A 144,179-nucleotide genomic window follows, 5' to 3' on the forward strand; every position below is an offset into this window, starting at 1 on the left:
AAATCTAAGTTGTTTTGAATCCAAACCCTGTGTTCTTTATTATTATATTTGATTTGGCATTAGACTTTTCTCCAACTATAGTCTTTAAATAGTCTTCCTGTGCATCTGCCAGTTTATTAACAACCAGTGGAGATGAGAGAAACTGTGGAATGCAGTGGTTTTAAATATTTTCTCCCTAATTAAATGATTGTGTGTGTGTGTGTGTGTAGCTTGTGAAGAAGGAAAATAGTTAATAAAGACTATGTAAAGAGATAAATAAGAAATTCCCTAACATATACAGTCATTAGCTTTAGAATTTTAAATACTTTCTCACTGAACAGTGGCAGATATTTTCAATAAAAAAATGGTAATTGTTTATTTCGTCGTCTCTGGAGTAACAATTTCTTGGCAAGATGGATCATTTAGGTAGCTCACAGCTGTTCACATCTTGAAACTCTGGAAATTTCCCTAGAGTGATGTACAAATTTTGTGGAACATTCTGTTGAGAGTGGGGAATATGTTTTAAAAAAAAGACTGTTGGCAAGTCAAAGTTCTTGCTTTCTGATTCCAAAAACTGACTAACAAGAAGGAAGTAGCAGTTTCCTCTGGCTTCTAATTTCAGAGCACCTGCAGCTTAGAAAAAGAGTTCAATAAATTAGAATTATGCCCCTTGTGCAAATACAGATTAAATATGGATTAAGTCCCTAAAGACATTCAAGTTCATAATTGAGTTGGCTGATTTTATCTTATAATGAAAAAGAATAGCAAATCATCAGCAACGTTGACAGGAATGAGTTGATTTTGGCTACAATTAGGATTTGTCTAAAACTTATTAGAATAAATTGTTGATTGACATAAAACATTTTGGTACTAGAAAAATCTAATTCTAGTTAATTATTCTTAATTAAATTTGGCTTACTTTTTTAGATTAATTAAGAGACTAAATGGTCTAAAAATTATGTCAAAACTTCTCATGAGCTTGAAATGCCTTGATGAGTTAGTATAAATCAGATCCACATATATTATTTTCCCTACAATATATATAATAGTGAGAAAGAAAAAGTTAATGGATTCAGAAAATGTTTTTTGATTATAAAACCCATTATTAAGGCATTCGGGAAATCCCGCAGTATGTGGGACCTCCTGTAAAGTAATTACTTGGAAGCTTCTCATAAAATCTTTTGATGTTTGGGAATTAATCAGGCACTGAAAAAGGAAATTGTAGGTATAGTCAGTTTGAAGATGTCAAGCTCCATCAGCATAGGCTATTTTTGAAGAATATAGAAGACTACTGTATATAACAACCTTATTCTAGGGGGGTTATGGATATTGCTAACTGTAGAATTTGGCCAATGTTGATTTTTGTTTTTCAATCACAGAACATTGCTCCATTCTTTTTGGCTTAACATATGTCGGTATCAGATACTTTTAAATAGAGGGTATTGCCATAAAAATCTTAAAATTACCCAAACCAAAAAACTTGTTTTTACAGCCAGTCTAGTCCAAAACATTCATTCTAAATATAAGTAAATATGGGGCCAGAGAAATTAGATGGTCAAAAAAATTCATCCACTAGGTTAGTATTGGTACTAGAAACAGTATCTCTTAGTTTATATTCTAAAACTTTTTCCCAAAGCCTCTTTCCCATCTTTCAGCAAAGCACTACACACACACAATTGAAAGATCAGTTAGTACAGACAGACTTCAAGCAAGTAAATAGCCATTTGTCATCCCTCAGACTTCTACATCCAACTGTCTTGTGGCTTCCTTCCATTACTGTCATTGAAATGTACAATTCCTTTTTATTTCTATTTCTTTGTATGTGACTTATCCCTCCACAGTCTCCTGTCCCTAGGACTTTTCTCTTCATTGCTAGTATCTGAAATTTCATGTGTGTGCAGAGGGGGTATGTTAGGTGGTTACCCTTTGTTGGGTACAACACACAATTTCAGTGAAGGGAATCTCCGTTATTCTTTTTCTGTAAGATGTCTTTCCCCTCTGTTTATCTCTGCTATTTTCCAGATCCTTTTGACACTTCAAGGTAGGGCACCTGAACTAATTGTGAAATTTTACCTTTTCTATCTTCTTTTTCATTCCTATGACTTCTTCTTTCCATAGCTTAGAGATTTTTTTAACTTTATCTTCCATTTTTTTGATTTTAAAAAACGTTTATTTCATTTTAATTACGAAGAGTTTCTTATAATCTAGTGTTATCATTGGCTTATTTCTTTGTGAATACTAATTATAGAAGTTACAATAAATAGGAAAAAAATTAGCTCCATTTATGTACTTCAATAACATATTTGAATTTTCAATATAGGATTTTTTTTATCTAAAAGTCTTAAAAATCATCTTTTGTGGGATTTACTGTTGGGCACATTAGGGTTCCTGTTCTATTGTGGCTAGTACATTTTCCCTAGTGTACAGAAATGCTATTGATTTTGATACAGGAGTGCTGGGAAGGGAAGAGCATGGTCCCTTTAAATGATACCGAACGGGAGACAGTGCTGGGTTGAGCAAGGCCGGTCCCTGGCTAGGGCTTCACCCTTTTACTTGTGCCCATGAACCTAGGTGAGGACAGGCACTCCTGCCTTTGCTCCCAAATGTTGCATTTTCCAAAACCACTCTGGCCCACCACGCCCCCATCCTAGGCCTATAAAAACTGAGACCCTAGCAGGCAGATACACAAGCTTCGGGACGTTCAGAGGAGGGGATCAGCGGAAGAAGACACAAGCAGCTGGACATCGGCAGGACCTCAGGCGAGCATGCCGGTGGAAGAGCACATGACAGACACTGGCAGGACAGCAGGCCATTGACTGGAGGAATGATGTGGAGTTTGGCAGTTTGGCGAGAACAGGAGGAGAAGAGCACGGGCCGCTAAGCAGCCAGACCCCTGGTCCCTCTCCCGTCTGGCTCCCACATCTGCTGAGAACTACTTCTACTCAATAAAACCTTGGACTCATTCTCCAAGCCCGCGCGTGATCTGATTCTTCCGGTATACCAAGGCAAGAAACCCTGGAATACAGAAATCCTTCCGTCCTTGTGATAAGTAAGGAGGGCTATGAGCTGGTTAACACAAGCCTACAGACGGCAAAACTAAAAGAGCAGAACTAAAAGAGCATCCTGTAACACACGCCCACTGGGGCTTCAGGAGCTCTGAACATCCACCCCTAGTCACTGCCGTGGGGTTGGAGCCCCATGGCCTGCTTGTCTGTATGCTCTCATAGAGGTTTGCGCAGCCGGGCACTGAAGAAGCAAGCCCCTCACCCGTCACATGCCCCTATCCGGACAAGGGTACTTTTCCGGTTTCAATTTCGTATGTTGAACTTTCATATAGCAATCTTGCTAAACTCCAGTATTATTTATTTCTAATTGTTATGCTTCAGATTATCTTGAATTTTCAATTATGATAAGCATATTATATAACTAAAATATAATGTAATATTTATATCTAATTTCTGTTCCTTGCGTTTTTGCGTTAGTTACAAATTAAGATTGCTTGAATATGTTGTATAGCACAGATAGTGGACTTTAGTGGAAATGTTCTTAAAATTTTAACACTTAGCATCATGTTATTGCATGTTTTTAGTTGCTATCCATCCTCATATTATCATGTTTCTTTTTTAGTTTGCTAAAAGTTTTAATCATGAAACAAGCATTAACTTTCATTAAATGATTTGTCTTTCTCTATTGATAATAATAATTTAGCTTATACATGTTAGTATTTTTATTATATTAAACAATAATTAAATTTGAAATATTTTACATTTACTAAAAATTATTAGTATTACTAGTTTTTCCTTTTGTCTTAGATTCCAATATGACTTGGTTATTAATCCTGTCTTTTTAAAAATTCTGATATTTTATTTATCATGGATGTTTGCTGTAATTTTAATTTTTTAAACATGTTGCATTACCATATTATTTATCTTGGTTACTGAGATTTTTTAATGTTCCCTTAAATGTTGTGCCTGAAGAGATTACCTCATTTGCCTTACTCTAGTCCCAGCCCTGCTAGTCAGATTACAAGTTTCAGATAGTGTTTACACCAGAAAGATATTTAGGAGTGGACTTGTGAATCAACGTTGTTCAATCAGACAGTCATATTTCTCTACACATGATGTTAGCTTCAAGGGTGACCTAAGACATTTGGGTCAATGAGCGTGAAGCCAGGACTTTAACTCAATTATTTGAGGTAGGATAATCCACAGTTTTTTAGAAGACTTTACCCTGAAAAGATGTGCACCCTAAATTCTGAAAGTCATATTGAAACCTTGTGCAACTAGAAAACAAAAGCAAAATATACTGGGCAGCAGAATCATGAGCCAAAGATAGCCTGAGTTTAATTGACCTAATATGCTACCCTGAATCTATCTATACTCAAGTCAAATTCCTCTGGTCTTTTCAGTTTTGTGATTCAAATATATCTGTTGTATTTCAAACTGACTGGGCTAGAAATTTTATAATCTGTGGCTAAATTGATGAGGAAATTATATTCATTGTCCTAATGCTCCATTTTATTATAAGATTAAAGTCTCTCTCTCTCTCTCTCTCTCTCTCTCTCTCTCTCTCTCTTCCTGGTACAATAAATTACCATGCACCGACTATCTAAATCTTTCTTATATTTATAAGTACTCTGAGTAATTCTAACCAAGAAACTAGCTATGTAGTTGAAAGTAGTTCAGAAACTGGACCTGCAGGACCAACAAAAGCAAGGTTTTCTGTTCTACCTAGCAAAATGTGGGGAAAGTGATTAAAGTACATCCCAGCCAAAGTCCCTGAGAAAACACTTAAAGTCAGAAGTTGGAAACACTAAATAAAAATGCTAATTTGCTAAAAAACAGATAAGAGGAGGAGCAGCTGATGGAAGAATCAACAAAAGACCTAAATAGTTAGCTAGTTTAGTGTCATTGTCTTTTTTCTTCCGGTATAGAGATGGGCTAGGCCAAACACAATAGTCAGGATAAGAAGTTATGTAATGTATAGTTATATAACATATATTTAAATATACATGTCTATATTTGTACAATTATATATGAAATGAGTGATGAAAATACATATGTAGCAGAGTAAATTTAAAATGTATAGATTGTTAGGACATAGTGTACTAATTTGTTTGACAAATAAATTATAATATATGGATGAGTACTTGTAATTAAAAGGCAACTATTAACAATTCCAATTAAAGGAAATAAAAGCAGAGTGTGGAAACAATTTTTTTTTGATCTTAAGATTCTGTACCTTTATGATAAGTAATGAGCATTGAATTCTTTTTTATGTACTAAAATCGTTGCGAGTCCAACAGCCAAGTTTCATTATTCAGAATAATATATTTTACTTCTTATAATGTAAAAAATATAATCATTTGAGTGGTTTTCAGCATGATCTGTTAATTTTGAATACACAGAATGAACAAAGCAGGTAAATATATGTATATGCTGAATAATATAATTCCATATACAATTCACAGTTAGATGCATTTGATTGTGGAAAACAAAGGAAGACAATACCATAAAGGTCTTATTTCAAAACATGGTAAAAATAACGTTCACATGCATTAAACATTTCAAGCCATCTCAGTACATGTCTTTCTTGAGTAAGTAGTGAACCAATGGACCAGTGGTTATTGTCGGAGAAAACAATTACGCAACTCACAAATGCGCTATTTATACAATCTTAGTGACTATCTACCACTTCACCCAAGCAGACTTTCCCACTTATTTGAAGCTACTGCTATCTATAAATAAACGGCAACAGGAAATGTTTCACAAGGGCCTTTGATTTCCAAAACTCTCAAATTCCACAACAAAGACTCACTTTAAGGCAATTATTTATGTACTGAACATTTGAATCAAGATGTAATATTTTCCTTAAGTGAAAAAAGCTGATACTATTTTGTAATGATAAAATTTGTATACCACAGTAGAAAAGGATTTGTAATTATATGTTAGTACTTTTGATATTCCATATTGAAACACAGTAAGTCTGTAGCTGGCATCAGCTGTACCCTGACTTCACATGAATGGCCTGGAGGGGATCATATTTTTAAACAGGAAATCAGTGTGAATTAGCTGAGTAATTAACATTCAGTGTACAGTGAGCATTCTTAACTAAATCAAAGTAGTCATGAAAGAAAGTACTGTAGGTAAACCCAAAAATATACATCAAAATTAAATGGTGAGGTTGAAGGTTGTAGTTAAGTACCAACTAGTGTGAGTTCTGGGAGCATTTTGAAAGGGTGGAGGAATGTACTAAATTTCTGAGGAATTAATACTGATGGGAAGGATTCAGTAAAGAGTAAAAATGGGGGCATTGTGGTTTATATCTGTAATCCAGCACTTTGGGAGGCTGGGGCTGGAAGATTGCTTGAGCCCAGGTGTTCAAGACAAGCCTGGGTAACATAGGGAAGCTCATCTCTACAAAAATTACATAAATTAGCTGGTGTGGTGGCCTGAACCTGTAGTCCCAGCTAGGTGGGAGGTTTCAGTGACCCGTGATTGCACCACTGCACTCCAGCCTGGGTGACAGAGTGGGACCCTGTCTAAGAAAACATAACAAAACAAAAGGAAAAAGAAAAAAAAAGTAAAGAAAAAAGCCTAGGGATTGGGTGAATTTTTTTGAAAAAAAAAGCATAAGGATTTGGAGACTGTTTAGATGTGGTATATGAGGGAAAACAAGAAATCTAAACTGAGTTCAAAATTTCAATCCTGAAGAACAGGCAGAATTATACTATCATTGTTAGTGAGAAGTCATGAATCTATACTAGATGAATGAAGTGGTTGTTTCTAAATCAGTTCCGATTCAAATGTCAAATTTGAGGTGAACACTACAGAAACTGACATGTCTTGGAGGTTGTTGAGGTTGTTGAGATACCAGACTGCACATGGCTCAGCAATAAATGAAAGATATAGGTCTGGATATAGTGAATTAACTCCAGTGAAATATTAAATCCCCAAGAGTGATTAGCACATGAATTTTCTAGTAGACTCTTCCTTGCTGATAATTTTCTCTTCAACAGAAATAAACTACTTTTTTAAAGCATGAATTGTTAGTTGCATTGTGTGCAAATCCTAATGATAACGGAATAGATTTCAGAAGGTTTCAATATTTTTGTTATTTTTAGTAAGAGAAAATATTGGGAAGCATAGTATTAGGAAGTACATATAAATAATTCCCTTTCGATTGCCATAAAACTTATTGTTTCCATAAAGTTTCTCCTTATCATGAGTTGTATTTGATACACAATTATTCAATCATCTTGACTGATAGAATGGGCTACGGTCAAACAAAAAGAAAGTGAAACCAATCCAAATCAGGCAGGCACATGATGCAGAGTTGACTGTTCAAAGACAATTTAGCTCAATATTGATGGAAGTACTGGTTAGTACAAAAGGAGAAAAGCTATGTCTAAGGAGGGAAGCACATAATAGAATTTTGTTATTACCAGTCTTTTTTTTTTTTTTTTTTTTGAGACGGAGTCTCACGCTGTTGCCCAGGCTGGAGTGCAGTGGCGCGATCTCCGCTCACTGCAAGCTCCGCCTCCCGGGTTCCCGCCATTCTCCTGCCTCAGCCTCCTGAGTAGCTGGGACTACAGGCGCCCGCCACCGCGCCCGGCTAATTTTTTGTATTTTTAGTAGAGACGGGGTTTCACTGTGGTCTCGATCTCCTGACCTTGTGATCCGCCCGCCTCGGCCTCCCAAAGTGCTGGGATTACAGGCTTGAGCCACCGCGCCCGGCCTACCAGTCTTTTCAAATACACAATTGAATAATCTTTATCAGAAGCAGGTGTTTGTCACCATTTTATATGTGAAACTCAAGAAGTTCTTGATTTTTTGAGAGCTATATTCCTTAATCTGCTTACAGACTATAAAGGAGATAATCATTTACATGATCGTATCCTCAAACAAATGGTCACCAAATGGAAACAAAGGACTGATTTGATGTAGCCAGTAGTATGATAATCTGTAGTAAAATGCAAATACAGAAGGATCCAGAGAATATGTAATTTCGCAGTAGCCAGTTGATAAATTACAGACATAGAATAAGCAATTTAACAAGATTAGAAAAGCAGCTCTGATACAAATGTGTTGATAACAAGTACAATAAGCATAGAAAATTTAATGAACATATTAATTAAAAGCATTTTAGTAGAAGAAAAAATAGAAAATCATAGCAAAACATTTCGTATAAAATATTTAGTAGAATTAATGTTATATTGCTATAACGAATTCACATATTTTTAACAAAAACTTCTTCATATGCTATTTTCACTCTCTGCTTCTTTCTTTTTCTTTTGGTTTTAATTAGGCCTCCTTTTGATATTCTTTGGATGAAACCTATAAGAGAAAGAGGAATAAGTTAATGTGTGATAAAATAACACAATGAAACATTTTATCTAAAATCCTCTCAAAGTATCTTTCAATATTTAAATCCAAAAGATGTTATTGATTTAAAAGCCTTTAATTTGTCCATGTATTCGTGTAGAACAATCTATTTTTAAGGAAGTTACTTTGCATATATGAGTTAATAAAAATGGATAAGCATGCCGTTCATTTTTATTATTCATTCATCTTCTGTTACAAATGCATGCTTGCTTTATTTTTAAAAAGTAGATATGTGGCTGTATCTGGTTGATTAAATTACAGGTAGTTTGTATTTGCATTTTTATACTCTTCTTAGTATTTTATAAACATGCATTACTTTTATATTCAGAAGACATTAATAAATATGTTAAAATTTTGTGTCTTACAAGAAAACTTAAAGCCATTTTGGTATAGTCTTTGAAAGTGAATGCTTAGTATTTGAACATTAAAAGAATAAAATGTTTAATTTGTTTTAAATTGATTCTTTTTCTATGAAGACATTAAAGGAAATTACAGTTATATATCTAGCAATATTATCTAAATGTAATTGAAGAGGACATTTGTTAGCTAGATCATACTTTCTTATAATAAAGATAATTAATTTCATATTTAATAGGTTATCATTTAAATTCAATTGCTATCTTAAACACTAGTTAATTAATGGGAGGAGTATCTTCTATACCTTTTTTACATGCCCTCAGACATTCTCTTTTAGAAGTAAAATTGTTTTCATTTCCCCCACATCCACTGTACTTAAATGGGCGGCATTTCCCAATGACTGAATTGTAGTAGAATCTGTTCTCATTGGCACGACACAATCCTCTGTCTGCTGGAGCGAGACACCATGAGGGACCGTGAAATTCTGAAAACATCAGGAAAACATGGTAAGCCATATGTGATAGTGAATTTCAGGCTTTCATATTGTATGTTGTTTATAGATTAATGTTGTTGCATGTGTATGTAAAACAGTAATCTGAATGAATGAATAAAGGAATAGTTAATAAAATTGGTGCATATCAATTCTAGAAAAAGGCTTAACAAGGCCCTGTGTCCACTATATTGAGATCTTTCTCCAATGAATAAAAAAAAATCTCATTTGCTAAAGAGAAGTGTTATGATTACTCTTTATATGTACAATTTGTACATAATAAAAACCACTCTTCAACAATGTAACTGCTGAAAATTTCTTACAGACACACACACACATATTCATTTACATATCATTTGTTCACAAATATTTAGCTTTAAAAAAATTCTAAAGAGCAAAGTTTTTATTTGTGATGTAACAAAAACACTGAAGCTGAGGAAGTTACCTCTCTTGACTAAACACATGCTGAATGATGTAATACAATCACAGTTTAAAGTGGAGGAATTCAGGAATAGCAAGCTTTAAGTTTCAAGGAATGAGTCCAGATGAGATGTTTGTCTCGGTAGCATTTTTTTTATCATAAATTGAAGCTTAGTTCTAGATGAGTTAAATGTTTTTTGCAAAGGAAGCAATATTGCTAAAGCCAGTGAAATGAAACATTGATTTTGGATCAGACAGATAAGCTGGTTTGTCAATGGGATCAATCAATGGTTTTCAAAAACACAAGAGTAAAATACAATTAGGGTAATAAAAGCAGCACTCATTTGCTAAATCAGAGGAGAAAATTAGTTTCAGCTCAACGTTAGTTTTTAGCTCTTTTGGAATTACTGTCAGTGAGGGGCACCTGGTGCTCTTCGGTAGCACAGCTAAGCTGCTTGATGTTAATAAACCAGTACTACAGGTAAGTTGTTGTATGGCAAGGAATCAATACAAGAAAACTTTAATGGCTTTGCCAAATGGTGAGATGTGATACAAGCAAATACAGATGAGGAAGATTTGCTAAATGTCCAATACTAGCAGAAAATAGAACTTCGAGGAATCCAGTAGTTAATGAAGGTGAATAGATTGTGCCTTAAACAAGAAGCAGTCTTTTGGCAAATAATCCCCCGAGATGAACAGACTGTAAAAGCAAAGAAAAGAAATAAAACAAAGTGAGAAAAAATGAGAAAAAATCTCAAATTGATATGAACATTTTTTACCACCTCCTGCCTTCTAGATATTTAAATAAGGACTAGAGTGTCTTCATATAGTAACTCAGGTAACAAAAAATATTCTAGGAAATATGAGAGGGAATGAATACTGTGAGAATCATTTATAAGAAGAAATTTGAAACAGGTGATATTCTTGTGCCAAACTATATATATACACATATATATATATACAGTGTATATATATATTTATATAGTTTATATAACATTTATATATATATAAACACACATACTTAAGTCTTTGACTAGGTATATATGCAGTGATTTTAAGAAGACCTTCTAGGATTTGTAAAATGAAAATATCGTTTTAAATCATACGTAGCCCTTTATGTTTTACCTTATCCTATGTGGGGATTATAGTGCATGATTTTTAAAATAATTTTTATTGTGTATGTGTGAGGTTTACAAAATGATGTTATGGGATATATAGAGATACTAAAATAGTTGCTATAGCGAAGCAGATTAACATATCCATCTTCTCACAGCTACATTTTTGTGTGTGTGACAAGAGTAGCTAAAGTCTACTTACATAACAAAAATCCCTAACACAATACTTTTTCACTAACTGTCGTCTTCATGTTGTACATTAGATCTCTAGGCTTATTTATCCTACATGCCTGTATTTTGTATCCTTTGACATGATGATATGCCATCATAAATCAAAGTTGAATGGTTAGAATGTGTGCTAGACATTCTAGAAAATGTTGACATTTCCTGTCACTAAGAATCATTTATATTAGAGGAATTTTCTAGCAGTCTAGGAGAGTTATATTGTAATTGAGTTGTACTATTGTACAAACTTTTCCAATGTGTCTGATGTGTATTGTCATTCTTGCACAGTGTAGAATATAAAATGATTAATTGCCACCACTTTGAACTCATGAGCTTCCAGTTATCACCTATGTTCAGAAACAAAAGAGATGCACTAGATGCAATTAGCCTAATTTGAGAAACAGAGAAAACAGAGGAAATTGCTATCCCTTTTTTTTTCCTGTTTAAACACCCACAGTAACTTCGAAATAGATGTGTATGATAAAATGATATGCAACTTATACATCAATTTCACTTTAGCATTTTGTGTGTAAGATATATCTGCCCATAGTAAGTTGCAGATAATGTGTTGAATGTGGTTGTAAATTGTATCCTTCTTTGCAAATGTTAGTTGTTACATCTTAATAGCAATGCCAGACATCAAGCCCCCTTATTCCAGAATGGAGAAAATTTTTTGTTGACAAGGAGCAAACTTCTTCTCTTTTCCCACATAGAACCTACAGTAAACATGGCCCAATCATAAAATCAAGGTTATTTCAAAATGAGAAAAAGCTAGCCTAGTACATATGGGGCTACAGTCCCTAGATTGGAGGTATGAGAAGAGGAGCCTCTGTTGTCATAGACCAAGAACAGCAGGTAAACCCTAGAACCATTCGGGCCTTTCCATCGAAGCTGAAACCGTGGAAGATATACCACAGATGTGGTGGAGATACATACGCTAGCTTCTGTCTTCCTTTGACCATCCAGTCATCCAACAACGGCTGCCATTTACCAAATCTTTTCAGAAGCCAGAGGAGAAAGTTCCCCATAAAAACCACACAAGGCAGGTTGAAAGCAGGGGGTTGGTTTGAGAGCAAACAGCCAGTTGACCAGCATAGATGCCAGCAGAGAAAATTTCACTAAATTATCCAAGGCATCAGATTGCCTCTACTAACACTCTTTATGACTTCTGAATCAGAGAGTGTCTGGCATGCTGCTTCTGACAGCCTGGGATTTGGTATGTAGATGCCCCTATTATCAGATACTTGCTCCTATTTGTCCATGATTGATGCAATGTCAGTTGTTTATCTATCTTACATCGCCCTGATTTCAACCACTGCTTACATAGATCATTCAACACAACAGAATTTTGACCCAGATCAACAGTGAGGTTCCCAACACTAGAAATGACAATATTTCGATAGTGCATTAAAATGTGAAGTTAATCACTAAGGATATTGCATTATATGTAATTAACTTTTAGAAGTTTTTAAAGATGTAATAAATTATTGTCAGTTAAGGAATAATTGTAAGGCGAGTATTCTTCAGAACATAAATTTTACCTGAAATGTAAACTAATTCATTTCTCTTAAGATCATTTTAACTCTGAGCAGTAAGACTATAATTGGGTTACTGTAGCATAAATCACAGTAAAATTAAAGTAATGAAGCAAATGGTTTCTTAAAATCATTTTAGCTCCATTTGAATTTTTTTCACTTCTTGAAGAGAAAAACTTGTTTCCAAATAGCAAATTTATTCTACATATAGACCAGCACTCACCTATTCAAAATCAAGAGTTTGCTATCTACAATGAAAGAAAATACAAAGGTTTGGGAAAATGTGATTTTTTAGTTGAGATTATAATTATTCACAGAAATTTAAGATAGAATAAAAAAGACACTAACCTGACTTTTGTTCTTTTTTCCAAAGGGAATTTATTAATCAAATGCATTCTGTCTTGATTCTACCATTAATAACAAGTTGGGTACCTTCTGTCTACAGGGTTTTGATAGGTTTCAGAATTCAGGATCCACTTTTTTTTTTTTTTTTAAGTCAGTAACTATCATGATGTAGTGTGACTGCTAAACTGTAAGACGGTGCTCTAAACTCAGTTTTACAGGTAAAGTTGTTAATGTAAATTTGCTTTGAGATTTATACAGTAAATTTTGAATCATATATTCACTTGGAATCTTTACTGTGGTATCTTTTTTATGACTCTCATTTGGCTTGCCTACTTAGGCTTTTGTTTTACTAAACAAACTAGGTTTTATGAAATATCTTACAACTTGTTAAGTACATTTATTTTTGTCTTCTGAGACTTTTTAGGGAATCAAATAAGAAATCTTTTTAAAAGATTTTTTGTTTATAATTTTGTAGTAAAGAGAAATATAAATTATTTACTTCAAATTATCTTTGTAAAATTTGAAATAATATAAAAGTATAACAAATGTAAAACAAAATTTATCCATAATTTGATTCTTACCCTTTAACCACTACCGATGGTTTACATATCTTCAAATTGTTTGCATATGCAAATGTATTAGTATAATATTCTATATTTACTACTATACTTGATAATATTTTGTGGCTGTGTCTCTGTATTTTTATATAGACCTCATTCTTTGTAATGTAGGTACAGTATTTCATTTTATGAGTTAACTACAGTATATTTAGTCAAATGAACATATAGATTATTATAATTTATTTTTTTTCAGTTCCAGACAATAGCTCATGAATACCCATGTACATTGTTTCAGGTACTTCCAGAGGACAAGCTTCTAAAATTAGAATTATGCAAAATCTATATTCAATGTATAACTTGGTAGATGTTGCTGAATTTTCCACTGAAACTTTTCACAAATTTATGTACCTACGATGACATTTAAAGTGCCTAAACCATTTAGCAAAACATGGACCTTACAGATATGAATTTATCTACTATTCAACACTTTTTCTTCCCCATGCCAACAAAAGTAGAAAGGTACTATGTGGGACGAGAAACTGCTTATAGCTTGCCAAATGTTATATGAAATATCATTTACATAAAATCTAAATGTCATTAATTTGAAGATGCACTATTATTTTATGTACTACTCATGAAGAAAGAAAAACACGGCCGGGTGCGGTGGCTCACACCTGTAATTCCAGCACTTTGGGAGGCCGAGGTGGGTGGATCACCTGAGGTCCAGAGTTTGAGACCAGCCTGGACGACTAGGTGAAACCCTGTCTCTACTAAGAATACACAAATTAGCTGGGCGTGGTGGCACACAGCTGTGGTCCCAGCTACTAGGGAGGCTGAGGCAGGAGAGTCACTTGAACTCCAGAGGCGAATGTTGCAAGTGAGTCAAGATTGCGCCACTGCACTTCAGCCTGGGTGACAGAACAAGACTCCATCTCAAAAAAAAACAGAAAGAAAAAAATATATATATATAATTACACTATTATACACTATCAGTTATAAGTTTCATCATGATTAGAATTGTTAGAATGTACAAAAGCCTGCATGTTAGAATCAAGAAAATGTAATAATTTATATTTTGTGCCAACACACAAATACATACACATACATATACAAACACATATAAATGAGAATAGAATTTATATACGTATGCATTGGGCAAATATTTAAAAGGACTTGCAATCAGTTGGGAGGATGACTACTATAGAGATAGCTTTATTAGGTAGGGAGCTTAGACATTTGCTAGGTTAAATTTTACAAAAAGATACTTTTATGCTGAGCTTATTCTATATTGTTACATCTCCTCCAGCAGCTACTTCCAGTCTTGAACTTTATTTACTTTGTGATAAGTTGAAATACACAAGGAAATAGTAAAATGAAATATGCTATAATGCCAACAATGATTGTTTCTGCATAATGTGGATATGGCCAGTGTGTCTTCTTTTATTTTCTTTTTTATTCAAATTATCTGCAATTATAATGCTCAAGATATATGACAGAAAAAATACGTTAGAGTGAGTCCAGTGTCCTGAGGTAATAGATAAAAGGCTAGAGATTAGAGATTGGAATCTGTTTCTGAGTAGGAATGTGTGGTAAACCTGTCCCTCTCTCTGTAAAAAAGAAAGAGTATGTATCTCTACTCATTAATCAGGAGAAGTGGTATTAAATTGGTGGAAACCAATAATCTATAAAGAAACAAAAAAAAAAAAAAACGGGGCAGGGAATGGAAAAACGAGCACTGTGGACCTTTTTTTTCTCCCCTATGTGTATACTGGGCCACTTACCTGAGGATAATAGAAGGAGGGTTGCCAGTGAACTTGAAATTGAAAGGTGATGAAGAATAGACGGAGTGAAACCTTGCCCAGACAGAAACTCCCTCCGCATATTAAAAGGGAAGGAAATAAATTGGGTAGATGTTCTCTGGGTTGGATTTCTTTGCCTAGATACTGCCTAATCCATGGACAGAGTTCATAAAGTCAGGTTCCTTCAGGGATTTGTCTAAGCAAAGCCACAAAGAAAGAAAGCCATAGTATAATTCTAGATTATACAGCTATTGAGTATACTTTCTTCTAAGATAATTATGTCTAATAATGCATGAGAAAAACTTTCTTCATGACATATACGTAAAATTTTAAACCCTACAAAATTTTAGTAAAAGTAAAAATTAGCATTTAGTCTGTTGATCAGTTTTTTAGGAAGAATGGGATTTTAGTAAGCAGAGGATACAGAGAAGCATATGGGTGAAGGAAAGTAAAAACACAAAGGTCAGAAGGTTTCTAGTTTGCTTGGCGGTACTTTGCAAACTCCAGGCTGTCTGGAGAACACAACACAAAAAAGACTATAGTGGGATACAGGGCTGGAAAAATACATTTAGGTCAAATTAAGAAGGTTCTTGAATACTACTATATTTGGATTTTACAATGCAGACAATAATGAGCCACTGAAATTATTGAAGAAGGAAAAGACAAGTTCTGATCTCGTTGAATACATGAAGGAAACTCAACCAGGCATATTTAGCTTGAATCCAGTAACTTTCAATAGAGAATAATATAAAATTACCATAACCGAAGCAGTTACCATGGGAGTAGCTAAAATTAAGCACCAGATTGAATTTGGGCAGGTAGAGAGTTAGAGATGAAATAATTCTAGTGTTTCTGCATTCAGAAGATGTAATATTTTTCCAATATGTTATGAAACATTATAGAATAAATTCTACTTAGAATGTTGTATTTTTTGTAACTTTTGGTGGCTTTTTTTCGTTGTGGCTTTACCTAGAAAAATATATGAATATAAAGATGAAATTGTAGACTATGTCCATGGATTAGCCAGCATCCAGGCAAATGAATTTGAAGTGGAAGATGAAGATAGAGCTCAAGTTTTGAAAACATAGAATATTTTAATGTTGACATTGTTTAATGAATGTAAAATGTTATTGTGACTCTGTTCTCCTGTAACCCTTGTGCAGGTCTCTGTCTTAGCATGTAACACAGGCATTGAAGTCATCTATTTATTTATCTTTTTCCCTATTTGACAAACACACCTATAAAGGACAAAATTACACTCTTCTTATTCTCATATTCCTAGTACCTATGGTAGTTATTGCCATGTAGGAGATACTCAATGTTTGCTGAAATGAACTGAAATTAGGAAGTACACAGATCTGTACCTTAGGTCATAAGATAAAGTTGAAAATATAGGTCTATATGTCTTTCAATTACTTATAAGATCCAAAGACAAAAAAAATTTGTATTTATAACTATATTTGAATTTTCAAGTGCTATATATATTATTTCAAATAATCTTAGCATAAAATATGTTAAATAAAGATACATCAGATCAAGTTTACAGACTTTAGCTGCATTAAAAATGATCAATAATAAAATGCATACAAATAGCACTCATTTTTTGGGCTATAAACCTCAGATGAAAATAGGTCATCATCATCATCATTGAAAACAACCTCAAAAATTAATACTTCGTACTCTAATTGTGTGCTCAACACTGGGTTAAGAATTTTATGTCTCATTACAGTTTTACAAAAGTTTTGAGATATTTCTTGCCACATAAAATAAATGAGGAACCTGAAGCTGAGAGAAGTTTTGTAATCTTTTTTCAAGGCCACAGACTGAGTCAGAAAATAGCAGAACTGGAATTAAAAACCACATCTTTCTTTCTACAATGTCAATGCTCCAAACCACTAACATATGTCATTCTGAAAACTAATTAGAAAATTAAGAAAATAGTAGTACCTGAGCAAAAATATTTTAATAATTTTATCAGATAAAAAGAAAATTGTCACAACTTCTCATTTAGAACTGATGTCCAAATTCCCTCTTTTCTGAAGCTCAGGTTCAGAACATGTTAAGTATACTATAGTCCACAGTTATAAGCATGAAGTTGAAGTTTTCTAAGTTTGAAAGAGTTCTAATCAAAATAGGTCACCACACAAGTCTTGGGGCAACAATGCTGATTCAAACAGTATTTAGAGAGCTTGAACATTTGAAGGCAACAAGTATTGAGTTGAGATGGTCAACACGGACTGATTCTAGAAACAACCACACCAAAGTTACAGTCTTGCATCCATGTGATCATATCTGCACTGGTCACTCAGATCCATGTAATGGTATTACATACAATTAAAAGCTGGAAACCCCTCTCCACTACATCCTTAGAAGAGGCAGAGTTGGAATTTTCCTGATCAACAAATTTTATTTATTTATTTTGAGAGAGTCTTGCTGTCATCCAGGCTGGAGTGCAGTGGCACAATTACAGCTCACTGCAGGCTCAACCTCCCCAGCTCAAGCAATCCTCCCACCTCAGCCTCCAGAGTAGGTGGGTTTACAATCACAGGCCACCACACTGGGCTAATTATTTTATTTTTTTGGAGAGACAGGATCTCTGCATGTCGCTCAGGCTGGTCTTGAACTCCTGGGCTCAAGCTATCTTCCCACCCCAGCCTCCCAAAGTGCTGGTATTACAGGAGTGAGCCACTGCACCCAGCCACCATTTTGTATTAATACTTCTTAACTTCATTTCTGCAAAGATTTTCTATTACTCAAATAGAAAAAAGGAAGAGAATTACACACGACATAGAGTAGCTCAAGTTTGTCTGAGCTATTCTTACCACATTACTAACCTGCCCTATACCAGTTACTATTAAATTCATATTACAATAAGGCTTTTTCTTTTTTAAGCAAAATAAGTCTTATCAAATTAGTATTATTAATTTATTAGTTTGTAGTTTGCATGGTATTAATTTGTACACAATTTTTGGTTTATAGTTGTATAATAATCATAATGAATTTATTCCTACTATGTTACTGGTTCATACAAAATGAATGTTATTTTAAGCAATTTGGCTTACAAATTGGAAGTCTGTGATTTTTTCCTTTTAAAGACATCTATAGATTATTCAAGCTTGAGAAACACTTCTCTGGAGGACTCTTATGACTGGGGCAACAAATTATCTGTGTTAAGACTAAAGATGGTCCAGGAAGAAAGGGATTAGAAAAGTAGACAGTGGTCATCTAGGGTGACTGCATTTTGATGGCAGTGATTTTGGCAGAGATGAAGTGCCACATTTTTGTTTCTCATCAGCATTCCTGTCAGGAAGTAGAAAACTTACTGGGTGCTGTCCAAAACTTGTTATCTATTTTTGGAAAGCCAGCTTGTCAGAAAATCAGAATATGAGGCTCCAGATTTACTATGCAGGCGTCTTTAGATTATGAGGGATGTTCCTGTGCTTCTTGGTCTTAGAACACATAATGAAAGGCAAGATACTTCTTTAGAACTATGAAAGTGGACTGTGGATGAAGTGGTTTTTTGTTTGTTTGTTCGTTTTTTAAGAACTGTAAACAGTGCTTGTGGTGACCTGTGGTATGCAGCTGGATGTGGAGCTCTTTAGCTGGTGAGGGATAGTTTCTCTCCAGAAAGTTCTCATGCTTGCAGTATTCCTCTACATGCAATCACACCTTCAACAAGAGGCCAAGGAGATAATAACAATCCCATGCAGATTTATAAGTTGACTATATCAGTGATTGTGTTTGACTGTCCATTAGGCCCTTTGTGAACATAACACCTGTTTCAGAAGGCTAGTGATAACAAAAATATTTTTAAAAATGTATTTATATATGCATAGATTTTATTTTCTATTTTTTCCACATAAATGGAAAGTATGTCTGGAGGTCATACATTGAATACATTTAGGAGAGGGATAGAGTTTCAAGTAGCAAAAGGATCTTCAGGATGTCATCCAATTACTTTCCCTGGACCTGGAGGCTGGCAGGAAGCAATGTAGAACTGGGTCAGGTATATAGGTGTTCCCTTTCCCAGTTAGTGGCCAACTAGAATTGGGTTGGCATTAGCTTTTTAAGTCTACCTGAATTTTTTTCCCCCCAGAATATCATAAAGCTGATGTTGTTCCCAGTTAGCTCTCAAGAGTTGATGTATGGGGCCAGGCACAGTAGCTCACGCCTGTAATCCCAGCACTTTGGGAGGCCAAGGCAATCACCTGAGGTCAGGAGTTCAAGACCAGCCTGACTAAAATGGTGAAACCTTGTCTCTACTAAAAATACAAAAAATTAGCCCAGTGTGGTGGCGAGCGCCTGTAATCTGAGCTACTTGGGAGGCAGAGGCAGGAGAATCCCTTGAACCTGGGAGGCGGAGGTTGCAGTGAGCCGAGATCACGCCATTGCACTCCAGCCTGGGCAATAAGAGTGAAACTCCCTCTCAAAAACAACAACAAAAAACAAAACAAAAAACCAAAGAGTTGATGTATGGAAGCAAAGGGATATATAAAAATCAGAAAAAAAAAAATGACTTTTTTTTTTTTTCATGAATAGTTAGGTCCAGTCAAAAGGCTCACAACTAGCATGAACTCCTGAGAACATTCATATTTCTTTGCTAGTTAGACATTTACCAGCGAGGTGCTGTGAGAACACTATGTTTACTATGCATGTAAATATTAAAACTTTATTAGCAGTAGGCTACCGAAGGCATCATTTATACATATAAATATTAAGGAAATGCCAAAAGCACAAATATTAACATAGGCATAAAATACTATCCAATCCTAGAAAGAACATGGATGCATGAATGCAGAAGGCGTTCAGAAAGACTTGGTAAATATGAGCCGCATTCTTCCAACCATCATTTGTTCCTTCTTTTGTAACTGTGGATCACAAAATTAATAAATAAAAAATGTGAGTCATCTTTACATGTTTAACACTGTGATCAATGCTGAGGGTGGGAGAAGTCTATAAACTGTATAGCACATTAACTTTTTCTTCAAAAAATCTTGTAATCTAGACAGTGAGGTAGAGCAAACACAATATCTAATAATACAGATATTAAAGGAATCATAGTAAGAAGCCAGGGGAGAGAGACAGAAAGAAGGCCTCCTTATGGTAGTGAAAAGGCAGATTGGTTAAGAAGATGAGGAGGGTCAGTCAATTTTAGATGGGGAAAATCACATAAAACATCCTTTAGAATGAAAGTGAATAATTTGTGTTTAATGGTAATGAAGAGGCCAATTTGAATGGATGGAAAAAAGTTGTACTTAAGGGACAGAAAATATCTGCAATAGATAGAAGACTAATGGACAATGCAGACAGATTTTAGGCAAGTGGACAAAGCTAAATTACTCACATGATCAATGAATAGAAATAGGACAGTGATGTCAAAAAGGTCATGTATAATTTGTTACATCTGACTGCTCCTTTTTGTCTCTCTCTCTCTCTCTTGCTCTCTCTCTCTCTAATATGCTTTAGTTTACTTATGTTAGATATATAATTATACTATGTGTAATGTATATATACAATATCTGAGTTATATCTGAGCTTTCTGATATCTGTTTATCTATTTGTCTTATGTCTATACAGCCTGGTTTGCCTAAGCCCCTATTAGTTTATGCTTATTTTGGGAGGATATCACGTTCATATATATATATATAAATATATATATAAATATATAAAAATATATATGTTAATATATATAAATATATATAATATATATAAATTTATATAATATATATAAATAATATATAAAAATATATATTAATATATATAAATATACATGTAAATTATATATATAATTTAAAAATACTAAAATACTTTTAAATATAAAACTATTTTTTGTAGAGTCACCAAAATGACAATTCCAATTTTATGTCAATGCATACATATATTTAAAATAGACATATACCTTAATTTTTTAACACCCTCTTTAACTATCATTAGTGTTCCAAATTGGATGACATGATTGTTTAGGTAATCTAACCATGAAGGATTGATGATATGAACAAAATAAATATGAGTGAAAATGGAAGAGACAGAAATAAACATTTCATAAAAAGCAATGAAATTTAATGAATGACTGGAAGAATTGAAGTGATACAAAGAAAATTACTAATCATTCAAATTGGAATAATCAGAAAAACAGTGGAAAAACTCAAAAACTTTGGAAACTTGGGAATGTCGAAAAGATAAAGAACAATTATACAAATCAACATCTTTTGACCTTGAAGCCCCATGATACTTCTCTGTGACAATAATCTCATCTTGTTTCTAATAAACACATTCAAACTCTTCGAGTTTCCATATATGCATTAATTTAGTTCTAGTATTAATTCTTCTTAAAATATTAGTCATGATTTTGAGACTGTATATTTACTGATGCATTTATCTGAATAACTAGAGACTTTTTGAGTGTCTGAAATAAAAATTTGTTCGGCAAATAGGAACTTACAAAGGAGTTGTTTTACAAATGAGAATCTAAAGCCTGGTGAGTTAAGCGTACTACTCTGAATCACATGGATAATAATAATGAGGAACCCTACACCAACTGACTAGATATCAGGCACTGTCCTAAGAAAGTTATATATTTTGACTGATTTAACCTCATAACACAACCTATCAAGTTAGTACTATAGTATTACCATCCTCATTTTACACTGGAAAGACGAAACTCAGTTTAAGAAGTATCTGAGGGTCACACAGCTATTAGTTGAAGAGTTGGGAATTTAACTCATGTCTTCAGGCTGAAAGGTTTTTTATTTGCTATATCATTTCAATCATATGGGAAATCAAGAAGAACCAATTTTGATGGTTTTCAATTCTAGAGTTTATGCACAAAATGGCACACATTTAGGGAAATTGCTTTAGAAATATTTCTTTTATACATGTGGAGAGAACACATTTATTTGAACTACATGGATATACTCAACACAGCCTATCAAACTGAAATAATGCACTCACACTCAGGGATATGCTTACAAATCATTATTTAAAATCTCTTAAGGAAGCATAAGACTGTCTTTGAGATTACCTAAATAACTTGTTAATATTGAAATGTGGAAATAAAAAGAAAAATTACACCTGAATTGTGCTTAGTAAGTATTCAAGTATCTTGAATCAAGAAAGCTTACTGGAAAACATATCTTGAAAGTTGTTTACAACATTCTAGTAATTAAAAATAAATAGCAATTTTTAAAAAGTCGCATTCTAATAATGTTTAAACTTCTAAAATGTTTCCATAATATCATGAAGAAAAACATTAAAATTATACTTATAAATATTTCACTTAATAATAATTGCATTTTAGAATATTCAAATACTCTACTTAAAAATTGTTATTTAGTGGAAAGAATTTTAAAAGAATGGTGTTCCATTTATGGTGTTTCATTTATGTTGTGGGGCAGATTATTATTCCTGTACATTGAATTGAAACTTTAAAGGATTTACAGCTTTTCAAAATAATCTGATACCACAGAGAACCTTACACATTTGATAAAACCCTTGAAAAACAAAGTTTTATGTATACAAAGAATTGCATTTTCTTAAGCGACAATAGAATGTATCAATATAATTGTAAGCAGTGACAGATGTAATTATATTTGATTGGGGAAATTAAGAGGTGTCTATAGATCTCAGCAAATCCCTCAGACAGAAGTGACAAGGGGTCCTCTAGGTTTTAGACAGAGTACAGGGACATCTGCCTTCCCACTTCTGCATCTTGGCTGGGGCAGATTAGAAATCATGTAGGTTTTAAGAAGAATGGCAACATAGTTTCATCGACAATCCATGTTATGCCATCCTTAATATCAAATGTCTCCTAGTTATTGCAACATTGTTTCACGTTTTAAGTTAGGAAAGAAGGAAGGAAGGAAAGGAAAGGGAAGGGAAGGGAAGGGAGGAGGGAGGGAGGGAGGGAGGGAGGGAGGGAGGGAGGGAAGGAAGGAAGGAAGGAAGGAAGGAAGGAAGGAAGGAAGGAAGGAAGGAGGGAGGGAGGGAGGGAGGGAGGGAGGGAAGGAAGGAAGGAAAGAAGGAAAGAAAGGGAAGGAAGGAAGGAAAGAAGGAAAGAAAGGGAAGGAAAGAAGGAAAGAAAAAGAAGGAAGGAAAGAAAGAAAGGGAAGGAAGGAAGGAAGGAAAGAAAGAAGGAAAGAGGAAAGGAAGGAAGGAAGGAAGAAGGAAGGAAGGAAGGAAGGAAGGAGAAAGAAATATATTATGCTCCTAGAAAAAGAGGAAAATTGATCAAATTGGCTGGAGGAATGTTGATTTTGAGGCCAATATACACAATAAAAAAATAAAAGTTTTCTAGACAAATAAAGGAGACATTTGCCCTAATTTTAAGTGCAGTTATGATAATATTATTCCTTAAATGTCTATTATTCTGAATAAATTATTGTTAATATTGTTTTCTTTTAAATTCATGTTGTCAATTCTTACTGCTTGCTTAGTTAGTAATTTGCTTTTACAAGCATTTATTTATTTGTTACAATTTTCAATGTGGAGCTACATAATAAACTAAAGAAGACACATATCAGAGGGCATTTAAAACTCATTAATATTACTTTCTCACACTTATTTTCATTTTGCCCTTTCTAATTTGGTAGTACGCTTACCAAAATTTTAAATTTTATGCTTCAAAAAATTTAAGTTGAAACTATTCCGTAGCCTACTCTACTCACTTTAAAGATAAATGACTGCAGATCTCCACTTGAATTGGTAAAATAATTCAAACAAAAATATTCAAATATGTTGCAAACTGATTTCATACATTTCTTGTACTTGTTGATATACTGTGTCACATGTATATTTAAACCTGTTAATAATTTTGTCATTCTAAATTTTCTTTTACAGCAGTAAGATTTAGTGTGCTTTTGAAAATATAATACTTAACTGAATAAAACAAAATATGAGTGAAAAATATAAAGCTGGAAAGACATGAAGAAACAATGAAATGATAGTACTTAATTTTTCAGATAAATCAGAATCACAAAGGTATTAATTTTTACAAATGAAGTAGTATTTAAAAATTAGACTCAAGTTCATCTGGCATTCAATTCACTGCTCTACCTATTGAATGTAAAGGGCCTGAAGTCATTTTGAATATATCGTACTTTCCTACTCCCACTGAAAGCTTGCATTCCCTTAATGACCTCTTAAGTACTAATTGAACACTTACCGAATGCCTGCAATTTAGGGAATTTATTAATCCCTGAGACAGTCATCAATTTTTTTAAGATCTCACATAAGAAAGAAGCATATTATAGAAAGGTATTTATACTTCAGCTCTCACACACTAATCCTCATGCTTAGGCTGGGTTGAGGGGGATAAGGGAGAATGGGGATGGGGGTCTGGGGAGGGTCTGAAACAGGCAGGACTAAAGGGTAAGGCATGCAGAGAACTTCTCCTTTCACATAATAGTGTTTCAATTATTAAAAGCACATATTATGCTCCCTCGTAGATCTCACGTCTCTTTACACTTTCCATTTCCTCTTTAATCATGTTTCAAATCCTCCTTGTGATTTCCAAGGTGTGACATTCAGTGCTGAAGCAAGATCCACAAATGATTAGATCACTGTGGGACTCAGCTGAACATTCACACACTCTTTCTAGATAAGTCGGAGTCAACATTTTAATGCTTCAAATCCACCTGGGCAAGAGTTTTGTTTGCATTCTGTTGGCTTGCTTGCTTAGTTGCTTGTTTGTTTGTCTGCTATAAAGAGGAGTAGCTCAAAGCCAATCTGATTCTGATAAATGGTCAAGGTAGATAATTCCTGGGCCAAACACTATGTTTCTTTCTTTTTTTTTTTTTTTAATTATTTTAGTCCTAAGATTGCAATTTTAATAGTTACAGAATTCCTTACACTCAGGCTAAGTTTATATATAAACATGCCAAGTTTACATTTGACATGTTCACATGGACTACTTCTAAGCAAAATCTTAAACATCTGAATAAGAACATGTGATTTTTATAATTTAGCTAAGATCTAATATTTTTACACTGGTAATTTTTAGCTTTTTAAGTTATTTCTAACTGCCCAGATATTTGTGGTTCCTGATTATATTTTCCAGTATTTTCACTATTTTCTCAGCTCTGCATTTTGTGGAAATATTTTCTGTATATTCATTTAAATCTGATAAATAAGTTAACAGACAAGAACATAAAAAAGAGTCCTGAAGAATTCAAAAGGAAATTCCCTCCAGAGTGACATAAACATTTAGGCATGGTTATTCAGTCCATTTCTAATCTGTCCTCTGAGTAACACCAGAGACCTTGCCTAGCGCTACACTGACTTTAAAAGCACTTTAAACTGCCTTTGATGCACTGCTGTGCCAGTAAAATGATTTACCATCTTACACCGAGGCTGATAATTCCTAGTGTTGTTTTACAAAATAAATTTGGCATAGAGCTAAATATCATGTGAAAGTTTTTCATGTGATACATAATCAAAAGCCTACTTCAAAGCATATTTTAAAATAGATAGGAAAATTGTTGCTTTTATGAGATTAAATCTCTTGAACAATTTGAATCTCAGTATTTCAACAAACACATTATTAAGCAACAACACAGGTATACGTATATTTAAAGACATACTTCTAATACACAATCCACTTCATTGTTACCGGGATAATAGTTTCCTGGAAGCTATAAAATCCACAAGATTCTTACCAAAAAAGCTGGGAACCTTGGTTGATTGTGGAGTCTGGGAGTTATTCACAGCATTGAGCTGGGTTCCATAATTATCCACCTGGAAACCATTCACTGGAAAAAAAGACAGCCAATTAAAATAGATAAACATTGTCACAATCTCATATTTGGACTCATGAAGCATACAACAGTTAATAAAGAAGACTTCTGGCAATTTAATTCACATTGCTATGTTAAATTAGCAAACAGTGAATCTTTAAATATATTGTAAGGTAATATTTCCATGAGTAACTGTAGTTCTTGGTCAAAAAAGCATGACAGTTAATGTTTAAGTCATCCCTTTAATCAATGTTACAGGCAGATAAAACTAATTGATTTTAGGTGGTAGTTTTCATTAACGGTTTGCTCTTATATTTGTATAAATGTGAAAGATTTCAACAACTCTATTGCGCCAAAATTGTACTGCAGTATTCTCAGGAAGAAAAATTAAATAATGCAACATAAAAAGAAATAGATCTATGAAAATAATTTCTTAATTTTCTATGCTTTTTAAAAAACTATAGTCACAAATGTCACATTTAATGAATACATATCTTCATTTGCATGGCTAAAACAAAATCTGAGTAGGCTTGAATATCATCTGAGATGCCTTAGTTTTAAAAGAATGCCTATAAATGTACTAAAATGAAATGAGAAATAAACTTACAACCATCTTCACAGGTGTTCTTGCATTCTTCCAGTGTCTCAAAATTGTTCATATTGCCCAGGCATCCACCATACTTGAAACGTTCACACTGTTTTGACTGATTGTTATAAAAATACCTGGTAATATAACCTCGACATATTCCAGGATCTTCTTCCAAAAAGCAGAAATCTGGCTTTTCTAGAAATTATAAAAATGTCAGAAGGCAATATTCTTTTGTGTAAATAAATTACTGATTTTAATAAAATTTATAAATAACTGGCTAAGTTATTTAAGGAGTAAGCATAAAAATTAAAAAGTAAAAAATCCAACTTTATCCACAGCTATACACTATTAAAATTGTCTATCGTTATTTTGGGATTGGCATTTCAAATTCTAAATTTCTCATTGTAAATTAATAGGGAGTTAACTATCATTTTATTAACAAATTTAAGGAATAAAATATTATTTTACCATTTACCACTCTTGCTTTGAAATTACAAAACTTTATGGCAAAAATGTGGTTTAATTATTTTTAATATGTTTATGTGTATTAACATTTAGGAAAGGTCTATGAACATTTCAAGGTATTGAGGGTGGCTGCTCAGGAAAAGCAGTTTAGTGCATTGCTTAACAAACCTACACGTTGTGCACATGTACCCTAGAACATAAAGGACAATTAAAAAAAAAAAAAGAATGGTTTAAATTTTTAAAAGTTGAAAAAGAAGATTTGAGGGGACGGAAGTTTTCATGGCTAGCCTTAGAAGTTCCTGAATTCTTATGCGGGAATTAATATCCGTACTAGGTAGCACATCCTCTACTGCTGTGTCATTTTTATTTTTTCCTTCTTCTTGTCATTGGAATGACTTCAATAATGCAGAGGCAGAAAGGAAATACATGTTCAAGGATTGGAGAGGCTTTTGCAAAAGACTAATACTTCTTCTTTGATAGTGCTCCAAAGCAGGCTAAACACAGCTGTCATAGAAGTTGTGCCACTGTGATCTACATCACCAGCTCTGTCTACATGCATGCACTGTGAAAAGAAGTGAGCTAATTTTCAAAATTATTATGTGCACCGGCATATTTGGCTTGAATTTTTAGAACAAAATTCCAATTTCTCAATTTTTTTCCTGCAAGTATATTACCATATTGGCAAAATTGAACTGTGGTAACCTTTTTCATCTTAAAGCAACTTGTTCTTCCATGTCAGGGAAGCAATACCCACAAGTATTTTACTATAAAAAAGAACATGTATTAATGATGTTAATGATTTCTGCAACCGTTGCAGATCTATAAAAGAACCAACACCTTATTAAAAAGTTATTTTATTAAGTAAAACTTCCTACTATAATATAGTTTTAAAAGTCTATTTTCTATAACATTTCAATATATTAATTTGAAAGTTAACATTGTTTCTTCTGTTTTGCCTCTTGTTTTTTCAAATGAATGTTTTTATGATATTTAGTTAAGTGTAATAATATGTGGGGGAAATGAATAAAACAATTCTTTAAAATTTTATAACATTTTATAAGGTAAAAAATACATTGAATTACTATCATATGATTTGTTTTAGTTTTAATGTGTACTTTTAATGAAATTTTAAATAATCTGAACAGAGGATGCAAAAACTTTGTTTGCCAAAAGTGGATTGGGGAAAAATATTACATATAAAAACATAAAAGTACAACAAATTATGCTGATAAGTATAATTAAGACACTGTACATGTACATAAATATATACACCTGATATGTACCCACAAAAATTAAAAATAAACAAACAAAATAACAACAAACAATAAACTGTACAACTGAAAGTTGCTATTTTTTATATGAAACCACATTGGGAAACATGAACTTATTTGAAGACAAAGTTGAAAATAGACACATGTAAAATAATTCTTTTTTGACCTGCAGTTTAAACTACAGTTGTAAATCAAGAAATTAATTTCCCATTTTCTTCAGGTAAATAAATTAACCTTCTTATTGAATTTGCGTACATAACCCTTGCTCTAAGTTGGTGCTCAGTTGAAATTGAGTAACACAGAATGCAGACTGGATAAGCTACAGCATTATTACTGTCAACTTTTGTTTGAGTTTCAACACTTGGGAATTGTCTTGGACCAAACTTTATTTCTAAGGGATTGTATTAAATCTCAAATCTATAATGGTCCAATGTTAGGAAGCATAATATAAAGCTAACTCAAAATTGATCAAGTCTTTGTTATGAATAGGTGTTAGCATGTAAGCATTTTTAACATTCATGTGAACACAGCTTTATTCTCTAACTTTCATATAAAATATGAGTTAAGAATGATTGAATTCTGAGTTATAAATATACGCTTTATAGCATAATTTTACATTAAAATATTACCTTTATTTAATTTTTTTCTAATTTTATGTTTTTGGGAAAAGGTCCTAATATTTAAAGCTTGGTATCTTCTTTCACAAAAATATTTATTTCCCTTTGTAGACAAAAACTTCTTTATTATAAATATGCTATTTTATTTGATATTACAGATAAAGCCTTCATTTAATTAAAGTTCTAAACATTTTTGTCAAGATTATTTTAATATTTATAGGAACCTATTTTTTAAAATTGTAAGTACATACATTTACTTATGTTTCTTGTACAAACTTTGCTATTATCTTTATTTTATACATTCTGATTCCAATTCTGGTCAGTGATTTGGGCCTAAAGATTATCGATGTGTCACAGACATTTTCAAATCTTTCCCACATAAATAAATCAAAACAAATAAAATTTAAATGCACTTTGAATTCTGTGGTCTTTCATGTCCTGAGTTAAACTATTTTATCTCTTTGTTCAATATTTTCTCATTGAAGTGCAAATGCCATAACTGACAATTGAACCAAATCAGTTTCTAGACCTTTATTAAAAGGAGGTTTGGTTTCCCTGATCCATTGATACCATTCTTTCTTGTGCTGATTTGCTTGTGAAAAGTAATTATTTTTCGCTAAAAACAATAAATAATATGATTTAAATTACACAATTAAACATACACATACATGCTAGATATTTATTTTTAAATATCTCCACTTACTTTTGCATGTATAACTGTTGGCAACTCAAGAGACATACATCCATTCCAGGGAATATTTGGTGAAACTTGCTAAAGCCACACAATGCTGAGATTAACAAGTGATTAGAGATCAGAGAAATAAAGTAAGACTCAAAACATCTAAATCTCTATCTGGAAGATATTAAAATAGCATGTGTGGCTCTGGACTATGATTGAACTAAAACTAAATATCATACTACATTAGAATTAGAGTAAATATAGTGTTTGGAGCCTCCTCTGACAAATATAATGCATATATTTTCCTAATTTTTGATTATGTCCTTGAAACACGTAATAAATCATTTCAAAAATGACATGATCAATTTCTCATATGTGTTTATGATCAATCTCTTTTATGGGTTTTTTAAATCAATCTCACAGAAACTTAAGAATTGAATATCTATACTGAATCAAGAACCAGAAAAAACAAACAAGGAAACAAACAAAAAAAATGTTGAATATCCAAATGCCTTACATAAATGTTCCAAATTTACAGACAAATAAATATTCACCTTGTTGCAATGCCGTCTGTATAATCCTGTGTACATTATCTGTAATCAAAAGAATATATGAATATCAATTGCCACAATTTATGATGTCATACTATGAATTTGAATTTAACAAACAAGAATGATGTATTTATTACGATTAAAATTATTCCTATATAGCATGTCTTAATAAAAATTGAATTTCTTTTTCTTTTCTCTAAAAATTAATCTTTTCTATTTATTGTAACCATGAAGCCACTTCATTTCAATAGAGTAATGTTTTAGAAACTGTGATAAAACTTTCTAACATTTACAAAGCTGAGAATTCATAGTGACTATGTTTACCATTCAGGAGATCTGTACTAAAAGCAATTATTTAAAAAATGTGAAATATGAAAGTAATTCAAGCAACCTACATTACATATAAAATAATTTGTTAGATACCTGGGAATAAAAGTGAAATTAACCAGAATTATTTCCTTTCCTTATTCTTTCCCTTGCTTCATTGTCTCAACCCAATCGCACGTTTCATTATTATTACCAATGTAGAGAAGAAATGAAACAAAAGGCATCTGGGACACGTTGTTTGGCTTAACATTTGAATTAACGAAATCATTTCCCTCTAAAACTAGAATGTTAGTTGTCTTTGTCCTACCATATTCCAAATATGAATTCTAAGTTCTAATTTAAATGATAGGTAATGAAATTTAAATTGACAAAAATAAGTCTATGAAGTTTTAATTTGCTCGCATAGATATTAGGAAAGTTGGGCGATATTTATTTTGTTGTGGAATCATTTGTTTTGCAGAGAGAATCTTTGGTCAAAGCAGGTTACCATTAGTTATATGACCAGAGAGATAGAAAGGGAGCGAGAGAGAGGAGGGAAGAAAGAATGAGAGAAATGATATGAATTGGGTTATAAGCCTCTTTTAGCAACAGGATCATCCTTTTATTCTTGAAATAGTTAATTCTTCTATGGAGAGTAAAATGTCTGTGAAAGGGAAACTAATGGACCCAAACTTCTTTTAGAATTGTACTATGTTTTATTCAATAGCTTTTTAAGAAAAACAGGTGTGTGTGTGTGTGTATATGTATAGCCGTATCTGTTGAAGTAAGTTGTTTCCTTTACTTTGCTTTCACTGCAACTAACCAACTTTCTATTAATGTTTTCAACTAGATTGTAGACTGTCATATAATCTGACATTAAAATATTTAGATATAAAACTAATATGTTATGATTTAATTGATAAAGAGAAGAAAGAAATGCATACATATAATGAGTACACAAGACTAGAACACTAAACAATTTTCGTTCCTGATTTACCTATTGACAATAGTCATAGGGTGGGAATATATAAATGCTTGATTAATACAATTTTTGAAAGAACGTCTATTTTGTTTGCTGTTACATTCTAAATAGGATTAATTCAGGTAATATACATGCCAACTAACTCAATGTGGTTTAGCACACTAGAATTTTAAGTGTATTTATATTACCGATAATTATCTTTGAGGAATCTAATAATAATAACCTTGGACACGATAATTTGTATGGCAATAACAGTATGAAAGCAATTAATAGTTAGAAAAGATTTATAGCAAATTATCAAGTTTTCTTAGATTTAGGCAGGACAAACCATTTAACAATGCTTTTTAAGGAGCAATGAGAGAATGTTAAACTAATTTCCATTCTAGTACTCTTTTGAATTTCAACTTATATGAATTTGTTTTAATATTTCATTATGAATATTAAGACGTAAGATTGACAACAAAAACATCCCAAAATTTGCATTTGGTTGACACACATTGGCATATGATATTTATACCTCAAACTGACTTACTGATTTTTGCTTCTAAATCCATTCAAAAGTGTGCCAGATGTAAATAATGATATGTTCATCTGGATGTGCAAGGAGAGTGTTAGACAAATACCACTTATGTGAAGTTGGTAGAGAGTGTTGTTCAAATCTTGTATATCCTTAGTGATTGTTGTTTACTTTTTGCGTCAATTACTGAAAAAAAGGTGTCTTGGAGTATGTAAACTGAACTGAGGAATTGTACACTCTCACTTCTGTCAATTTTTTCTTTAAAAATTTTGAAGTTTTATACTTAGGACCATGTGCATAGACATTAAGGATTGTTGTGTCTTTTTTATTAATGGACCCTATTATAAATACCTTTCTTTCTACCTGGTAGTATATCTTATTCTGTAGTCTATTTTTACTAATCATTCTTATGATTAGGGCTTACATATTATATCTTTTTCCATCCTTTCACTTTTAATCACTCTGTCCTTATTTTTAAAGGGCCTTTCCTATAGACAACATGCAGTTAGTTAGTTCTTGATGTATTTTTGCATACAGTGTGATAATATCTACCTTTTAGCTGGAGTGATTGGACCATTAAATTTTAATTTAATCTAATTATCATTAGAGTTGAATACAAATATCACTATTTGATTTCTGTTTCTCATTTCTTCTTTGTTTCTGTTTCCCTCTGTTCATGTCTTCTTTAGAATTCCTGTAATTGGGTATTTTAATAATAATTTCATCTTCATTATGGACCTATTTGTTATTTCTGCTTGTTTCATGTTTTTAATGGTTGTCTTAAAGATTAGAATGTACTAATCCATTATAGTCTAGTGTCAAGTAATATATGCCATTGTCACCTGTAGAAACCGCAGAGCTTTACAACAATAATCTCATATTTTTCTCCTTCCTTCCTGTGTGCTTTAATTCTAAATCCTTTAATACTAATTGTACTGCCACTCTACCAGGAATAAATTTCCCCAGATCATGTTGATTTGAAAAGCACTTATTTTAAGAAGTAGATTACTGATTGGCACTTTTTTTTTCTCTTTCGGTTCTTTATTTTTTCTTTTTAAAAATTTATTTCTTTTTTATTTTCATAGATTTAGGGGATAGAAGTACAATTTTGTTACGTGGTTATATTGCATAGTGGTGACGTGGATTTTAGTGTAACCGTAACCCAAATAGTATCCATTGTACCCATTAGATAGTTTCTCATTCCCTAGTCCACTTTCTTCCTCCTGTTTTTCTGAGTGTCCATTGTCTATTTGCCTATTATTCTACTATGCCCACATGTACACACTATTTACTCCCCACTTATAAATTAGAACACGTGGTATTTGAATTTCTGTTTCTAGTTATTTCACTTAAGGTAATAGCCTCCAATTCCATCCATGCTGCTATAAAAGACGTGATTTTATTTTTAAGGGCTGAGTAGTATTCCATGGGGTATATGTATATATATAAATATCACATTTTCTATACCCAATCATCTGCTAATAGACACTTATGTTGATTTTATATCTTTGCTATTGTAAATAGTGCTGTGCTAAACATACAAGTACAGTTATCTTTTTGATATAATGATTTATTTGTTTTGGGGTAGATATCCAGTAGTGGGATTGCTGGAACAAATGGTAGTTCTATTTTTTGGGTCTTTAGGAAATCTCTATACTGTTTTCCATAGAGGTTATACTAATTTACATTTCCAGCAACAATGTATAAGCATTCCCTTTTCTCCTAATCTTCAACATCTGTTATTTTTTGCCTTTTACTAATAGCCATTTTGACTGGTGTAATATGGTATCTCATTGTGGTTTTAATTTGCATTTGTCTGATGATTAGTGATTTTCAGCCTTTATTCGTATGTTTGTTGGCTGTGTATATGCTTCTGTTGAAAAATATCTTTTTGTGTTCTTTGTCTATTTTTTAAATGGTTTGTTATTTTCTTGTTGAATTGTTTGAGTTACTTGTAGATTTCAGATATTAGTCTTTTGTTCAATACACAGTTTGCAAATATTTTTCTCATTCCTTAGGCTATCTGTTCACTCTGATATTTCTTTGTCTGTGCAGAATATTTTTAATTTAAGTTACCTGTGGTCAAGTTTAACTCTCATTTGTCAATTTTGGTTTCTCTTGCATTTGCTTATGAGGATTCAGTCATAAATTCTTTGCCTAGGTCAATACGTAGGAGAGTTTTTCCCATATTTTCCTCTAGAATTATTACAGTTTCAGGTCTTTCATTTAAGTCATCAATCCATTTTGAGTTAATTTTTGCATAAGGCAAGAGACATTGTTCCAGTTTTATTCTTCTGCATACGGCCATCCAATTTCCCAACACCATTTATTGAATAGAGTGCCCATTCATCACTGTGTGTTTTTGTTGACTTTGTCAAAGAACAGTTGGCTGTAAATAAATGTTACAGCCAGGAGGGAGGCTGTACCCTGCAAAGCCACAGAGGCAGAGCTGCCCAAGACCATGGAAGCCCACCTCTTGCATCAGCGTGACCCTGATGGGAGACTTGGAGTCAAAGGAGGTCATTTTGGAGCTTTAAGATTGGACTGCCCGCTGGATTTTGGACTTGCATGGGGCCTGTAGACTCTTTGTTTTGGCCAGTTTGTCCCATTTGGAACAGCTGTGTTTACCCAATGCCTGTGCCCCCATTGTATCTAGGAAATAACTAACTTGCTTTTGATTTTACAAGCTCATAGGCAGAAGGCACTTGCCTTGTATCAGATGAGACATTGGACTGTGGACTTCTGAGTTAATGCTGAAATGAGTTAAGAATTTGGGGGACTATTGGGAAGGCATGATCAGTTTTGAAATGTGCAGGCGCATCGTGTAAGCTGTCAATGGATCTACCATTCTGTGGCCTGGAGGACAGTCACTTTCTTCTCACAGCTCCACTAGGCAGTGCCCCAGTAGGGAATCTGTGTAAGGGGTCTGACTCCACATTTCTCTTCTGCACTGCTCTAGCAGAGGCTCTCCATGAGAGCCCCACCTAAGCAACAAACTTCTATCTGGGTATCCAGGCATTTCCATACATCTTCTGAAATCTAGATGTAGGTTCCCAAACCTCAATTATTGACTTCTGCACACTCTCAGGCTCAATACCATGTGGAAGTCGCCAAAGCTTGAGGCCTGCACCCTCTGAAGCTCTGGCCCTAACTCTACATTGGCCCCTTTCAATCACAGCTGGAGTGGCTGGGACACAGGGCACCAAGTCGCTAGACTGCACACAGCACAGGGACCCTGGGCCCCAGTCCAGGAAACCACTTTTTCCTCATAAGCCTGCAGGCCTGTGATGGGAAGAGCTGGCACAAAGGTCTCACATGCCCTAGAGACATTTTCCCCATTGTCCTGGTGATTAACATTCAGGTCCTTGTTACTTATGCAAATTTCTGCAGCTAGCTTGAATTTTTCCTCAGAGAATATAATTTTGTTTTTCCTTTTTTTTCTTTTTCTATCTTGTTTGTTTATTTATTTATTTATTTATTTTATTATACTTTAAGTTCTAGGGTACGTGTGCACAACGTGCTGGTTTGTTGCATATGTATATATGTGCCATATTGGTGTGCTGCACCCATTAACTCATCATTTACATTAGGTATATCTCCTAATGCTATCCCTCCCCACTCCCCCCACCCCATGACAGGCTCCGGTGTGTGTTGTTCCCCAACCTGTGTCAAAGTGTTCTTATTGTTCAATTCCCACCTATGAGTGAGAGCATGTGGTGTTTGTTTTTTTGTCCTTGTGATAGTTTGCTGAGAACGATGGCTTCCAACTTCACCCATGTCCATACAAAGTACATGAACTCATCCCTTTTTATGGCTGCATAGTATTCCATGGTGTATATGTGCCACATTTTCTTAATCCAGTCTATCACTGATTGACATTTGGGTTGGTTGCAAGTCTTTGCTATTGTGAATAGTGCTGCAATAAATATACGTGTGCATGTGTCTTTATGGCAGCATGATTTATAATCCTTTGGGTTTATACCCAGTAATGGGATGACTGGGTCAAATGGTATTTCTAGTTCTAGATCCTTGAGGAGTCACCATACTGTCTTCCACAATGGTTGAACTAGTTTACAATCCCACCAACAGTGTAAAAGTGTTCCTGTTTCTCCACATCCTCTCCAGCACCTGTTGTTTCCTGACTTTTTAATGATCGCCAGTCTAACTGGTGTGAGATGGTATCTCATTGTGGTTTTGATTTGCATTTCTCTGATGGCCAGTGATGATAAGCATTTTTTCATGTGTCTGTTGGCTGCATAAATGTCTTCTTTTGAGAAGTGTCTGTTCATATCCTTCGTGCACTTTTTGATGGGGTTGTTTGTTTTTTTCTTGTAAATTTGTTTGAGTTCTTTGTAGATTCTGGATATTAGCCCTTTGTCAGATGAGTAGATTGCAAAAGGTTTCTCCCATTCTGTAGGTTGCCTGTTCACTCTGATGGTTATTTCTTTTGCTGTGCAGAAACTCTTTAGTTTAATTAGATCCCATTTGTCTATTTTGGCTTTTGTTGCCATTGCTTTTGGTGTTTTAGACATGAAGTCCGTGCCCATGCCTGTGTCCCAATGGTATTGCCTAGGTTTTCTTCTAGCGTTTTTATGGTTTTAGGTCTAGCATTTAAGTCTTCAATCCCTCTTGAATTAATTTTTGTATAAGGTATAAGGAAGAGATCCAGTTTCAACTTTCTACATATGGCTAGCCAGTTTTCCCAGCACCATTTATTAAATAGGGAATCCTTTCCCCATTTCTTGTTTTTGTCAGGTTTGTCAAAGATCAGATGGTTATAGATGTGTGGTATTGTTTCTGAGGACTCTGTTCTGTTCCATTGGTCTATATCTCTGTTTTGGTACCAGTACCATGCTGTTTTGGTTACTGTAGCCTTGTAGTATAGTTTGAAATCAGGTAGTGTGATGCCTCCAGCTTTGTTCTTTTGGCTTAGGATTGTCTTGGCAATGTGGGCTCTTTTTGGTTCCATATGAACTTTAAAGTAGTTTTTTCCAATTCTGTGAAGAAAGTCATTGGTAGCTTGATGGGGATGGCATTGAATCTATAAATTACGTTGTGCAGTATGACCATTTTCACAATATTGATTCTTCCTATCCATGAGCATGGAATGATCTTCCATTTGTTTGTGTCCTTTTTTATTTCATTGATCTGTGATTTGTAGTTCTCCTTGAGGAGGTCCTTCACATCCCTTTAAGTTGGATTCCTAGGTATTTTATTTTCTTTGGAGCAACTGTGAATGGGAGTTCACTCATGATTTGGCTCTCTGTTTATCTGTTATTGGTGTATAAGAATGCTTGTGATTTTTGCACATTTATTTTGTATCCTGAGACTTTGCTGAAATTGCTTATCAGCTTATGGAGATTTGGGGCTGAGATGATGGGGTTTTCCAGATATATAATCATGTCATCTGCAAACAGGGACAATTTGACTTCCTCTTTTCCTAATTGAATACCCTTTATTTCTTTCTCTTGCCTGATTGCCCTGGCCAGAACTTCCAACATTGTGGTGAATAGAAGTGGTGAGAGTGGGCATCCCTTTCTTGTGGCAGTTTTCAAAGGGAATGCTTCCAGTTTTTGCCCATTTGGTACGTTATTGGCTGTGGGTTTGTCATAAATAGCTCTTATTATTTTGAAACATGTCCCATCAATACCTAATTTATTGAGTTTTTAGCATGAAGGCCTGTTGAATTTTGTCAAAGGCCTTTTCTGCATCTATTGAGATAATCATGTGGTTTTTGTCTTTGGTTCTGTTTATATGGTGGATTACGTTTATTGATTTGCGTATGTTGAACCAGCTTTGCATCCCAGGGATGAAGCCCACTTGATCACAGTGGATAAGCTTTTTGATGTGCTGCTGGATCCGGTTTGCCAGGATTTTATTGAGGATTTTTGCATCAATGTTCATCAGGGATATTGGTCTAAAATTCTCTATTTTTGTTGTGTCTCTGCCAGGCTTTGGTATCAGGATGATGCTGGCCTCATAAAATGAGTTAGGGAGGATTCCCTCTTTTTCTATTGATTGGAATAGTTTCAGGAGGAATGGTACCATCTCCTCCTTGTACCTCTGGTAGAATTCGGCTGTGAATTTGTCTGGTCTTGTACTTTTTTTGGTTGGTAGGCTCTTAATTATTGCCTTAATTTCAAAGTCTGTTATTGGTCTATACAGGGATTCAACTTCTTCCTGGTTTGGTCTTGGGTGGGTGTATGTGTCCCGGAATTTATCCATTTCTTCTAGATTTTCTAGTTTGTTTGCGTAGGGGTGTCTATAGTAATCTCTGATGGTAGTTTGTATTTCTGTGGGATCAGTGGTGATGTCCCCTTTATCATTTTGTATTGCATCTATTATCTTCTCTCTTTTTTTCTTTATTAGTCTTGCTAACAGTCTATCAATTTTGTTGATCTTTTCAAAAAACCAGCTCGTGGATTCATTGATTTTTTGCAAGGTTTTTTGTGTCTCTATCTCCTTCAGTTCTGCTCTGATCTTAGTTATTTCTTGCCTCCTGCTAGCTTTTGAATGTGTTTGCTCTTGCTTCTCTATTTATTTTAATTGTGATATTAGGGTGTCAATTTTAGATCTTTCCTGCTTTCTCTTGTGGGCATTTAGTGCTATAAATTTCCCTCCACACACTGCTTTAAATGTTTCCCAGAGATTCTGGGATGTTGTGTCTTTGTTCTCATTGGTTTCAAAGAACATCTTTATTTCTGCCTTCATTTAGTTATGTACCCAGTAGTCATTTAGGAGCAGGTTGTTCAGTTTCCACGTAGTTGTGTGGTTTTGAGTGAGTTTCTTAATCCTGAGTTCTAGTTTGATTGTACTGTGATATGAGAGGTGGTTTGTTATAATTTCTGTTCTTGTACATTTGCTGAGGAGTGCTTTACTTCCAACTATGTGGTCAATTTTGGAATAAGTGCTATGTGGTGCTGAGAAGAATGCATATTCTGTTGATTTCGGGTGGAGAGTTCTGTAGATGTCTATTAGGTCCTCTTGGTGGAGAGCTGAGTTCAATTCCTGGATATCCTTTTTAACCTTCTGTCTCATTGATCTGTCTAATGTTGACAGTGGGGTGTTAAAGTCTCCCATTATTATTGTCTGGGAGTCTAAGTCTCTTTTTTGGGTCTCTAGGGACTTGCTTTATGAATCTGGGTGCTCCTGTATTGGGTGCATATATATTCAGGATAGTTAGCTCTTCTTGTTGAATTGATCCCTTTACCATTATGTAATGGCCTTCTTTGTCTCTTTTGATCTTTGTTGGTTTAAAGTCTGTTTTATCAGAGACTAGGATTGCAACTCCTGCCTTTTTTTGTTTTCCATTTGCTTGGTAGATCTTCCTCCATCCCTTTATTGTGAGCCTATGTGTGTCTCTGTATGTGTGATGGGTCTCCTGAATACAGCACACTGATGGGTCTTGACTCTATCCAATTTGCCAGTCTGTGTCTTTTAGTTGGAGCATTTAGACCATTTACATTTAAGGTTAATATTGTTATGTGTGAATTTGATCCTGTCATTATGATGTTAGCTGGTTATTTTGCTCATTAGTTCATGCAGTTTCTTCCTAGCATCAATGGTCTTTACAATTTAGCATGTTTTTGCAGTGGCTGGTACCAGTTGTTCCTTTCCATGTTTAGTGCTTCCTTCAGGAGCTCTTGTAGGGCAGGCCTGGTGGTGACAAAATCTCCCAGCATTTGCTTGTCTGCAAAGGATTTTATTTCTCCTTCACTTATGAATCTTAGTTTGGCTGGATATGAAATTCTGGGTTGAAAATTCTTTTCTTTAAGAATGTTGAATATTGCCCCTGCTCTTTTCTGGCTTGTAGAGTTTCTGCTGAGAGATTCGCTATTAGTCTGTTGGGCTTCCCTTTGTGGGTAACCCAACCTTTCTCTCTGGCTGCCCTTAACATTTTTTCCTTCATTTCAACTTTGGTGAATCTGACAATTATGTGTGTTGGAGTTGCTCTTCTGAAGGAGTATCTGTGTGGTGTTCTCTGTATTTCCTGAATTGGAATGTTGGCCTCCCTGCTAGGTTGGGGAAGTTCTCCTGGATAATATCCTGCAGAGTGTTTTCCAACTTGGTTCCATTCTCCCTGTCACTTTCAGGTACACCAATCAGACATAGAGTTGGTCTTTTCACATAGTCCCATATCTCTTGGAGGCTTTCTTTGTTTCTTTTTACTCTTTTTTCTCTAAACTTCTCTTCTCGCTTCATTTCATTCAGTTGATCTTCAATCACTGATACCCTTTCTTCCAGATGATCGAATCGGTTACTGAAGCTTGTGCATTTGTCACGTAGTTCTCGTGCCATGGTTTTCAGCTCCATCAGGTCGTTTAAGGACTTCTCTACAATGGTTATTCTAGCGAGCCATTCGTGTAATCTTTTTTCAAGGTTTTTAGCTTCTTTGCGATGGGTTCAAACTTCCTTCTTTAGCTCGGAGATGTTTGATCATCTGAAGCCTTCTTCTCTTAACTCGTCAAAGTCATTCTCCATCCAGCTTTTTTCCATTGCTTGCAAGGAACTGCATTCCTTTGAAGGGGGAGAGGTGCTCCTGTTTTTAGAATTTTCAGCTTTTCTGCTCTGCTTTTTTCCCCATGTTTGTGGTTTTATCTACCTTTGGTCTTTGATGTTGGTGACCTACAGATGGGGTTTTGGTGTGGATGTCCTTTCTGTTTTTTATTTTTCCTTCTAACAGTCAGGACCCTCAGCTGCAGGTCTGTTGGAGTTTGCTGGAGGTCCACTCCAGACCCTGTTTGCCTGGGTATCAGCAGCAGAGGCTGCAGAACAGCGAATATTGCTGAAGAGTAAATTTGCCGCCTGATCATTCCTCTGGAAGCTTCATCTCAGAGAGGTACCTGGCCTTGTGAGGTGTGAGTCTGCCCCTACTGGGGGGTGCCTCCCAATTAGGCTACTCATCGGTCAGGGACCCACTTGAGGAGGCAGTCTGTCCGTTCTCAGATCTCAAACTGTGTGCTGGGAGAACCACTACTCTCTTCAAAGCTGTCAGACAGGGACATTTCGAGAATGTAATTTCCTTTTCACTTGCATTGTCAAGCTGCAAATTTCCCACACTTTTATTTTCTGTTTCCCTTTTGAAACTGAATGCCTTTAACAGCACCCAAGTCCCCTCTTGAATGTTTTGGTGCTTAGAAATTTCTTCTGTCAAATACTCTATATCATTTCTTCAAGTTCAACGTTCCACAAATCTCTAGGGCAGGGGCAAAATGCTGCCAGTCTCTTTGCTAAAACGTGAGAGTCAGCTTTGCTCCAGTTCCCAACAAGTTCCTCATCTCTATCTGAGACCACCTCAGGCTGAACCTTATCATTCATATCACTCTCAGCACTTTTGTCAAAGCCTTTCAATAAGTCTCTTGGAAGTTCGGATCTTTCCCACATTTTCCTGTCTTCTTCTGAGCCCTGCAAACTGTTCCAAACTCTGCCTGTTACCCAGTTCCAAAGTCACTTCCACATTTTCAGGTATCTTTTCAGCAACACCCCGTTCTACTGGTACCAACTTACTGTGAGCAAGTCACATTTTACATGGATAGCAGCAGACAAAGAGAGAGCTTATGCAGAGACTCCTGTTTGTTAAAACCATAAGATCATGTGAGGCCCATTCACTACCACGAGAATAGCATGGGAAAGACCACCTGCCCCCCGCCCTGTCCCCCATGATTCAGTCGTTTCCCAGCAGTCTCTCTCACAACACATGGGAATTATGGGAGCTACAAGATGATATTTGGGTAGGGATACAGAGCGAAACCATATAACACACATTGTTAGAAAACCACAACCACTTCCACTTTCTAATCTCTAATAGCCATCTCCTCTCTTCAGAGAGACCACCATGCTGTACTTGGGTTTCCTTCCTATAATGGCGGTTTTGAATGCCTTCATACCAGAAGCAGGGGAGATTGCAGGGCTCATCATATGTATTTACCTTCTCCCAGAGGTCACAATCCTACACTGCCTTTTGTTCAATGTTTGCAAACAGTAGTTTTTTACATTTTGCCCAGTTTTATAGTTCTTTATGTTGGCAGAGAAAGTCTTGTTCTATTTGTCCATCATGGCTGCAGATTAAATTCTCTCCCTAGGTGCATTTTTAAAAGTCTAGCCATATTTTTTCTATATACCAGCTATATCCTTATCAGTAGTCTGCTGTATAAAACACTCAGACATTCATACTATAATGGCAAGTGATTTTTTTTTTAATGGAGTCTTTCTTTGTTGCACAGCTGGAGTGCAGTGGTGCAATCTCAGCTCACTGCAGCATCCACCTCCTGGTTTCAAACAATTCTCCTGTGTCAGCCTCCTGAGTAGCTGGGACTACAGGCACATGCAACCATGCCCAGCCAATGTTTGTATTTTTAGTAGAGATGGAGTTTCACCATATTGATCAGGCTGGTCTAAAACTCCTGACCTTAGGTAATCCACCCTCCTCGGCCTCCCAGAGTGCTTGGATTACAGGTGTGAGCCACTGCACCCAGCCTCAAGTGACTTTTGATAGATAATGCGGAGATGGAGGTAAGAGAGTTACATTTACATGCTAGCCAGAAATTATATTTTAAATGATGATAAGCAAGGCTATCACTGGTGAGCAAAATGATTACATTGATTAACCTTTAAAGAAAAGAGTAACTTTTGCACAGTGATAAACCATAAGAGTTGAACTATACACATATATAAAAAGAACAGGTATATATTTCAAAGAAGAGGCCAGTTAATGAAAATAAATCGCCTGCTAAATGGAAGAGTGGGGATTAAAAAGAATGAGGCAACCAGGCTTCTAGCCAAGGTACTGACAACTAAGAATGATTATCAACTCAACACAAAAGGATACTTGGCCCAATATGTATGGAAGAAAATGGGGTATAGAAATCTGTGATGAATGGAAAAAGACCAAGCAATCACAAAAACCAAAGGCACCACTGAGGACCACTGAGCTGCCTAAACTGTGTTAGTAACATTCCTAAGGTGTCTATGGAGAGGAAACACAAATCAGTGCTGTGAGGTTAAGGAAATATATTCATGTCTATTCTCTTCTTTTAGCTCTGGAGCATACAACAAAACATCTTACAGAGTCACAGAGGAGAGAAGTTCACTCTTTTCACCACATTGAGGTTTTCGCACAGGCCAAGAGCACCATGATGCCAAGGCTGTTTAGTAAAAGGTATTTAGAAAGCAGTAACAGAGTGTGAATGCAGAGCTGCCTGATTTGCAAAAAACAAGACATCTAGTGTTACTAACCAGAAATATCATTTCTGTATCACCTCAAATGTGTCCATCCAGCTCTCCAAACATGCTATGGTAGAATATTGTGCTAGAAACTAGGGAAATAAAAGCAACTCAGCTTATTCTATCCCTTGAGTAACTTACAATTTGGAAGAATAACCTGAGATTTTAAAAACATTCAAAATTTTTGTCAGTAATTATTTATAATTTATCTTAGTGAGACGATACAAAATCACATACAATAAGGTAATTAGCAAAATTTGCAAAAAAAGTTAAATTTTAGTAGGATTAATGTAGAATAAAAGTTTAATATAATATGATATCCTTTTGAAATTTGTAACTTAGTAATATTAATATAAAACATTGGGTTTAGTAAAGCCCACAAGGGTCATCAGGGATGATTTTTCTTTTCTATGGTATTCTATTTTTATTTCCTGTAGTATTTCAAGGTTCCAATAATAAAAAAAACCTTACATTTCATATATAGTTCTACTACTTTATGCAGCTTAGAATTTTCTAATAAGAGCCATAGAGCTTCAGTTTCCAGATTCATGATCTTGAGACAAGATAGAGATGAGACTATCGTGTTGACAAAGGAAAGACTAAGTCAGTGTGACTAAGAGTTTTTCTTCTGCCAACTGAGATTACTAGTCTGGGAGACTGAATTACACCCACTTTATTTCAAAAATACGTCACAATTCTGTGAACGTGAGTTGAGGATTTTTTCTTCTGTCTTTATTATGGAGAAGAGTATAAGACAATAAATGAGGCCTCATATATTTAGTAATTCACTGATATGAAAAAATGAAAAATGATAGTTGAATGTGCAAGCTGACCTTATCTAAAATTTGATAATTTGCTTTAAAATGTCTCTGAGGCATATGGAGAGTTTCTGGTACCTATAAATATGGGTATTTCACGGAACAATTCAGAATGATCATTTTCCTTAAATGTTTTTAGACTTCCCTGAAAGTCTAAAAATGTGGAACTAAAAGATTCCTTGGAAATATTAAAATGGCATGAAATTACTCTTCTCCCTAAATTATCAAATCCATAATTAGACTCAATAGCCCTAAAGGGTCTTGAGTAATAAGGGTTCCCAGAAACCTACCTCTTGTACACACTTTTTTGCACTCTTCCATACTTTCAAATCGATTCTGATTTCCTCCACATCCCCCATATATAAATTCTTCACACTGTCGAGTGAAAATATTGAAGAAAAATCTCTTCATGATTGCTTTACATGGGCCATCATCTGGCTTGAATGCACAAAATGAATGCATAAGTTTCAGTGGTGGCAACTCAGTATCTATAAGGTAAAAATAAAAGATATAACATGTAATCTCCATCAACACTATAATAATGTTCTTTATTTCCTTTTTAATATATCCTGATTTTAAGGAAAAGTGCAATAAAACACACTGATAAGAAAGTTACCAAAATTGTAGATAAAGTTAATAAATTCACCAAATGAGACACAACTTCTAGACTCTTGTTAGAGAGGTATTGCTTAAATCATACCAACCGAACTGGGAGGGAATTGAGTAGTAGTTGTAAGGCAACTTCATTCAAGTGGATGTGTCCCCAATAGACCTCTTCTTTTAACTCAGCTAGTGGACAGTTCTTTGAATTTCTCTCCTTAACCCACACTTGTGTCACTTTTTACACATAAAACAACTCTTTAAAAGCAACAGCATATTCACATTCATATATATATAGATACACACACACACACACATATGTATATAACACTATATTAAACCATTCCCTAATTATGAAAATTTATGTGTTTGATGTTATGAAAAATATACTTCATGGTGCTTTTTTTTTTTAACTTACCATACCATCCTTGGGTTTTAATAATGCTGAAATAATGTAAATAATGCTATGTTTTAAATAGAATGAGGCAATTCTTTTGACTTCAAATTATAAATTTTTTCTTTAACTACTTAGCTACTAATTTTCATAACAGAATTTTCTGTCCTGGGAATGGGCATACAAATAGAGGAAACTCAACTAGATTTTTTAAATATTTTATTTTTTTCAAGTCCAATAAAATTAATAGGAGCCTAATATTAAATAAGTTCTATTTGTTTACCAGTAAAGATAGACACTGAAAATTGTGGGTGGTGCAACCAAAAGAATAATGACAAAAATGCCATATAATACTTCTTGAATATTTTCTGCATATTGAGTCTATGTATTTTCTATGTCTTTGGAAATTTATTATTAATCTCTTATGGGGAATATTGAAACCAATAAATGACCTAAACCAATTTTTCCTCTAGGGGGCAGCAATATTATATTAAATTAAACAGATGAGTATAAATATCTTGAAAAAAAGTGTTTTCATGCATTCTAAAATAGTTTACTTTGAACAACAACAACAAAATGAATGGATGAGACTTTAACATTTTCACATAAAATATTTTTAAGGCATAAAATACAGGATAAGTTTTTGGAGTATGATTGTCTCAAAAGAAATCTGTTTTAAATTTCCTGTAATTTCAAAATGTGAATTTTTTGAAAGAGAAAATATGCATATAACAAAAGTTAAATTAGATAATTTTATTACTCACATTCCGCCCATAATATATTATTATTCTAATCATCAGTTTTGAATTCATAGCAAGTATTAGTTTTATTTTAGTAATGATAAAACTCTTTGTAACAAAATGATTGAAATGATATTGTTAATTTTTTATATGAGTCATAAAATTGTAGGTAGTATTTACAGTCTTGGAAGGGTTAAAAATACAGTTTTCTATACGTAAGTTGGCATTTTCATGCTGTTTGATTCACGTGACACTAATTAGTTTTGAACATGTAAATTTTATCTCAACTACTAACACTGCTTTCAATTTTTAAAAATTCTAGTTAAATTTACATAATACCATATCATTACTTTGATCTATTTGGTAAGTTAATTGATTTTTTTTTTCAATTGAAATAAATTGAGCTGACAGAACTGATAGAAGAGTATGTATTTCAGGTCCAGAATTTGTTAAGTTAGAATAACATATGACAGATAACTATTATGAAAGAAGGATAGTTTCAGCACCAAACACAGTTGTCATAAAATAGCTAATTAGCAAGTAAGAATGTTGATCAAACCTTTAACTAAAGTTGAGTTTTATGCACATATGTAGTTGTGTGTCTTCAAATTTCTCTGGAGTTATTTTCAATTGACAAAATGTAATGTTTGTGTTTATGACATGATTTTGAAAATAATTTTATTTTTATTATTTTTATTTTTTTTAATTTATTTATTATTATTATACTTTAAGTTGTAGGGTACATGTGCATAACGTGCAGGTTTGTTACATATGTATACTTGTGCCATGTTGGTGTGCTGCACCCATCAACTCGTCATTTACATCAAGTATAACTCCCAATGCAATCCCTCCCCCCGCCCCCCTCCCCATGATAGGCCCCGGTGTGTGATGTTCCCCTTCCTGAGTCCAAGTGATCTCATTGTTCAGTTCCCACCTATGAGTGAGAACATGCGGTGTTTGGTTTTCTGTTCTTGTGATAGTTTGCTAAGAATGATGGTTTCCAGCTGCATCCATGTTCCTACAAAGGACACAAACTCATCCTTTTTGATGGCTGCATAGTATTCCATGGTGTATATGTGCCACATTTTCTTAATCCAATCTGTCACTGATGGACATTTGGGTTGATTCCAAGTCTTTGCTATTGTGAATAGTGCTGCAATAAACATACGTGTGCATGTGTCTTTGTAGCAGCATAATTTATAATCCTTTGGGTATATACCCAGTAATGGGATGGCTGGGTCATATGGTACATCTAGTTCTAGATCCTTGAGGAATCGCCATACTGTTTTCCATAATGGTTGAACTAGTTTACAATCCCACCAACAGTGTAAAAGTGTTCCTATTTCTCCACATCCTCTCCAGCACCTGTTGTTTCCTGACTTTTTAATGATTGCCATTCTAACTGGTGTGAGATGGTATCTCATTGTGGTTTTGATTTGCATTTCTCTGATGGCCAGTGATGATGAGCATTTTTTCATGTGTCTGTTGGCTGTATGAATGTCTTCTTTTGAGAAATGTCTGTTCATATCCTTTGCCCACTTTTTGATGGGGTTGTTTGTTTTTTTCTTGTAATTTGTTTGAGTTCTTTGTAGGTTCTGGATATTAGTCCTTTGTCAGATGAGTAGATTGCAAAAATTTTCTCCCATTCTGTAGGTTGCCTGTTCACTCTGATGGTAGTTTCTTTTGCTGTGCAGAAGCTCTTTAGTTTAATGAGATCCCATTTGTCAATTTTGGCTTTTGCTGCCGTTGCTTTTGGTGTTTTAGACATGAAGTCTTTGCCCATGCCTATGTCCTGAATGGTACTACCTAGGTTTTCCTCTAGGATTTTTATGGTATTAGGTCTAACATTTAAGTCTCTAATCCATCTTGAATTAATTTTCGAATAAGGAGTAAGGAAAGGATCCAGTTTCAGCTTTCTACTTATGGCTAGCCAATTTTCCCAGCACCATTTATTAAATAGGGAATCCTTTCCCCATTTCTTGTTTCTCTCAGGTTTGTCAAAGATCAGATGGCTGTAGATGTGTGGTATTATTTCTGAGGACTCTGTTCTGTTCCATTGGTCTATATCTCTGTTTTGGTACCAGTACCATGCTGTTTTGGTTACTGTAGCCTTGTAGTATAGTTTGAAGTCAGGTAGCGTGATGCCTCCAGCTTTGTCCTTTTGACTTAGGATTGTCTTGGAGATGCGGGCTCTTTTTTGGTTCCATATGAACTTTAAAGCAGTTTTTTCCAATTCTGTGAAGAAACTCATTGGTAGCTTGATGGGGATGGCATTGAATCTATAAATTACCTTGGGCAGTATGGCCATTTTCACGATATTGATTCTTCCTATCCATGAGCATGGTATGTTCTTCCATTTTTTGTGTCCTCTTTGATTTCACTGAGCAGTGGTTTGTAGTTCTCCTTGAAGAGGTCCTTTACATCCCTTGTAAGTTGGATTCCTAGGTATTTGATTCTCTTTGAAGCAATTGTGAATGGAAGTTCATTCCTGATTTGGCTCTCTGTTTGTCTGTTACTGGTGTATAAGAATGCTTGTGATTTGTGCACATTAATTTTGTATCCTGAGACTTTGCTGAAGTTGCTTATCAGCTTAAGGAGATTTTGGGCTGAGACAATGGGGTTTTCTAAATATACAATCATGTCATCTGCAAACAGGGACAATTTGACTTCTTCTTTTCCTAACTGAATACCCTTGTTTTCTTTCTCTTGCCTGATTGCCCTAGCCAGAACTTCCAACACTATGTTGAATAGGAGTGGTGAGAGAGGGCATCCCTGTCTTGTGCCAGTTTTCAAAGGGAAGTTTTTGCCCATTCAGTATGATATTGGCTGTGTGTTTGACATAAATAGCTCTTATTATTTTGAGGTACGTTCCATCAATCCCGAATTTATTGAGCGTTTTTAGCATGAAGGGCTGTTGAATTTTGTCAAAAGCCTTTTCTGCATCTATTGAGATAATCATGTGGTTCTTGTCTTTGGTTCTGTTTATATGCTGGATTATGTTTATTGATTTGCGAATGTTGAACCAGCCTTGCATCCCAGGGATGAAGCCCACTTGATCATGGTGGATAAGCTTTTTGATGTGTTGCTGAATCCGGTTTGCCAGTATTTTATTGAGGATTTTTGCATTGATGTTCATCAGGGATATTGGTCTAAAATTCTCTTTTTTTGTTGTGTCTCTGCCAGGCTTTGGTATCAGGATGATGTTGGCCTCATCAAATGAGTTAGGGAGGATTCCCTCTTTTTCTATTGATTGGAATAGTTTCAGAAGGAATGGTACCAACTCCTCCTTATACCTCTGGTAGAATTCAGCTGTGAATCCATCTGGTCCTGGACTTTTTTTGGTTGGTAGGCTATTAATTATTGCCTCAATTTCAGAGCCTGCTATTGGTCTATTCAGGGATTCAACTTCTTCCTGGTTTAGTCTTGGAAGAGTGTTAGTGTCCAGGAAATTATCCATTTCTTCTAGATTTTCCAGTTTATTTGCATAGAGGTGTTTATAGTATTCTCTGATGGTACTTTGTATTTCTGTGGGGTCGGTGGTGATATCCCCTTTATCATTTTTAATTGCGTCGATTTGATTCTTCTCTCTTTTCTTCTTTATTAGTCTTGCTAGTGGTCTGTCAATTTTGTTGATCTTTTCAAAAAACCAACTCCTGGATTCATTGATTTTTTGGAGAGTTTTTTGTGTCTCTATCTCCTTCAGTTCTGCTCTGATCTTAGTTATTTCTTGCCTTCTGCTAGCTTTTGAATGTGTTTGCTCTTGCTTCTCTAGTTCTTTTAATTGCGATGTTAGAGTGTCAATTTTAGATCTTTCCTGCTTTCTCTTGTGGGCATTTAGTGCTATAAATTTCCCTCTACACACTGCTTTAAATGTGTCCCAGAGATTCTGGTATGTTGTATCTTTGTTCTCATTGGTTTCAAAGAACATCTTTATTTCTGCCTTCATTTAGTTATGTACCCAGTAGTCATTCAGGAGCAGGTTGTTCAGTTTCCATGTAGTTGAGCGGTTTTGATTGAGTTTCTTAGTCCTGAGTTCTAGTTTGATTGCACTGTGGTCTGAGAGACAGTTTGTTATAATTTCTGTTCTTGTACATTTGCTGAGGAGTGCTTTCTTCCAATTACGTGGTCGATTTTGGAGTAAGTACGATGTGGTGCTGAGAAGAATGTATATTCTGTTGATTTGGGGTGGAGAGTTCTATAGATGTCTATTAGGTCTGCTTGCTGCAGAGATGAGTTCAATTCCTGGATATCCTTGTTAACTTTCTGTCTCGTTGATCTGTCTAATGTTGACAGTGGAGTGTTGAAGTCTCCCATTATTATTGTATGGGAGTCTAAGTCTCTTTGTAAGTCTCTAAGGACTTGCTTTATGAATCTGGGTGCTCCTGTGTTGGGTGCATATATATTTAGGATAGTTAGCTCTTCCTGTTGAATTGATCCCTTTACCATTATGTAATGGCCTTCTTTGTCTCTTTTGATCTTTGATGGTTTAAAGTCTGTTTTATCAGAGACTAGTATTGCAACCCCCGCTTTTTTTTGTTCTCCATTTGCTTGGTAAATCTTCCTCCATCCCTTTATTTTGAGCCTATGTATGTCTCTGCGTGTGAGATGGGTCTCCTGAATACAGCAGACTGATGGGTCTTGACTCTTTATCCAGTTTGCCAGTCTGTGTCTCTTAATTGGAGCATTTAGTCCATTTACATTTAAGGTTAAGATTGTTTTGTGTGAACTTGATCCTGCCATTATGATATTAACTGGTTATTTTGCTCGTTAGTTGATGCAGTTTCTTCCTAGCCTCGATGGTCTTTACATTTTGGCATGTTTTTGCAATGGCTGGTACCGGTTGTTCCTTTCCATGTTTAGTGCTTCCTTCAGGGTCTCTTGTAAGGCAGGCCTGGTGGTGACAAAATCTCTAAGCATTTGCTTATCTGTAAAGGATTTTATTTCTCCTTCACTTATGAAACTTAGTTTGGCTGGATATGAAATTCTGGGTTTAAAATTCTTTTCTTTAAGAATGTTGAATATTGGCCCCCACTCTCTTCTGGCTTGGAGAGTTTCTGCCGAGAGATCTGCTGTTAGTCTGATGGGCTTCCCTTTGTGGGTAACCCGACCTTTCTCTCTGGCTGCCCTTAAGATTTTTTCCTTCATTTCAACTTTGGTGAATCTGGCAATTATATGTCTTGGAGTTGCTCTTCTCGAGGAGTATCTTTGTGGCGTTCTCTGTATTTCCTGGATTTGAATGTTGGCCTGCCCTACTAGGTTGGGGAAGTTCTCCTGGATGATATCCTGAAGAGTGTTTTCCAACTTGGTTCCATTTTCCCCCTCACTTTCAGGCACCCTAATCAGATGTAGATTTGGTCTTTTTACATAATCCCATACTTCTTGCAGGCTTTGTTCATTTCTTTTCTTCTTTTTTCTTTTGGTTTCTCTTCTCGCTTCATTTCATTCATTTGATCCTCAATCGCTGATACTCTTTCTTCCAGTTGATCGAGTCGGTTACTGAAGCTTGTGCATTTGTCACGTATTTCTTGTGTCATGGTTTTCATCTCTTTCATTTCGTTTATGACCTTCTCTGCATTAATTACTCTAGCCATCAATTCTTCCACTTTTTTTTCAAGATTTTTAGTTTCTTTGCGCTGGGTACGTAATTCCTCCTTTAGCTCTGAGAAATTTGATGGACTGAAGCCTTCTTCTCTCATCTCATCAAAGTCATTCTCCGTCCAGCTTTGATCCGTTGCTGGCGATGAGCTGCGCTCCTTTGCCGGGGGAGATGCGCTCTTATTTTTTGAATTTCCAGCTTTTCTGCCCTGCTTTTTCCCCATCTTTGTGGTTTTATCTGCCTCTGGTCTTTGATGATGGTGATGTACTGATGGGGTTTTGGTGTAGGTGTCCTTCCTGTTTGATAGTTTTCCTTCTAACAGTCAGGACCCTCAGCTGTAGGTCTGTTGGAGATTGCTTGAGGTCCACTCCAGACCCTGTTTGCCTGGGTATCAGCAGCAGAGGCTGCAGAAGATAGAATATTTCTGAACAGCGAGTGTACCTGTCTGATTCTTGCTTTGGAAGCTTCCTCTCAGGGCTGTACTCCACCCTGTGAGGTGTGGGGTGTCAGACTGCCCCTAGTGGGGGATGTCTCCCAGTTAGGCTACTCAGGGGTCAGGGACCCACTTGAGCAGGGAGTCTGTCCCTTCTCAGATCTCAACCTCCATGTTGGGAGATCCACTGCTCTCTTCAAAGCTGTCAGACAGAGTCGTTTGCGTCTGCAGAGGTTTCGGCTGTGTTTGCTATTGCCCTGTCCCCAGAGGTGGAGTCTACAGAGACAGGCAGGTTTCCTTGAGCTGCTATGAGCTCCACCCAGTTCGAGCTTCCCAGCAGCTTTGTTTATGTACTTAAGCCTCAGCAATGGCGGGCGCCCCTCCCCCAGCCTCGCTGCTGCCTTGCCGGTAGATCACAGACTGCTGTGCTAGCAATGAGGGAGGCTCCGTGGGTGTGGGTGTGGGACCCTCCCGGCCAGGTGTGGGATATGATCTCCTGGTGTGCCTGTTTGCTTAAAGCGCAGTATTGGGGTGGGAGTTACCCGATTTTCCAGGTGTTGTGTGTCTCAGTTCCCCTGGCTAGGAAAAGGGATTCCCTTCCCCCTTGCGCTTCCCAGGTGAGGCAATGCCTCGCCCTGCTTCAGCTCTCGCTGGTCGGGCTGCAGCAGCTGACCAGCACCGATCGTCCGGCACTCCCCAGTGAGATGAACCCAGTACCTCAGTTGAAAATGCAGAAATCTCCGGTCTTCTGTGTCGCTCGCGCTGGGAGTTGGAGACTGGAGCTGTTCCTATTCGGCCATCTTGCTCCGCCCCATGAAAATAATTTTAAACCAATAACAGTGTGACTAAATCCAATAAGTATCTTTCTATATGCCTGAGAGACCTTCTAAAGCACATTATCATATTTTAGATAAATTCACCAACATAAAATGTTAGATAAAGGATTTGAAAAAAAAAGAAATGACATTTAAACTTGTCAATGTTCACCAATATTTCTTAACTCACTTTGATAAAATTATTTATATATTTGATAGGGTTTATCATCAAGCTAAATCTTTTTTCCATTTTCTGCATTAAAAATACAGTCACCCTAAGTTCAATCTGCTATTTAGTAATTTCGCCAGCAGGTGGTGGCAGTGCACCACAAAGGCAAAAGCTGATAAACGCCGTAGCAGTACCTAGCAATAATAGCTAATGTTGCTCACTGAGTAATTACAATACTCTTGACATTTTTGTAATTGTACCCTTGAATGATCATAACCACCTACTGAGTTAAGCATTATTATCTTCGTTTTATAAATTATAAAATAGCATTGCAGAAATTAAGTAAATGACTTAAATTCATACCATAAATGATGGGTTTAAAGTTGATCCTCATATGGTTTACAACAGTTATCTCACACATTCTTAATAACTGCACGATATTGTCACAGATATGTGACTGAGATTCCTAAACTAGCATTTGGATCAAGCATACAGTTTTAATTATATAATTTCCACTCAACTAACAACCTTTATTTTCAAACATTCACCTTTATGAAACTAAAAATGGTTTCAATAATAGAAGTAGGTGATAATTTTATAGAAATTTTCTAGGAGTAACACTAAATATTAACTTCTATGAATTATATTTTGTTAATTACTAGGTGATTATTTGTCTTTATTCACGCTTTAATGTATTTCTTATAGAAATCCTGTGTTAGAATATTCTTTGTGTAGTGATCTTGCAGCCCATACCTAAGCATAGCATCCCTGGATTCAAGCAATGGCGAGGTGTGCTGTGTGACCCACAGTGCCATGCCACTCCACCCAAAAGGGATGGAAATCTGCCTTGATTTTCATTTCTTATTTTGAAAAAACCCTTTTGAATGTGAATAATTGTGTATTGGCCATGTGTCAGGCACTGTACTGTCACTACAGATATGACAGTAAATTAGATGACAGCAACCCCTTGTTCATGGAGCACACAGACACCAAGGACTTACGCAAATATTCAGAAAGTCCTGGGTGTTGTGCGGGTGAATAGTAGGATACCTAAATTAGCCTGAAGGGGTCAGCAATAACTTTCCTGAGACTTGAAATTGAGCCTTGAGGGAAATGTTCACAGAGGTAATCATTAACTTCCAGCAGTCATGAGAAAGCAAAACACATACAGGGCAATGTAAAAGGAATTTGATCTGATCCAGCCGTATAAATAGAATTATGGTTTACATGAAATCATTCGCATTCGATGTCGTGAATTTTATGTCTCGTAGTCTAAACGTTACAATCCTGCCTTCCCCTCCCCGCCCCCTGCCCCATGTCCTGGGATGTTGGATAGAGGGCTTACTATAGTATTTGCTGCCTGAAAAGATGTCATAGCCTTGACTGTAAGAATACTCATCCTCTTGGAACTTGTTTGCGAATCTAGGGCTTTCAGGTAACTTACCAACTAAGAATCTACATGCTGCTTGCCTCTAATTAAAGAATTTGACTTTTTTTTTTTTTTCTGGCAGGCAAGAACAAACATGTACACTTTACCTTCTCCGTGTCAGAAAATGTGCCAGACGCTTTTTTACTTTTTACATAAATCAGTTATTTAAATTATTCATTTACAGCTTAGGACACTGGGAGTCAGAAAGTTTAAATAACTTATTCAGTCTCACAAAGGTACTAGGTGGCAAACTGCACCTGCAAACTCAGTTCTGTCTGATTCTAAATCCTACAAAAGATACTTGCTTTTCACTAAATGTTCACTCTTAATTTTCTCTCTCCTAGCCCAATGGAATTGTTTTAAAAAGCTTATCACCACTATTTTTGTTATCATTTTTGTCTTATCTAGAAGTTAATTATAGATTATCCTCCCTGTTGATTGGACTGATAAAAAATCACCTACTATTTACTTGTGAGAGAAGCAATAAAATTTGATGCATTTTTCTATTAATGATGAGTACCTTATTTCAATTAAATAATATACTTCTATAAAATGATGTTATGACCTTAGCATCATGGGATAAATTGTATCTCCAAAATAGAATTTTTTAGATGTGAGTTTGGGTTATTTTAAAAATTTATTTTAAACAAAAACAAAACAAAACTAGATAAAACTACAACTAGCTGGTGAAGAGGTCTTTAAGTCTAGCTTAAATATCAAAATTATTTGTTATCCACCTAGGTTTGGAAGCTACCTTGTAGTAATTTTAAATTCTGGCTTAATTACTGATGACTTAATTCTGGATTATTGATTGACTATGGCAGCAGCCGCAACAATTTCAGGAACTTCCTGGTTATCCAACATTCATTTTCTCAGTCCAATTGAGGAGAATTGGACTGGGACAATACAGGGAACACTTGGATCGATTTGCTTCTCACTTGCCACAAGTGAGGTTGCCTGTTTTTTTCCTGTTAGGACTTATTTTATCCTCCACCTTCCTTGTTTCTGTAACCTCCGGAATGTTCGAATTTTAACCCACCAACTTTTGAGGAAAAAGCTGAATGAGGAATTGAAACTCATAATGTCCAAATTCCTATTTTCAAAAAGGCACACGAGGGTTTTTACTAAGTAATGTTTCATCTCTAGGAATTTTTTTTTTTTTTCTTTTTTTTTTTTTTGAGACGGAGTCTTGCTCTGTCGCCCAGGCTGGAGTACAGTGGCCGGATCTCAGCTCACTGCAAGCTCCGCCTCCTCTGGGTTCACGCCATTCTCCTGCCTCAGCCTCCCCAGCAGCTGGGACCACAGGTGCCCGCCACCACGCCTGGCTAATTTTTTTTGTATTTTCAGTAGAGACGAGGTTTCACCGTGTTCTCCAGGATGGTCTCGATCTCCTCACCTCGTGATCTGCCCACCTCGGCCTCGTAAAGTACTGGGGTTACAGGCGTGAGCCACCACTCCCGGCCTCTAGGAAATTTTTATAACATGAATTCCCTTTGCAGAGCCCTCAGAAAACCAAGCTTGAATGAATCTCGTTCCTTTTCCCATCAACAGCAGCACTCTCCATGCTTCTGTCACTTTGTTTACTACATTATACGGAAATAAACTGTCCACCGATCAGACTCCCCTAGGAAGCAGCGAGATTCTTGAGCACCTCATCTCAGCCATACCTGTTTCTCTAGCACCTTCCTCAGTTTCAGGCCCAGAAGATGTATTTATTCACACTTTATTAAAGTACACTGAACACGGTCATTTTAAAGAGCTATTAGAGGTATCAAATAAGAATACATTTGTGGAAATCTTTTTTACATCTTAAACCGCTATGCAAAAATAAGCTATCATTTTGTTTAATATTCTCTCATTAATACCAATGCTTGAGATTTCTGTCAACAGTTACTAATTTGCCACAAAATGTTACTTTAATAAAGGTATATATCCACAGTAACCATCACCATACAGTCTTCTCCATGCTCTAATTTTTTTTTTAATATTCTCATTTTTAGACACAGAATTTTATGGGATTAGATCTAACTCATATTACTAGATCCTTTGGTGTCCTGATTGACTAGATTTTTATATTAGTCTTGACTGGGAAGTTTTTATTTTGGAAATATGGGGAAGAAAGAGAATAGCTGAAAACTCAGATGTCTGAAGTTCTCTTTCCTCCTCACACTTTTCCTAGCCAAAGGGTAGCATCAAATGTCATAGGGAGTTGTTTTTACAACATTTTGCTCCTTGCAATAGCCCAGAGGTACTCCAGTGTTTAATATTGTGTGCTGAAAAAAAGAGAGAAGTCTTTCAGCTAAAGTTACTTGGTTTTGGACTGTTTAACACACACACACACACACACACACACACACACACACACACACATGCACTAGGTATAATAAATTTCCAAAGAAAAATATCACTTCAATAAAAACTAATTTCCCTCTACAATGGAAAAATATGGTAGATTTTTTAGATTAAAATTGAGAGCTTTAACTAGCTTAAAAAGATAAATGCTTCTAATATTTTACCTGTGATAATTGTGTATTCTTCATCTTCCTCAGAATCAGCATTAAGAGGAGCAGGGGCAAGATTAAGCATCAGGCATATGGAAACCCAAAGTGCATGTACTTTCTTCATTGTGTAAATCATCTCTGAAATGCAGAACCCATACATATCAAATAAATAAAGTGTTCATATGGACTCATTTACAGACCAGTAAACATCGTATTCGTACTTCATATGCCTATGACATTTTATGTGTATACACATACATTTCTCTGTGCATACTCAATGAGTCATACTTAAAATATATATGTAGTATTCAGAATTATCGGCAAACACATTCAGTGCATATATTTATTAATATTCAAGCAAACAGGTCATATTTCAACTTTGAAAATATAAATAAAAAGGACAGTAATTGAGAGACATGGGTAAATGCTGACCAATATGGCGAAGTATATATTAAAGTCCATTTCCATGTGCAATCTTACTTTCCACATCTTTCACACAGCTATTCTTTCTCAGTCGGAACAATAATTATTTAGGCATTTTTCTATTACTTCTTTAATGCAACTTTTAATTCCTGGCTTATCTTTACCTCTGCTCTAGTTCTTCTTTTAAAAAGGAAACACATTTTCAGAATTTTCATCTTTGTTTCCTTTAAAAAATACATTATTTACATCAATTTCCTAACCAGGTTTTCTATGAGACAGCAGACAGCCAAAACAGCAGACAAAAGAAGTGTCTGACATTGAGTTAGTCCTTTTTCCCAGTTCATTATTCCCCAGTTTAGGGCGTTATCTGATTCAAAAGAGTTTCACAGAAAAGTGATTCTAAGTGATAAGCCATCACTTTACACTCTAAGGGAAACAGATTTCAATAGGAGAGTGAGACTTTATCTGTTTCAACATTGTTTAAAGATCTATAGCCAAAAAAGCAAAAAAGAAAGAAAGAGAGACAGACAGAAAGAAAGAAAGAAAAAGAAAGAAAGAAAGAAAGAAAGAAAGAAAGAAAGAAAGAAAGAAAGAAAGAAAGAAAGAAAGAAAGAAAGAAAGAAAAGAAAGAAAGAAAGAAAAGAAGGAAGGAAAGAAAGAGAGGAAGGAAGGAAGGAGGGAAGGAAGGAAGGAGGAAAGGAAGGAAGGAAGGAAGGAAGGAAGGAAGGAAGGAAGGAAGGAATCACCTCTATTTTTTTTAAAGATGACTTCTTTGGATTTAAAGGGAAGGAAAAGTGTAATGATCATGCAACACAGGAAAATAAAAGAAGGGAACACTTGCTTCCTTCCTTTTTTCAGCCACCAGTGCCATTCCAGTCAGGAAGGAAAGCGAGATCTTATCAGCAAACATTCACAAATGCAGGGACAGATACTTCATCAAAAACAATCTAGAAAATTATCTGCTTTTGTTTGTGGCAGATCATAGCTGCAATATACATCATTGTGGGTAGTCATATAATAATGAAGTAATAAATGTCATTATGCTTTAAGTTTCATTAAAAATCACTAGTGAGATATATAACCTTTTTTTCTTACAACACTTTGCGAGTGTTAACATACATTTGATTTTTAGTCAGTAGAGATATCATATATCTTGTAAATCATACCATAAACAATTTGAATTCACAAATATATATACATATTGATATAGATACATGATTTTTGAAGAAGCTTTAAACTAAACCTCTAATCCTTATCACATTTTTGAACACATATTTTTCAGAGATTCATTTATTTCCATTTGATTCTTTGAAATATACAATCCTGCTATACTTTGAGTATAAAATACAGAATATGCTCTGCATCACACAGTTCAGGAAGCAGGCTGAGGTTGGCGGCCTGCTGAGGCCCCTGAGAGCCAGGGATCTAAATTCAGCAAGTTCCTCTCTTAAAAAATGGCGGCCTGAGATATTGCCTAAACTTAGTATTTTCGACTTTCCTTGGGTGCTGGGATTAGAAACCAACTCTGACAAATTTGGATCATCAGTTTATTTATTCTAGAATATGTGGAACAATCTGAGACGACAAGGGCAGGCTTGCATTGGTTCTCAGAAACAGCTAGAGCTGGTGAGCTGAGCACCACCAGGTATCTCTCATTGTGGCTACACTTCTTAGACAGCTTTATTTTCTCTCAGTGTGAGCCAATCTTCTCTGCATAGCATGATGCATGAACAATGGTCTGTCCTGGTTTTTAAACCTTAAAAGTTTTTCAATCAAAATAGTGTGACTACTTATCTTTATGTTCCAGGCTTAAACAGCTTGAGACTAGCTCTGATTGTTTCAGAATGAAACAAGGGCCACATTTTGGACCAATCCATTTGAGTTGGGAATTGTGGGAGACCATCATAGATTTGGTGGACCCAAAACCAGTCTGGGGTCAGGAATAACAAAATGTAATAGCATTGCAAATATTAATGGAACCTAATGGTTTGGGTGGTGGAAAGGGGACAAGTGTAACTCCCAGAAGGAGGAAATTGTTTCTTTCAGAAGGGAAGCATGTTGGACAGATAAAACTACGACAATATACCACAGCAAGCCATAGCTAAATAGTAGCGTATGTAATTAAAAACAAAGAGAAAAATAAGCAAAAGGCAAATAAAGTACAACAATTGCAAGAGGAATCAAATACCTAAATTTGTACTCAAAAATTCTGTCTGGTTCTGAGTGATACAGATTTAATGTAGGGATGAATCCATGCACCAACTTCTATATACCATGCACAAACTTTTTCCTTTTGGAAAAATCCAACTTTCTTGAAATTGGAAAACAGAGGTTTATGAAACACCATTTGTGGATCTCCTCCCCGCATAGACCAGCAGAGAATTTGCTGTAAAGATCTGCTTGATAAGCCCATAATCTTGTCTTTCTAATAGAAACATCTCCTTTAAAAAAATTGACTCTATTATTTAAAATAGTTTTAGATTTACAAAAAACAAAAATTGAGAAGAGTGTACAGAGACTTCTCATACACCTCACACCTCGTTTCCCTGTTAACATGTTACATTAGTATGGCGCACTTATCATTAATATACCAAAATTGATACATTGTTACTAACTAAAGTCCATATGTTAATCAAATATCCTTAGTTTTTCCCTAGCATTTTTCTGTTCTAGCAACCCATCCAGAATACCAAATTGCTCCAGTTGTCATCTCTCCTTAGGTTCCCCTTGGCTGTGACAGTTTCTCAGATTTTTCTTATTTTTGATGATCTTGACAGTTTTCAGTAATACTGGTCAGGTATTTTGCAGGGTATCCCCTTATTAGAATTTATCTGATGTTTTTACTCATAATTAGACCAGGGTTATGGGGTTTGGGAAAGAAGATAACAGAGTTAAAGTGCCATTTTTGTCACATTATGACAAGGATACATACTACCAACATAATTTATGACTGATGATATTGATCTTAAACACCTGACTAGGGTAATGATTGTTAGGTTTCTCCACTATGAAGTTACTTTCTACCCCTACCTTTCCATAGTGTTTATTTATTTATTTTTTATACTTTAAGTTCTGGGATGTATGTGCAGAACATGCAAGTTTGTTACATAGATATACACGTGCCATGTTGATTTGCTGCACCCATCAACCCATCATCTACATTAGGTATTTCTCCTAATGCTATCCCTTCCCTAACCCCCCACACCCTGACAGACCCTGGTATGTGATGTTCCCTTCCCTGTGTCCATGTGTTCTCATTGCTCAACTTTCACTTATGAGTGAGAACATGCGGTGTTTGGTTTTCTGTTCCTGTGTTAGTTTGCTGAGAATGATGGCTTCCAGCTTCATCCCTGTCTCTGCAAAGGACATGAACACATCCTTTTTTATGGCTGCATAGTATTCCATGGTGTATATGTGCCGCATTTTCTTTATACATTCTATCATTGATAGGCATTTGGGTTGGTTCCAAGTCTTTGTTATTGTGAATAGTGTCACAACAATCATATGGGTGCAAGCGTCTTTATCGTAGAATGATTTGTACTGGGTCAAATGTTATTTCTGGTTCTAGATCCTTGTGGAATTGCCACATCATCTTCCACAATGATTGAACTAATTTACACTCCCAACAGTAGTATAAAAGAGTTTCTCCAGCATCTGTTGTTTCCTGACTTTTTAATGATCACCACTCTAACTGACCAGTGATGATGGGCTTTTTTTCATATCTTTGTTGGCTGCATAAATGTCTTCTTTTGAGAAGTGCCTGTTCATATCCTTCATCCACTTTTTGATGGGGTTGTTTTTTTCTTGTAAATTTGTTTATGTTCTTTGTAGATTCTAGATATTAGCCTTCTGTCAGATGGATAGATTGCAAAAATTTTCTGCCATTCTGTAGGTTGCCTGTACACTCTGATGACAGTTTCTTTTGCTCTGCAGAAGCTCTTTAGTTTAATTAGATCCCATTTGTCAATTTTGGCTTTTGTTGCCATTGCTTTTGGTGATTTAGTCATGAAGTCTTTGCCCACACCTATGTCCCAAATGGTATTGCCTGGGTTTTCTTCTAGGGTTTTTATGGTTTTAGGTCTTATGTTTAAGTCTTTAATCCATCTTGAGTTAATTTTTATATAAGGTGTAAGGAAGAGGTCCAGTGTCTGTTTTCTGCATATGGCTAGCCAGTTTTCCCAACATCATTTATTAAATAGGAAATCATTTCCCCACTGCTTATATTTGTCAGGTTTGTCAAAGATAAGATGATTGTAGATGTACGCTGTTATTTCTGAGACCTCTGTTCTGTTCCATTGGTCTACATATCTGTTTTGGTACCAGTACCATGCTCTTTTGGTTACTGTAGGCTCATAGTATAGTTTGAAGTCAGGTAGCGTGATGCCTCCAGCTTTGTTCTTTTTGCTTAGGATTGTCTTGGCTATATAGGCTGTTTTTTGGTTCCATATGAAGTTTAAAGTAGTTTGTTTTTTCTAATTTTGTAAAGAAAGTCAATGGTAGCTTAATGGGGATAGCACTAAATCTATAAATTGGGCAATATGGCCATTTTTCAATATTGATTCTTCTTATCCGTGAGGATGAAATGTTTTTCCATTTGCTTGTGTCCTCTCTTATTTCCTTGAGCAATGGTTGGTAGATCTCCTTGAAGAGGTCCCTCACATCCCTTGTGAGTTGTATTCCTAGGTATTTTATTCCCTTTGCAGCAATTGTGAATGGGAGTTCACTCATGATTTGGCTCTCTGTTTGTCTATTATTGGTGTATAGGAATGCTTGTGATTGCACATTGATTTTGTATCCTGAGATTTTGCTGAAGTTGCTTATCAGCTTAAGGAGATTTGGGGATGAGATGATGGTGTTTTCTAAATATAAAATCATGTCATCTGCAAACAGAGACAATTTGACTTCCTCTCTTCCTATTTGAATAAACTTTATTACTTTCTCTTGCCTGATTGCCCCCGCCAGAACTTCCAATACTATGTTGAGTAGGAGTGGTGAGAGAGGGCATCTTTGTCTTGTACTGGCTTTCAGAGGGAATGCTTCCAGCTTTTGCCCATTCGGTATGATATTGACTGTGAGTTTGTCATAAATAGCTATTATTATTTTGAGATACGTTCCATCAATACCTAGTTTATTGAGAATTTTTAGCATGAAGAGGTGTTGAATTTTATCGAGGGCCTTTTCTGCATCTATTGAGATACTCATGTGGTTTTTTTCATTGGTTCTGTTTATGTGATAGATTATGTTTATTGATTTGTGTATGTTGTACGAGCCTTGTATTCCAGGGATGAAGCCGACTAGATGGTGGTGGATAAGCTTTTTGATGTGCTGCTGGATTTGGTTTACCAGTATTTTATTGAGGATTTTCACATCAATGTTCCTCAGGGATATTGGCCTGAAATGTTCTTTTTGTTGTTGTTGTGTCTCTGCCAGGTTTTGGTATCAGGATGATGCTGGCCTCATAAAATGAGTTAGAGAGGATCCCCTCTTTTTCTATTGTTTGGAATAGTTTCAGAAGGAGTGGTACCATCTCCTCTTTGTACCTCCGGTAGAGTTTGGCAGTGAATCTGTCTGCTCCTGGGCTTTTTTTGGTTGATAGGCTATTAGTTACTGCCTCAATTTCAGAACTTGTTATTGGTCTATTCAGGGATTTGACTTCTTCCTGGTTTAGATTTGAGAGGGTGTATGTGTCCAGGAATTTATCCATTTCTTCTAAATTTTCTAGTTTCTTTGTGTAGAGGTGTTTATAGTATTCTCTGATGGTAGTCTGTGTTTCTGTGGGATCAGTGGTGATAGCCCCTTTATCATTTTTTATTGTGTCTATTTGCTTTTTCTCTTTTTTCTTCTTCATTAGTCTGGCTAGCAATCCAGCTATTTGCTGATCTTTTCAAATAACAGGCTTCTATATTCATTTATTTTTGAAGGGTTTTTCCTGTTTCTATGTCCTTCAGTTCTGCTTTGATCTTAGTTGTCAGATATAAAAAGAATTCCTCTTTAAAAGTTTGCCTTGTTTAGCATCCTTGCTCTTTGTTCCATATTCCCAAAGCCAAACTACATTCCTTATCCTTTATGCCTCCCTGTTTTAGTTTCAGTAAACAACTTTCCCATCATTCCTTATCTACAGAGCTCACATCTGCTAGTCACTCTGTAAATTACCCCTCCCGTTGTCCACCAGTGTAATCACACCCCTGCCCCTTTCAAGTTAGCCAATCAAGTTCAGTTGCGATTGTACAGTCCAACTCCAGCTAACAGAGACTAGACACATGCCAGAAATGATAAATTCCTCTTCAAATGTTTTAGTTCCCTGTTCTTCCTGTTCTTTGTTTCTCCAGTTTCTTTAGTTAACTGTGCTATAAACAACCCTTTCCACCAGTCCTAATTTATAACTTACATCTGTTCTGTTCCCTTAGTTACGCACTCTACAACTATTCTTCCCGCTGAAACTACTTGTTCTACCACTGTAACCCACATCCTTGCTCTATTCAAATTAGCCAATCAAGATTAGCTTAGATTATACAGTCCAATTCAGTCAGTAAAAAAAAGACACAACAGTAAAAGCCCCTTGTGTTAAAAATAAAAACCCCTGCCCTCCCCTCTTGGTGTGCTCTCAAAATGGCAAGTACAAATAACACCCTTCTCCTAAGGGAGGAGACCACTCCTCATATTGTCTTATGCCCAACTTCCGCCTCCAAAGACAGAAGAAGTAGAAACTAAAAGCCAGAAATGAAATCCACAGGCAGACAGTCCAGCGTAGTGCCCTAGGCCTGGTAGTTAAAGATTGATCCCTGACCTAACCGGTTATGTTATCTATAGATTCCAGACATTGTATGGAAAAGCATTGTGAAAATCCCTGTCCTGTTCTGTTCCATTCTGATTACTGGTGCATGCAGCCCCCAGACACGTACCCCCTGCTTGCTCAATTGATCATGACCCTCTCACATGGACCCCCTTAGAGTCATAAGCCCTTAAAAGGGACAGGAATTGCTCACTTGGGGAGCTTGGCTTTTGAGATGCAAGTCTGCTGAAGTTCCCAGTTGAATAAAGCTCCTTCCTTCTTTAACCCTGTGTCTAAGGAGTTTTGTCTGCTGCCTGTCCTGCTACATTTCTTGGTTCCCTGACCAGAAAGTGAGGTGATTAACAGATGGCCGAGGCACCCCCTTAGGCAGCTTAGGCCTGCCCTGTGGAGCATCTCTGCAGGGGCTTCTGGCCAGCTTGAGTGCTGTGGATCCTGGGAGCACTCCCAGGTAGGCACTTTCCCCAGTGGAATGCCTTGTCAGAGCGGTGCATGGCAGGCCCCCATGGAGGATCAACGCAGTGGCTGAACACCGGGAAAGAACTGGCACTTGCAGTCTGGACATCTGAAACTTGGTAAGACTAGTCTTTGGAACTTGCCCACTCCATTTGAGTGGAAGCGTGGCCTGATCACCCATGGCATGTCTGTACCGGCACTGTGGTTTTTGTTTTTGACTTGACTTGGATTGCCTGATACTTTGGTTTTGCTTTTGACCTGGCTTGGATTTCTTGATACTCTGAGTTTGGTTTTGATTCTGGTTTGGTGTAAACTGTAAAAGTGTCTGTGTGCCCTTTTTCCCCATTCTTCGTTTTGTGGTGTGCGTGTGGTGTAAGCATGGTGTTTTGTCTTGAGGAAGCATGGGCGAGGCACAAAGTAAGCCCACCCTACCAATTATGTTGACAAATTTCCAGAAAGGATTTAAGGGAGATTATGGTGTTACTCTGACACCAGGAAAAGTTAGAACTTTGAGTGAAATAGACTGGCCAGCATTAGAGGTGGGCTGGCCATCAGAAGCAAGCCTAGACAGGTCCCTTGTTTCAAAGGTATGGCACAAGGTAACCTGTAAGCCAGGGCATGCAGATCAGTTCCCTTAGGTAGACACTTGGTTACAGCTGGTTTTAGATCCCTCCCACAGTGGTTGAGAGAACAGAAGCATAAGTGACTGGCAGAGGCAGGGAAAGACCAGCAGAGAGAGACAGAGAGAGAGAGAGGAAAGAGACAGAGAGGAAAAGAGGCAAAGAGAGAGAGAAAGAGACAGAGAGGAAAAGACAGAAAGACAAAGAAGGAGTCAAGGAAAGAGAGAAAGAGAGAGATGTACAAGTAGTTAAGAAAAAAAACAAAACAGGGTACCCTATTCCTTTAAAAGCCAAGGTAAATTTAAAACCTATAATTGATAATTAAAGGTATTCTCCTTAACCCCTATAAGACTCCAATAACACTTTGTTGTCAGTGTAAACAAGGGAATACCTGGAAAGCACTGAGGCCACTGATAACCCCTAGCCTTCCTGTGAAAAATCATTAACCCAGTAACCAGTGGATGGCCCAAATGCATTCCATCTATAGCAGCACCTACTTTTCTAACAGAAGAAAGTAGAAAAATAACTCTTAGGGGAAACCTCATTGTGAGCATACCTCACCAGTTCAGAAGTATCCTAGGGAAAAAAAAGGGGGGTGGGTGCAAAACGGTAGCTTACTAACTTAAAAATCTTAAAGTATAGGGGTATTCTGTTTAAAAAAAATGATGATTTAACATTAATCACTGAAAATTCCCTTAACCCAGCAGGTTTCCTAACAGGGGATTTAAATCTTAATTACCATACAAAGGTCTGACCAGACCTACAAGGAAGTCCCTTCAGGATAGAATGAAAGATGGCTCCTCCTGGGTAATTGAAAGAAAAAAAAAAGACAAAGCCATCTATACCAGTTCTAAGTTAATTTGAACTAAACAAGATCTTATTAATAGCAAAGGATAATTGAAATCCCAAACTTACAAGGTTTTCAACAAAAGTAAAGTTTGCTAAAAGTTAACAGTGTAACATGTATTACAGTAACTTGTAATCTTGTGGCCTTAGACAGTCTAGTCCACAGACATAAAGGAAGTTCACTTTGGAAAAGAATGGTTATCATCTTGGGAAAAAAAGGAAGAAAAGCGGGGGGGGGGGGGGGGCAGAATTTATGTAAAAAGAATGTTATATGGTAAATTCTTGTCCTGAAATAAATTAACTGGTTGTTTAAAGAAAGAAATGTTTGTAGTAAGTCAGAAAATTAAGGCATGTTGAAGAATTGTCTGTGAAAGTCATGAAAGAGAAAAAAAACTTATAAAAAAGAATTTATGCCAGAAATGTTGTAAAATTTAAAAGTAATTAGGCCTCCTGAATGTAAAACTATTGAATAAACAGTTTATGTGCAAGGTATATAAGGAAAGTAAAATATACCTTTGGTAAAGAGATTATAAGGAGGCATAAGAATGTGGATTTTTACCTACATTTAAAAGGTTAAAAAAAGTTTTGTTTTGAGGGTTTAAGCAAGTTTTAAAGCATTAATCGTAAAGAAAATTCTGTGTGTAAACATATTAGTTATAGTTAAAGAGGTATCATCCAGTTTTTCTGTGAACTGAACATTAAAATATAAACACAACGGGTTTTTCTTAAATCACTAACCTGCTCTTTAACAAAAATTATAAAAGGTTAAAAAGAGTCTATAAAAATCTTACCTTATGGCCCAACATTAAAATTTGAATATGTATGTCTACAAAGTTTTATTAAAACTAAGTTTAACATTAGTAACACACTAATATAAAGGTGAAATTTAGCTTATCTGGTATAAAATCATACAGGAAGCATTCTCAAATATAAGATGGTGTTTGACTTTCTTTGGTCTAAAAACTAATAAAAATAGGTGCTAAAGGAAATTTCTCAGCAGAAAGGCACCAAGGACTATAAAGTCTACTGTAGATGTCCCCACATTTAAAACAAAAGGTTAATTTCTTAAAAATTATGTACTTGGTTTATCTTCCACTTTCCTTTCCCTCAAAACTAAAAGTCTTTTAGCACATGTACCACTTCTAGAATTTCCAGTAAACTAGCACCAGCCTGAAGATCATGTTCTCATCAAAGGATGGAAAGAGGGAAAACTCGAACCAGCCTGGGAAGGAGGTTACCTTGTGCTGCTAACCACTGAGACTGCTGTTCATACAGTGGAAAGGGGATGTATTCATCACACTCGAGTCAAGAAAGTGCCACACCCTCCAGAGTCATGGACCACAGTCCCAGGGGAAACCCTACTAAACTAAGGTAAGAAAAATTTAACTCTTTCATTTATTCTATTACTCTTTCTTCTTTTCTCACTCTATTGCTGACCATCTAGTTATTAACATAACCAAGTCAATTTTGCCTCAAACTATTGCATTTAATGCTTGCCTTGTTATACCCTGTGGGGACTTGCCAAGTCAAAGACAGCTTTCTACTTCAGAAAAGTACCTCTGTCCTTCCTGACTCTCCTCAGACTGGGCATTAGTAAATTAGGACCATTTAATCCAGGGAGATTTCCATAAAGACCCCAGTGACAACCAGGAGTCTTGCCCCCCGAAGTAGAGCTTTTATGCCATAGTTGGTCCAACACTCTGTGGACCACTAAAGAGCAAGGATGGACTGTCCCAACTGGTTTTTGTAATTTCCTAAAATCATACATTCATTTTACTAGAGGATCATAGAAGTTAAAGACTTAAAACAAACTTTGGCTATTAAGCAGGTTACCAAGATACAAATGCCTGGTTGGAAGGGATCAAATATTCCGTCCACACGTTAAACATAGGCAATTGTTATGCTTGTGCACATGGCAAATCAGAGGCCCAGATTGTCCCCGTTCCACCAAGGTGGTCCTCCAGTCAACCAGGCGTAGGCTGCATGATAGCTCTTTTCCAGGATTCTACAGCCTGGAGTAATAAGTCATGCCAAGCTCTTGCTGCTGTATCCTGAAGTCCAGCACTCTGCAAGTCAGCCCTCAAAGGCCATCCAGCTTCCACCTCCCAATACTAGGTTCGCTTCTTGTCTCTCACAACAGGGAGAAAACTTAGCATTCCTTGGAGACCTGAAGGGATGCAGTGAGCTTAAGAATTTTTAAGAGCGTATCAATCAGTCAGCCCTTGTTCATCCCTGAGCTGATGTGTGGTGGTATTGTGGTGGACCTTTACTGGGCACTCTGCTGAATAACTGGAGTGGCATTTGTGCTTTAGTCCAATTGGTTATCCCTTTCACCCTGGCATTTCATCAACCAGAGGGAGGAAAAATAAGACATCACAAAGCGAGAGAAGCCCCTTATGGGTCTTTCGATTCTCACATCTGTTTAGATGCAATTGGAGTCCTATGGGGAATACCACATCAATTTAAAGCCCAAAATCAAATAGCTGCAGGATTTGAGTCAATATTTTGGTGGGTGACAGTTAATAAAAATGTAGATTGGATAAACTACATCTATTACAACCAACAGCAATGAGCTTTTCATGAGTTAAAAGAAAAACTCATGTTGGCCCCAACCCTGGGGCTACCTGACCAGACAAAACCTTTTACACTATATATGTCAAACAGAGGGAAAAAAAATGGCAGTTAGAGTTTTGACCCAGATCATGGGGCCCTGGCTGAGGCTAGTGGCCTACCTCTATAAACAACTAGATGGCATTTTTAAGAGTTGGCCCTCATGTTTGAGGGCCTTGGCAGAAACAGCCCTGCTAGCACAAGAAGCAGATAAGCTAACTCTTGGGCAAAACCTAAAGATAAAGGGCCCCCATGCTGTGGTGACTTTAATAAATACCAAAGGACATCATTGACTAATGAATACTAGACTAACTAGATACCGAAGCTTGCTCTGTGAAAATCCCCGTATGACCATTGAAGTTTGCAACACCCTAAACCCCGCCACCTTGCTCCCGATATCAGAGAGCCCAGTTAAACATAACTGTGTAGAGGTGTTGGACTCAGTTTATTCTAGCAGGCCCAACCTCTGAGACCATCCTTGAACATCGGTAGATTGGGAGCTGCACGTGGACGGGAGCAGCTTCGCCAACCCCTGCAAAGTGACTCTGAAGAAGATGACAAGCCCTGCTCCAGTCACATCTGGAAGCTGACTGGTCAATGCATGGCCGAAGCATGCAGAAACTCATCGCGGGACTCATTTTCCTTAAAATTTGGACTTGTACAGTAAGGACTTCAACTGACCTTCCCCAGATGGAGGACTCTTCCCAGTATATACATCAAGTCACTGCGGTACGACAAAAGGTGGCTACAGTCCTATTATTTTATGGTTATTATAAGTGTACCAGGACTCTCAAAGGAAGTTGTTTGTATAATGCTATTCTATACAAGGTATATAGCCCTGGAAGTGACCAGCCTGATGTGTGCTATAACCCATCCTTTTTCCTACTGCCCATAAAAACAGGTGCACTTCTAGGCTTCCCAGTCTATGCTTTCCGAGAAGAGAGAAACATAGCTATAGATGATTGGAAAGATGATGAGTGGCCCCCTGAAAAAATCATGCAGTACTATGGGCCTGCCACTTAGGCACAAGATGGCTTGTGGGGATACCGAACCCCCATTTGTATGCTCAAATGAATCATATGGTTACAAGCTTAGAAATAATTAATAAAACGGACAGAGCTTTAACTGTTTTAGCCCAGCAAAAACCTAGATGAGAAATGCTCTATCAAAATAGACTAGCCCTAGACTACTTGCTAGCAGCTGAAGGAGTAGTCTGTGGAAAGTCTAACCTAACCAATGCTGTTTGCTCATAAATGATCAAGGCAGGTAGTTGAAGACACAGTTGAAGAAATGACAAAACTGGCACGTGTCCGTGCAAGTGTGGCATGGATTTAATCCTGGGGTCATGTTTGGAAAATGGTTTCCAGCACTAGGAGGATTTAAAATTCTTATAATAAAAATTATAATAGTAATAGGAACCTGTTTACTACTCCCTTGTTTGCTACCTGTACTCCTACAAGTAATAAAAAGCTTCATCACTACCTTAGTTTACCAAAATGCTTCAGCACAAGTGTACTATATGAATCACTATTGATCTGTCTTGCAAGAAGACATGGGTCGTGAGGATGAAAGTGAGAACTCCCACTAATGAATGAGGTTCTCCAAATGGGGGGGAATAAGGGAAGAGACCACACCTCATATTGTCTTCTGCCCAATTTCTGTCTCCAAAGAAAGAAGAAGTAAAAACTAAAAGACAGAAATGAAATCCACGGGCAGACAGCCCAGTGCCACGCCCTGGGCCTGGTAGTTAAAGGTTGACCCCTGGCCAAACCGGTCATGTTATCTATAGATTCCAGACATTGTATGGAAAAGTGTTGTGAAAATCCCTGTCCTGTTCCATTCCATTCTGATTACCGGTGCATGCAGCCCCCAGTCACGTACCCACTGCTTGCTCAATTTATCACAACCATCTCACTTGGACCCTCTTAGAGTTGTAAGCCCTTAAAAGGGACAGGAATTGCTCACTTGGGGAGCTCAGCTTTTGAGATGCAAGTCTGCTGAAGTTCCTGGCCAAATAAAGCTCCTTCCTTCTTTAACCCGATGTATGAGGAGTTTTGTCTGTGGCTTGTCCTGCTACACTACAAAAGTAAAATTGCCTTACTAAATAATCTTTTACTGAGGGCCAATTTTCTTCACAGCACCAAGCACTTGTTTCTAACATTAGTTATTTCTTGTCTTCTGCTAGCTTTTGAATTTGTTTGCTCTTGCTTCTCTAGTTCTTTTAATTGTGATGTCAGGGTGTCGATTTTAGAACTTTCCTGCTTTCTCTTGTGGGCATTTAGTGATATAAATTTCCCACTAAACACTGCTTTAGCTGTGTCCAAGAGATTCTTGTATGTTGTGTCTTTGCTCTCATTGGTTTGAAAGAACTTATTTATTTCTGCCTTAATTTTGATATTTACCCAATAGTCATTTAGGAGAAGATTGTTCAGTTTCCATGTAGTTGTGCGGTTTGAGTTTCTTAATCCTGAGTTCTAATTTGATTGCACTGTGGTCTGAGAGACTGTTTGTTATGATTTCCATTCTTTTGCATTTGCTGAGGAGTGTTTTACATTCAATTATGTGGCTAATTTAAAAATAAGTGTAATGTGGTGCTGAGAAGAACGTATATTCTGTTGATTTGGGGTTGAGAGTTCTGTAGATGTCTATTAGATCCACTTGGTCCAGAGCTGAGTTCAAGTGCTAAATATCCTTGTTAATTTTCTGTCTTGTTGATCTAATATTGAAAATGGGGTGTTTAAGTCTCCTACTATTATTGTTTGGGAGTCTAAATCTCTTTGTAGGTCTCTAAGAACTTGCTTTATGAATCTGGGTGCTCCTGTATTGGGTGCATATGTATTTAGGATAATTAGCTCTTCTTGTTTCATTGATCCCTTTACCATTATGTAATGCCTTTCTTTGACTCTTTTGATCTTTTTTGATTTAAAGTCTGTTTTGTCAGAGACTGGGAATGCAACCCCTGCTTTGTTTTGGTTTCCATTTGCTTGGTCAATATTCTTCCATCCTTTTATTTTGAGCCTATGTGTACTTTGTGCTTGACATGGGTCTCCTGAATACAGCATACCAATGGGTCTTGACTCTCTATCCAATTTGCCAGTCTGTGCCTTTTAATTGGGGCATTTAGCCTATTTACATTTAAGGTTAATACTGCTATGTGTGAAACTGAGCCTGTCATTATAATGCTAGCTGGGTATCCTTACTATTAGTTGATGCAGTTTCTTCAGAGTGTTGTTGGTTTTTACAATTTGCTATGTTCTTGCAGTGGCTGGTACTGATTGTCCTTTACATGTTTAGTGCTCCTAGAGGAGCTCTTTTAAGGCAGGCCTGGTGGTGACAAAATTTCTCAGCATTTGCTTGTCTGTAAAGGAGTTTATTTATCTTTCCCTTATGAAGCTTAGTTTGGCTGGATATGAAATTCTAGGTTGAAAATTCTTTTCCTTATGAATGTTGAATATTGGCCCCACTCTCTTCTGGCCCGTACGGTTTCTGCAGAAATCCGCTGTTACTCTGATGGGCTTTGCTTTGTGGGTAACCCAACCTTTCCCTCTGGCTGCCCTTAACATTTTTTCCTTTATTTCAACCTGATGATTATGTGTCTTTGGGTTGCTCTTCTCAAGGAGCATCTTTGTGGCATTTTCTGTATTTCCTGAATTTGAATGTTGGCCTGTCTTGCTAGGTTGGGGAAGTTCTACTGGATAATATCCTGAAGAGTGCTTTCCAACTCCTTTCCATTCTCCCAGTCACTTTCAGGTACACCAATCAAACATAGATTTGGTCTTTTCATACAGTCTCATATTTCTTAGAGGCTTTATTCATTCTCCTTTTTCATTCTTTTTTCTCTAATTTTGTCTTCGTGCTTTATTTCCTTAAGTTGATCTTCAATCTCTGATATCCTTTCTTCTGTTCAATACACTCACCTAATGATACTTGTGTATGCTTCACGAAGTTCTCATGCTGTGTTTTTCAGCTCCATCAGGTCATTTATGTTCTTCTCTAAACTGGTTATTCTAGTTAGCAATTTCTACAACTTTTTTTTAAGGTTCTTTGCTTCCTTGCATTTGGTTAGAACACGCTCCCTTAGCTTGGAGGAGTTTGCTATTATCCACCTGCTGAAGTCTACTTCTGTCAATTCATCAAACTCATTCTCTGTCCAGTTTTTTTCCCTTGCTGGCAAGGAGTGTGATCTGTTGGAGGAGAAGAGGTATTCTTGTTCTTGTAATTTTCAGCTTTTTTGCGCTGGCTTTTCCTCATCTTCTTGGATTTACCTACGTCTGGTCTCTGATATTGGTGACCTTCAGATGGGGTTTCTGTCTGGACATCCTTTTTGTTGATATTGATGCTATTCCTTTCTGTTTGTTAGTTTTCCTTCTGAAAGTCAGGCCCCTCTGCTGCAGTGCACGTCTGCTGGAGTTTGCTTGAGGTCTACTCCAGACCCTGTTTGCCTGGGTATCAGCAGCAGAGGCTGCAGAATAGCAAAGATTGCTGCTTGTTACTTCCTCTGGAAGCTTTAACCCAGAGGGGCACCTGGCAGATGCCAGCTGGAATTGTCCTGTATTAGGTGTCCCTTGGCCCCTGCTGGGACATGTCTCCCAGTCAGGAGACACAGGGGTCAGTGACCCACTTGAGGAGGAGGTCTGTCCCTTATCAGAGCTCGAGTGGTGTGCTGGGAGATCCTCTGCTCTCTTCAGAGCTGGTCAGCAGAGATGTTTAAGTCGGCTGAAGCTGAGCCCACAGCTGCCCCTTCCCCCAGGTGTTCTGTCTCAGGGAGATGGGAGTTTGATCTATAAGCCCCTGACTGGGGCTGCTGCCTTTTTTTCAGAGATTCCCTGCCCAGAGACGAGGAATCTAGAGAGGCAGTCTGTTTACAGAGGCTTTGCTGAGCTGCAGTGGGCTCCGCCCAGTTGGAACTCCCCTGAGGCTTTGTTTACACTGTGAGGGGAAAACCAGGTCTCAGTAATGGCAGATGCCCATCCCCGCACCAAGCTAGTGCATCCCAGGTCGACTTCAAACTGCTATACTGGCAGCAAGAATTTCAAGCCAATGAATGTTAGTTTGCTGGGCTCTGTAGGGGGTGGAATCCGCTGAGCTAGACCACTTGGCTCCCTGGCTTCAGCCCCCTTTCAAGGGGAGTGAACAGTTCTGTCTCACTGGCATTCCAAGCACCACGGGGGTATGAAAAAACACTCCTACAGCTGACTTGGTGTCTGCCCAAACCACCACCTGTTTTTTGTGCTTGAAACCCAGGGCCCTGGCGGGGTAGGCACCTGAGGAAATCTCTGGGTCTGTGGGTTGTGAAGACCACGGGAAATGCATCGTATCTGGGCTACAGCGCACTGTTCCTCAGGGCAGAGTCCCTCTTGGCTTCCCCTGGCTAGAGGAGGGAGTTTCCCAATCCCTGGTGCTTCCCGGGTGAAACAATGTCCCACCCTGCTTTGGCTTGCCCTCTATGGGCTGCACCCCCTGTCTAACCAGTCCCAATGAGATGAGCCGGGTACCTCAGTTGGAAATGCAGAAATCACCCACCTTCTGCATTGATCTCTGTGGCAGCTGTAGACTGGAGTGCTTCCTATTCAGCCATATTGCCAGCCACCCATACTGTACTTTGAAAGAAAGTCACTACATAGAGCCAACACTTTAAAAGAATGGAGAATTATGGTCCCTCTTCTTAAGGTGAGAGTATCTATATAAATTGTTTGGAATACTTTTGCAACAGATATTTGTCTCTCTGTATTAAATTATTTAATCCTTTATTTATATCAGTATGGACTCATGGATATTTATTCTATACTTTGGGTTATAATGCAATATGACTTTACTTATATTGGTGCTCGAATACTCTCCTGGCTTTGGCAAATATGAGAGAGGATTCAGTTGGCTCCTGTACTTCTTTGAGATAGCTCCATCAATATGAGTTTTTAATTTTTTCTGAGTGCCTTACTTTTTGTCACTACTAGATGCCACAGGCTCATATTGTATATTTTATGCCCCACTCTTAGAATCACAGCCATTTCTCCAAGAAGCCCTGGTTCCTTCTATTAGAGACTGGTATTAGAAACCCAGATTAGAAATCTAGGCATGCTTACTGTTACTGGGATGTCATTTCTTTTAGGCCCTCTTTTTGGCAGATTAAAGGAATATATGTGTGTATTCTACCCTATCTGTAAAGGTATACTACCTTTAAATACATCAATATGTTCTGTGACTGGCTTATTTTACTTAGTATACCATCCATGTTGTCACAAATAGCAGAATCTCCTATTTTAAGGCAGAAAAATATTTCACTGTATATATGTATATGCCACATTTCTTTATACATCAATTTTTTAAAAAATGCTTGAATTGTTTCCATATCTTGGTTATTGTAATACCTCAATGGACATGGGAATACAGATATCTTTCCAAGACTCTGATTTTAATTCTTTTTCATATGCACCCAGAGGTCGAATTGCTGGGTTGTATGACAATTTTATTTTAATTTTTGAGAAACCTTCATATTATTACCCATAGCTACTGTACCACTTTACATCCCTGCCAACAATCTGCCAACATTCCAATTTCTATTTTTTGAGACAGAGTCTTGCTCTGTCACCCAGGCTAGAGTGCAATGGCACAGTCTTGGCTCACTGCAACCTCCATCTCCCGGGTTCAAGTGATTCTCCTGCCTCAGCATCCTGAGTAGCTGGGATTACAGGCACCTGCAAACATGCCTGGCTAATTTTTGTATTTTTAGTAGAGACAGGGTTTCACCATGTTGGCCAGGCTGGTCTCGAACTGCTGACCTCATGATCCACCCGCCTCGGCCTTCCAAAGTGCTGGGATTATAGGTGTGAGCCACTGCACCCGGCCCAGCATTCCAATTTCTACACATCCTTACCAACATGTTACATTTCAAGTTTTTTTAAAAATAGCCATTTTAACAGGCATAAACTGATATCTCATTATTATTTGATTTTCATTTCCTTGGTAAATAATGCTGCTGAGCATCTTTATATATCTGATTTGTATGTCTTCTTTGGAGAACAATGTGTTTAACTCCTTTGCCCATTTTAAAAAAAAATTCTGCTGTTAAGTTAAAGGAGTTCCTTAAATATCTTGGAAATTATCAGATATATGATTTGAAAATATGTTCTCTCATTTCAGTTTGTCTTTTTATTCTGTTGATTGTTTCTTTTGCCATGCAGAGATTTTAATTCGATGTCATCTTACTTGTCTATTTTTGCTTTTGTTGCTTGTACTTTTGGTCTTGTATTCAAAAAATCATTGCCAAGACAAATGTCAAGAAGATTTTCCTCTATGTCCTTGTCTAGAAGTTTTACATTTTCAGATAGTAACTATAATAGTCAAACTCATGGAAGAAGAGAATAAAATAGTGGTTGTTAGGGGCTGGAGAGAGGGAAAATAGAGTGCTTGTTGTTCAATGGGTACAAAGTTTTAGTTATGCTAAAATAGTAAATTCTAGATCTGCTGTACAACATATTGTTTATTGTTAACAACGTGGTATTTGTATTTCAATAAGAGGGCAGATCTATTTTGTGTTCTTACCACAAAATAAACAGAAAACAAAAACAAAATAAAAAGGCCGGGTGTGGTGACTCACGCCTGTAATCCCAGCACTTTGGGAGGCTGAGGCGGGCGGATCACAAGGTCAGGAGTTTGAGACCACCCTGGCTAACACAGTGAAACTCCGTCTCTACTAAAAATACAAAAAAAAAAACCCCAGGTGTGGTTGTGTGCGCCTGTAGTCCCAGCTACTCAGGAGGCTGAGGCAGGAGAACGGCGTGAATCTGGGAGATGGAGGTTGCAGTGACCCGAGATCACGCCACTGCACTCCAGCCTAGGTGACAGAGCAAGACTGCTCAAAAAATAAACAAATAAATAAATAAATATAAAAAAACAGAGACACAATGCAACTTTGGAAGGTGTTGAATATGTCTATTATTTTGATTGTGTTGATGGGTGTTTACATATGTACAAACTCATCAAATTTTACATAACAAAAAATGTGCATATGTTTCACTGAGTTATAATCACTATACAAGGAACTGCACATATTATTGTCTAAAATTTGATGAGTTTATGCAGTTTTTTAATAGTCATTATATCTCAATGAAGTTGTTTAAAAACTTTAGTGAAATAAATAAATACATAAATAAGTAAGGAACCATCTTTGTCTATTTAAGAGGCACATGAGTTCTTACATATGTGTTTAACACATGAATTTTACACTGTTGGTGGGATTGTAAACTAGTTCAACCATTATGGAAAACAGCATGGCGATTCCTCAAGGATCTAGAACTAGAAATACCATATGACCCAGCCATCCCATTACTGAGTATATACCCAAAGGATTATAAATCATGCTGCTATAAAACACATGCACACGTATGTTTATTGTGGCACTATTCACAATAGCAAAGACTTGGAATCAACCCAAATGTCCCTCAGTGACAGACTGGATTAAGAAAATGTGGCACATATACACCATGGAATACTATGCAGCCATAAAAAAGGATGAGTTTGTGTCCTTTGTAGGGACATGGATGCAGCTGGAAACCATCATTTTCAATAAACTATCGCAAGAACAGAAAACCAAACACTGCATGTTCTCACTCATAGGTGGGAATTGAACAATGAGATCACTTGGACTCGGGAAGGGGAACATCACACACCAGGGTCTATTATGGGGAGGGGGGAGGGGGGAAGGATGGCATTGGGAGTTATACCTGATGTAAATGACGAGTTGATGGGTGCTGATGAGTTGATGGGTGCAGCACACCAACATGGCACAGGTATACATACATAACAAACCTGTACGTTGTGCACCTGTACCCTAGAACTTAAAGTATAATAATAATAATAATAATAAAAATTTAGAAATTCATTAATGGCGATATCCACATATATTTAACACTTTCTAGTTGTACATGAAACTCAATTTGTATAACATATCCAAGTGCTTTTCAGTATAAAGTCTAGGACTATCTGTAAAAGCTGGTTTTGGCTTTTATAAAATTGAGAGTCACCATATATTTTAAGCAGGTTCTGAGGGAGAATTGTAGAGTGTAGGAGAATGTGACTAAGGAAGACAATATATCCTACCCTCTGAGTTGTGGTGAGTGTGGCATTTGTCGTATTGATAAAATAAAAATAATAAAGCAAAAAAAAAAGTATTTACTTTTTTCTACAGAGTCATAATAATTTTACTATTTTACTTTCTTTCTATTTGGATATTTCATTGTCCAGACAACTGTAGCATCATTTTAAAGGAATATCTTTTAAATTGTGCATTCTTTCTTCTATCTATTAAATATTCCCTTATTTATGATTTATTTAAACGTTCTTGGTATGGAAGCCAGCTAAATTGAGTTCACAGATAAACAAGACTCTTGATGAGTCAGTGGCTGGATACATTTATAATAACAGGTTTCTGAATTAGTTAAACCTATCACAGGTGCAATCTTACACCTGGTGTTTTTAAAAATTTTCTTCAGATATCATTTGTTATGTGTGATTCATCAAGATTTGTTGTGACAGTTCAGTCAATAATGCTTTGGGAATTTATTTAAATATATCAAGCATAGAAAAACATTCTGTTTCAATGAAAACTTTACAGAGGGAAGTAGACTTAGTATATTTGAAAATAGAAGTCAAAATATATTTTTTCATAATATTTAAAAATCAAGTGTGATTTTTGCAGCATTATAATTAGTCAGGCATACTGATTCTTACATTGGGCTCCTCTTTTAGATATATTAGCTTCAGAGTACCTTGACAAATCTCCCTTAATTTTTAATTTGTTATCAAATGTTGTTAAAGCAAGGATACTTTATGTAAATGTGTTAGTGATTAGTTGTGCATGATGACACATTAGACACTAAGGGAGATATGGAAATATAGGCAAGCCTGGAACTCTTATGGAATTTATGCTCAATACATCTTGAGAAATAATGCTACAGATAAGAAAAAGTCAGTAAATTTTCTGGACCATAAAAATATAATAATATATAATGTGCTTGCTGTTTTGTTGAAATCAATAATACATGGAAAGATATTGAGAAGAAAATATTATAAGTAGAATTAACAGCCAGAGTTTTGAAGAAGATTAGATTAAAATTAAGAACGGGTGCTATCAGCGGAACTACAGAGAAAAAAAGGTATGAGAGACTTTGTAAGTATTGGTAAAATTGAGTAATTGAGTAGATAAAGGATACGAAAGACAGGATTCAAGGATATCCTGAATGAGTTGTTGTGCTAGTCACACAACCAGATAAATTAAAATAAGTATTGACTGGTGTGCCTATTATGGATAAATTCAGTCCTAGACTGATAGCACCTGATATTATAACTTTTTAAAGTGAACCTGTATAAGTGCAATTGGAGACATGAAACAGGAGCTGGGAAATGTTTAACTGTATCATTATCATCCTCATCATTATGAGGCAGGAACATTTCACCAAAAGGAAGTTTTTCTTTTTTTTTTCTTTTTTTTTTTTTGAGACGGAGTCTCACGCTGTTGCCCAGGCTGGAGTGCAGTGGCGCGATCTCGGCTCACTGCAAGCTCTGCCTCCCAGGTTCCCGCCATTCTCCTGCCTCAGCCTCCTGAGTAGCTGGGACTACAGGCGCCCGCCACCGCGCCGGGCTAATTTTTTGTATTTTTAGTAGAGACGGGGTTTCACTGTGGTCTCGATCTCCTGACCTTGTGATCCGCCCGCCTCGGCCTCCCAAAGTGCTGGGATTACAGGCTTGAGCCACCGCGCCCGGCCCAAAAGGAAGTTTTTCAATACGTCATTTGAAAATACTTCTTCAACTTAATTTCCTATAATTCTTTCCAGCAATCACTCAGCTACATTATCACTGCCTATCAATCCTTCGGTTCCATTCAAACTGCTGATTCTTGAATAAACCAAAGTCATTCTTGGTTTAGTATTTTTAACTGCTATTTCCTATGCTGGGAACACTCCCCTACAAGACATTGAAATGACAAACTTCCTTCTTATTCAGGACCTCTGGTCAGATATTCAGGTCAGATATGCTGTCCTCCAAAGGATGTTCATCAAGTACCATATTTAAGAAACTACCATCAGTTTCTTTGTCACTCTGTATCCCTATAACCTGCCTTTAAAAAATATTACTTGTCCTTTAAAACTTTTTAAGTATTACTTATCTTTTCATTATTGAGTTGTAGGAAATCTTTATATATAATGAATATAAATTCTTTGTCATATATATTTTATATATTTTCTCAGTTCTTGGCTTATCTATTTTCTTACAAGTGTCTTTTAATAAGCACTAATTTTTGGTTTTGATAAATTTGATTTTTTAAGTAATTCAATCATTCACAGTTTTGTACAAATATTATTACAGTCAATTTTAGAAAATTTTCATTCCCCCATAAGGAAATTCTCCACTCTTTATGCTTCACCCTCTTCCCTTAAAGTTCCCCATCTCTACATCAGTAGGAAACAATTATTCAGCTTCTGTCTCTATGTATTGCCTATTCTGAAAGCTTTAGTTAAATGGAATAATATAATATGTGGCCTACTATGTCTGGCTTCTTTCACTTAGCATAATGTTTTCAGGCTCCATTCATGCTGTAGCATATATGATTGTTTTCTTTCTATTGCTGAAAATATGTTATAGTATAAATATACCAAAATTTATTTATTCATAAGTTAATGAAAATTTGTGCCATTTCTGCTTTTTGCTTATTATAAATAATGCTGCTATGAACATTTGTATACAAGTTTTGGTGTGAACATATGTTTGCATTTCTTTTGGGTATATAACTAGGGGTAAAATTCTCGAATCACATGGCAATTCTATGATTAACCATTTGAGGAATTTCCAGACTGCTTTCCAAAGTAGCTGCACCATTTTCCATTCATAACAGTAATGTCTTCCTTTCTCTTTTGAATGACACTCATCACCATTTATATATTTATGTGCATTTATATATTTATGTGTGCTGTCTCCACCACTAGAATGTTTTCTATTCTTAGCGCAGGCACTTTACATAGAATTCACAACTCTATGTTTATTACCCTAAAAATGACTGATACAAGTAACACTTGATGAATAATTAATAAATTAGAATAAACTCTGTGAGTTAAAATTAGGCTGCAGCATAGATCTTTGAATATATGCATGGTGTTTTATTTCTACAAATTTCACCAAAAAATAAAGAGATCAGAAATAAGTATTGTGAAATGATGCCATAAATATTTTTAAAATTGTGTCTTGTATTGCTTCTTTCATTTTTTAAAGGTAAGAAATACTTCTTTCATTTTTTAAAGGTAAGAAATACTTCAATTAAAATTGTTTAAAGGAATTTGTAATGAAAATGGAACACAAATGACACAGATTTAACATTTTTAAAATTTTACTGAAGTGGTAGGTATTTTTCAAGTCAAAGAAGACAGATAAGAGTGATTGCTGAAATCCAAGCAAAAGGGAAATGTGAGTCTGTGGGAAGGTGACTAAAGAAAGGTGGACTTAGAAAAGAGGTAATTAGGTAGAAGAAATGCATAATTTGCTATTTTACTCTTTCTTTGCAATATTAATATTAATATTTATGAGAGAATATGTGAAAGAGAGGTAAGTGTTCTGTATTGAATCTACTAAGAGAGGACCCAAGAAAGGAAAGGAAAGAAAAAAGGAAGACCCTTGAGACTTTCACTTTTTATGAACTCTTCTATGAACTTCATATGAACTATAATCCCCCTAATAGTCCTAAACTATAAGAAGTATGATGTGCATCTTAAGAAAACTGAGATTCATAAAGGGAATATAACCTTTCCAAATAGAATAAAACAGAGTAATATTTGCACTCATAACTCTGTGACTCCAGAATTCATGGACACTTCACCATACAAAGCTGCCTTCCCAAGAATTACTTTGTCTCCAGCATCATCTGGAAAGCATTCTGCCTCCAGTTGTCTTCGTAATTATTCTGGTTTGCTTGGCAAGCAGCTCCTTTCTTTCTTCCTTCCGTCCTTCCTCCTTTTTCTCCTTCCTCCCTCTTTCCCTCTCTCTCTAGCTCTTCCTTTCTTTTTTAAGTTCGTTTCAGTGGTTAAGAAGGGGGGTTTGTAGTAAGACTGTTTTAGGGGCTGAATTGTGTCCCCTTTCAAATTTATATGTTAAAGTTTTAACTCCCAGTACCTCAGAATGCAACTGTATTTGAAAACAAGGCCTTTAAAGAGGTTACTAAGAATAAATGATGTCACTGGTGTTGGGTCCTAATCCAATATGACTGGTATCCTTATAAAAACAGGAGATTAGAACACATAGAGGAAAGACTGAACATCTATAAATCAAGGACAGAAGGCTCAGAAGACACCAATCTTACTGATCACCTTGGTCTCAAACTTATAGCCTCCAGGACCATGAGGAAATAACAAACTATTCATTTTTAGCCTTTGTTATGGCAGCCCTAGCCAACTAAAACAGACTATAAAGCTTCAAATACCAGTTCTGTAACTTACTAATTATATGATTTTGACATATTTACTTCCTATTTGTTCTATTTACTTATCTATAAAATGGGTATTTTACTAGAACCTACCACATAGTATTATGAGGATTAAATATAAAAGAATTAGAATGGTGACTAACTTGATAATGTTAGCTGTTATAATTTTTATAAGTAATCCTTGAAAGCCTCTTGGGTACACGGTAGACACAGAAGCACAGTATTTATAGAGCTTATTCTGCATTGAGAATGTCACGTCAGACATTTTGAAGGTCTAAAAATATAATTGAAAAATAGCACTGATTTGGAAAGAGCTTAGGGTCAAACCGAGAGACATTTTTGTTTGAATTTGGTTAAGCATGGGAGCTAAGAATTGCAAGACTCCAAGTGGTAAGGTGAAACGTTACAGGTCTCAATGTAAAAGTCATGTTCTAAAGATTCAGATCCATTGGAGCTAAAATATTTTGGCAGTTTGGCTTTGGTGACCAGAAGAAAAAACCTCAAAAGGAATAGCAGCAGATATTGACAAAAATGAAATTTATGGGATAAAAAAAAAAAAGAGCAAGAAACTCACATAGAATTAAAGAGAGTCATAGGATTATATCATAACATTAAATTTCCAGTTCATCATCTTGGGAAAGGCATGATACAACTGGTAGGCAGTTATCGATCTATTTTATCATCAGTTTGGGGGTATACACATTATTTTATCATCTTTAAGTGAATCTAGAAAAAAAAATTATGGTGCTAACATGTATACTGAAAGCATGGTACTTATCTAAAGTTTCTAGTTCAGATTTTCCTCTATTACATATTGTTGAATTTTTTTCTTTTTTAAAGTTTTACTATTCATCTCTAAGTTCAATGAGTACTTTGCCATGTCTAAAAGAAGGAAATTTCATTTTAACTGCTGATTTATGGTGTACCAGTGGAAGACAGGAGAGACAAAGCCTGACAACCAGAAAAGAAAAAAAAGAAATTGAAGAATCTTTCTAATTTTCTGCTCAGCAGTGGCTAATGTTGTTGCCCTCTTGTTGTTGATTACTTCCATCCACTCAATTTGGCTGATCTCCAGGGGGCCTACCCTTCTGTCCACTAAAACTTGGCATCTGTTTTTTGTCGTTGTTTTTTTTTTTTTTTTTTTTTTTTTTTTTTTTTTATCTTTAACTGATGTGCTTTCATTTTGTTTTATTTTATTTTGGTTGTTTTTCATTTTGGGTGAGTTTACAGCACACTGATACCGAAGAAAATGAATAAAGAAAGAAAACATTAGAATAAAACTATGGTGGAGGAGAAGGGGGACAACAAACTCTACAGGAATTCTGATAGTTTTCTAGTTCCTTTTCTTGAAGTTTACTTTTTGTTAGGAGTATTCTCAATTGTAAATCAACAAAATATTGACAATAACTAGGATCTGCAAATGGATTTTTGTTACTAAACATTACTAGATTTCCAACTGTATTTCCCCAATGGAGAACTTGCATAATCTCAGGGAGAGGTTTGAGAGCCAGATTTTTCTCAGGAGAACAGTATTTCCTGAATAAATACATTGTGGGAATGCAAATATTTGGGAATTTCCCAGGGGAGGTCTAAGGCTGTGTAACTGTACGTTTGTCACATACCAAATTCTAACAAGTCAGCACGGAGCCTGCTTTATCTCTTTATTAACGTCCCTGCTGGGTCCCACATTTTTGGGATATCGAGTCATCACTGTAAAGATTATTTTGGCATTAAATTTCTTTATATATGACATAAAATTAAAAAGATAAAATTTTGTAAATTTGGCTACATGGTGAATATTATTTAAAGCAATAATATTAGAAGAGCAAAGATGTATCATTATAAAACATCATGTTTTATAAAGATTTACTATTTTCACAGTGGTTTCTTATCTGTTAGACTACATATTGACAATAATACTGTGCAAGTATGTTGAATAGTGCTGTGCAGGTACATTGAATTTATCTTAGAGCTACATAATATATTTTTCAGCATGATATGACTAGATGGCTAGTAAGTGACAAAGGCAGAACTAGAACCTGGGCTACATTACCCCAGAGCATCCTGAAAATAAACAAAATATATGAAATGGAGGCCAAACCCCAACCCAGGAAAATATAATAAATAAATATATTAATTACTTACATTTGTCTATATTTATTTTTAAAAATATTATCTTAATTCAACTTGAAGAAGATGTTTGGAACTATCACAAAGCAAACTACAGGATAAAAACTGGTTTCTCTGATTTGTTAATTCTACAAATAGAACTCATTAACCAATATATATTTTTACCTTGATCATTATTACAATTTTTGATTCAGTGAGTTGCCTAAATGTTTTCTATTTCTAAATTAAATTCTAAATTTCATTTATATTTATTATCATAAAATACTTCTACATCACTCTATCCACATATATGTAGGAATCTGGGTTTCAGCCCAAACCCTGATTAACCTCATTAGAGAAGGGCATAGGTCACAAAGCTTAGAAACCTGGAGAATTGCCTCTCACAGCTGGGAACAGGGCACAGAAGTTCACCCAACAGTCAAACCCTGAATGAATGGATTAGTACAAGCCTAAACAAGGGAATGTCTAAAGAGATACTTGAAGATCTGTTAAGTATTATATTTACTTTCCCTTCAAATTTGAAAGGAAATACAAAGCATTTAATATCAGTTTTAAAAAAAAATCCTGGCTAAAGAGTTGAAAAGAGCAAACCCTGTTTTATTTCAGCCTCCTTTCAAACATGTCATTATAGTCAGTTCAATTATCTGGGATTAATTGTTATATGTAGATTAAGTCTGTTTAGATTTGCTCTGTAGATGCCATTTTATTACTATAGGGAGGTTAAATTACAGTTTGTCCTTCTAATTATAACAATCACAATGCAAATAGCAGTTTCTACTGTCGAATCTTTATTATTATTTTGCTTTTCTCATTTGTATCTCATACTCACCTTAAGAGAATGTTATCTTATGCTCATTTTATGAAGATAAGAAACAATGGTTCAAAATAACAAAATAAATTGTCCAAAAAAACAGCTTGGAAATGGCAGTGTAAGTATATCTGACCTTGAAGCAAATGCCTTTAATCACTGCTCTATGCTATCAGATATTTTAAGATAGTGTTGGTAAAAAAAAAAAAAAAAAAAAAAAGTAAAAATCATATTTAAACACTGATGCATCGATTGAGTAGTGTGACTCATTTTAATAAAAATGGTAAGAATTTGAAAAAGGCAGTAAAGATTTGATACAGGCAGTCACCATCTTATAATGGAGTCATATTCCAAACTATGTTGGTAGGACCAGTGTTTTGGAACTCTGAACATACAATATTATAAATGAAGTTTATGTTGATAGTTAACTGGTAAAAACAAACACGAATAAAAAAAGCTTCAATGCATAAGGATGAACTAGTCCAGATTTGAAGTTTAGCAAGAATGCTGCATCAAGGTGGCTTTTATTTGCTATCACTTCCAAACAGCCAACAAGTCTTAGAATGGATTTCACCAGGTAAGTGGGGCTCTCAGGAGCTATCTTAGTCTATTAGGGCTGCTATAACAAAATATTACAGACTGCGTGGCTTAAACAACAGAAATTTGTATCTCACAGTTCTGAAGGCTGGGAAATCCAAGATCAAGGTGCTGGCCCAACGGTTCCTGGTGAGGGCTCTCTCGTGGCTTGCCAATGGTGGCTGCTTTCTCACTATGTCCTCACATGGCCTTTCCTGTCCTGTGTGCACAGGAGAGAAAGAAAGAGATATCTCTTCTCTAAGGCCTTCTTTAAGGCCATCAATCCTATTGGATTAGGATTGAACACTTACTGTCTCATTTATGCTAATTACCCCCTAAAGCCTTACCTTCAAATAAAGTCACATTGGGGGTTAGGTCTCCAACATTTTGGGGAAACACAATTCAGAGCAGGAACATTCCTAGTGTTTCAAGGAAGTGTCTCTAACTTGGTTGCAAATTTGTCTCGGAAGCGGGGGTCACTGCCTTTCTATCAGTAGGCTGGAGCTGAAGACACATCAGCCCTAGAGTGTACTTTCTAATGTGCAATTCAATTCTTTCCTTTCCGTATAGCTACAGACTTTCATTCTCTGTTTCTTGTGGCATTATTAACCTTTAGGCAGGACTGGTCATACCAATCACATTTCTATTGAAAATATAGCAATCGCCAACTTCTTATGTTGTACATTTTATGATAATTTGCCCAAATTATGGTGTTTGTTTATTCATTTATGGTTGTTCCTTAAGAGCAAAGAACTGGTCTGGGAAAGTGACTGTTTTCTAGAAGTATTCTCCAGTGAGAAAGTGTATTTTTTGCTCACAATAAGAAGGAAAGACTTGGCAAAGAAAACAGATTCTCACCATCGAATTCCTTCTCTACCCTTATTTCCTAACTGTAATTGCAAATCACATGTAAGACAGCAGAAGGCATTGCCCTGGAGGTCAATTCTTGTAACCTGAAATTGAGTAATATATTTGTTTTCTGATTCAGTTAGTTGTGCAGACTAACAATGAAAGTACCCAGAAGGCTTATTTTGAAATCGGAGATCTTTCTCAGAATTGTGCATAATAAAATTCATTACTAAACATTCGAAGGGACCCAATCTAAATATGTAATATTTACCACAAGATTTTAGGAAAATAATCAGTTATTATTACGAATATGAAAAAAGGTGGAAAGACATTCCCAATGGCAGCAGAGAGAAAACCTGATAAATCTTACCCATATTGTCAATATTATCTCTTCACTTTTGGCATCGTCCCCTGACTTAATCACATGAATGGAATGGAAATATTTCTTCTCTACAAAATCTCTACTCAAATCGTGTCTTTCAGAGCATAAAATAGGTTGACGGTTATGTTCCCTTCCTTCCTATGCTTTTTAAACCACTGTACCTCTTCCTGTGTTACACATTACATATTTATTTGCTTACTCTGTCTTTTCTCTCAAATGTAAGCTCTTTAAATATGGGAATCATGTTTGTTCTTTCTGGTGCCTGCTGGAACTCAATGGATATTTGTGGAATAAATCTTTTATGAATTAAAAATTCAGTAAAAATTGTTTTATTTTGTTTTTTTTTTTTTACAGAAAATAAAAGGTCAGTGGAGAAATTTAAAACAAATACATAAGCTAAAATTATTTTAAATGATATGAATAAAAGTGAATATAATGGGTAATGGGCCTCAAGTATAAACTAATCCTTCATTAGAAAAGACAATTACTACTTAGCTAATCATTTTTCCTTTCTTCCACCTTTGTTTCTCACAAAACCTGTCTATATTCTGTACTCAAAAAATGTATTCTCAAAACTCCTAATAAATGGACAGTAAATGGAGTCACAGCAGCATCCAGCCACAACTGACTTGCCAAGGAGTCAATACTTTTACAGATTTGGGCTAACTGCTGTCTGTAGAAAGGTGTGTGGTATAGAGTTCTACAGAGGGCCAATACTAGAGGGGCTGCTACAGTAAACTTAGCTGTTTATATTTTAGTTTCTGGCTTAGCTCATGACTGTAGAGTCTCTAAAATACTCTATATTCTACCAAAGAATTCCAAATTATGCTTTCAAGGCCTTATTACATAAGATGTTTATTGTGTCTGAATGAACTCAGTCTCACAATGAATCATTAAAATGTGATGTATTTTATCAGCACCTTATTGATGTAATAGTTTCTTTTTACAGTTATTACAAAAGTGTCAATATCAAAAATATTCACAGAAATTTTTCTGTGTATTTTGCAACCATTTCACTGTAAATAAATTTTCATAGTATCAATTTTTCTATTTAAAAACATCTATAGCATATTCCTCTTTTGGTATGATTTATATGACCATGATAAGCTTACAAGTTCTATGTCAACCAAAAATTTTATTTTTCCTCGTCTCTGCAATGGGAAAAATTAAAAAAGGTTTACCAATGCAATCACCTAGAAATTGACTATTTTATTTATGTTTGATGCCATTTACAAAAATAGTTTATTTTTCATCTAAGTGATACATTGACATGTCTAAGACAACATTCTACTTGATATTATTAAAATTGTGTTCATTATAGTCAAATAAAATTTTGCTATGACCATTTATAATACACTTAAATACTTTCTTCCAAAGGTAGAAAGGATTGAGAGAATGAAGATTTCTTTCCAATTGCTTTTATGATTTTCAAAATTGGAGTATTCTATTTATTTTTAGCTACATATTTAACTGTTCTATTCTTTTAGTATTTAAAATATTAAAACTGTCTTTTTAAATTGGAAGAGTAATATATGTGTATTTTTCCAAATCATAAAACAAAGCAGAATAAAGAAAATACAGAATAAGCATCAATCTACCTATTCAGAAACAACCTTTGGTTGTATATGATTTCTTATGCATGTTAATATGTATAAGTGTGTGTATACATGTGATCATATTTATATGAACATATGTGAATGATCATTGCACATATATTGTTTGGTAAGCTCCTTTGTCATTGAATGAGATAATATTGATAACTTTTGAGTTGTAGGCAAGATGGCTGAATAGAAACTGCTCTGGTCTGCAGCTTCCAGTGAGATCAATGCAGAAGGCAGGTGATTTCTGCATTTCCAACTGAGGTACCCAGCTCACCTCACTGGGACTGGTTAGACAGTGGGTGTAACCCACAGAGGGTGAGCTGAAGCAGGGTGGGGTGCTGCCTCACCTGGGAAGCACGAGGGGTCAGGGAACTCCCTCCGCTAGCCAAGAGAAGCCATGAGGGACTATGCCATGAAGAACAGTGCATTCTGGCCCAGATGCAACACTTTCTCCACGGTCTTTGCAACCAGCAGACCAGGAGATTCCCCCGCGTGCCTATGCCACTGGGGCTCTGGGTTTCAAGAACAAAACTGGGCAGCCATTTGGGCAGTCACCTGGCTAGCTGCGGGAGTTTTCTTTTCTGTTGCGGGACTCTGGAATGCCAGTGGGACAGAACCCTCATCCCCTGGAAAGGGGTCTTAAGCCAGGGAACCAAGTGGTCTAGCTGAGTGGATAGCAGCCCCATGAAGCCCAGTAAGCTAAGATCCACTGACTTGAAATTCTCGCTGCCAGCACAGCAGTCTGAAGTCCACCTGGGATTCTCCAGCATGGTTGGGGGAAGGGCATCCACCATTACAGGCTTGAGTAGCTGGTTTTCCCTTTACAGTGCAAACAAAGCCTCAGGGAAGTTCTAACAGGGTGGAGCCCAACACAGCTCTGCAAACCCACTGTAGCCAGACTGCATCTCTAGATTCTTCCTCTCTGGGCAGGGCATCTCTGAAAGAAAAACAGCAGCCCCAGTTAGGGGCTTATAGATCAAAATTCCATTTCCCTGGGACAGAGCACCTGGGGAAGGGGTGGATGTGGGCGCAGCTTCAGCAGACTTAAACATTCGTGCCTGCTGGCTGGGAAGAGAGCAGAAGATCTCCCAGCAGTGTTCGAGCTCTGCTAAGGGACAGACTGCCTCTTCAAGTGGGTCCCTGACGCCCGTGCCTCCTGACTGGGAGACACCTCCCAGCAAAGGTCAGCAGACACCTCATACAGGAAAGCTCCAGCTGGCATATGGTGGGTGCCCCTCTGGGATGAAGCTTCCAGACGAAGGAACAGGCAGCAATCTTAGCTGTTCTACAACCTCCACTGGTGATACCCAGGAAAACAGGGTCTGGAGTGGACGGCAAGCAAACTCCAGCAGACCTGCAGCAGAGGGGCCTGACTGTAAAAAGGAAAACTAACAGAAAGGAATAGCATGAACATCAACAAACAGGACATCCACACAGAAACCCCAGAAACCCCAAATGAAGGTCACCAACATCAAAGACCAAAGGTACATAAATCCACAAAGATGAGGAAAACTCAGTGCAAAAAGGCTGGAAATTCCAAAAACCATAACACCTCTTCTCCTCCAAAGTATCACAACTCCTTGCCAGCAAGGGAACAAAACTGGATGAAGAATGAGTTTGATGAATTGACAGAAGTAGGCTTCAGAAGGTGGGTAGTAACAAACTCCTCCAAACTAAGGGAGCATGTTCTAACCCAATGCAAGGGAGCTAAGAACCTTAAAAAAAGGTTATAGAAATTGCTAACTAGAATAACCAGTTTAGAGAAGAACATAAATGACCTGATGGAGCTGAAAAACACAGCATGAGAACTTTGTGAAGCATACAAAAGTATCATAGGTGAAAGTATTGAGCAGAAGAAAGGATATCAGAGATTGAAAATCAACTTAAGTAAATAAAGCTTGAAGACAAGATTAGAGAAAAAAGAACTAAAAGGAATGAACAAAGACTCCAAGAAATATGAGACTATATGAAAAGACCAAACCCACATTTGATTGGTGTACCTGAAAGTGACTGGGAGAATGGAAAGAAGTTGGAAACCACTCTTCAGATCTTATCCAGGAAAACTTCCCCAACCTAGCAAGACAGGCCAACATTCAAAATCAGGAAATACAGAGAACACCACAAAGATACTCCTCTAGAAGAGCAACCCAAAGACACATAATCATCAGATGCAACAAGGTTGAAATGAAGGAAAAAATGTTAAGAGCATCCAGAGAGAAAGGTTGGGTTTCCCATAAAGGGAAGCCCATCAGATTAACGGTGGATCTCTCTGCAGAAACCCTACAAGCCAGAAGAGAGTGGGGGCCAATATTCCACATTCTTAAAGAAAAGAATTTTCAAGCCAGAATTTCAGATCAAGCAAAACTAAGCTTCATAAGTGAAGGATAAATAAAATATTTTACAGACAAGCAAATGCTGAGAGATTTTGTCACCACCAGGCCTGCCTTACAAGAGCTCCTGAAAGAGGCACTAAATATGGAAAGAAACAACCAGTACCCGCCACTGCAAAAACATACCAAATTGTAAAGACCATTGACACTATGAAGAGACTGCATCAATTAATAGGCAAAATAACCAGCTAACATCATAATGACAGGATCAAATTCACACATAGCAATATTAACTGTAAATGTAAGTGGGTTAAATGCCCCAGTTAAAATACACAGACCGGCCAATTGGATAAAGAGTCAAAACCCTCTGGTGTGCTATATTCAAGAGACCCATGTCATGTGCAAAAACACACATTGGCTGAAAATAAAGGGAGAGAGGAATATTGACCAAGCAAATGGAAAGAAAAAAAAAAAAAAAAATCAGGGGTTGCAATGCTAGTCTCTGATAAAACAGACTTTATACCAACAAAGACCAAAAGAGCCAAAGACAGGCATTACATAATGGTAAAGGGATCAATGCAACAAGAAGAGCTAAACTATCCTAAATATATATGCACCTGATACAGGAGCACCCAGATTCATAAAGCAAGTTCTTAGAGACCCACAAAGAAATTTAGACTCCCACACAATAATAGTGGGAGACTTTAACACCCCACTGTCAATATTAGACAGATCAATGAGACAGAAGGTTAACAAGGATATCCAGTACCTGAACTCAGCTCTGCAACAAACAGACCTAATAGACATTTACAGAACTCTCAACCCCAAATCAACAGAATATACGTTCTTCTCAGCACCACATCACACTCACTCTAAAATTCACCACATAATTGGAAGTAAAACACTCCTCAGCAAATGCAAAAGAATGGAAATCATAACAGTCTCTTAGACCATAGTGCAATCAAATTAGAACTCAGGATTAAGAAACTCACTCAAAACCATACAACTATATGGAAACTGACCAACCAGCTCCTGAAGGACTACTGAGTAAATAACAAAATTAAGACAGAAATAAATAAGTTATTTGAAACCAATGAGAACAAAGACACAACATACCAAAATTTCTGGTACACAGCTAACACAGTGTTTAGAGGGAAATTTATAGCACTATATGCCCATAAGAGAAAGTGGGAATGATCTAAAGTCGACAACCAAACATTGCAATTAAAAGAACTAGAGAATCCAGAGCAAACAAATTCAAAAGCTGGCAGAAGACAAGAAATAACTAAGATCAGAGCAGAAATGAAGGTGACAGAGACAGGAAAATCTCTTCAAAAAAATCACTGAATTCAGGAGCTGGTTTTTTGAAAAGATTAACAAAGTAGATAGACCGCTAGCCAGACTAACGAAGAAGAAAAGAGAGAAGAACCAAATAGACACAATACAAAATGATAAAGGGGATATCACGACTGATCCCACAGAAATACAAACTACCATCAGAGAATACTATAAAAATCTCTATGCAAATCAACTAGAAAATCTAGAAGAAATGAATAAATTCCTGGACACGTACAACCTCCCAAGCCTAAACCAGGAAGAAGACGAATGCCTGAATAGACCAATAACAAGTTCTGAAATTGAGGCAGTATAGTACCATATACAACCATAAAAAGCCCAGGACCAAAGAAGTTCATAGCCGAATTCTCCAGAGGTAGAAAGAGTAGCTGGTACTATTCCTTCTGAAACTATTCCAAACAATAGAAAAAGAGGGACTCCTCCCTAACTCATTTTATGAGGCCAGCATCATCCTGATACCAAAACCTGGCAGAAACACACACACAAAAAGAAAAATTCAGGCCAATATCCCTGATGGACATTGATGCAAAAATCCTCAACAAAATACTGGCAAACAGAATCTAGCAGCACATCAAAAAGCTTATCCCCCATGATCAAGTCGGTTTCATCCCTGGGATGCAAGACTGGTTCAACATACACAAATCAATAAACTTAATCCATCACATAAACAGAACCAATGACAAAAACCGCATGATTATCTCAATAGATGCAGAAAAGACCTTCAATAAAATTCAACATGGCTTTATGCTAAATACTCTCAATAAACTTGGTATTGATGGAGTGTATCTCAAAATAATAAGAGATATTTATGACAAAACCACAGCCAATAACATACTGAATGGGCAAAACCTAGACACATTCTCTTTGAAAACTGGCACAAGACAAGGATGCTCTCTCACCACTCCTATTCAACATAGTGTTGGAAGTTCTGGCCAGGGCAATCAGGCAAGTGAAAGAAATAAAGTGTATTCGAATAGGGAGACAGGAAGTCAAATTTTCTCTGTTTGCAGATGACATGATTGTATATTTAGAAAACACCATTGAATCAGCACAAAATCTCCTTAAGCTGAAAAGCAACTTCAGCAAAGTCTCAGGATGCAAAATCAAGGTGAAAAAATCACAAGCATTCTTATACACCAATAACAGACAAATAGCCAAATCATGAGTGAACTCCCATTCACAGTTGCTACAAAGAGAATAAAATATCTAGGAATACAACTCACAAGGGATGTGAAGGACCTCTTCAAAGAGATCTACAAACCACTGCTCAAAGAAATAAGAGAGGACACAAAGAAATGGAAAATCATTTCATGCTCATGGATAGGAAGAATCAGTATCATGAAAATGGTCACACTGCCCAAAGTAATTTATAGATTCAATGCTATTCCCATCAAGCTACCATTTACTTTCTTCACAGAATTAGAAGATCAAACTACTTTAAATTTCATATGGAGCCAAAAAACAGCCCGTATAGCCAAGACAATCCTAAGCAAAAAGAACAAAGCTGGAGGCATCACGCTACCTGACTTCTAACTATACTACAAGGCTACAGTAACCAAAACAGCATGGTACTGGTACCAAAGCAGATATAAAGACCAATGGAACACAACAGAGGCCTCAGAGATAATGCCACACATCTACATCCATCTTATGTTTGACACACCTGACAAAAGCCAGCAATGGGGAAAGGATTCCCTATTTAATAAATGGTGTTGGGAAAACTGGCTAGCCATATGCAGAAAACAGAAACTGGACCTCTTCCTTATACCTTATATAAAAATTAACTCAAGATGCATTAAATTAAATGTAAGTCCTAAAAACATAGAACCCTAGAAGAAAACCTAGGCAATACCATTCAGGACATACTCATGGCCGAAGACTTCATCACTAAAGCACCAAAAGCAATGGCAACAAAAGCCAAAATTGACAAATGGGATCTAATTAAACCAAAGAGCTTCTGCACAGCAAAAGAAACTATCATCAGAGTGAACAGGCAACCTACAGAAAGGGAGAAAAGTTTTGCAATCTATCCATCTGACAAAGGGCTAATATCCAGAATCTACAAAGAACTTAAACAAATTTACAAGAAAAAAAAAAAAAAACCATCAGAAAGTGGATGAAAGATATGAACAAACACTTCTCAAAAGAAGACACATTTATGCAACCAACAAACACATGAAGAGAAGCTCATCATCACTGGTCATTAGAGAAATGCAAATCAAATCCACAATGAGATACCATCTCACACCCATTAGAATAGCAATCATTAAAAAGTCAAGAAACAACAGATGCTGGAGAGGATGTGGAGTAATAGGAGTGCTTTTGCACTGTTGGTGGGACTGTAAACTAGTTCAACCATTGTGGAAGACAGTGTGGTGATTCCTCAAGTATCTATAACCAAAAATACCATTTGACTCAGCAATCCCATTACTGGGTATATACCCAAAGGATTATAAATCATTCTACTATAAAGACATATGCACAAGTATGTTTATTGCAGCACTATTCACAATTGCAAAGACTTGGAACCAACTCAAATGCTTGACAATGATAGATTGGATAAAGAAAATGTGGCACATAAAAACCATGGAATACTCTGCAGCCATAAAAAAGGATGTGTTCATGTCCTTTGCAGGGAAATGGATGAAGCTGGAAACCATCATTCTCAACAAACTAACACAGGAACAGAAAACCAAACACCACATATTCTCTCTCATAAGTGGGAGTTGAACAATGAGAACACATGGACACAAGGAGGGGAACATCACACACCCTGGCCTGTTGGGGGTTTGTGGGACTAAGGGAGGGATAGCATTAGGAGAAATACCTAATGTAGATGATGGATTGATGGGTGCAGCAAACCACTATGGCACTTGTATACCTATGTGACAAACCTGCACGTTCTGCACATGTACCCCAGAACTTAAAGTATAATAAAAAAAATTAATAACTTTCCAAACTGACTTGCATAACCTCATTTAATGGCTGCATAATTTTTGGGGGGATATTTAAAAATTTATGTTACCATTCTCATATTTTTGGGCAATATCTATTTTTGCAATTACAAGTATTCATGCAAAAGTGTTTTTGTGGTTTAATGTTTCAAAACTTTGAAAGTTACTTATTTATGGTAAATTCACAGGAGAAGAATTATTGGGTCTAATATTTAAACATTTTAATAATATTAATATGTATTAAAAATTGTCATTCAGAGATATAATATCAACATACACTTATGAGCATATGAAAGTGTTTATTTGTACCTTTGCCTAAATGGAGTGTGTGTGTGTGTGTGTGTGTGCGTGTATGTGTATGTTCTTTCAAATTTTATCAGTTGTTCATTTGGATTTCAGTAAACATTAAGTGATTGCTACTTGGACAGTATAATGTCTGTGAGTACATTAAAGAAATATTTTACAGAGTGTGAGAATGTAAAGTAAGGACCAGTGATAATAAAGTTCTAGGTATGCCCTTGTAGACTCTTTTTTTTCCTTTCAAAATAACATAAGAATTAAAACAAAATGAGAAGGAGCAAATAAATATATTGATGTTATTTTACATGTAGGGCAAAGTAGTGTAAAAAAGTGAGATGGATAGAATGGACATAGGAAAGGCATAAAAAAAGATCTAAGTTTGATTACTAACTTTTTAGTGGAAAAACACACTAACCATCTATAAGATTCAGTTTTCCGTTTGTTAAATGAGGTTATTAAGCCTATTTGTGTTTATAATGAGTGAAGAGAATGTGTAAATAACACAGCAGATAGTGTGTAACCTTAGTGCATTTTCCTCAGCAAAATTTAATCCACTATTGGAAACTCCCACATCTGTGATTTTTTCCAGAAGTAGAAAATGCCTTCAGATAAAGTTTCATGAAAGTAGATAGAAAGCTAGAAAAAAAATGGCCCATTTGTTTTCAAAAGGCTAGATGTGCTTTATTCCAAATCAGACAACAGAAAAAAAGAAATGGTGGAGGATGGGAGAGATTGTTAATGGAAAGCAGAGTCTAGTTTATCCTCAAACTGAATAAACATGTTTTGCATTCAACATGCTTGTTGAGAGAATTCCTGACATCTTTAACATCACAACCACCACCCATTATGTCGTTCTCTTTTTTTTTTTTTGAGACAGAGCCTCGCTCTTTCACCAGGCTGGAGGGCACTGGTTCAATCTTGGCTCACTGCAACTTCCACCTCCTGGGTTCAAGTAATTCTCCTGCCTCAGCCTCCTGAGTAGCTGGGACTACAGGCATCTACCACCACGCCTGGCTAATTTGTTGTTGTTGTTGTTGTTGTATTTTAGTAGAAACGGGGTTTCACCATATTGCCCAGGCTGGTCTCAAACTCCTGAGCTCAGGCAATCCGCCCGCCTCGGCCTCCCAAAGTGCTAGGATAACAGGCGTGAGCCACCATGCCCGGCCACATCATCCTCATTTATAACCCTTAACTATTTGAGCTTCATACTAAACAGAAAGAGTAAGATCCTTACCTCACTGCAAAAAATTGCAAAATAAGATGGAAAAAAATAGTGTGTTAATAAATCATATCATAGTATGATCAAAATCAAAGAGGCCCCACTGCATATTCAGGATAGGGGGATTAATGCTGTTAATAATATGACAGCTGTAAACTGGAAGGAAACAGTATTTTGAAGGTAGATCCTTGGTAAAGTGAAATATCAAAAACTTCTGAAAACTTGGAAAGAAAGCTTGATAAATTGGGACAAAGAATGAGCAAAATCTGTGAGAAATTTTACAGATGTAAGTCAAATAAAGAGATGACTTCTTTTATGTAATAAATTTTCTTAAAAAAAAATAATAAACCGGCCAGGTGGGGTGGCTCACGCTTGTAATCCCAACACTTTGGGAGCCCGAAGTGGGCGGATCACTTGAGGTTAGCAGTTTGAGACCAGGCTGGTCAATGCGGTGAAACCCCATCTTTACTAAAAATACAAAAACTAGCCTGGTGTGGTGATATGCACCTGTAGTCCCAGCTACTTGGGAGGCTGAGGCAGGAGAAAAACTTGATCCCAGGAGGTGGAGGTTGCAGTGAGCTGAGATTGTGTCACTGCACTCCAGCCTGGGTGACAGAGTGAGACTCCATCTCAAACAAAAAAAAAAAAAAAGAAAGAAAGAAAAAAAAGAAACTAATATAAACCTTTAATTAAAAAGTCAGCTTAAGAGATAGGATTAAGTAATGACAGATCATTCAAGATGCTTCAGATTCTGAAGCACAAGTGACCACAAGCAACATATTATGTAAAAATATTCAGACACATTTTCATATATCTTCTCCATATTTCATATCATAACATCACAAATACTTATCGCACACACTCAAAAACTATAAGACATAAAACTAAAAAGTTTTCCTAACATGTATACTTGAAAGTTTTCATGGAGCAATTTGAAGTATATTCTGGAATATCAGAAAGCCAGAAGTTTGGGGATAAGAATTATCTATGATTTGTAATGCAATATTGAAAATAGTGGTCTAATTTGTGAGAAAATTCAAGAGTAAATTGAAGAGACTTTTATGATTAAAATGATAAGGCAAGTGAGGAAGAGAGAGGCATCAAGGACACCTACAGTGAGGGTCTGACTTTAGCAAAGGCGTCAATTGATTGTTCCTGACACTGACTTGGGAGCCTAAAATAAAAAAGCACATAGCCCTAGGAAGGTGATTAATTCAAGGTGAGGTAGTTTGAGTTTGAAGGATTTCTGAAACCTCCAGTGGAACTATGAAACAAAAAGCCCCATATATAGATATGGCTCAGAATAGAGGTCTCTGCTGGAGACAAAAACGTGAGAATCAGGAGATAAACTATCATTGTTTCGTGGGGTGAATGAGATCTATTTATTTAACAAGTATATATAGTATTTGATGTGAAGCAAGCACTCTCCTGAATGCTTTTACAAATATTAACTCATGTAATCCTCATCGTGGCTATGAGGTGACTGTGAAGATTGGGAAGGAATATCCTAGAAGGTGAACTCTGAACAACCAGGAGAAAAACAAGTATGAGAAAACAGGAAACGGCCAGCGAAGCAGGAGAAAACCTGGGAAGCTGCAGTTACACAAACACAAAGGGAAGTGAGTATTTCCAGAAATTATCATGAGTCAACGATGTCTAAAGCACAGAGTGTTCCAGAAGGGAAGGGGTAACATGGGATTTAATGACAATGGCATCATGAGTAACCTCGTAAAATCTTTTAGTGTGAGGGGGCAGCAGCAAGTGAGATGGGGTAGGAACAGGAACCGAGGCTACATAAATAGAAATTTAGGATGTTATTTTATAAATCTGTGCTGACAAGTAACAGAATTTGAAGGGAAAAATTTTGTGAAGGTTATAGTTTTATGTGGTTAAAAAGGGAGAGTTAAAAGCTGTAAGAAAAGTAAAATGAATAGCAGATGAGATCCCAGGCACAGGTGAAAAGAGTTTAACTGTGGGCGGAGAAAAGTTGTATTTTCCATTAAAATGATAGGTTTTCTTGGTGGGACATACAAATACATTTTCAAAGTGTGTGTAATGAATGTGTGTGTGTGTGTGTGTGTGTGTGTGTGTTTTGCTGGAGGGGGACAAAGAAACAGAGAAACAGAGAGAGAGAAATGAGAAAGTTACTGAAGAGCTGATAGGAAGGAGAAAAATTTCTTGCTGTGATTAAATTTTGTACGTGAGAAAGAGATTGAGATTGTCTTTCAGAATGACAAGAAGTAGTAGACTTTTAAAAATGTGAAGGTTTGATGTTTTCTCTAGGCAAAATAAAATGGAACATTAATAATTTAGCGTTAAAAGATTTCTGGGGCCAGGCGCTGTGGCTCACGCCTGTTATCCCAGCACTTTGGGAGGCCGAGGTGGCTGGTCACAAAGTCAGGAGTTTGAGACCAGCCTGACCAATATGGTGAAACCCCGTCTCTACTAAAAATATAAAAATTAGCTGGGCGTGGTGGCGTGTGCCTGTAAACCCAGCTACCCGGGAGGCTGAGGCAGGAGAATATCTTGAACCCGGGAGATGGAGGTTGCAGTGAGCTGAGATAGCACCACTGCACTCCAGCCTGGGTGACAGGGTGAGACTTAGTCTCAAAAAAAAAAAAAAAAAAATTCTGGGCTGCTGGAATCCCAGCTATAAATTAATAGTAACTGCTGCTGCCTTAAAAATTCAGCATTTCTCCCCTCCAGATACAGGAATTTAATATTTGAATGATTGTATTTTATTAACTGGACAGAGATAACAAAAGAAGCAAGACTTTGAAAGGTGTTGGTAAGAGGAAATATATAAATGGTTTATTACTTAACCATCAACTAATCATTTTTTTCTACATGTGTTCTTTCAATGTTTAGAAATGTAGATAATACTTCAAATTAGTAATATCACACTTTGGAATTAAAAATACTAAAATGGTTATGTGCACGTTCATGTTTGTTTTACTAGAGAAAATAAAATTACATTTTAAACAATGTAGGTTCCAACATAATGAAAATTATTATATATCTACCAAATTTAATATACACTAAGTTAAACTGCCAGTGATAATGATTAGAAGATAATATGGGAATAATCCACATGATATGAAATGCTGTGCTCAAAAATAGATGCATACTTTAAGATCAACCAAGTAAAACTTGGTGTTCATGGAGAAAAAGATGGTTTGGTACAACAGAAAATACTTTAGGTCAATGAGATTATGAATTCATTTTCATCATTTCTTTTCTACTTAAAAAAAAGTTTAGTCATCTGATTTGTTTGCTCGTGAAACATTCTCTGCTACATTAGAGTGAGAAGACTCTTTAATATGTTCATAAATCCAGCTCTCAGAGAAGGTTAGCCTACACCTACCTAAGGAATAAATCACCATTAACCCACATTGATCATGGTGATTCCATTAACTTTATAGTGTTTGGTTTAGATATTTCTATATGAACTCTGGCTAACAAGTTGAGAAGGGATGTAGCTGCATGGTTGGGGATGGAGTGATTTTGAAAATTCTCCTTGCTGTGAATGCAGCTATATGGGAAGAACCACAAGATAACTCCTCCTTGTATTTGTCCTGTCTGTAAGTAACACCTGTTACTGAAGCTGCTACCTTTTAACATTGAGGCAGACAAACTAAAAATAAAATTCATCTGCTGTGAATGATGGAAATAAAAACATAGGAAAAAACCGGTTCCTTGTTGAAGGAACCAGTCTTGAAGCCGCTTACCTCTGTATTTTGTATAATGCGGGCTAATAAATTTAAGCTAATTATTTATGCTACCTGTGCTGTGATGTTTTCCCATCAGCAGCCAAATATAACCTCACAGTTGTTTTGCTGTTTTTGCTTTCACAAACGAGCTATTAACCAACTTAAATTTTTTTTTTGATTGAAGGATGCTTAGGGGATGAGAGGATATCAATAATATAAGCCCATGCGAAATCCCCATTTCTTATCATTAAAATTGTCCTGACATTAAAGCAATGCTTAATTTTTACCATAAGAGCGAAATTTTGAGATTATAATTTTAAAGCACAAAATATTTACACTTAAATTACACTTATAATTTTAAAGTGTAAAATATTTACACAGATTAAAATATGGGAAACAATGAAGCAAAACATTCTAAACTTGAAAAGTAAATTAATATTACAAACACAGAGAGACTTAAAAACAAACAAAAATCAAACCTCCATTGTAACTGCAGATTTGCTGACTAATCATGTTGACTAAAAGACTGGCTAGCTTGAGCCCAGGAGGTGGAGGTTTCAGTGAGCTGAGATAGCGAGATAGCGCCACTGCGCTTCAGCTTCAGCCTGGGCAACAGAGCTAAACTTCATTAAAAAAAAAAAAAGACTCGCTAAAGGGAAATTTCTTTTTGGATTTGGCTCTTTTTACAGGAAGTAATAGTTTTCTGGAGAATTACTTGATGAAAAATTTCTTAACCTTACTTCATGAATCAAATCACAACTCTTTCTACATTTTAGATTGTGAAAATCTCACTGATAAGAAAAAATAATTGTTTCTCTTGGCCAGGTGCAGTAACTCACGTCTATAAAACCAGCACTTTGGGAGGCCGAGGCGGGCGGATCACCTCAGGTCAGGAGTTAAAGACCAGTCTGGCCCACATGATGAAACCCCATCTCTACTAAAAACACAAAAATAAGCCGGTCGTGGTTGCGCCTGTAATCACAGCTCCTCGGAGGCTGAGGTAGGAGAATCGCTTGAACCCGGGAGGCGCTGGTTGCAGTGAGCCGAGATCGTGCCACTGCACTCCAGCCTGGGTGACAGAGGGAGACCCTGTTTCCAAAAAAAAAAAAAAAAAGAAAAGAAAAGAAAAATAATTGTTTCACTCTTTTAAGTACAAAAGTAATTGTACATGGTTTTTTTTTTTAAAGGAGGGAAGTCTCTTCCAAGAATAAAACTATTCACTGTATAGAATTAATATTTTTGTTATTCATAGTATTAAAAAAAAAGTCTCATGGGGAGGAAATAGCAATGCCAGGCAAAACGAGTATATATTTTTATGTTATAACCCAATAGCATATAGCATATGCAAACTATTTATTTAAATAATTTTAAAGCTAAAATGGAGGCGAGGTCACACATTTATATAGTGCTAGAGCTAAAAATGGTCATAGAAATAAGTATCTGAAATATCCAGGTTTTTAAAATACAAAAACTGAAGCTCAGGAAATAGATTTTTTCACCCCAGAGTTTTACATTTGCATATTGGCAATGTTTCAACTCAGACACAGGAATTGTGACCATTCAAGGAAAGGGCAACTGCAAGCTTCAGAAAGACACGCTATTCTCAGAAATATTTTCCTTTTTATCACCTAAAGTAAATTTCAGATTACTTACAATGTCTAGAAATTAACATTTCATTAAACCATAACTAGGAAATGTTTATTTAATGTTTGAGCTAAAGTTAAGAAACATATTTAAACTTAATTAAAACAAAAATAAATTAAATTAATTAAAACAAATTTTTATGTAATGCTTTGAGCCAAAGTTAAGAAATTTAATTAAAACAAAATTATTTTTGATGTTTATATTTTTGGTAGGTAAAAATTTTATCCTATCAAATAACAGGAAATATTAATATTTATTGCCAGTTAAGAGAGGAGTGTGAGCTCTGGAAGTGGAGAAGTGAAACTGGGAGGCAATAAGGGGGAAGGAGGAGAAGAGATCATTAGAAAATTAAGAACAAGGCAAATGTAAACATGTAAACACATTTCTTAAAATTTGCAATTGAAATCGGAAGAGAATATGATATACTATAGATTTCCACTACCAAGAATACAACGAACAAATTGAAATAAAAAAGAAACACATAATAAAGGAAATAATGCCAATGTTTCTTTTTATAGTAATGAATAGTATTTTATTATGCCTGTTCTATGTATAGTTGTCCATAACTACTAAAACTCTCTAAAAATGAATGAAAGTATTTTGTCTGGACTTTACAGTTAAATTTGTAAGTTTTTTTTTTTTTCAGAGAAAGATTACATTGTTTTCTTTGAATGAATTCACCTTTCTTCATCAAAATTACTCTGATTTCCATACTAACTCAATTTGTTTAAAAGCAAAGCTCTTTATGGTATGTTACTGTCACTTCCTTCAGAAGGGGGAAAAAAACCAAATAAAAGTTAGTATTACATGTCTGAACCAAATAAAGGTTTTCAAGAATAAAATTCTGCACAACTACGAAAGCTGGTAGCTCCAAATGAAAGGAAATGGAATAAAAAATGAATGCAAGATAATACAATGAATTTTTGGCGTGAGAGGAGAAAAAAAGAATAATATATTAAATGTGTATTTCTCTATTATAATTACCACACATATTAAAAATGGGAATGATATATAGAGATAGAGAGACCTGTGGCTACTTTTGGCTATTTTACCTGCTTTTTGTATTTGCTCTTCTAGGTACCTGTTATTGAGTTAAGTAAGCAAATGGTATTTCAGGACCAAAACATCTATTTCCTGAAGAGTTGCTCCTTTAATTGTGTATCTACCTACCTGTCTATGTATCTCTTGGTAAATGAATTAATTTGTTAGCTAAAATCAATCTATTAATTCATAATGAATGGGACATCTTGCGGGAGGTACATGTGCTTTGCAAATACATGGAACAACAGTTGAGATTTTCCTAACGGGTTCTGGTATTCAGATTGATATTACCTTTTTTAAAAATTTTAAGGATTAATAGCGAAAAAGATCAAGTCAGTTTCTTCATTTCTCCTGTAGGCCTGTTTCCATCAGATTTTATCTCTGTCTAGACAAAAATATTGGAGACTTCTCAACTTTCTGCTTCTGATGATCTCAACTTGTGGTATGACAAAAGGAGAGCAAAATGTTCACTCAGGTATGGGAATTGCTCACAAAAATGTTACTTTATTATATTTAGGGAAAAAAGGGGGCAAAATCTACACTCACAATACCTGAGATTGGATTTCTAGAACCTTTTGGTTTCAGATTTATGATGAATTAGAAAACTTTCTGCTTAGAAAAATGTTATAGTTTCAAATACTATTTAAAAGTTTTATCTTTAAGTACAATAAACATGATAAATAATGATCAATGTTTTCACTCCTATTAAGGAGAGGATTTTTAGTAGTAAAAATAAGCCTTAATGTGAAAAAGCTAAGAATTCATGATTGCTTCTAATGACAGTATGTGGGAGGGGTCTGAGTTTGGTTCAAGAGAGGAACTACAGCTGTTAGTGACTACAACCATCTGCCCAGATGACATCGTGATCAACTGCTCTGAATCACTCTAAAGGAACGAAGAGTCAGGGCAGCTGAGTCATGGTCCTCCAGGAGCCATTAAGAAGTTGATCTTCAATCACTTCCATTCAAACAGAAAAAAAAATCCCACGAAGGATGAGAACGATGGTTCCTGAGAATGACAGGCAATTGCTGCCACTTTATTTACAGAATCCAATAAATAGTTCTCTTTGTTTCACATGTTTAATGCTCATTATTTTACATTTTTATAAAGACCACTTAGTCTGAATTGCCATTCATCTCTTTCCTATCAAAATCCTACCCAACACATAATCATATCATCAGAAATCAGGTGTTTTCTTGTTTAATGCCCTACCTAACTCATTCGATTGTAATTTTCTGGGAATGGTGACCAGAGATTTGATTTTTTGTAAGTTACATCAAATCCTCATTACTTTATAAATGATGAAAATTTGTCACATGGTACACTTTTCATATCTTTCAAAGGATTAATATATAAAAAGTACATAGCTAATGCTCAGCTTTAAAGATATTAAAATTGAATCTGCTTATTCAAGTATAATGATAGAACTGAAGAAATCTTAAAATGGTTTAATCTCTTCCTTGGCTTTCAAAAATATAAAGTCTTCTTCTTTATTGGAGATTTCTTTATCCATAGAATATCTTAATTCCCCACTCCCCAACTTCCTCCCCATGTCAAGTTTTTAAAATTTTTAAAAATATTTTAAAATATTGTGTTTATTATATTATAAAATATTGTGTCTTTAAAATATTTGTGTTGTCTTCTTCAGGATATATCATTGATTGACACTCTTTTTGATTCTAGTTATATATACTGTTATCCTTGGATATTAAAGTAGGTCTCAAATATAGCTTTCGTGGTGGTGTATAAGATTCAGAGAGAGCTGGAAAAAAGGTATAAGCTCCCTTCTAAAGTGCAAGTATATACTTGCAGAGATATTTTTTCACTTACATTTTTGGAGATCATCCATAGTCTCCCCATGTCTTTTACAGAAGAGGCTTCCGGCACCTATTAGGGAAGCTTGTATCTGCCTTATCTCTGTTCTAGATGATAATATCGAATGCAGGTAAGTGGTGGTGGGGAGAGTAATACTGACAGAATAGTGATATGCAAACATTGGCACTTCAGAAACTTTTTGCTTTTTTGAGGGCTCTTATTAATATTTGCAAACTTTAAAAAGGCTTGAAAGAGTTACCCAGCACTTACCACATATAGAAAAACAGATACCTCTTGTTATGGGAATTGAGGCTAGTCCACATTCCCCTAGATTAAACATCTTTCCTCATTTGGCACATTCTTCCGCTGTTCCTTAAGAAAAAAACATACTAAGAAAAGTTAATTCTGGGAAGTCTAGAATTAGAATAAAATTACTGACACTAAGAGGAAAGCCCAGATATCTCTTAAAACATGCTTATCTTAATTTTTTTGAAAACTCACATTAGCACCAGATCATTTCTTTAATGCATACCGATTTCCTTTCTTCATTGACTAAATAGCTTTGCTAAATGAAATTAAAACCACATAACTCAAATGAGATATATAAGATCTCGAATAATGTTCACATAGCTATAAAATCAAATTCCAATGCTAATATAAATGATGTCTACTACGTTTGTCATTTATTTGGGATTATCTGTTTGCCTCAAGTGGTGCAAAAAAATTGAGCAGGAAGCACCTGAAGCTTCCTTTCACAACAAGAGAAAGTTGTAATTTGTATTTACTTTACCCAGCTTTCTTCATATGAAAGTAGCCAAGAAGTAGGGAAGGAAAGACAATTACAAGAAATTGTGATAGGAAACTATTGGGAAAAGCAATTTGTAATTTCTGATAAAACTCTAGGTACCTAACCCTGAGCACTCATTGTCTGATAAGTGGGAAGTGCCTGTTGAACAAGTGACCACTTGACTGATTTTAAGCATGTGGAGCTCATTTGTCATCTAAAATATAGAAGGGAGTGAGATATTAGCTTCCTGAATAGCTATTTTTATTTAGAAAAAATAATGAACCAATAAACTTCTCATATAAGATGAAATAACTATTTTCTAGAAACAGTGATCTTATGTTCTTCATTGTATAAACACATATGTACTCATATAACATAGCTCCTGGGATACAATAAACAATAAATGTATGTTTATCTTATTTAGGCAAACTAAAAGTTGCAGGCTCTGTGCCCTTAAATTTTTTAAATTTATATTCGTATTTTGTTTTTTAAGGTGTTATGAAAATACAATTTTAAAAGCCCATCTATTTCTAACCACAATGTATTAACAGGGATTGGATTTTTCCACCCACCTAAAATAAGTAAATTTAAAAAAAGCAAAATAAAATAAATTATATTGGTCAGTGGAGAGCAGTGATTTCATAGCGATAAGAAACAAGTGTTTAGCCCCACATTTGTACATTTGTTCCACCAGACTGAGTGGAGACTCAGTTTAGCTTCTATATGAAAGTTCAGGAAGGAGGAACTCTATAAGAACCCAGTGGTCTCTCTCAGTTTGGGAGACAAAGCAGACAGAGTCTCAGGAGGTAGTTAGGGTATACAGTACCAAACGTCAGAGAGGACAGAGTTATACACAAAGAAAGATCCAGAGATCTTCAGATGGACTTCTAGTCTTCAGCTCAATATTGATCTGTTGCATTCATAAGAGAAAAGTCTGAAGACTGGGGGAAGCACCACCTAAAAGGGTTAGAGGGGCCCACACATGTAAAGCAGGGAATATTTTTTGTTCCCAAGTTGCAAAACTCTCAGTTCATGAAGCATTAAGTATAGTACTCAGCTGTTTGCATCAGTAGTAGGAAATAATTAACCATAGAATAAACAATTATCTGGTCTTGCCTAACAAAATTTAATAGCAAGACAACAAAATAGGAAACAGTTTCTAAGTAATGTAACTACATCCCAGAAGAGAGCTCAAGGATATTTATAGAAATACAACATATACCAACACCCAATAAGGTAAAATTCATAATATTAGGCAACCACATCAAAATTACTAGGGATGCAAAGAGCAGTAGAATATAACTCATAATGAGAAAAGTCTAAATGACATAGAAATGACATAAAAAACAGAATTAGCAGACAAAAATATTAAAAATTTAAAGTATTTCCCATATGTTCAAAAAACTAGAAAAAAGTTGTATTACATTTTAATATAACCATTGTGATTCATTTTCTGATATGAAAATTAATCTTTGAAGCTTCCTAAATGGACTTTAAAATATTACCAAAATATTCATAACAAACACCATTATTCTGGAGACTTACCCTGTTTCTGAGATTTATTCTGCTTTTAAGCCTTGGGAAATGAGGAATGAGGAATGAAGTGATGCTTTCAGGTGAATTATCATAGAATTCAAGGACTGGATAGAAATAGATAAGGGTCAAGATGAGGAGGAGAGATAGACTAGGTTGGCAGCCGTGTGGTGGCAGCACTTGAAGGTGTGTGGTATAGTTGGAGGGTGTCAAAGGCACATTGTGCTTGGTAATAAAAACTATTTACATTTTTTCAGTGTCCTACTGATGAATACTTTCACATTTCTGATGTTGAAATAGCTTTATTATGCCCTAATCAACAACATATAATATTTTTTACTCACATATTAACTGGGCAATTCCTTGCAATAATTCTAAGTCTATACAGAGACCTAGAATTGTTCCATATGGAACAACTGGGATAGTTGTATTGCAGCATTGGGACTTCTGTTATGGGCCATGATGTCCTTATATTCTTTTGTTTTTGAAATAATTTTAACACCTCGCTGTTCCAACTAAGAGAGGACACAACATTGCAAATAGAGGCTTAAAGAGAAAACAGTGGATTTGACTTGGGCCCATACTTTCTGTTATTGTTGGTTTGAGGAAGAAGAAAAGTAGAGGTGATGAAGTTGCCCTCAACAACTGGTAGTTACTGGTAGTTGAATCTCAGGCTGTGGTTCTACTCGGCACCTGACACTTGAAGAAGTGAAGACAGGGAGAGAAAGGTACTGGGAAGACTGGGCCCCTGGCATTGATATGTAACACCAAGAAAGCAGTCAGTGAGGATCTCAGAAAGCCAGGAGAGATAGTCTATTATGAAGAGTACTTGCTGGAAATACTTGAACACTTCCCTGTTTCTGGTGAGATTTGATATCCAGAAACACATGTCTTTTGAATTCAAGTTTCTCCTAATGCACACTATAGCAATCAGAAAGAATTATAGTGCTGCTATATTTCTATAAAAGATAGGAGAATCTACCTTTGACACTAATGCATGAAAATATATTTGTGTTTTAAAAAGGCAAACTGCCAAATTTAATTCTTCAGATGAGTTAATTGCTATAGGTGGTAAACAAAAAATGATGGCTGTTTGTAGAAGGCCTTTATTGTGAATAGATGAGTGGTATTGTAGTACAAATCTTAGATCATGTCCACATAGAAAAAGTAAATTGATGATATAATTAACCCATGTTAACCTATATTGTAATTCAATTTAATTAATTTATACTGGTAAGATTTTTTTTGAAAATCCTAGTCTAATTAATTAATGTCTTCACTTTTCATATTTTCTCTTCCTTTTTATTTTTGTAAGGATGTTTACTTTGCATTTTTTTCTTGTATTAGGTAGAGATATCAGTTGAAAGATACCTTAAAATTTTGTGACACTGAGTTTAATCAACCAAACATTCCTAAGTAATTGATAGCATATTTACTATTTGGTTAGATGGATAGGCACTCTGGTATTAAATTAAGTCTCTAAAGTTGGTATTTTTTCTCCGTTAGTTTGCCATCCTGCCCACTTATATCTTGAATTTGAAAGATGTAAATAAATAAGATTAGAATATGAATTTTTAACATAATTAAATTGTTTTGAAAATTAGTTTGTTACAAAATATGTTCTCATTTTATGTATTATTAATTTAACAATAAGTTTTATGACAGAAGATTTTAGTCAAAATAGTTACACAATCAACAAGCAAATGATATATGGGCAATCAATCAGACCATCAAATACCAGTTGATAACATAATCCATTTGGACAGGAACTACATTTCCAAAAGGAGTTTTGATTTAGTCATTGGACGTAAAACAAAAGATATCAGACTGTATCTTAAAAACAAGCAAACAAAACAAAACAAAAACTTGTCCAATTCAGTATACCTAATAGAGACAGAAATCAAATAATAGTATATGTCATTAAACTTTTCCAACAAGATTCTGTGGTCACCTGAAGTAGAAAAACTTGGTTTTCCAATATAACTACTCAAATCGGTAAAAATAAATATTTTAAAACTTTACTCTTATTTTGAAATTTTACTTTATTGTGTTAGTTATCTGCATTTACATTAATATTTTTCAGTCTTTATTGATCCCTATTTATATTTTGTATAATTTTATTAAGCCGTAGGCCACAAATTAACATTTCATACTCAACTAAATTTCAGGGACTATTCCCTCTTTAGTTTAAGGATTAGATGAGATATGGATACTGTATATTGAAATAATCATGCACTAGAATGATAAATTTAAAATAATCTTTAAAATGTGTTATGGAGATTTTGTCATGTTCAAAAATTTTGCAGTATCTCTCAAAATTGTCACAAATTTCCCCCATCATGTAAATATTACACTTTTACATATGAAACGTGACTCTCTGTGCAGTATGTTTCCTGCTTGAGTTTTGCCCTTTGTGTTATATTATCTCATGTTATACAAAGTCATTTTGTGACTAATTTCCAGAGCACTGAGTCACAGTGTGGCTGTTGCTTATCTTTTCTTTTTTCCCACATGGTAATACTCTTGACCCTTATTTTTGGTAATTATTTTAAACCAATGAGTGCTTTTTCATAATTAAATAATTGTTTCTCTCATATTTCTGTGGTTGTTTACTGCTGTATTATATTCTTTCATTTTTTACTAGAAGCAAACATTTTATAACCAACAGGAACATAACAGTACATCATGTAGGCATGTTATCTATTGTTTTAATTTACAAAATTGCACAATATAGACTTGATCGTAAGTATTCTCGCTTAGGTATCTCAGAATATAACCTTTGGTCTTTGGAGACTTGTAAAATATTTCCTTAGAGAGATTAGTTAATGCTGGCATAAAATATTCAATTTAGATTACGATTATTTTAATGTTTATACCTCATTTTAAATATCAACTAATGGTATTGAAAGATTATTTGAATAGAAGACTGACAGTCTCTTTATTATATGTTATGAAATAAAATGGAAAGGTAAACCAAACTTCCAAAAACTTCCAATTAACTAAGCACAATTAGTAAAGAATTCTACTACAATCTTCAAATTATAAAAAAGCTACATACACCAATTCGTTACAAAAATGTTTATGGTTTAAAATCATAAGCATTGCACATAAATTTGCTTAAGAATTAAATGCAAAATGCTGAGAACTCAAGTTTGGATTTCAGTTTGTTTACTTTGTTTACAGGGAAGGGTTGATTTTCATTTTAGGCAAATAAACAGTGATCCTCCCCTATCAGTTCTTTGCCTCTCAGCACGCTGCTTTTCCCCCCGAGAAAGAAAAAATTGAAGTTATTTCTCATGGGCTAGACAGTATATTTCCAGGTACTCACAAGTAAAATCTCTGATGAAAGTTCTTGGACTGTTTTTTTCAAAACGGAGTTGAGATGATTTTGCTTTTCCTTCCAAGTATTGAAGAGAGGATTTATCTTCTCTACTTCTTCTTTTAGAAACAGATCAAGAAACTGGGGATTGAAGAATAACTGAAAGAAACGCAGTCTGATCTTACTGGCAGTGAAAGAGAGAGGTAAGAATTTGACTGTTATCCAGCCTGAAGTCTCTGCTGTCTGTTAGAGCAAAGAGGGAGCCTGAGAGTCGCTTCAGAGATCACTGGCAGTTGGGAATAGCCCAACTTCCTGTTAGGTCACTGCAACTCTGACTCTGTTTAGTCTAAACCTCTTTTTCCTTTCTTTCTCTCTCTCTTTTTTTTTTTTTTTTTTTTTTTTTTTAGTGGAGGAAACAGATGAAGGAAACAGCTTACACCAAGATTTCAGATACGATCATTTCGAACAACTATTTCTTTTACTTTCCAGGATTGTTTTTGTAATCAGTTGAAAAAGAATGCTTTTTCTCCCCCTAGAGTTAGGGTTTAAAAAAAAAATTACATATTTATTATTACATTGTTAATAAATAAACTTTTTTGCAGTTTGTTTCTTCTTCAAGTTATTTCATTTGTTTCACCCACTGTCAATATATTTATTTTTAAAAAAAGTCTGAGGGCTACCATTGGATGTTTCTCTTAGTGAGACAATGTAATGCATTATCCATTCCAGGAGATCAGGCTTTGAGCCCTACCTTAGCTACTTGCTAGCTTGGCTACTCAGCCAAGTTATTTGAATTCACTATGCCTCAGTTCCTTTGTTCCTAAAATGTTGATAATAAGAATTTCTGGGCTTGATATAAGTACTAAATGGCTTAATACATAAAAAGCACTTAAGGCAGGCCCCAGCATGTAGGGAACCTCCAATAAATGTTCACTATCATTATGGCTGTTTTCTGTATTTCTATTATTATTCTACACAATATATAAATATTTAAAGATGCCAACCAGAGTCTCTCTGCTGTTATGTCCCTACCATTGAGGTTTATCCTTACTGTTTCTGTATTGGAATTATGGTCATATCAGACTAAGATCACTAGAGATCTAATACATTGGCAGAATCTACTTTGCCAGGAAGGCTGAAGACCTTTGTTCAGAAAATATATGAGTTTCTTGCTTCTCCATTTCAGATTCTTTGTGCCTTCAATTTTTCTTGCTTTCCTTAGACCTCTCTGTAAAAGGTAATCTTTCATCTTGTGTGTTTTTAGTACGTATTGAATAATTATTTGGTGACTGGAACGTAAATTATCTTATTTAATTCTCACAACTAGCTTATAAAGAAGGTCCTCTTTGTATGCCCATTTCATAGGTCTAGGAAGATTGAGTTCCGTATGTGGAGCTGTGATTCTAATGTCATGCAGTCTGACTTTAGAGCAAAAATGCTTAACTCCTCCTCTATGCTGCCTTCACACTCATGTTCTAGATTTCATATCATGTTAATAACTTATCTCTATTACCTCATGCCCTGCCCCTCAACCACAATCAAAGCTCTCATCTCACTCAGACTGTAGAGGAATGTCCCTTTTTCTTGGTACAACAATGGACCTTGATTAGACTTTTGATGAATCTATAGCTCAGGTAGAGGCAAGCTCAGCCAATCAGATTTTCTTTCTTGAAAGCATAAAATGAGAACTATAGAAAAAGTACATAGTGTAAAAATAAATTAAAATGTCAGGACTATCTAAATTTATTATGTCAAGGAAAACAATTAAGCCCTAGGGACTGTCATGTAGCATATCTGCAATTCTGCCCCTTAGATGGTAGAGTGGCTCTTTTCCTGATTGTTCTTGTTCTAAAAATGACTAGCAGATACCAGATATCAGATCTTCCCCTACTTCCGATTACTTCTCTTTGTTATAGATTAACTGCCTCCTTTATTGTCTGGTACCTAACTCAAACCAGATGGCGCCCAAGACCCCATGACTATTATCTTCAGTGTGGAATGTTAAATATACCTTTCTCAAAACAAAGCACCACCTGGACCGATCAGCTAATTGTAACTATGCCATTAAGGCTTATGAAGAAAGATGCTGACATTTTGTTAAGCTTTCCTAAACTTTGCCCCTATAAGTGATCCCAAACCAATTTTTTGTTTTGTTTTGTTTTGTTTTGTTTTGTTTTGTTTTTGAGGCGGAGTCTCCCTCTATCTGGCTCTGTCCCCCAGGCTGGAGTGCGGTGGCGCGATCTCGGCTCACTGCAAGCTCCGCCTCCCCGGGTCACGCCATTCTCCTGTCTCAGCCTCCCAAGTAGTAGCTGGGACCACAGGCGCCCGCCACCACATCCAGCTAATCTTCTGTATTTTTAGTAGAGACGGGGTTTCACCGTGTTAGCCAGAATGGTTTCGATCTCCTGGCCTCGCGATCCGACCTCTCAAAGTGCTGGGATTACAGGCGTGAGCCACCGCGCCCGGCCGTGATCCCAAACTTCGGTACTTCTGAACTCTGACTTCCATTCTTTGGAATTTGTCCTTCCTGAACAGCTTGTCCTCAAACGTTGTGCTTGAATAAACTCTCTTTAAACTAGATTCTGACTCTTTTAGTTATTTTAGGTTAACAATGGTAAATTTCAGGCTCTTAACTAAAAAGCCGGATAGAGAAAGGGCTGATAGCCACAGTGTCTGTGAGCAAGATGGTTATGTGGTGAAAGCTGGTTGATAGGATATTGAGGACAAGAATAAAGGAAAACAGGTAACTTCTAAGAGAGAACCAGGGAAAGAATGAAAGCAAGAGGAAGAGCAAATGATGTGAGCATGATGCCTGAGCTCTACAGCGGCAGCACATGCCCAGGCCTAGCTCAAGTTTTCCAAAGTACTCAGGAACATGCATCCTTGCAATAAACCCCTTTTTGTCCTAAAGTCATTTAAAAATGTTTTTCTTAAAATGTTAAGAACCCTATCTGAAAGAGCCATCACTGAGTGGTTTTATTTTAACACCAGAGATGATCAATTTCATAGTTAAGCTGTGCTTGGCATCAATGAAAACTTCTCATCATTAAAAAAAAAAAATGTAACTTGCAAAACCTTCAGTATTCTTGTGCTAAAGAAAATGTGAGAACTCGATGTTATGATATTGTAAAATCAGCCTGATGTTGTAACTATGGACTCTGTAGACTCAGCTCCTCCCTCCCAAAGGCTTGTGCAAGTTCCTTTCTGTGCTTTTTTTTTTTTTCTTTTTTTTTTTTGCTAGTTTACCATTTCATTGTGTATAACTCTAAGTCTAATTTATTTGGATGAAACAGATATTCTCACCAACAATTTGTCTATCTGCCTTTGTATCTCAAACCTCTCTGTGTCTAGTAAGTATCTGGATCTTTTCATTTCTCACCATGTTTTGTTATTTTTTCTTTCCAACTCACACGTGTCAAATATTATCAGTTTTTAATATAAGGTTTAATATTTCTTGACTAAGATATAAAAATAATCGTGTTTCCTTTACTTGCCCTACCTATCAGGAGACATTTCCTAACTTTAACCTTTAAGAATGTTGGCTGTTAAAACATATTTGATGTTTCAGTAAGTTCAGGTAATTCTAACTGATCATGGTGAGAAGGTCACACATGGTTGCAGGACAGAGCACACCAACATATTAAAACTTCAGATTCAACAGAGGTTTTCATAAATATCCAAAACAAAATTAAATTTTATCACATCAAATATTCATTTCATGCTTTTTTGTCTACTTTAAAGTGGGTAAATATTAGATATTCCATTATTTCATATTTCAAACAATTACTTTTCGTACAAAATGTGACTGCAAAGATGTTTACCTGGATTGGGTGAAGGGTGAGTCCTTGAGCTTTACTTTTCATTCCAGTCTTCATCTTTATATATAGAATCTAAGCCATATACTGTTTTTAGTTCACTTTTTCTGAAAATGGATTTCTGAAAATGGATTTCTGAAAACGGATGAGCAAATGAAAACAATGGACATTTTCAGATTTCAGATGTAAAAAAGAATGGCCTCTAGGCTATATCAGATTATATTTATTAAAACTCTATGTAATAGGTAAGACACATGCAAACATGATTTTAAACATGCCTCTATATTTATTTAATTATTACTGAAATGTATTTAGCTCTGCAGTCCCTATGTTTACTGATGTGGAAAGTGCAATCTTGCTTTTTGCGGGTAATTTATTACTAGCTAAATTATCAGTTAAAATGTGGTCACTTTGGGGAAAATTTAGGCAATTCCGATGTGTCCTGCTCTCACTCCTTCCCTTCTCTGGAGAGCACCTGAACCTTTGGGAGGACTGGGGAAGGACCCTGCCCCATTTTCTCCTCTCCGTCCTGACTGCCCTCTACTAAGAGGGCTCTTATAGCTTGGTTGTGTCTATTACAGGCAAGACTTAAAATTAAAAATATGTTCTCACTTCAGATCATAGTTCTTGCAATTTAAAGCCTGTCTTTCAAGAAAATCTTCTTTCCTGTGGGTTGAAACCTCCATTCGGCAAGTCACATGAAGTTCTTTTTGCTCTTATCTTTATCTGCAAGGGATAAAGGGTAAGGACAAAAATAAATGGAAAAATGTATCATGTGGCAAATCAAAATACTACCAACTATAGTTCAGCCACCTTATTTTTAGCTAAATTTAATATCATGTTCATTTTAACAATAGTTGAGATATCTAATATTAAGCATATCATGCATTATCTGCACGATTAATTTCTCTTTAGATAGTTTTTTCAACCATTAAGTATCTCAATTTTTCATATTTCTTAAGAACTTAAAAAAATCCATCTCACAGGGAATGAGGGACATTTAGATACACGTGAAGGAGAAGGGACATACTTAGCTTCTTTTCCTACTCCTCTATGTGGTAGATTATATTATTTGTTCAAACATACGTATTTCCTTCCCCTCCCTTTTGGTGCCTCTTTGGTAACCAGTGAAAAGAGAATATTTCTCTCCTCTCTAACGTCAGATTTTGCTGCATTACTGGCTTTGGCAAATACAATGAGCAGAAATAAATGTACACAACAGCTGGGTAGAATTTTTATGAGCTTCATGACAAGTGTATGAGTTTTATGTTCTATATTTTTTCCATTGTTTCTGCCAGATGATTGTTATGTTTGAGATAAGGGCTATTCTTTCATAATCATAATAAAGAGGAAAAGAAGCACAAACATAGATGACCCACAAAGGTGACTGAAAATGAATGCTTTGTTGGTGAAAGCTCTGTACATTTGGGAGTAGTTTGGTACCAAGCCTAAGTTAGGCAGAAATGAACAATACACTATCTCGACTGCATGCATATAATGACATTATGTAACCCTGAACCACTGGACTAAATTGGACTGCTAGACCCCACGTCTTCCGTCTCCCTGCGCCTCATCTTCTTCCTACACATTCCTTGCAGCATATGAAGTAGTTTGGGGGAGAATCCCTTCCTGAATTTACCTATGGTAAGCAGCAGCCTTCAACAATTAATTAAACAAGGATCAATTTGAAATATGTTGCAGATTAAAGTAAATTATTGTTAAGCAGCCTAGTAGTGCCAAAAGGGTTTTCAGGAATTTTCTATTCACAAGCAAGCCGAGTCCATCTGTAGGAAAATTCCATCTTCTCAACTGGTTAAATTTTCACGTGGATATCAAAATAAATACATACATGCAAAGGTTGAGTGCCAGCATTGTTGTAATTTTTGTTTGATCTATGTCATATTTATTATTAATAAGATATTTCTTGCTAAGTTGAAAATGAGAATGGTTTTTGAGAAGTAGTTGCAGCATGTGGGACTATAAAACTCTAGTCATGGTTTGAGGGTTACTTAGCTCTCACGGAAAATTTTTCAAGGAAGTATTAGTCATAAATCGCATTAAGGTTTTCACAATAAAATATTACTACTTATTTTTTAATGTAATGTCTCACAAAGAAGAAAAAAGTTTTTCTGTGGACTGAAAAAATATTTAGTGTGAGATATTACATTAAACAAATTCTGGTTTTCTATGACCAGATATTCTTCTATATAGTATGGTGATATTATTTAGATATCACTTATATTAATGTAGTTTTTTCCTAATACTATTCATTTATTTCTCTACCTCTTTCTGTGAGAACCTCATAGGTATATCTGTATCTCTGAAATGTAAATCAAGAGGTAATTGATATACATAAATTGATTGACTTTTTAAAGGTGCATAACAAGGGTTTCCTATATGCTTACCTCTGATAAGTAAGTCCTGTACAAATGACATACCTGTTATAAAAGTATCACAGACTCTTAGGTCACAATAATTGATAAAAATCATCTAGCATAAGAAGAGTAATATTCCTACGGCACTTTGCAATCTGTTGCTTCCATCTGTGGACCAAACATTAGGAAAGCCTTGTCAAAGCACAGTGTGTTCAGGGGAGTGAGTCAAAAGTCATGTTATTTAAAGGATACACATTTAGACACCTTAAAAATATATGTGCCTCAAAAGAAATATGAAGCAAGCTGGGATATTTAACTTTAGGAAGAAAAAGCTTGGAAAGTGGGGAGAGTATATATTCACATATTATATTATATTACATTATTTTATATTACTGTTGCTAGAAAATTAGTATGTGGAAGAGAGTGTAAATATAATCTATTTTGCTCCAGAGAGAATTAGATGAGTGATAATATTGGGCACACAGATTTTAGCTTAAAATCTGGATAACTTTCTTACCAATTGTAGTTTGCAAAGATTGGATGAGCTGCCCTACAATAGGGTATGTGCTCATTCTTAGGAATGTCAGAGAGTGGCATGTGGAAGCTGCTCGGAAGACATATTGACACTGGTGTCTTTAGTCAAGACACTTTGACTAAACTAAAAGATCTGGAGAATTATCTCTGTTACTCACAATTCTTCTAGACCTCTCATCCCTTGATCAATAATAAGGATAATGTAGTTACATGTATAAAAACAATAATACAAATAGGCATGGCAATAATAGTTAATGTTTATTGAAGGCTTACAGGGTACCAGAAATTATTCTAAGTCCTTTATGTCTTAAAATTGCTTAATTCTCGCCGGGGGGCTCACACTTGCAATCCCAGCACTTCGTGAGGCCAAGGTGGGCAGATCGCAAGGTCAAGAGATGGAGACCATCCTGGCCAACATGGTGAAACCCCAAATTTACTAAAATCACAAATCAAAAAAATAGCTGGGCATAGTGGCATGCACCTATAGTCCCAGCTACTTGGGAGGCTGAGGCAAGAGAATTGTTTGAACCCGGGATGCAGAAGTTGCAGTGAACCAAGATACACCACTGTGCTCCAGCCTGGTGACAGAGTCAGACTCCGTCTCCAAAAAAAAAAAAAAAAAAAAAAAAAAAAAAAACCGAACTGCTTAATTCTCACAACAAACATGTGAGGTAGGTAATAATATTTTTCCCATTTATAGATGAAGAGAAATTATTAGTGTAAATTCAAACAGCAAATAGAAAACAGTGAAATTTGAATCTTGACAGTTGGATTCTGAGCATACAGTCCTAAATACTATACCACACTACCCCTCTGTTTCAGTAGTTATGTTACCTTTTCTATATTTCACTAGCCATAATAATAAAATATCCATTGAACTTCTTAGTTAAATTAAGAAATTCCCAAAGCCAAATCTAGTAATTTTAAAATTATGTATAATCTATAACCCAGAAATTATATCTCTAATATTCTAAAAAAATTTGCACTCTGCATTTATGCACAAGTAAATACTAACAATGATATATGTAATATGCATTTTTTATTATACTTTAAATTCTGGGATATATGTGCAGAATATGCAGGTTGGTTACATAGGTATACATGTGCCATGGTGGTTTGCTGCACCCATCAACCCATCATCTAGGTATTTCACCTAATGCTATCCCTCCTCTAGTCCCTCACCCCCCTATAGGCCCCAGTGTGTGACATTCCTCTCTCTGTGTCCATGTGTTCTCATTATTCAACTCCCACTTATGAGTGAGAACATGTGGTGTTTGGTTTTCTGTTTCTGTGTTAGTTTGCTGAGAATGATGGTTTCCAGCTTCATCCATGTCCCTGCAAAGGACATGAACACATCCTTTTTTATGGCTGCATAGTATTCCATAGTGTATATGTGCCACATTTTCTTTATCCACCATATCATTGACGGGCATTTGGGTTGGTTCCAAGTCTTTGCTATTGTGAGTACTGCTGCAATAAACATATGTGTGCAAGTATCTTTATAGTAGAATGATTTATAATCCTTTGGGTATATATTCAATAATGGGGTTGCTGCATCAAATGGTATTTGTGGTTCTAGAACCTTGAGTAATTGCCACACTGTCATCCACAGTGGCTGAACTAACTTAACTCCCACCAACAGTATAAAAGCGTTCCTGTTTCTCTACATCCTCTCCAGTATCTGTTGTTTCTGACTGTTTAATGCATGCCATTCTAACATGAGATGATATCTCATTGTGGTTTTGATTTGCATTTCTCTAATCTTCAGTGATAATGAGCCTTTTTTCCGCATGTTTGTTGGCCACATAAATGTCTTCTTTTTAGAAGTGTCTGTTCATATCCTTTATCCACTTTTTAATGGGGTTGTTTGATTTTTCCTTGCAAATTTGTTTAACTTCCTTGTAGATTCTGGCAAATTGTCTCTGTTTGCAGACGACATGATTGTATATTTAGAAAAACACGTTGTCTCAGTCCAAAATGTTCTTAAGCCGATAAACAACTCGAGGAAAGTCTCGGGATACAAAATCAATGTGAAAAAATCACAAGCATTCTTATACACCAATAACAGACAAACAGAGAGCCAAATCATGAGTGAAGTCCCATTCACAATTGCTGCAAAGAGAATAAAAGACTTAGAAATACAACTCATAAGAGATGTGAAGGACCTCTTCAAGGAGATCTACAAACCACTGCTTAAGGAAATAAGGGAGGACACAAATTAATGGAAAAACATTCCATGCTCATGGACAGGAAGAATTACTTTGGCCATACTGCCCAAAGTAATTTATAGATTCAGTGCTATCCCCATCCAGCTACCATTGACTTTATTTACAGAATTGGAAAAAAACAAACTACTTTAAATTTCATATGGAACCAAAAAGAGCCCATAAAGCCAAGACAATCCTAAGCAAAAAGAACAAAGCTGGAGGCATCATGTTACCTGACTTCAAACTATCCTACAAGGCTACAGTAACCAAAACAGCATGGTACTGGTACCAAAAGGTATATATAGACCAGTGGAACAGAACAGAGCCCTCAGAAATAACATCACACATCTTCAACCATCTGATCTTTGACAAACCTGACAAAAAACAGCAATGGGGAAAGGATTCCCTATTTAATAAATGGTGTTGGGAAAACTGACTAGCTATATGCAGAAAACTGAACTGGACCCTTTTCTTACACCTTCTACAAAGATATGTGTAATATTTTTTATAAAATCTGAAAATTGAAAGCAATTAATTTTTTGAACATTAAATTTAGGAGTACATATGCAGCTTTGCTATACAGGTAAATTGTGTGTCATGGGTGTTTAGTGTATAGATTAGTTTGTTACCCAGGTAATAAGCACAGTATCTGATAGTTTTTCACTCCTCACCTCCTTCCCAACCTCCACCCTCAAGTAGACTCCAGTGTCTGTTGTTCCCTTCTTTGTATCCATATGTACTTGATATTTAGCTCTCACTTACAAGTGAGAAAATGTGGTATTTGGTTTTCTGTTCCTGTGTTAGTTTGCTAAGGGTAATGGCCTCCACCTCTATCCATGTCACTTCAAAGGATATGATCTGATTCCTTTTCATGGCTGCCTAGTGTTCCATGGTGTATATGTACCAACCACATTTTCTTTATCCAGTCTACTACCGATGGGCATTTAGATTGATCCATGTCTTTGCTATTATGAATAGTGCTGTAGTAAACGAACATGTGCATGTGTATTTATGATAGAATGACATAACAATTTAAAAATTAATCAATGTGGACTGAATAAATACATTGTGGTATAATCATTTGATAGAAGATGATTTGGATAAAATACAGTAATATGGTATTTAGATAAAATACAGTATATACATGGCCAAAACAAAAAATAAATCAGAGTAAAAGTTAAGAACAATATCATTTACATAACTTTAGAAATACACATAGCTATATATGCAATAAAAGGACATATAGTTACATTTGTTGTTTGTTCTAGAAAGGAGGGGAGAGGTATGCAATAGGGAAAGACTATAAAGAATGATGTGACCTTCAACTAGACATGTAATATTTTACATATCTGATATGAAATACTAAATAATACTGTATTTTACACAAAATGCTATATAATAAAATATAAATTATTACATATAACATATAGAGCAATTACAATGAAAATGCTAGTATTTACTAATTGTGGAGGATTGTTACTGGATTTTTGGGATATTTTCTTTTCTACTTTTCCTCGATTTCAAATATTTAAATTAAAAATAAATTAGAACATATAACAACAACAGAAAAACATTAGAGAGACATTTTACAGTTCATTCTTTCCAAAATGCTTAATTTTAAAAATTATAACTACCTAAATGAAAGAAAAAATAACCATTTGTTATCAAGATAATATTTGTAAAAACAAATTAGAAGTCCTTTAAACATTATTTCATTTTATCATTTTTATCACATCATAATAAGTGCAGGTATTCTTTTACTTTTATAAAATGATGTTATTCTCTTTTATAATATAGTTTCCAAAGTCAATGTGCATGAAAAGTAAAAACTATCTTTCCTGGTTATCTGCATAAGATGCAATAACCAAAAACCTTCCAATATAATAATGATGTGGAACTAACAGCACTCTTTTTCTAAATGTACTGATTTTTCTTTTCAATAACTTTTTCTCACAAAGCAGCTGACCATTTTTGGCAAGATTTAAGAATTTTAACCTACAGCTCTCTTTAGCTGTCTGTGCTAGGCATGCATGGCAACAAATGCCTTCTGAATTTCACTCTCAAAAGAAGCTTCTTTTTGCCTGTGCTTTCTCTTTCTCTTGAGGAAAGCAAACAAACTTCATTTATGCTGTGCCTTTATTTTAACAGGAAAACCATAGAATGTGAACCATGTAAACTAAATAAATTGAAAGCTATGATAACACTCTGTGTGTCATCTTGACATTGCTTTAAGTCTTGCAACATTTAATATAAATCTTGGAACAAATTATTCTGTGGCCCAAGAGAAAGTACACAAGAGAAATTTGTTATTTCCCTTTTTGTGTATGCTTTTCTTTCCGTCTGTGAAAAATGGATATGGGTTAGTGGGGACTAGCAGATTAAATTTCCTGTTTCTTCCTGTCTTTCCCCAACTCTGTGTGGAAGATAAAAACTCAGAACACGGATTTCCTGCCGAGCTTGCTGCTCTATCCTTTCTGGGAATTTTCCTAAGTGAGAAAAAAGTCCAGATGGAAAAATGTAACCTCCTTTGAGAATTCAATAGGCAACTTAAAAAGTGCTTAAATATTTGTCCAATCTCTTCTCCTAGGTTCTGGCACGTGTGAAATGCACCTGATAAAGAAGAGTGATTGGTCTGCTCACCATATTCTCTTTAAGTTCAGATTTCATTAAGAAAAGTAATGTTTTACTTAACACAGAATTATAAAACCATTATTCACCAAAACTATTATAGGCTATTAAAAAATTTAACCAAGTAAACACATTTGATTTTCTTAACAATGCCTTAAGATAGCACACGGAATGTTTAAATAACTTTACCATTGTTAACTCCAACTCTATAATCCTTGAGTTTAACCATTATGAGGTATTGTTTCACTTTTTAGGACTAAGGGGTTTGCAAATTGATGATCCCTTTTTCTTTGCAGTATGTAAGGGATCAGTTTATACACACAAAACCTTGGGTGAGTGAACACAGAGAGAAAAGACCATGGAAAGGAGAAGCAAAACTGCTGAGAATAAATTCACAGCCTTGTCCCTGAAAATTAACCACTGTTGTGCTCACTAGAGTTTTAGTATGTACGGATTTCATTTAGGATATCTGCCTGGAGATCCCCTTCAAAAAAAGTCAAATCTCAGGGACAATTATCTTTGTTTTTATGGTTTCTGCATCTCTCAGGACCCTGTTTCCTTCTGCAATGGAATGTTAGGTCTCAAAATTTATACTTTTAACCATTCTGTGTTTTGTTTTTTAATGTTCTAGCCTTTGTTTTGCTCTTATTTATTTTCTATAGTTTAAACTGGTTTTAGGCTTTCCATTTACTAGGCCGTTTATTTTAATTACTTTGTAACACATTCTTAATGATTCATTTAATCTTTATTGCTTGTATTCCATTGAAAATCATTTAGTATTAACTCCCATCTATAATATTTTATTTTTAACAAATTTTATTGTTTTCAGTGTTATTTTAACTCTCATTTTTGTCATGTCTGTCTTAAGTATTATTATTGGTGCTGTATTAATGTATATATAATGCATGATGGTCATGTGTATGAATATAGCATGGTATAAACCAGAGAAGTTGAGCCTTTTTTCCCTTTTACTTAATCTAGCTGCAAGCCTTCTATCTGCCTAGGATGGACTACCCATCCCTTCTCAAAAATCGTACTCAGTGACTCTGTGATCACCACAGTGAATAATTTCATAGGTCCACAGACAAAATTTTACCTGTCCTGCAAGGAAGGAGAGTAGCAAATCCATAAAAGGTTTGCCTTCTCATAAAAAACAATTTCATTTTGAATCTCCCAGGAAAATTACATGTAAGGATAGGTCCATTTTACTGCAATCTCCCCACCAGTATACACGTTTGCTGATTTCTATCTCTTTGTTGAGTTTCAGGGATAATTGAGTTTCAGGGATAATTATTTACGGCATAGATTATTTTATCTCTCTCATTGATTAGGAATGCTTAAGGAACTTTGACATCAGAAATAATTATGCTTACAATCTTTTCCTGCTGTTTCAGACTGTATATAGGGAACTAAGCCCTTGATGAATCCTGGCCTGAGAAAGCCTGGCTGATTAGATAAAACAACCCTGCCCAGATTTGCAGAGTGCACAAGACCAACCAGTCATCTTCATTCTTTCCTTGATTATAACCTCTGAGCATCACAAAATGTTCAACTGAATTGACTTATGCAGTTTCTAGACTCTGTTCATTTCTTTAGTTGAGAACAGAATTTCATTTTAGGAAGGTTTCAGTCCTGCAAAACAGGTAAAAATGTAGCTGACTTTCTCTAATGTATTGTCCTTCTCAGCAGTGAAATTATCTATTTGCCCCCAGGTATATTAACTTGGGCATTATTGACATTTAGAACAGATAATTCTTTGTTGCAGTAGGTTGCCCTGTGCACTGTAGGCTATGTAGCAGCATTGCTAGTCTCTATACACTAGATGCCAGTAAACAACTGCGCCTGATGGTAACAACTTAACATGTCTCCAGAATTTGCCTAACATTCAGTGAAGAACAGAATGATTCCCAATTGGAAACCACTGTTCTTCTTTGAGCCCCACTCTGCAAACCTGACTGCTTCTGGGGGGTTCTACTTAACTGTTCCTATGTTCTTTGTCTCACATTCTCCCTCTAAATTAATTATCTACCTGTTAGCTTTGGGGCTCTCAGGTAGCTTCTCAGAAAAGTTTATTTGGGTATGATATGTGGCCATTCTCTCAACTGATTTTCATTTCAAATAAAATAAAATAATAAAATAAATACCAGTAAAATAAAATACTTGATTAAGAATATCTGCTAATTATGGAAAACAAGAAAAGCATAAAGACAAAATTCAAATAATACATATTATTCATATGTATTTCCCAACTATAGGCATTGTAAAACATTATTCTCTATATTCTCAGTCATGGAGAGCTCTCCAGATATATGTTTCTTTTTTTTAAATGGATTATATTTTGTCTATCAGTGTGTGGTCTGTTTTGAATGACTTCACATTTTTTTGTATTCTAATATGTTACTTTTATTAGCCATGTTATTTAATTGCAAATGTTTGATTAGTTGCTAAACCAACAATCTGTTGTTAGAAAGCTGCATCTTTTAAATGACTATAAAATATCTGAATTTCATAGGCAATATATTTTAGAAGGCCTGTATCTCTGCTACCACATTGGTATCAATAATATATTTTACTTCGAAGGAATTAGGCTGGTCCCACCTTATGAAGTTAGCCAGGTTATAGCCTCAGATCCATGGACTTCTATATTTTATTATGTAAGTGGCTACATCTTCCAATGGTAGTATGATACTATTAGAAGATTTATCTCCCAGGGAGGAAGATTCTTCTCTTGGAATGTCGCAGGGCAATTTAAAAGTATAGAAATGTTTATCTGGTAATATTCCCTCTAGGCTATCACAGTCTCATAAAAAAGTTGTAGAGTCAGAGTAGCATTGATTGAGTATTGACTAAAGAAGTAAAGGTGTCAGACATGGATAAATTTATTCTAGAACAAGACTTAAGCCAGACTACAAGTTCTTCTGCGTGAGGATTGGACTAACTTCTATATATAATATGTACAGTGGTATATTAAAATGTATCTGTGTTGTATTAGAGTTCAAAGATTATGTTCATGACCACATATCTCAGTGATACATCTCAATGATACCAGAGTATGAGTTCAAAAGAAAATGAATACACTTCGTCTTTTTTATTCTATATTCTTTCTGATCACTTGAATTTTCAAATGTCTTCTATGAGTAACTAAGTTTGAATAATATATATACAAAACTATTATTATTATTATTATTATTATTTTTGAGACTAGGGTCTCACTCTGTCACCCAGGCTGGAGTGCAGTGGCATGATCTTAGCTCACTGCATCCTCTCGGGTTCAAATTATTCTCATGCCGCAGCCTCCCGAGTAGCTGAGACCACAGGCCTGTGCCCCCACACCCGGCTAACTTTTGCATTTGTAATAAAGACAGGGTTTCACCATGTTGCCTGGCTAGTCCCAAACTTCTGATCTGCCTGTCTTGGCCTCCCAAAATCCTGGGATTACAGGCGTGAACCACCACACCTGGCCTAGAATAATTTTTGTTCAAAATATTTTATTTTTATTTTTGTCTCTCTTTATTAACTATATATTTGTGTTTTCACTATTTTTTTCTAAGAGGAACTAGAAAAAAAAGACATTGGTCCGTGTTCTTTGGAACTCTAAGGAAAAATGGCTCACTAACAATCACAAAGCTAATGGTTTTGTGATTATCTATTTCCATTTATCTAATAATGCAAGACACATCTAGAAAAACAAGAATGGTTAGCAGACAGAGTTTGACTGATTTTTGGTAAGAATCATAAAAATATTGCTAACAGATAATCTCCATTTTAGACATTTAAATAAAATAAAAATAGACATTTAAAAATAAATTTAAAAATAATTTCCTGGAAGTTTATAAACATTTTATTAAAATTTTTTACTTACAAGTTTCTTAGGGAAAAAAAGTATGAAAAATAGCACATAAACATAGACATATTTATTAAACACCAACTATATGACAAATACTGTTCAAAGATTTTTAAAAAAAGCAAAGGATAAGACAGATAAAACCACAATAAAGTCAATTCTACCAATGATCACAACTTTTGCTCTGAAGGAGGATTACAACAAACTATGTCTCACCTTTTGATATATCTCCTCTTAAAGCTGCTTAGAGATATGTTATTCCCAAGCTTCATGTGAAATTCTGTTTATTTATGCCTTTTAATTTATACTGTCATGTTGGTGTATCTTGGGGAGGTTTTCACTGGTTATTCAACATCTAAAATGTAAAGAAAAATTTTTATTTATCTCATATTCAGATTTTTAAAAAAATTTAAAATTGGAATCCCATGGTGAATAGTTATATTTTTATGTCAATTTCTAGTCACTTGCACTTTACAGTTTATGATAGTAAGCTCCTTTAATGACACTTAATATTTTTTCCTCAGTTTTATAGGCAAAACCTGGCAAAAATTTAAATTTGTAGTTCATTGAGTAACAGTGAAGTTGAATATTAATTTCCTTATTAGATTTTTCTTTTGTGAATTGTTATTTATGTTCTTTGCTCATTTTATATTACATAAACACATGTACATATGTACATATATTACATGTTACATAAATATATATATATTTTGCATATATGTATATATACACACAAGCTTAAGGATAAAATGCAGTATTCTTTCTATTGTTAGATACTATTGTCCTAACACAAATAAATCTGTATAATGACAATAGTAGTATAGTAACAATAAACATTATTTAATGCCTATTATATACCTAGTACTGTTGTATCTTTTCAAATAATTATTTTAATCCTTAAACAATCCTCTAAAGTAGCTATTGTCACTATTTTAAATTTAAAGAAATTTGAGATTTATTAGAAAGCGCAATTAAATTGGCCAGAGTTTTAGTTCTTACTGGCAGTAAGGAGCCAAGCATAGTTTAAACTCAAATCTAGCCAGGCGCGGTGGCTCAAGCCTGTAATCCCAGCACTTTGGGAGGCCGAGACGGGCGGATCAAGAGGTCAGGAGATCGAGACCATCCTGGCTAAAACGGTGAAACCCCGTCTCTACTAAAAAAAAATACAAAAAACTAGCCAGGCGAGGTGGTGGGCGCCTGTAGTCCCAGCTACTCGGGAGGCTGAGGCAGGAGAATGGTGTGAACCTGGGAGGCGGAGCTTGCAGTGAGCTGAGATCCGGCCGCTGCACTCCAGCCTGGGCGACAGAGCCAGACTCCGTCTCAAAAAAATAAAATAAATAAACTAAACTCAAATCTATCGCTCCTTTGTCTGTGATCCTCCCAGTGGGCACTAATGCATCCACACCCACTACGCAAGTGATTAGAAGGCAGAGTAAGATACATTTTGATTCCCACTGGCAAGGCCCCTTCTGTCATCATGAAATTATTTTTATAATCTTTCTTCTTTTATTATGTTTTTATTTCTAACCCAAAGGACTGATGTTGTTTGAAATAAGAAGTGTTTGGTTGGTTGAAGTCTTTGTTTGGAGAGGAGAAAATTGGAATGTGATCAAATTTTGTAGGAATAGAGAAGAAAATGGTGGCCCTTTGAATACTATGTATCTTCAGATTGTATTAAAATTATTCATGCTTGCTCAGAGAACAAGGGATTACTTGTGGTTAATTACTGCCCTCTGTTGACGACATGATATATAAATTGTAATTCACGTTTTAAAAAGAAAGTTAAAATTACAAGAAAACTCATTTATGAAGATTAGTAATAAAATCTCAGAAAACTTAAGTACTTGCCCAAATACCTGTAGAGTTAGTTAATTACAGGGACAGAATGAGACTGCAAGTGTCCTAAGCTATGATTAGTCTTGTGTTGACTAAATTAACAACAGTATTATTTTTGGCCTGAAAATATTTTATATTTTCTGAGACTCAAAAACAAAGGTTGTAGCACTCAAAAGAACTCAAAATACATTTTATTTAAGAAAATTTTAAATACAATTTATATTCAGGTTAAAATAAATTATGCAGTACAGAAAAGTGGGAAGTGGAAAATAAATACCTTTTTCTCACTCTCTACCTGATCCCAGAGGTAACAATCACTAACTGTTTGTTGTTCTGAAATGAATTATAAATGCATAGAATTTTTTTCAAAACTAAAATACTGGTCTCTAACTTTTTTAAAACTTAAAATGTATGTCGTAGGGTTTATTCCATATAACCACATAGAGATATAGCTTAGTTTTAAATATGACTGCCTACTATTGATGCTTTCGAGGATTACAGGCATGTTTAGAATGCCCTTAACTTGGAGTAACTTGTTATTTCCACATAATTAAATTCAGGTTACGCGTATCTTCTAGGATTATTACAAAAGTGAGGTTGTTTTGTTCTCATTACCTTCCACCAGGGGGCACTTTTGGTGTGTCTCGATCAATGTTCATTCACTTCGATCACTGGATTAAGGAGGTGTTTCAGGGCCGGGCGCGGTGGCTCAAACCTGTAATCCCTGCACTTTGGGAGGCCGAGACGGGCGGATCACGAGGTCAGGAGATCGAGACCATCCTGGCTAACACAATGAAACCCCGTCTCCACTAAAAATACAAAAAAATTAGCCGGGCGTGGTGGCGGCGCCTGTAGTCCCAGCTACTCGGGAGGCTGAGGCAGGAGAATGGCGGGAACCCGGGAGGCGGAGCTTGCAGTGAGCTGAGATCTGGCCACTGCACTCCAGCCTGGGCGACAAAGCGAGACTCCGTCTCAGAAAAAAAAAAAGTAGTGTTTCAGGCTTTTTCATTGAAAGGTACCCCATTTTCCTGCTTCTGTGTACAAGAAGGATTTGAGTGGCAAAAGTGCTCAGCTAAGATAAAAAATAAGTAATTACCCTGTCAAATCCTTTGTCTCAATTAACAGGAATAATGGAATGGATCGTAGAATGTTAAGCATTATTTTCCCAAAAGTGCTCAGTATCCTAGTTTGATTCTAATTCCTTTCTAAATTAATATACAAATAAGTGAGGTATTTGTACCAGTTGTACAAGGAGGGTAAATAATCTTTTCCTATATAAAACAATTCATTTAACTCAAATTTGTTAATATATAAGTCTATAAGCAACACATAAAGTATAATAATGATTCTTTCAATTGGCAGCTAGGTGAATATTAGAACTGATGATAGTTTTGTTTTTCTTAAAACATTTAATAAGACACAGTGATTTTTAAATAATGTTAAAATTTCAGTTTTGTTTGGCTATTTATTTTAAATTTTCATACCATAATAAATTTGCAATTTGCATTTGCATTTTAATAAGTAATTTTGAATTCTTTAGAAGAAAAAAGTTATTGAAAAGATGTTTAAAAATGTTTAGATTTAATTTACATTTTTCAAAAAGTATTTCAAATTGTATGCATTTAAATACAGTACAACAAAATGATATGATAATCATGATTGCAACATAATTACTGTTTTTGCTGAAATGAAGGCAAGGAAGATCAATATAGAATTAACGTACACTTATGAATTATCTATGTATTTTCATTTATTATTAATCCAAGCATCATAACCAGTTAACTAAATACCTAAATACGCAGAAAAAATTCATTTGAGATGTCTCATATTTTGTTAACTTTCCTAACATAAAAATTACAGCTTTATAACATATCTTTCAATTGTCTTTATGAAATATATTTGCCTAAATGGGATGGAAAATATTTTACATAACAACATACTAGCTTGATTAGTAACTTTTAATATTTAACATATAGTTACCATAATGCCTTCTGTGTCTCACCTCACAATAATGCAAAGAGCGTATTTATTGAATCATCCATTCACCAACTATTATTGGTCAACTACTATGTGCCACTATTGGGACTGTAGCAGTAAACAAACAAAAAAGGAAAAATTCTGTTTGCTTGGAACTTACATTTTAGTACATTATTTACCAAAGAAGAAAGGAGACACATTCAGACATATAGCATAGCTTTTGCCCACTTTGTTTCACACATAACTTTCTTTTTTTTTTTATTATACTTTATATTCTAGGGTACATGTGCACAATGTGCGGATTTGTTACATATGTATTCATGTGCCATGTTGGTGTGCTGCACCCATAAACTCGTCATTTACATTAGGTATATCTCCTAATGCTATCCCTCCCCCCTCCCCCCACCCCACAACAGGCCCTGGTGTGTGATGTTCCCCATCATGTGTCCAAGTGTTCTCATTGTTCAATTCCCACCTATGAGTGAGAACATGCGGTGTTTGGTTTTCTGTTCTTGCGATAGTTTGCTGAGAATGATGGTTTCCAGCTGCATCCATGTCCCTACAAAGGACACAAACTCATCCTTTTTTATGTTTGCATAGTATCCCATGGTGTATATGTGCCACATTTTCTTAATCCAGTCTGTCATTGATGGACACTGGGGTTGGTTCCAAGTCTTTGCTATTGTGAGTAGTGCTGCAATAAACATAAGTGTATCACACATAACTTTCTCAAGTTTTCTTTATTGGCATGATAGATTTTTGCTGAATTAATGTGGTTTTAGATGAATATAGTCATAACTACAGATAGATTTACCAGAAGCCTGGAGAAAAAGTTTGGCCTTAGGGGAAATGTTTAATGAGGAAATGATAGCAGAATAAAAATTTTAGTGTGGCCAATAATATGTTGAATATTTAATGAATAGAGTTGAAAGTGGAAAGAAGCAAGGAAAATTGAAATTTAAATTGAGTTTTTGTTTTACTCTGGAGAAATATTACAGAAGCAGAATATGCTTGATTAATTGATTTCACAACATGTAATATACAATCACAAAATCATATCTTCTATGTCCCATGGAAACAAAGTGATAAACAGCTGCTGTCCACTTTATAGGCACAGAAAAGCAAGGTTAATTAGAAGTACTGTACCTGAAAATTCAGTTCCATTAACGGCAAAATCAATTCAGAAAAGAGAGTTTTCACAGCATAATTTTTTTCCTAGTTCTATTAGTATTGTGTCAGATCCATATATTTGTGATTCATTAGAGAGCTTAGAAAGTGGGATGCCTGCCAATGCCCACCTGGACTGGGAAGAAAATCATTCCGACTGCCTCGGCAACAGTCATTTTTCTTTCTTTCAGTGTAAAAATCATTCAGAATCCAGGTGACATTCACGATAACCCAAAGTCACACTAAATTATAAAAGCATATAGACAGTACTCAGTCTTCCTCCCACTACAAATAAGTAATAAAATTCTTAAATCACAAGCTTAACCCAGATTTTTCATATTTATCTTAAACTTAGGGAGTGTCTGTACCTTTCCTTTCACAAATAAGGATGACAACTGAGTAATGCATTTACTTTAGGATGATGTTTAGGGCTCAATTACCTGTGAACCCCAAAGTATGGAAACAATCTTCAGTGAGTATTAAGATTCCTTCATAGTACGTGGGGTTTACAGCACAAACTGTTACTCATCTTCAGATGTTTCTCCTGATACTTGTACTCTTCATGCTTTGTGGATTGCAGTTACCACTCATAGTCAATATGAACCCAAATTGATTTTACTCTGTCTGAAAACCTTAACTCCAGTACATTCTACAGTCTTTCTCCCTTTTTAGTAGTAGCCAATAACCAGAAGCTGGGATGAATTCTCCCCATGTACATTTTCTATTTACAGAAATAATTTATACATTTTTCCTGTTTTAAAAGATACACAGAGTATTATATTCTACTTATTCTTTTGCAACTTACTTAAAAATATATACCTATGTATTTACCACTTGTTTTATTTTTGTTGCACCTTGTTCTTTTGAATAGATATGTAAGAGTGGAATTGCTAGGTTGTAGAATAAGCAGCTTTTCAATGATAAAACATGTTGCTAAATGGCTCTACGAAGTGTTCTCATCACAGCACTCTGGAAGAGTATTTATTTCTTCACCTACTTGCTAAAAACTGTGGTGAGAATTTTTAATTCCTGCCAAAGTAATATTTAAGAAATGATGTCTCATTTTTTATTTGATTTTCAATTCTCAGATTTCTTGTGAAGATGTGTTGATAGTTATAGGTTTCCTCTTCTGAGAAGTGCCTGTTCATATTCTTTAACCATTTACAAAATTTGGTTTTCTGGTCTGTCTTATTCTTGTTTCAGGAATAATTATTTTTTATTCTGGACAAGACCCTTTTTGGTTATATGACTTAATCACCTCTCCAAATACGTGTCTTGACATGTTAGTTGGTTTAGAGTACTTTACTTGTCGTGTGGCGATTAAAATTGAGGTTAACAACTGTATCAATCCTCTTAATGATTTATGCATTTCACATCTTACTTAAAAAGTTCTACCTACCATAATATGATAATATAATTCTATATTTTCTTCTGAAGTCTTACTTTTAAGTCTTTGACATCTTCATCTTTGTCTTTTGTTTTAAGCACTTTAAAGTTCTTTTGGCATTTTTGTACCTTTTACATCTTCCATGTGTGGTCTAACATTGTCTTGCCCTTTTCTTTGTAAAAAAATAATACTAACTAGTAGTTCATTGGATGAATAAATTAATTTTGAAAGAGTATTGTTGATAGACAAGAAGAGCTTGAATTCAGTGACCAGACAGATGCATTCACCATAGCTGGGAGAAAGTAGCTTATGGAAGTCGGCCAAGGCTGGAGGATCAGGAGGTCTGGAGATGGAGACCATCCTGGCCAATATGGTGAAACTCCATCTCTACTAAAAATACAACAATTAACTGGGCGTGGTGGCGCGTGCCTGTAATCCAAGCTACTCAGGAGACTTACGAAGGAGAAACACTTGAACCAGGTAGTCTGAGGTTGCAGTGAGCCAAGGTCGTGCCACTGCTCACCAGCCTGGCGAGAGAACGAGACTCCGTCTGGGAAAAAAAAAAAAAAAAAAAAGAGAATAGAAGTAATGGCTGCGCTAACAATAATCTTGATGGACATATGACTACTGCAGTCACACCAGATGCTGTGCTCAGGGCAGACCTGTGCTTAGTTCAACTCTCTGTTGTCGCCATCTTGAAACTTTAATAAAGAGCCCACTTTTTCATTTTTCACTGGGTCCCAATATTTTATGGCCAGTCCTAGCAAGTATATGGGTACAGTTGCAAAACATGGGCAGATAGAGTAACTGGTGCATATGAAAGTTCTCTTCTGTTGGCTTTTATATTTTTCAAAAAAATGGGGAAGTAAAGGTCGTTTGTCTTCCTGTGCTGCATTCTAGGTTATCTTCCTAGGTCTCATATTCAACTCATTATTTCTTTCTGTGCCTTATCTGAAATTTGAGTGGGTCAATACATTTATAATTATAATAACTATATTTTAATTTTAGAAGTCCTACTTAATTCCTTTTCAAAACTGACTTTTCTATGAATTTGGTGCTTTGGGCTTAATGATTTTAGTTTCTTGTTTTGTCTTTAATACTCTATATACATTATTTTTATACTGTTTTCTAAATATTGTTTTTCTATTTTTTGAAGTTCTTAAGACTATTGGCTATGTCTGCCGATAATTTTTATGATGCTAATAATTTTGGAAATGTACTCACCTTCACAGTGAAATTATTTGTGGAAATTCTGTCTTGGATTACGAATCTTTTCAGAGAGATTATGCATTTTTATATACCAGATATCCCAAATGACTGCTGTTAGCCCACAGGGGAACTTTTTGCTATCATTCCTACAGACAATGCATTTCACATAATTGTCATAATGTACTAAAACAAAACAACTTACTGCCAAAACTGAAAAAAAAGTAATAGAAAATATACAACTATAATGTCAAAGATACGACTCACTTCTCTTGAAAGTAATATCATTGTGCAATGCAAAGTCTGCACAAAATTTTATAAAGTTGTGGTCTTACCTGTTTTTTAAGTTTTTTAATGAAACCAGCTTCTAAGCTTATTTTCCTCTCCTACTGGCATTTCTAAACCATTGGAATTGTGCAAATTTGACCATGAACTCACCTAAGAAACATACTCATTGCTGTAAATTATCAAAGGAAACTTGTTTTCTGGCTCTAACCACAGCAAATAGTCTTCTGATCTACTTCTGTAGGTGAATAGAGATTTCCCTAGACTTCCTTTTCAGCAGTTGTGTAACCTTTGTGTAGAGTCTCAGTATTTTGCAGTTGCATCAGTTCTAACATCCTGTGTCACATAGACTCAAAACGTATTTCCTGTCCCCATGAGTATGTAAAACCAAACTTAATAGCCAGACACAGCCACAAGACCAGCTCACTATTTTCATTTTATCCTTCATCCCCTGACCCTGAGGATTTTACATTTTTTCCTATAAACATACCAATACATTTTATCAGAAAAGTTGTATTTCTATTCAGCACTTTGAGGCATTTGTAGCATAAAAGTTTAGTAGTAATTTATTCTACCATATTGCATCCATCCCAATAATTTTAATTACATTCCATTAACTCAGGAATTTAAATTTTCTCTTTGAAACAAGAGGCTACAACCACCAGGCAAAAGTTTTTGAATACTAGCTCACTGTTAAAATATTTATAATATTCTTCACGTCCTTACTCCAACACATTTCTTTTTACTCTCAGTAGAGGATTTTGTTTTGTTTTGGGAGAAAAAGGAGACAGCTAGATAATGTGTTACCAAACTTCCTGTTCCTCACCAGCAATCTTTTCTCTATTCATACCTTTTTGTCTCAGTTGTATGGGTGACGGTTGAGTTGAAGCAAACAGAATATACTGTAAGTAGTTTAAGGGTAAATGTATTTATTACAGTGTTCTAAATGGATTATAAATTATTGAGAGGGCTTAAGAAAGAGACATATAAACATCTAATAGCAGAACTGTGCTGCCAGCTTATCAGCAGCTCTTCTCAGAATAAGGAACTTGTCTGTTCATTGATAAGTTGTCTTCACAGCTGTTGTCTCCAAACACACACACACACACACACACACACACACACACACACACTACTATTACACCTGCTGGGTTCAGAACCATGCTGCCTCTTTTACAATACTGACCACCAATTAGAGAACCATGCACTGTGCTTCTCTTGTAAATCAATAACCTCAGTTGTAATTCCAAGTCTTGTGTGAGCTCATTTGATTATGGAACCTGAAACACATTTGGAATTCTAGCTATGAGATAATCTGGAATTTGTTTTAAGCTTTTCTGTCTCTGCAACATAGAAAGAAATACTAAAAGAAAGCTGGGATAAATATGGCATATTTTCCACTCACACTATTCTTGGAAGTTCCTTTTTCCAAGGTTTTTGTATTTATTACATCAAATGGACAGTTTTCAATGACCATCTTGCCCTCTAGACTTTGACCTCTTCACATAACTTGAGATTAGTCACTGTTATTTTCTAAAAATTTCACCTGACTGCCTGTCTCTGCCTTAGCCTTGTTTCAAGTTCTTCTTTCTCTGCCCATCCATCAATTCGTATTTTTCCCAAGGGTTTATATACTTCTTTCTGCTAATCTGAAGACTACATCTAATTTATTTCTCTGAACTGTTGGTATCAAATAACCATACATGTATTGAATTACAAATATTGTTTTTCTTTCTAATACTTCCAAACATAGATATGATTACAAAATTACCTATTGCATATACCCTTTGGATATTACAAAGACATATATAAAGCTGAACTACAACCCTGATTGTCTAAATCTATGATTTCTGTTGATATCCTAGTAGTTTTTCTTAATCTCTTATTTTCCCTTAGGTCCTGTGGGTTATAGCTCATGAATTGTTTTTCAATCTTTTCCATCTCTTCTATTCTCACAGCTATCACCTTGGTTCTTCATTTGTTATTCAACAATCACTATAGTGGTCTCCCTAGCTGCAATCTTAGCTTCTAATCTAGCTTTCAAATTGATGTCAATATGATGCTTTAAAAACAAAATTCCAATCATGTCACTCTCTATGTAAAATTTGATGCATCAACTTTACAGATATCTATCAAGCATTTACTATGTTCCAAGCATAATACAAAATAGACATAGTTCTAGTCCCCTCAGAGTTTATCATCGAAAATACTCATTCCACTGGTCTACCTAGCATGTGATACTGAGAATGCATTATTTACTTAACAGTTCTCTCCCATATATGGCAAAATTATTTTTAATAATGACCATGAAGTTAAATTATACATAATACTTGAGGCATTAGATATGCCAAAGTAATAAATATTCAGTAATTAATAAGTGAATTTTAATACAACTGGAATTTCTGCAAAACAGTTTAAGTTATTATTAAATAACTGCCATTTTATGTATCTGTTAATTAGTTTTCCAGTAATCAATTAATAGTTATAAAAAGGAATGCATTTTGGTTTTAAATATGTAATTTTAAATTAAGTAATATTTTTCATACATGGGATAAAATTTGCACTTACCAAAAATATTGTTCCTTTCAGTTCAGACTCTATTTCAATATTTAAACATTTAAATGCACACACACAAACTCCAAGTGAGGAAATACAACAACAAAATTCAAATAATGTAAGTTTTGTTTCCCCCCTTAGAAACTTTTCTTTCATACTTTATTTTGAGTTTACTCTTTAAATACAGGAATCAGCGGTTCTCCAGGGATTGGGGACCAAATGGCACAGAAGGGAACTAGAATGATTCAAGATTGTTGTGAATTTGGTGTTCTGTATTATTAGGAGTTCTCAGAATTAACTTCCATGTAGAAAACATGGAAGTTTGCTAAAGGGTACCTAGCAAAGTTGAGCTATTTGAAGCTTACTATTCCTATTTGTTGACACATAACAAACCACTATTAGAGAGTGGTTTAAAACAATGACTATCTTTTATTTCATTTGCAAACCTGCAATACCAGTAGGCTCAGTGAAAACAGTTTGTGTCTGTTCCAAGTGAAATCCACTGGGGAAACTAGGGAAACTAGGTGCTGGAATCTGAGAACTCATTCACTCAGCAATCTACCAGTTGATTCTTGCTCTCATCTGGGACTTAAGCTGAGAGTGAATCGAAGAGAAATAGCACTGGGTTGAATTAAACAGGTGAAGAAGACTTTATTTGAGACTATTGCAGTAGGGATCAAGCCTACTGCAATACGGAGAGAGACTTATTTCAACTCCACTGAAACAAAAGGCAGAAGAGTCTTAAGCACTGGGGAGAGCTAAGGGAACAGTAGTGGATAATGTTAGGCAGGAGGTTGGTCAATGTGATTAGCCATCTGTGTTTGCTAATTGGTATTTATTAAGTTAGGCTCCTACCTAATGTAATCATCAAGAAAGATATTACTCCATCTCTCATAGAGACTGCGAGATGGGTGAATCTCTTTCTTTCTTTTTTTTTTTTTTTTTGAGGATTACATTTCAATGGTTTAACTCTCAGGTCCTTGAGAAAGACTTCCCAAGACTGCAAAACTGGCAAGCGGCTGGGAACAGATGGATACTTCAAAGGGGCAAATAAATAATTTACAATTGCAAGTTTTCTAATGTAAATGTTCCAAGAAGAGGATCAGGGGCTTACAGTTAGTAAGAAAACGGTATAGTGCTTTGTCAAGATGAGGGGAGCATAATTGTTTTAAGGGTATCTTGGTCAATTGCCGTCAGGAACCTCTGCAAATGACTGCTTGGCTTCCTCCCAGTAAGGGTGGCTGGGAGTCAAAAACAAGCATTCCCTTTCAAGAAGGAGCTTCTACAACTTAACCTCAAAAGTCATATAGAGCATCTCTTCTGCTGCATTGTGTTTATTGAGACAGTTACAACAGTCTACCCAACGAAAAGTAGAGAGGAAGAAGTTTACACTTCTTGATAGAAGAGAGACAAAATTCTGGAAGAGCATAGTATTACATCTGTTTTTGGAAAATACAACCTGCCACCCTGGCACATATATTATTAAATATCAACAATAAGTGTAGAAATTGTTTGCAACTACACCAACACATTTTTTTTCTAGGAGTATTTATCACTGACATAGTTTAGAATTGCTGGTGCCTAATAAAGAAATGCCAACTAAGTTGATTTTTGTATTAGTCCATTTTTATACCACTATGAAGAAATACCCTAGGCTGGGTAATTTATAAAGAAAAAGAGGTTTAATAGACTCACAATTCCACATGACTGGGAGAACATACAATCATGATGAAAGGCAAAGGAGGAGCAAAGGCATGCTTTATAGGTAGGCAGGCAAGAGAGTGAGTGCAGGGGAACTGCCCTTTATAAAACCATCAGATTTCCTGAGAGTTATTCACTATCATGAGAACAGCATGGGAAAAACTCACCCCCATGATTCAATTACCTCACACTGAGTCCCTCCCATGATACATGGGGATTATGGGAGCTACAATTCAAGATGAGATTTGAGTGGTGACATAGCCAAACCACATCACTCTGCCCCAGCCCCTCCCAAATCTTATGTCCTCACATTCCAAAACCAGTGATGCATTCTCAACAGTCTCCAAAAGTCTTAACTCATTTCAGTATTAACCCAAAAGTCCAGGTCCAAAGTCTCATTTGAGACAAGGCAAGTCCTTTCTGGCTATGAGCCTGTAAAATCAAAAGCAAGTTAGTTACTTCCTAAATACAACGGGGGTATAGGCATTGGGTAAATACACCCATTCTAAAGGGGAGAAATTGGCCAAAACAAAGGGGCTACAGGCCCCATGCAAGTCCAAAATCCAGCAAGGTAGTCATTAAACCTTAAAGTTTCCAAATGATCTCCTTTGACTCCATGTATCACATCCAGGTCACACTGATACAAGAGACGGGTTCCCATGGCTTTGAGCAGCCCCACCTCTGTGGCTTTTCAGGGTATGGCCCTCCTCCTGGTTGCTTTCACAGGCTTGCTTTGAGTGTCTGTGGCTTTTGCAAGCTCATGGTGCAAGCTGTTAGTGGATCTACTGTTCTGGAGTCTGGAGGATGGTGGCCCTCTTCTCACAGCTCCATTAGGCAGTGCCTCAGTGGAGACTCTGTGTTACCGGAGTAAGTGTAACACAGAGACTCTGCATGGATGACTCCAACCCCACATTTGCCTTTTGCACTATCCTAGCAGAAGTTTTCCATGAGGCCTCCACACATGCAGCAGTCTTCAGCCTGAACATTCATGCATTTCCCTGTATCTATTGAAATATAGCCAGAGGTTCCCAAACCTTAATTATTGTCTTCTGTGCACCTGCAGGGCCAACACTGCATGGAAAATGCCAAGACTTGGGGACTGCACCATCTGAAACATGGCCTCTTTTAGCCACAGTTGGGATGCAGGGCACCAAGTCCTGAGACTGCTCAAAGCAGCAAGGCCCTGGACCTCACCTATGAAACCATTTTTTCCTCCTAGGCCTTGGTGCCAATGATAGGAGGGGCTGGTGTGAAGACCTCTGACTTTCCCTGGAGACATTTTCCTCTTTGCCTTGATGATTAACATTTGGCTCCTTGTTACTTGTGCAAATTTCTGCAACAGGTTTGAATTTTTCCCTGAAAATGGGTTTTTCTTTTATATTGTATAATCTGGTTGCAAATTTTCAAAACCTTTATGCACTGCTTCCCTTTTTTATTATTATTATTATTATTATACTTTAAGTTCTAGGGTACATGTGCACAACATGCAGGTTTGTTACATATGTATACTTGTGACACGTTGGTGTGCTGCACTCATCAACTCGTCATTTACATCGGGTATAACTCCCAATGCCATTCCTCCCCCTCCCCCCTCCCCATAATAGGCCCTGGTGTGTGATGTTCCCCTTCCCGAGTCCAAGTGATCTCATTGTTCAGTTCCCACCTATGAGTGAGAACATGCGGTGTTTGGTTTTCTGTTCTTGCGATAGTTTGCTGAGAATGATGGTTTCCAGCTGCATCCATGTCCCTACAAAGAACACAAACTCATCCTTTTTTATGTTTGCATAGTATTCCATGGTGTATATGTGCCACATTTTCTTAATCCAGTCTGTCACTGATGGACATTTGGGTTGATTCCAAGTCTTTGCTATTGTGAATAGTGCCGCAATAAACATACGTGTGCATGTGTCTTTATAGCAGCATGATTTATAATCCTTTTAAACATACATTTAATTTCAGATTCTCTCTCTGAAGTTCAAAGTTCCCCAGATCTCTAAGGCAGGGACAAAATGCTGCCACTCTCTTTGCTAAAGCATAGGAAGAGTGACTTTTGTTCTACTTCCCAATAACTTCCTCATCTCTATCTGAGACCACCTCAGCTGGATTTCAGACACTATCCTTTTCAAAATGGCCATGGGCAAGTGGGAATCTGTAGTTTTGTTCACCACGTGTTTTTGTGTTTACCAGTTTTGCTAGGTAAGCACGCCTTACATGGGACATAAATCTTATGATTTATGGAGGGAAATCAGTTACCATTCTACTTGGAGAAAATTTCCATGTTCTTCAAATAATTATCCAATTATCTTTATATAGGCTCTTCTATAAAGAGAGTAAATCTGGAATGCTTAATCTTTCATCACTCTTCTAATTATTTAGTATTTTACATTCTATTTGATCAATTCATTTAATGGAATTTTAACTGAATATCTTCTTTTTAATTTGTTTTTTTTACATCTCATAAAGGCACATAGAGCATGTATTACAAATAACAGAATTATTTTTTTTAACGCTTCCTACATGCAATAGTTTGGGTTATACTATTGAATAACTTGCTTATTTGTGAATTCCTGTGACACATACTGAATGAAACTGTTTTTCATTTGTTCTCCCCTGAATGTCTTCAACTGCCCTTGGGCATGACTAAACATTTTCCATCTGTGATTTGCTCAGTTTCTTTTTCATGTTGTTATTAGATTTCCTGTTTTAGTTATTGTTTCTGAATCCGTGAACCAATGTTACTGACTTTCCAAGGTAGGAGATTCTTGGAGTCTGAATCCATATGCTCCTTTTAACATCTTCAGGTTTTTAATGAAGACATTTGATAGCTATTAGGTATAGTAACAATAACTCATAAAGAAACTATAGCACGTACATCTACACATCAAGTAAAATATTAAAGACATAAGTCAATCCCTATATGCAACTTGAAATCTGCATTAAGGTTATCCAGAGAAACAGAGCCAATAGAATACATGTGTATATATGAGTATTTATCACTGACATTGTTTAGAATTGCCGGTGCCTAATAAAGAGCAACTAAGTGTGCGCCCCCAGAGGTGGCGGCGCAGCTGATACAAATCTCAGAGTTTGAAGACCCAAGAATCAGGAACTCTAATATCTGAAGTCAGAAGAAGATGGATGCCCCAGCTCAAGAAGAAAGAGAGAGAATTTGCCCTTACTGCCTCTTTTTATACGATTTGGGCCCTCATCAGATAGGATGAGGTCCACCCACATTGGTGCAGGTGGAACTTCTTTATTCAGTCTACTGCTTCGAATGCTAATCTCTTCCAGGAACACCCTCTCAGACATACCCAGAAATAATGTTGTATCAACTATCTGGAGGTTCTTTAACATAGTTAAACAGACACATAAAATTAACTGTCACCATACCAATAAATCAATTTGGTCATCAAAGAAGCAAAACTCAAAGGAACAGACATGCAAAAGATTAACTGGGGAATCACCAATGAAGAATAAGTTAAAGAGAGCAGGAGAAGGCAAGAAAAGCATTCAGATCATGAGGCAGGTCTAACACCTGTGCAAGGAGAAAAAGTAGGGAAAATTGAGGAGCCGAAGCTTCAGACTGCAGCATACTTCTGACAACATTAGCCACTGGCTCCTGGGGGAAATTTCTGAGGAAACATTGCCTGTTCAAAGAACCTTGTACTAAGCAAGTATCTTGATTCTAGAGTTCTGGACGCACACTGTACTCACTGAGAGCAGCCTGGAATGCCTCATGGATGAAAAGGTAGAGTAACTGGAGAGTTTCAATCAGTTTTATTCTCTTATCCTGCATATGAAAACACTGTATGCAAAAGAGAGAAAAATTGCCTTATTAAGATACATAGTAACTGCTTAAAAACACTTTTGGAAGAAATATAAAGTCTACAAAGAAACTTAATATAGTGTTTGAAGAATATATTTTAATTCAGTGGGAACTGGATTGTTTATGTAATAAAAGTTGTTGATGAGATTATTTAATCATCTGCTAGAAGAAAAGTCAGAATTTTACTTTATTTACTCATTTAAGAATAAATATCAATCAAATAAGTATCTAAATGAGAAGAAAAGTAGTAAATATACTGTAAGAATAATAGTAAAAATTTGAAGTGCTAAAGATCTTCCTAAACAAAGAAAGTAATTCAGAATCTATAAAGTAAAAGGTGGATATATATTTATGTAGACTTTTTATTGTATGGCAAAGGATACCATAAATATCTTAAGACAAATAACAACTAAATATGTATATCATCATAAATTATACAGTTATTACTGCCTATAAATATGTCCTGTAAATTAATTTAAAAGACAAATATCAGATAAATGACAGTTGTCACAGACATCATTAGTACCATCAAATATTCACCAAGTATAGCTCATATATTTCCCAGACTTACTTAGATTGAGGCCATAGGACTAGTCATTGTAAGAAGAAGTGATAGTTATATTTTGGAGCTAAGGCTGCCATGAGCTGTGTCTCCTCTATAATTCTTTGTTCTTGGAAGCTTATTGTTTTCATTCTCTTAATGATTAACTGGTTTTTATTTTCGTGAGTGATGTTTTAAGGATACAGTCTTAGAAAATTTAAAATAAACAGAAAAAAGTATGTAGTTAATTTATTTAATAATGCATTTTCCTTCGCTTTTGGCAAATCTACATAACATTCCTTGAATTAATCTGAGTAGTCACTGGATGTCGCTGTTGCTTTACCACATATGACTGTTTTATTCATAAAGACAATTATTTAAGATATTTTCTAAATAAGCACTTTATTAAAAGAAGCAAATCCACATCATAAGTATCTGTCAATAATGTTTAGGTCAAAGTCGCATACCATATCAAGAATTTTAAAACTTTTTTTATTTTTTAATTTAAATAATTTAAATATTTTTAAATAATATTTAAAATAATATTTAAAATAATATTTAAAATAATATTTAAAATATTTAAAATAATATTTAAAATAATATTTTAAATAATATTTAAAAATATTTAAATAAAAATAAATTTAAATAATTTTTTAAATTTTTTTTTAAAATTTTTTTAATTTACATGCTATATGTTTCTTCCTAGGCTTCTAGACATGCTTCAAAAAGCATTCATTGGGATTTTTTTTTTTTTTTTTTTTTTGAGACGGAGTCTGGCGCTGTCACCCAGGCTGGAGTGCAGTGGTGTGATCTTGGCTCACTGCAAACTCCGCCTCCCGGGTTCACGCCATTCTCCAGCCTCAGCCTCCCGAGTAGCTGGGACTACTGGCGCCGGCTACCACGCCTGGCTAATTTTTGTATTTTTAGTAGAGATGGGGTTTCACCGTGTTAGCCAGAATGGTCCCGATCTCCTGACCTCGTGATCCGCCTGCCTCAGCCTCCCAAAATGCTGGGATTACAGGCGTGAGCCACCGTGACGGCCTCATTGAGAAAATTTTACAGTATTAAAAAAGTTATTTGAACAATGACTGTTTTTGTCAAAATGGAGAAATAGGTTTTATGTTACATATGGTGCATGAATAACATTTTACAAATTAAAAATTATTTATAACACACAAAACATTTAAAATCATACGTGCACGTATACTCAAATATTGGAAATGTATAAACTTAATATAAAATTGGAATAAGTCTATTCTATAGATACCTTTCCACTTCAATCTGATATATTTACTGAAAATTTTATGCTTAAAATATTTTCCCTTAGGCAAAAAAAAATGTTTGAAGGAAAGTAGTTTATCACAACTACCATATAACTGCAAGAGAGTATAACTACCAGATGAAACTGTGTATACAGATCAGCTTATTTTGCAAAGTGCTTTGTGCAAAAATTGTTTCTACACTTGTGCTTCCATGCTTCGAACAGGCCCCACCCACCACCTCATTGTCTGGCTAAACTCTTCTCACCTTAATATCCTTTCTTCAGGGACTGCTGTACTGAAATTTATTAGTTACATCACTGAAGAACATTACTTTTTACTTTTTTTTTTTTTTTCATTTACCATCCAGGTCATTACCAGTTGAATGTCTACTTACACTACTGGACTGTAAACTTTCTGAAGGTGGCACAGTATCTGCTTTATTGATTGCTTATATCCAATAGCACATAAAAATTATACATAAACGTGTTAAACAGTAAAACTTTTGGGAAGCAATAACCCCTTTAGCACTGTATAAAAAGTTTCACTAAATGTGATTTATAAACATGAAAATATTACTAAAATTTGGAAGGGAGAGATTGAAATAAAGTTCTAAATGTAAAATAGATTACATTTGTCAAATACGCTTTCAACTATTCCCTGATTGAAGAACATGTGAATACATATAGGGAGACTTTCAAAACTCACATCTTTTCATAGAGCATTTTCTACTGTGTTCTACTTGGATCATAGATCTACATTTACCGTCATTGAGAAAACAATGATAAAACATTGTTTACATATGCCAATGATCAATGTAAATATGATTTTAAT

At 35.6% G+C, this 144,179-nt stretch overlaps 1 protein-coding gene across 7 annotated transcripts; it reads right to left on the reverse strand.

The window, feature by feature from the left end:
• Positions 1-5,289: 5,289 nt before the first annotated feature.
• On the reverse strand, positions 5,290-110,446 carry TFPI (tissue factor pathway inhibitor). 7 transcript variants are annotated; one of them, XM_065525746.1, is made up of 10 exons: positions 110,211-110,446; positions 104,833-104,934; positions 85,460-85,581; positions 56,650-56,772; positions 44,248-44,445; positions 30,115-30,153; positions 26,547-26,723; positions 25,862-25,954; positions 9,025-9,204; positions 5,290-8,315 (listed from the first exon to the last, which is right to left on the reverse strand). In XM_065525746.1, exons 4-10 carry the CDS (start codon positions 56,768-56,770, stop codon positions 8,209-8,211), a joined length of 915 nt encoding a protein of 304 aa, XP_065381818.1. In that variant the 5' UTR covers positions 56,771-56,772; positions 85,460-85,581; positions 104,833-104,934; positions 110,211-110,446; the 3' UTR covers positions 5,290-8,208. The 7 variants fall into 7 exon arrangements, with proteins under 7 accessions (XP_065381818.1, XP_015287953.2, XP_065381817.1 ...); XM_015432467.3 differs by lacking the exon at positions 104,833-104,934; XM_065525745.1 differs by lacking the exon at positions 85,460-85,581.
• Positions 110,447-144,179: the final 33,733 nt, after the last annotated feature.

This window comes from Macaca fascicularis, chromosome 12, assembly GCF_037993035.2.
Source record: "Macaca fascicularis isolate 582-1 chromosome 12, T2T-MFA8v1.1".
NCBI classification, from domain to species: Eukaryota; Metazoa; Chordata; class Mammalia; order Primates; family Cercopithecidae; genus Macaca; species Macaca fascicularis.

Bases quoted from the DNA above. Each gene is read 5' to 3' on its own strand.
- TFPI (XM_065525745.1), bottom strand. From the start codon at position 104,902: ATGTTTAATCTAGGGGAATGTGGACTAGCCTCAATTCCCATAACAAGA. The intron at 56,773-104,832 runs GTAAGTGCTGGG...TCTGCATTTCAG, and splicing joins TATCTGTTTTTCTATATGTG to AGATGATTTACACAATGAAG. The intron at 44,446-56,649 runs GTAAAATATTAG...TTTACCTTATAG, and splicing joins AGAATACACAATTATCACAG to ATACTGAGTTGCCACCACTG.